The sequence below is a fragment of the Falco rusticolus genome, chromosome 9 (genome assembly GCF_015220075.1).
Source record: "Falco rusticolus isolate bFalRus1 chromosome 9, bFalRus1.pri, whole genome shotgun sequence".
In the NCBI taxonomy this organism is placed as follows: Eukaryota; Metazoa; Chordata; class Aves; order Falconiformes; family Falconidae; genus Falco; species Falco rusticolus.
Window position 1 is genome coordinate 36,681,022 of NC_051195.1, and position 108,769 is coordinate 36,789,790.

The following is a 108,769-nucleotide window of genomic DNA, read 5'->3' on the forward strand; positions in this document are numbered from 1 at the left end:
TAGCCCATTAGGATGGTGTTTATAATTATAGTCATAAAGGACTTGTAAAACATCTTCATTGCAGAAAATAGGTGGAAGTTGGGGCGTAGCAGCTGCTATGCATCTCAGTACATTCTCTGCATCTTTGCATCTGAGCAGCATTGTAGACTAGGGTCACATACACCACTGAATGGTCTCCACAGCTAGTGCCAACACTGCCGAATTTTAGAGGGACATGGCCTGCAACAGTCCGAAGAAAAAGATAATATTGCACAAACTGTTTTTCTCAGTGCAGCTGGACCTTACTAAACATTCCTAGGTCTAGAAACACACACTAAAGATGTACACTCTCATGCAAATATACCCGGTTATTGGCCAGCTTATTGGCCTGATAATAATTTTAACAATAAACCAGACTTTGACAAGGCCTAAGAGACTACAGACCTCCCTGATATATCGATTTTTATATTTGATCTCTTAGCTCTCTCAGAGCATCATTATAGAAAATACCTAATCCGCTTTCGGTATTGTCCAAAGCCTTTCTGCCTTAACTCCAACAGACACCTTACTCAGAGCTACACCAACTTTCACAGAAGTTGAGTAATCACCAGGAGTAGACTTCTCCCATGGGCGCATCCAAAGCCCCCCTAGAAAGTACACAAGTGAATTAAAAATGCAGCAGCCTCTTGTCAAAGAGTTGTGCGCACTGCACAGGGGGCTGGAAGCCCTTGACAAAGCCCGTAGGTGTCCACACATCTAAAAGGCTGAATAAATCTTACAAGCAGTGCACACAGTTGGTGTCACTTTTGCTAAGTTACGCATATGAAGGAGCATCCAAATGCAAGTATAACCACTTATCCTTTCTCACTTTTTTTTTTTAATAGCCATTTTCAGAAAATAGTAACACCCAAAAAGAATAAATACTTTTACGGTATTTTATTTGACATGATTGAAGACACAAGAACACTCAAGATACAATCCAGACAAGTTGTGAACAGCTCCAAACATCAGTGAAACCTGAATTTATCTTGCACAGAGGTGAACAAGACCACAATGGTTGGTTTTATAGTATAGTTTAAGACTATTTCAAGCAGGTGAGTACTGTGACGTTATGCCCAACAACTTTATACTATTCATCCGCTTAAGCCACTTTGTATCATAAATATGCAGCTTATCTTGGCGATTACATCTCTGCAATATATAATTAGCCTTCTCATAATAATGCATTAAAACTCCTGTATATAAATAAATATTGGTATTTTCATACCAACATAGACTGCCCTAACCACCACTGCACATTTATCATATTCTAGCACAATTAATCATTCCATCACAATTAACTGCTAACTTTGAGCCTAGAGTTAAGTAACTTGGACCCAAACTGGCAAGTTGCTGCTCAGAGCAAAACTTCTGCCAAGACCTTCTGCTTTCCCTAAGGATAGCAGGCCTTCTCCTTTCAACATTAAGTTGCACAATGTCATCTGAAACCCCTACCAAAAAATGCTCCGCAGGGATTCTCCTGCAAAGGTATCAGAACAACTATTCTAAAAATTACTCATTTCCTAATAAATTTCATATTAATTTTACAGCCTAACTTCCTTTATCAAAATGGGCATCCGCATGCCACTTACAATGTAAAGTTGTTTAACTGGGTTATAGACTACAGACCACAGCTTAATATTCTACTTACAATTCTAACTCCTTAGAGACAAGCTAATTTCCATTCTTAGAATTAAAGAGGGCAACAAGGACAGCTGGGAGTTTGTTCGGTAGTTCAGTGCGCTGCAATGATAAGCTTGATAGTGCTCTCATCAGACTGAATGAGGAAGTGCAAAAATATGTAAACCACATTTTACAGTTACAGTAATTTCAGCAACAAACCCCTGCTTGGATCCAGATGGGATCTTACAAAAGGTGAATAAGAAAGGGCAGAAACTGGTACTGTGCAGGGAACTCTGCTTCAGAAGAGCTGCAGAAAATACCCTGAGCATTCCCTGCAGACAGGCTGAAAACAGCACAAAAATCATGGGCCACCTGATCTCGCAGTTCACCGCCCTCCTCTCCAGAGGGGAGCGGGGGAGGTTGCAGCCATTTATTAAACCAAATTCTGTGTTAACTTAAGGCCACCAGAAACAAATCTGTGCAGAATTGGACCGATTCAGTTTAACATAGGATGTAAAGACACTGAAACCTACTTTTCTTCAAGAATTTTGTCTTTTGGTAGGTGGTAGTGGTAGACAGAGACTGGGTCTTACCTGCAGCTACAATAAATCCGTGTTGCCTGGCTTTGGAAGGTAGTTTTGTGTTTGTTTTTTTAAAAACTAGAGAATATCCTTAATGAAACCCCAAAACCTAGTAAAGCTTTATATCCAGATCAATAAATCTATTTTTTAACTTGGATTTACAGGAGGATTCATCCATTATTATGATGAACTGCTGGAGATGGAATGGTCACTGTCTGAAACAAAGAAATGAAAATCCCAGCAACACACTACTGCATCTGTGCAATATGCTTAACTGGTATGACTTATGTTGCAGGAAGAACGTTGTATTCTCTGACACACCAACATTTCTTTCCTATTATTATAAGATCAGCCTTTTACATTTCATACCTTACCATCGTTAAAAGCCTATAATTACAGAAGCTGATTGAGAAACTATGTTATTTAAAATTAACAGCTGAATGAAATCAACAGAGGCAAAGAGCATTTTTATACAAGAAAATAGCACTGTAGAAAGAAAGAGTCTGTACAATATTTAAATATTGTATATACATAAAATTATATCATTCATAACTCATCTTAAAGTTTCTCTTGTTTGTAAACCGTGGAAAGCAACACACAAAAAAATCCTGGTATTCAGCTTTTAAAGCATTTAGCAGGCAGCAGGAAACTGAATGCTCGCAAGCACACTTTGTAATTATAGAAAGTATCCAGCGAGATACTGTGACTAGCATTCTCCATAGTCCTTTTTTTTTTGATTTTTTTTTTTTTTTTTTTTTAAGCTGAATGCAGAAGAGATTTCACATTCAACTAGGGAATCCTGCAGGAGACACAGAAAACTCAATGGCAAAATGCAGTAGATCAGTTCTGCAGCTCTTTACTGTGGCAAAACTCCAGGCTAAACACAAAAATCTTAAGTGCAGGACTGGAACGTAAATAAGTAAAATAATTCATAATGCTTTCTTTTCCCAAAAGTGTCAGTAATGAATTTAACTTATGCTCAATGTATTAGAAAGGAGGTTTAGTTTAACAATTAACATTGCAAAGTTTCAAAAATGTAATGAATTCCAGCAGGTAATCAGGCAGCTCTGTAAAACTAAATGCTCTGAAAGTGTCAGCATTTTAGGGTGATTCAAAAGGTTAGTATCATTCTGCCAATTTGGAGTGGAGTTTAGATTTGAATCTGAAGTTATCAGTTCATGGCAGATACAGATTGTAGGTTTCAGAAGTTATCCACCTGTAGCATTTTGCAAAATAAAAACTCTTCCAGTTGCAGAAGAAATTTTCCGGGTGGATATGCTTAAGAAAACATTTTCAGAAAGTTACTTGGCAAACAAGATGCTACTGTGACCATCATTGTATTTCACCTGCATTAGAGTTATGTGCTTGTAGCCACGTATGGAATACTTTATTTAATGCTATCTGTAGTTTCATTCTTTTGCCTTCCAATTTACTGGCCATTCAACTCAACCCAGAAATACATTTTACTTAATTAAAACCTCTGTTATTCAAAACATATTACAGTACTTCTGATCTGGATGTTTTCTCTCTTAACTTGTTTAAATCTTCCTGGACAGCCATCACCTAACTGTACTTCCAAATCTTAACACAGGGATTATCAAGAAAAGAAATATAATCACTTGGAGAAGTGCTTGGTAAACCAGATGGGTCAGAGGGACCTCAACAGGCTGGAGAGATGTGCAGACAGGACAGACCTCATGAAGTTCAACAAAGGCAAGAGCAGGATCCTGCACCTGGGGAGAAGCAACCCCATGCAGCAGTATACACTGCCAGCCATCTGCCTGGGAAGCAGCTCTGCAGAAAAAGCCCTCTGGGTCTTGGTAGACACAAAGCTGAGCATGACCCTTGCAACAAAGAATGCCAATAGCCTCCTATTAGCCTTCCTCATTAGGAAGAGCATTGCCAGCAGGTCAAAGAAAGCGATTATTTCCCTTTATTCAGCCCTGGTGAGACCACATCTGGGGTGTTGGGTCCAGTCTTGTGCTTCTCAGTACAAGAGAGACATGGTCATACCTGACTGAGACCAGCAAAGGGTCATGAAGATGATGGAGAGACTGAGTAAGCTGAGACTGTTCAGACTCGAGAAGATTCAGGCAATGCTAGAAACATGTATAAAGGCCTGGTAGGAAACAGTACAGAAGATGGAGTCAGACTTCTCAGAGGTATCCAGTGAAGAAACAAGAGGCAATGGGCAAAATTTGAAACTCAAGAAATTCCTTTTAAACATAAGAAAAAAACTTTTTTGCAGTGAGGGTTGTCAAATACTGGAACAGGCTGCCCAGACTTCAGGCATCTCCATCGCTGGAGATATTCAAAACTTGACAAAGTACCCTGCTCTGGTTGACACTGCTTAGAGCTGAGAAGTTGGATCAGACAGTCAATGGGTGTCCTCTCCAACCTCAACCATTCTGTGATTCTATGATTTCAGATGGAGACTAATAAAAGAAAGTTTACAATACCCAAAAGGGAAATAGCTTTGTTCTTAATAATTTTCCAAAGCATAATGAGGGTAACACTAGCTATTTAATCCAACAGCTTGTTCTGAGAGTTTGGACAATAAAGGCTTTGTTTTCAAACTGAAGCAATCAATATGAGGCTCCTAAATATATATATATATATATTTACTAAATCTAATTTTAAGGATTCCTGAGGATCTTCTTTTCAGTAGGATCTAAGAATTTAAGAAACTCAGTTCCCATTTCTTTAAGTCATTGACTTTCAGCACTACAAATTTTGAAAGCCCAGGGCAAAAATGAAAGAACAAAAGAATACTATAGACTACTAATTTGTTTCCGTTGCCAGAGGATGGTGCTGTTTAAACAAGTACCTCACACAGATACCACATGGGTTAGGGAGTTTTTCTTGGGAGGAAGAGGAAGAACAAGAACAAGGCAAATAGACTGCAGTTTTATATCTTTTAAACTAATCTCCAGGTGCCAACAATAATCAGTATTTACTTAATAAAGGTAGATCTTTAAGCATGCTTGAATAATTTGGGAACTTTTACTACCTCTGGAACTTTTGCTCCCAAAACTTTTTAAGGGTCTTTCAACATCCAGCCTTTGGTCATCAAAGGCACGAACATGACATACCCCACCTTACTAGCTGTTCTCATATAGCCTGCTGAAATTCAAGGTGATTATGTGGTATATGAAAGTCAAAAAATGGAATAGTGGAAGATCAGTCTCACAAACAGGCTGTGGTGGGGAAAATGGGCTGTTAGTAGTTTAAGAAATCAATACCAACTTTGACACTTTTAGAGGTGGCAACATCAATGGCCATGGCTTTGATTTCAGTGTCCCCAAACTGCATAAGTGTTTTGATCTCCCGCCGGTTTGGCACTGAAGCATCAGTTCCCGTGAGATCCAAGCGAAGGGTGCCACACTTTTTCACTCCAGATTCAGTGATGAAGCTAACATTATCTTGTTCTGAGCTATAAATATTGATCACTATTACTAACTGAGAAGGTTTGGCAGGTGTGTAACTGCGTGTCACAGTTTCTCCAAGGGCTACAGATTGGTCAGCTGAGATAAACTTGTCAAAGACATCAGTGCACCAGCGTGTGCCATCTTTGACCAGCAGCTTCTCTGGTGGATGCTTCCCTTCCACAAACCGATTGAGCACACCCACACCATAGGTGAGAGGTGAACGCCGCACTTTGATGACAGCAGGGTCTAGACCGAAGAGAACAGCTCCTTTGAGGATAGTGAGCCCCACATCCTGAGGAATGATGACTCGACACCTCGAACCAAAAGCGCTCTGGACAGCTTGTTGGAGTAAGGGGGATTCAGCGAAGCCACCAACCAGGAACAGAAACTTGACATTTGTCACTTCTGGCTTATCAAACACATCACCTAAACAGAAACAGAGCCCATTCAGTAGGGAAAAATCCACTGTGACAAGGCAATGGGGGTGAAACTCCTAATGCCCAAGTGCACTGAATATCCCCCACACACACACAAGATCTGAAACTGCCACACCTATGTGGGCATCCCACACTGCCACTCTCATCATGCACTAGTTCCACTTCTGTAGTCTCTCCTATATTTCACTGTGAATGGAAACTTATTTCAAAGCATACAATATTTCTGAAGTGGCATTTAGAACAGAATTTTTATTTACCTCCTACCAGTAAAGGGAGACAGGGATTTCTTGCAAAGAAATCCTGCCAGTCACATTATTATCATCTTGCCACTTCAGGGATCAGTGAGATATTCCCAAACCTAATCGATTCACATACCCTTTATGGCATTCCAGATAAGTTACCCCATTTAAAATTCACTTGTTATTTCTGACCCTAACATCTCAACCACAATAAGTACCATCTGCAAAATAATACCTCCTTACATTTTTACAGATGTTGTTTCTTAGCTTAAGCCCACATCTCCTACATTCAAGAATATCATACAGTTCAGTTGTAGGCTTACCCTGAGTTCAAGTAACTGAGGCAGCACAACTCAGTTATCCATCACAACTATTGTAATTCTAGGTCTCTCCCTCCCTGCTCACATATAAGCTGTTCTGTACTAGTCTAAGTTGTGACCTCTGAAATTTACCTAATAATTCCTCACATACAATAAGCAAAGCTGTATATCCCATGCCAAATGCAATTCAATTAGTGCTTTGTAATGTACAGAACAGCAATACTTTGTTCTGTACATATATTATATTCTACTTGATACAAATATGATCTTCCACCAGGAAGACTTTAAATAATAAATTTCCCAATAAGCTTATGTCACTTCCCATTACTGGATAAATTAATTCTGTGCTGCTTAAGCCATGCCTGGAAGTACTTTTAGCATGATGCATCAATTATTATTATTTGTGTTTTAGAGATGTCAGTGATTTGGATAGTCATGAATAAATGTGACCTTCCACTGAGGAGAACTAAATTATTTTCCTAAACTGCGTACTAGGGGGGTTGTTTGACTTTAATTCCAGTTACTGGTTTGAAACAGGTAAGCAAAGCTTCAGTTTCAGCTCAGCCAGAAAGGGGAATTACATGCAGATACGTACTAAGGTGCTGAATGATCTGGTCAATTGTAGGTTTGAAAAGAGCATTCATCGCATCTGGGCTCATCCTCAGCATTCCCTGGGAAGACCACTTCACAAAGTCCACGCTGGAAAAGAACAGTTGGAAAGGACATTAAAACATAACAGCTGAGCTGTAAGAAACAGCCAGGCACTCACAAGACACACTAAATAAATAAGTGAATGAGTTTACAAAATCTGCATGCGTTTTGCTTGGAAGAAAGTGCCTCACCTCACCCTAGCCACATACCAACTGCAGCAATGCTAAATTTCAAGGAAGAATTGTTGTTTTTGCTTGCCTAATTGTTGTTTTCTTTGCCTGATTGCCTTCTGTAGCATTACCAATGCTCAGCTGCTTCTTGAAACAGCTGGCAGACAATCCAATGCTCGTTCATCTGAAACGGCACTGATTCATCCCCAGAAGGGCAGCATTTAGATTATAGCAGCAGCAGGCCAAAGCTGCTGGAAACGCACAAGGAGAATGAGCAAGTAGGGGAAGCCTCACGAGGCAGAAGGGAGCAGAGCATTTTTAATGAGGCATAGCATTTGTTAAGTGAATACAGGCATTATGTTATTCCATCACTGATACAAATCCATATAGCTCGGCAATCTCCTTTTCATTCATGCCCGTTATATGTTGCCTTTATACTCTTTCTATCCTGTTATCCAATGAATTTTATTTTATTCCAAGGGAACATTTAGCATTCCCTCTAAAATTCACCATTAAGACTATTAATAAGAAGGAGATGGTCTTGCAAGGGGGAATATTTCCAATTTTTTAATGATTTCGGAACCTCAGTCTCATTTAGGAAGTGACTCTGAGCTGGATTCCAAGTCATTTAGGCTTAAAGTACATTTATCAATAACTTTAGGAAGAAATGCAGGAGTTTCAGCTTGCATGTTGAACATTCAACATTCACTGGCTTAAAAAAAAAAAACACAGAAAGAAGCCAAGGTACAGGTACTAAATATCACATCTCCTGCTCTCAAGCATTCTGCCCCAGATTCACAAGCTCTCTTGTTCGTTCTCTTTTATGCCATTAATCTCCAGGTCTCCTGTAGTATATAATCTCAAAAGATGCAAAATGCCACTTTTACTTTCTCTTCACTTCCTTTTCTATAGCAGCCCACGATCTCATCATTTATGGTGCCCTCTTGATACTGAAAATCATGAATTAAAAAAATCTCTGGAGGGGATTATGTCTCCCCACCTACCGAGCTGATTACCTAACTGGTAAAATACTAGAATAAAAGAAAGCCTGCCATTACTTAAAAGAAGAATGCTTTGCCCTTGCAGAGCTTTATGAGCTTTATGCAGTAGTGTATGTTTTCACCAGTGATCTCATATTATTAATAACTCTTCTTAAGCCGTGAACATATTTACAAATCTTGCTCACCATCCTGGTTTTGTTCCAGGGCACAGGCCTCTAAAAATTAAGGTTCTAGATAAGTAACTTTTAGACGTCAAATTCTGTATTAGATCCGACGTTCCTAATTAACACATAAGGGACTCAAAATATGTGGTCAAATTCAGAAAGTGATGCAGTGATGGCATAGAAATCAATTTCAGAAGAGTGCAAGTCTTGTATAGAAAAGCTTTTTCAAGAGATTGGTCAAAACTTTTCATTCTGGAAACTGCACTTCTGGCAATCCCATTTTCTCATCCTTATATTATTACATTTTTACATTATTATCTTCCAGTCTACATGTAATTAGGATATCTTATTATTTGTCTTTGCTACCTGTAGTTAATTCGGCATCCATTTGGGTTCAGTCATCTACTCACTTGCTTTTCCTCAAGGCATGTTCCACACTGTGACCTCGAAACTTCTTGTAATAGTCAATGAAGGAGAAAGGCAGAGTGATGTTTAGTGGATTGGTCCTGTCTGGAGCTGCTGCCCGTTTACGGGACTCAAATGCTATCATCAGATCTACCCAGGCAGCAGGACGCTTGATTTTAAATTGCTCAATAAAATCTTCTCCAAATATTTTACACAGGAGCTTTTCAAATTCATAGTCCACACCTAGAGAACCATATGGCCCACCTGCATTACAAACAAAACACAGTTTTAATATTCTTAACTGCTTCTTAGATTTCAAGTTGACCAAATACACATCAGATTGACACTACTAGGACTGTCATGGGAGAAGGTCTACAGAAAGAGATATCTTTCCTAAATGTAACAGCTGATCTAATACAGAACATAATCTTACTTTTGCCTCACTTAAAATCATAGCAATTGTAATACTACCACTATAAAACAGAAATGTTTTTAATGGAAGCAGAGGAAATGCCTCTTTATCCACACATGAGAAGGTGTGGGTTAGTCATATTTAGGAGTAGACTTGATGTACACTGTCCCATTTGCTCTTACTAGGTTGTATCCTAAATTAGTCTTACTGCCAGCAAGACTGAGAAGGCTCAGCGATGAACCATACAGATTAAGATTAACTTGGTATAGAGTCACAGCAACAAATAATAGGCTGAGTCATATGCTTAACATCTTAGCCGCAGGACAAAGTCAAAGGGGATCTGGAGTTCAGGATGCAAACACCATTCAAGGAATTGCACTTTCTATCTTTGTTAGGAACTGACCATTGTGCATTTTTCCCAGGGGATGGCAGACCCTCCTTGTTACACTGCCTGTGAAATTACTGGAATATGTAAGATCCCCCTTAAAACTAGGGAAACTTTTGTTCTGCCAACAGTCACTTTAGAATGATCTTGCTGTGACACTTAGCTATTCACATCTCCACAGTACATCTCCGAATACCTGGACAGGGTAGCAATACAGAGGTGACAGGAAGATGACGAATCTACTAGCAGAAGTCAGACCAGGACCATGGCAGGAGGTCATGGCCTGAATGGAAGTGAATAACACAGGAGATGGCAGTTTTTTACCCTCCCAATGTGGGGCTTACCATCCAAAAGCATCAGAAGCATTGAGTGATCTAGCCATGTCTGCTGACCAGCAGCTAGGTTATACTAATTTTGAATGCTGGTCTTAATTCAGGAAGAACTGTTAATGAAATGTAGGAATAATGAAGCATACATTTTCTTCACTGACAAGTCAAAATATTACATAAATAAAGCAAGCGGTGAAAGTGACATTACCTGTTGCCTTGTATAGCTCCTTAAGATGTCCCTCAGGGAGCCTAATCTGATGGACAGTCATATCTACTGTGCCTCCTCCACTGTCAACAACGATGTAACGGTCACCTAGTTTGGCAAGGAATAGGCAAATGGTATTTACCTTGGCATTATCACAACAGCATACCACAATGAAAGCTTCTCAGGGGCATTACCACCATGAAAGATAATGACTTACAGAAAATCATGAACACCTACGCTGAAGACTTGATCTTTATTAGAAATTATAATGCAATGACTGATAACAAGTATGAAATTCAGATGTCAAAAGCTATTGATTTAGCACACATGAAAAGTAGATTAGCGGAATCGCTCATGCTGCTGGTGTACGTTCTAGTGGGCTACCAAATTAACGCTATGGCAAGATGTATTCTGAGGAAAATATTCTGGTTGCGTTTTTAAATCCAGATTGCTTACTACCATCTCCTTAACAAACTATGTTTTGCTAATGCATACAGAATTTCAGTTCAGCCTTAGTAACTAAAAGCAGCTCACAAATTTGTATTTTTTTTTCTGTTCCTATTTATAATGACTGTGAGAACAATGCAGTGAACAGCACATTTGTGGAAAACACACTGTTTGCCCACAATATAATACCAGTGAGAGCTAAGTTTATTCAGGAAAAGACACTACCTTCCTCCAGTTCGGACCAGATTTCTCCTATGACATTTTCCACCATAAAGGTACGACTCTGGCGATTACGACGGACATGTTCCTTAGCTAGTCATTGACAGAGAAAAAAAACCACTGAGTATAAGAAAGCATGAAGAAGTTGTATCGTAAATTCATGAAACAAGTGCAAGCAGGCCAACAGATCTGTATGTGTCACTTCTTAACAAAACAAACAGAAATTATTGCACGAGAAGCAGGAATATTCTAACATTGTTTCTAGAAAGAAGGGAAAACGTTTGTCAGCCACAGCGATCCTCCTTGATACTAACTGGATTAAACCCCATAACCTAATATGAAAACTATAAGCCAGTCTGATGGTTTTTTTGTAATCTGTTCTGGTTTTCAAAGCGCCGTCTGGAAGCGGGCAAGCTGGCAGCCACCAGGCAACATCCCCAGCCCACTGCCAGGTCAACCCACACTGCCTGGGCTCAGCAGAGAACCCCCCTGTTTCCAAAAGCCACTGCTGATTTTGGGTGCTCAGGCACAGACACCTCCCCAGCCTTTCAGGGTGTTGGTCCGTCCCAAAACAAGCAGCCAAAAGCACTGCTGCTCAGGTTTAGAACTCCTTACGGCCACAGTGATCACCAAGTCTGACCCTCATCATATTTTAAATAGACACCGATTAAAAATTCTAGCCATCTAGCAATACTATCAGAAGGATCATTTAACTTACAAGATTTAATTGCTACTTACACGTTTAAAAGATGCAGAACAGTCAAGCAGAGTAGTGAAAGCCTTTACTACTAGGCTTCTAAATCAACCTCTACAACAGTATCAGGATGCAAATCACTGAATGCATCTGGCTTGTCATTTCTGTAGTGCCCATCATCAGGAAAAGCCCAGTGGCCCCACGGGCACCCTCCCCCTGCCCACGAAGACCCTGCGATGCAGACCAGCCACATCAGCCTCGCCGCATAGCAGCACAGCAACAGCGTCAACGACAAAGCGTTCAACGGCAGGACAAGCACCAGGTCCCAGCAAGGGCCTGACACAGCGCCCACAGCAGTCAGTGGGAGCCCTTTCATTCACTCCTGTGGGTGAGAAGTGAACACAAGGGCCAGTCTTTAACCACAGCTGAAGTATGCTTATCCTGGTTACTACAAACAGTAGAATTTTTGTTTTGACTTCACAGCAATAATATGCTCCTTGGAGTGCTTCCCTCTGTTTATATTTAAAGGGGTTTTTTTCTCCTTAATCTGTTCTCAGCTTATCTTGGGTGCCTGCCATGCCCTTACAAAATTTTAATTTGAACTCCAAATTAATTCACTCCAAACTTTGTTTTCATTAATTTTGACACAAAACCTTTCTCATCCACAATAGCTTTTACCATACAAAGTCATGAAGGAGAAGAGTAACCCCCACCCCAGAAAAAGCCCATCAGCAGAAATCCATGGTCTGCCAGATTCTGCCCAGCATCAAAACCTTAACCAATGAAACTAATGTCTTTTATTATTTACCCAAGGGTAAATCGTTGTGTAGCCTGAGAGTGAGTTCATGTAAAATCACATGGAACTGGAACAGTTCAGGACATGAACGAGAGGGTATAGATGCTGAGGGCCCCTGAAGGGACTGTGTCCTGAAAACGGATTGTGCCCTGTGCTCCGCGTGGGTAACACTGAACACATCTGACAAGCGCTGGCTGGGAGAGGCATGGATTTGAAAGAATGATGTAGTGACTCCGCCTACCTATAAAAAATACCCTCCGGTAAGTAGAAGAATAGCTTTACTAGCTTAATCTTCCATTTGCCTGTACTGTTTTGACCTAACAAACACAATAAAATACAAATTCTGCCGAAAAATTCCTTCTGGGATAGATTGGCACACTACCACCGATATCAGTGCAACTGATAGAGTCCACACAAACGGGAAATCTGTGCAGTACGTAGCAGTCACATCTTATTGCTGCTTTGTTTACTTGGGGGTTTTTCTCTCTCCTGTTTTCCTCCAATCTCATGTAGGATACCAAGCTAAAAAATCCTAGTGACAAAGGATCTTTTGAAGAGTGACTTACACTATAATCCAACCTATGTCCCTCATTGTAAGTCAGTCTTCAGACACTGATATTAGCAACATGCCAGGTCAATAAATCAGAAGTACCATATCTAGTTGCTCTTCACAGATAAATTCACTGCTATATTCCAAAACTGTGATGAAAGTAATTAATGGTATTTCATAAAGGTAACATCAAAAAGCATTTGCCAAATCTCTGGAACACCTCAGCCTAAAAGTCTCATTGCAGATCCAATTTAACACTGCTTCAATAACGCAGCTAATCAAACACATAATTGTTTTCAACAAATGAAATATTAAAAAAATGTTCCAACATGAAGTATTGATTTTAATTAAAGCAGAAAAATACTATTGTGAAAATACTAAAAGACTCCCACAACATCTCAGTAAAGGCAAGGCAATGAAGCTACCTGCATGCTAAAATTCAAGTGCACACAAACGTGTCTGACAGTTCAATAACTAAACTAGTCTAACTACAGCAAACAGCAAAACAGTTATAAAAGGAAACTGATGCTAGTCTGAAACATTTAAGAAAGCTAAGAAAACAAGAAAAGATAAAAAAACATCCCTCATGGACAAAGCAAATTTAGGCATAAGAATCTAATGAAGTGAGTTAATAGAAGAAGTACCCTGTGTAAATCCAGTTCCAATAGTGTCACTTGGGCTATAACCATTGACAGGCGCCCTACTACTCAGGTCTATCATCTGGTGCAGGCGGAGCTTTCGGCAGTAGATAGAGGCAGCCTCGGGTTCCAGGGCAATGATCAACTGCTCAGGATTTTCAGGAGATGCCATTCCTGCCTGCGAGAGAGAATCGATCAGAGAGGTGGGGTGGGAAACACCGCAGCCTAGCAGACCCTTTCCAGCAAGTGAACAAGCCTCTCCCCAGCTTGCAGGTTCGGGTAGGACAGCCCTCCGAGTTCAACGCGCAAAGGAGCTACTGCCATGGGCTCGAGGTCTTGATCTGGGAACCGTCCTGCCCACAATGTCTAGCACAGCTTCACAGGCTGGAACAGGGAGGTGTGCATGCACTTACCATGCTGTCTAACCCAGCAGCTGTACCTGACAGGTGGAGAAAGGAAGAAAGTTGTTTTGGAACCTGTAACGAATGGCCTAAAACCTGAACTCCTAATTAACCCGTGAATCTGCCTGCTAAGAGGGGGCCCAACCTCCCTTAAGAAATGAAGAAATACTTTTGGCCTCTCCTCCCCACAGCGATATTTGAAGTATGCCTGCCTTTATATCCCAGATATACATAGTCCTTGCCGAAATGGACTCCATGCACTGTGTAGCTTACTAGGAATATACAATACGCTTTGCCAGTAATGCATCTTCTGACTTACAACCAACACTTTCTGCTTCAAAATCCATTGCTTTTAAGCACATTCACTTTTATAACATCTCCAAAATGCCCAGTATATTCAAGGACTCAAAATACAATAGGGCAGGTTCCTAAAACGTAGAGAGAATAAGCCTAAAAGTAAACCCACATTATAAAACCAACATTTGCCATTCTTTATATTTTTGTTCTGGATTTTCAGCCTTCAGACACACAGATTTTCAAGAAGCCACAAGATCTCATGTAACAACATCACTCTGAGAGTGGGCTTAAAGAAAAATACCAAAGCAACTGACAAGATTGTGTTTTCGTTTCTTTTCTCCTGTACTTCTCCCTACTGGATGATTATCTGTTAAAATAGGTAACGTTATCTTTCAACTATTTCTGCCCAGCTTTTGGTTTACCTGCTTTAACTGTTTTTCAGTTAAATGCCTGAGTACTAAAGCATGCTAGCAAATGAATATACGTATGAACATCTTTCTGCTTCCACAGTCAGCCTTTGAGCAAATCTTCACTTCAATTCATACACACGCACTGTGGTGGCTCCAGAGCATCCCCAAAAAAAGGTAGAATCACATGGAAAGGCTGCAGGACCTGGACTGGAATTTGGCTTCCTTCATACAGCTACACTGTGGGCTATGGGAATTGCTGGCTAGTTTATACCTGCAGCTAGCAACTCAAAGTAAAACTTGTTCAAAAAGCAATACTGAGGTAAAACTTGGAGACATAAAATTGTCCTTCACATTCATGGACTCATTTTACCCTCTTCATCTTCATAAACAAGATAAATAGATTTTTATAGAAAGCATCTTTCTCATTGTTGATAATAAAAAAGGAAAAACAACAAATAAATTCCACAATAAGAAAGTAAGGGTTAAACTAATCATCTCAATGATGGGGATTATGGTCACTTTACATCCTTTATTGCTGTCGGGCGAAACCTTCTGTTTTGGTTGCATCCACTGGACTCGACAGCATGATCTAAAATTAGTGGAACTGTCTGGGAAAGAGAATGCTGGGCAAATACCACAGAATATCAAACCTTGCCAGCTATGTGGCAACTTATATTGAAAAAATATTATATTGAAAAGAATGTTTGCAATCAAACGTCCACAATTTGGAAAACACAGATTTACAGCAGCCAGAGTAACACTCAAAGATATAAAAAGACTTTTGATCAAGCATGGGTCCCAGCCAGGCTCTCCTGCCATCACTTGGATACAAGCATGCTGGCAGCACAGGCCACAGGCTTAGATAAAAGTTCTGGAGCTGTACTGGGGATGAAGATGAAGCTCTTGCATTGTGCTTTAGTATAAACCCAATCTTTCCTCCAACTGATCTCAACGTACTAGGCACAAGCAGGGCTGGTTTCATGCCAGCTCACTTCAACGACACTTATCTCCAGCTGAGCTCTTCCACACACAAAGCTTTAATTTGTTGCTTTGGGAAGGGCAACACTCAAGACATGCTTGAGTACTTGCTCCCTGAAATATACTTATCTAATGTGCTAAAGAATTCCAAAAATGTATGGTCTCTGTGTACAAACTCAGCCCTTTACTGTCTTTGCCTTCGGAAAGTTTTCCTAAAAGCCTAATCTGAATCTTTCTTGCTGCAATTTTAAGCCCAGCACATTTAGCCCTGTCCAATAAGGGTACGATGAACAGAGTTCCCTCCTACCCTGCTGCAGTTTTCACATATGTTAAATCCATTATCACATCTTGCAAGAGCACCAAGTGTTTATTTTTAATATCCAGCAATGTGGATTAACTTGTGTGCTCAGCCTGGTCCCTGTACTGGGCATATGTTAGTAGCACAGACAAAGCAACTCTTAAGTCTCGTGTCTAACCTAGGCACTAAAAGAGAAAATTGTATTTTAGAGAAATATAATTTGCTGCTAAGGGTATTTAAAATCCAAAGGCTATATCATAAAGCATTTTCAGAGGTGACAAGAACTGAGATGCACACACAGGGAATGCACTGGTATTTCCTAAATTGAGGCAGGGGAAAAAACAGATTGTATTAATTGCAAAGTCATCTGTTCTACGGGGGATTTTGGGACAAATTTCCAAGGCTGGTTCTGCTAAAATAAAACAGTAAACCATTAACAATAACATTTGCTTCCTCCCCTCCTCCAGCAGTAGTCTGTACCATGAACTTTTCACATTGCAGCCTGCACGTCAGGAGAGGAAGGCAGTGACCTGGAGCAGATGGACTCAGATCCATGTTCTCAGACCCTCCGAGTATAGCAGATGCTATTCTTGCCACTTTTTCTCTCTAGATATTATTTTAGCATGCTTAAAATATCTCCTGAAGAAAACATTCAACAGAAATTACAGTTTTTACCAGTTCAAAGCACAGCTGATCCTAACAGAATTTAATGAAAAAAAGTTGGGTTTTTTTGTTAAAAAGCTTCCCTTACAGAGTTTGAAGGGCCAGTTACAATGAAGAATGTGTTATTTCACATTATAAAAAGACCATACAAAGAATCTTATACACTGAAAGGTACTAGGAATCATGTGTATATATATATTTATAGGTACACACACAAATGTACGTAGATATATATATATTGATCAATATTGACTCTATTTCATACCTTGTGCATGATCTACTTAGATCATCAGATATAACACATTACTGTACATATATCTATACACAGCACAGAAAATGGGTGAAGGGGAGATGAGAAAGAAACATGAACACATACATACTGCTAAGGAGGAATGGAGCAAGGAGGTTGCTTTAATACAAGCTCTGAGAAGATGAAAACTTCAGAGGCAGTACCTCTGTCCCATCATTACAGCCAAGGAGAAAGGGACAGAAGGCAGAAAAACATCGAGCATGCAGAGAAAAAGGAGTGACAACAATAGGCACTCAATACAAAGAAACGGTGATATACTAACTGTAGACATTTGGGAATTTGTGTATTTTACATTTCTTCCTTTCTATCTGCCTCACTCCATACCCTTACCCACTGCTGCCCAAGTACAACTGTAACTAAGAACAGAGGTTCACAAGGTAACAGGCTTGTAACAGGACAGATCTAAACAATGTCTCAATATTCAACATTATATAAATCATTCTGGCAGTGGGATAGATGCATCACATTGCTCTTGCCTAGGGTAGCTTACAGCAGACTTTATAACAGAGCCATGTCTTCAGTCTGCCAAGGAGTTTTTCTTTCTCCCATCATAATCACTAGCAGCATAAACCCAGCCATCACTTATGAAACACGAAGGCAACAGACACCAGTATTCCCAAAAACGCAAATGTGGAAAACCCATCATGGAATTACAAAAATCCTTTGAGCACCAGAAAGTTCTTAAAAACGAGTTTATTTGCAGGATGTTGCTGCATTTATAGACCTGGAAGAAGCAAAGAACACTATGAAAACAACTACTTCACAAAACTGCCCCAAACTCACTTTGCTCATATGCCCGAGGACTAGGATTTAATACTTTGAGAAATCCCAGATTTTCACTCACTCCAGTAAAACAAGTCTGTGAGCTGGTGCCAGTGCATTGCTGTTCATTCACCAAGATGCATCAACAATAGCAAACTTCAAAGTGCTTCAAAGCTTCACATACTTGAGCACAAATAACTTTACCATCCGATGCAGGTGAATTCTCAACTCAGTGCACTTGCCCTCTTATAGCCAGAGATATGTCACCAGAAGAGAGCCACAGTTGACCACAAATATATTCTTGATTCCCTGAAAAGCATCAGCTGCCCAGTGTTAAACTGATTCATCATTAGCAAACATTGAGGTCTGGACTGAAGCTCAGTATAAGCAGTCCAAGCACTTCCAGAGAACTAAATGATACTCACTTATTCCACGTGCAGAGTCTTCATTACTACAGATTAAAAGATGCTACGTTTAAAACCCAGCCTTACATGCCATGATGCACAATGAAAAAAAGCAATGCACGTTGATTTTGTTTTTTTAAATATTGTCATGTATATGGCCTTAAAGACAGCATCATAATAAAATATTGTAAGTACTTTTAGAAGACAATGAAAGCCACGACGTAGGCTAGATAAAAAGCTCCTATCTCTGAAAGCTGCCATAATTAGAAGCATCAGCATTTAGCTGGAGTATTTCCTGTATTTCATAACACAGCCAGGCAAAACACTGTTCTCTAGTAGATTTTATTTATTACACCACAGTGACCTCAAAAGAAATAGCATATTAGGAAATACACCATCATTGACAAGACACACATTTCCTATTACTATCCTTTCAAACTATTGAAAGCAACAGTTAGATTTCCTTTTTCACATATTCAGAGAGATACATCAGACTGACTTGTAACACCAGGAACATGCCTTGCATGGAGTGCACCCATATCTTCGAGTTGTAGAACTGATTAAAAGGACTGATACAAATGTCTTAAATACTAAAAAAACCCCAATCCACGTACTCCATCTGTTGAGTTTAAGATGCTGGTTTATTATTAGAATTGTATGTTAATTGGAGTCAGTCCCATGCATTTTGTATTCACCTTTATTTCCTTGAGCTTGACCTGTCTGGAAATCTCTCCAATTGAAAAATTCACATCAACCTTGTTTTCTGAATATTAAACCTTCTAAAATACCATGGCTGACTGCCACGAGGGCTGGGAGGCTCTCGGCTCACACTGCAGCTTTTCACATTGTCAGGGAACACACAACCATGCCTTCCTGCACACTGCAGCCTTTACTCAACCATTTCTGAAGCTTCTGCCCTTCCATCAACACTGGGTGATAACATAGGCAGGCACATACACTTTCACAAGATCACTGCACAGGTCTAGCTTACTTTTGGAACCAGATCATTAAAAAGGGACAAACCTGCAGAATGGAACTAAACTAGGGGCACAACAGCAATGATCAAAACATTGCCCTGTCTCATGCAGACTTTTCAAGCACTTTCCTCTGACCAAAGGAAAGTACTTGTGTTAAATTTGTATGTACAATAATTAGCTTTTATGTCCCTGAGGATGTGTGGAGGAAGAACAGTCTATAGCACAGCTGTCAAACCCAACTGAATCTGTGGGCAAGCCCCTAGGCTGCTCCACGGGCCCACGGTGCTACTCTGCAAAGCCAGGAAGGAAAGCAGCAGCTCACGGGACTAAACTAGCCCCATGCAGGCAGGCTCTGAGGAGACCGACAACAGAGGGATGTGCCTTAATGTTATTCTGCAGCATGGGGGGTTGGGAAGATGAAAACATTAAAGAAATACAATAAGCGACAAGGTGCATTTTACCCCACAGTTATACAGGACTAGATTCAGACGGTTCTTGCACCTCAGTGTTATGACAACATAGGCACAAAAGCCTCGACCTGTTAAGATGCATCTGTATATAATATTATAAAATCATCATCTTCCTTAAAGCGAAAATATGGTGAAAATATATATTAATCTTAACACAGCCTCTGAAGAAGATCCAAAAATTTTTAAAAAATGGTTAAAAATCAGTACATATAGGAAATAACAGAGGTACAAAGGAGCACCACACAGATTTAGGATTAATCAGATCTATGCAGGCGATCCGGTCTTGACCCCTTATTTCACTAGGATGTAGAGTAAGGGCCAGAGCAAAACGCAGCTGGGTTTACTTCAGTGCTAACACATTAACTTGCAGAGTGGTGGTCTTCATCGCTGCAAGAGGAGCACAGAGACCACTCTGACCCTTTTGATTCCCTTTTGGTCTAGGGAGTAGTTTAGGCAAATTCTCTGAACTAGAGAAAATAATCTGATCAAGACCTCATTTTTTACCCATTTACTAACATTTGATACATCACTTTCAGGTCAAATGGAATAAGTAAATTATTCCAACGTATACTCACAAATGTTAAAAAGTGCATTTTCTCTGGATAAGAACTGTGCTTACAATCAGGAGAAGTGAATTTTACTTTCTTTGCACTGCTAACCAGTGAGATGATCCTGGCAGACTGTACTCCTTACCAGCTCAGATTACCTATCTGTTAAAATATGTATACTACTGCCTTTGTCCTCTGTGCATGGAAAGCCACCAAAGGAAAACATTTTGTAAGCTAAGTATAGAGTATTATAGGGTATTACTTTCATGTCAGTTAAATTCAATCATTCAGAAAGAGAAACAAAGTAGGAGGTCTGATTGGATGAATTCTAATTTTCTGCTTTGATCAATTTCGTAGTCATCTAAGACCCAATTCAGTACTGCGTCAGTGCCATAGGCACTGCATTCACAATTAGTAAGATATTTCTAGATATAAAAATGTAGCACAAATAGATTAAACAGATGAAAATGTGCAAGAGAAGAACCACCCTCATTAGACAGTTGGAAAAACAAGGCACAGAGGCTAAAAGCCTTGGCTAATGTTGCTCAGGAACCCACAAATAGGTGGGACTTCACAACACCCCAACTCCAGTTCAGTGTCCCAGCCACACAGAGCAAGCTTCAGTTTCTGCATGTGACACGTAGCACGTGCAGAAGCTGCATGGACAGCTCCATCACAGCTCCACCACAGCCTTGGGTCCCCATCCTGCTTCCATAGTTTGCCACCTCCACCAACTGTATTACTTTAATCACTTTTGAAGTAATGCTGCAGACCAGAGGAGTGTAATGATCTTTTCTTCTGGGAAGAACCTTTTAAACCTCTTTTACCACTAAAGTCACATTTGTAGGCACCAGAGATAAAATTCAAAAGTTGGATTCCACAAAATAGCTCTGTAAAGATAATGTGGTTCATTAGGAAATGAAGCTCTGCAGGACAACATCATTCAGCCAAAAAAACAGCAGCTGTGAACTAACATCAACATTTTTCTATTTTCCAAGATATTTATTATAATTAGTAACAATAGGAAAGCCATGATTGCAAGTTAAGCACCACACAGCCTGCATGAAGAAAGTATTGTGTGCCTGAATCAAGGCAACACAAAACAGCAGTTGGAAATTAAGTGCCTTGTGAAATTTACACTGTTTAAACTAATCAGTTCATTGTGTTAACGGATTCATGATAACACCATCCACTTAGTGCCTTGGTAAGTGAGCTCCTCTAATCCTCCTCCTTTTTCACTAGCTAGCACTTTCTCCAGTTTTATGGCATCAAACTGGGATGTCACAAATAAATGACTGAGATCTAATTACAGAGGCAGAGCCTGCCAGGGAAGATGAGCAACATGGGAAAAGACTGTCAGCACTATCACAAAGAGGCGCGTAAGGGGGAGCTGGGTTGGCAGGGAGTGGGACTAGTGGATATCACAAAGCTGCATGAAAAGCACAACACATCCAGTTTTGCTAAATCTTCAGCCTTGAGACTTACAAAGCCTTCACAAGAAATGCTTGAAAATAACTATGCCATCATATACACCAAAGCTTCGGCTTTAGAGTGACGAAAAGTACTGCAGTACGTTAGGTATTGTGAATAAATACAACAGAGTGAAGGCAGACAGCCCATTTAGCTCAGTCCACTTATCTGTTCGAAGACAGATTCTTAAAATTGCTGAAGAGCCACAAAACGAACAGGATCTTCAAAGGCACCCAGATTCCTCTTAGTGATGACAGCAAAGAGGCTGCACTTGCCAAAGGCAGGAGAAGAGCTGCTGGGTGCTCCCCTCCTTTCAAAACCTCATCCTCAGAATTTAAGAGCCAAGATGAAAACTGAGAATTAACGCCTGTCTCTTTTTTTAAATCTAGTCAACACAACGTTTGGGTGATGGTTGATCCTGGAAAGATCTAACATCTACAATGTCACTGAGGCACTTCTTGCTTTACAGAACCAAGGGCTTTTCGCTTTCTCTTAAACAACATTTGCTACACACAAATGCATACATTTTCCACTATTGTTGCCCGTTGAGCTAAAATTAGATTTGTAGCACAGGCTGCCCTTCATCCTATTCTGATTAGGTGCCACTGATATTTTGCATTTCACAAGTGAGAACATAGTGGATAATTAGCACAGCTGCAGAATTCCTTCAGTGTCAGCTTCCCCATCTGTACAGTTAAGTGACAGGACAAAGATACTCATCTCTCTGTGAAAAAGCTGCTTGAGAGAGCACAAATGAAAATCTCAGGCTATGGTAAAATCATAGTAACTTCATTTTGCAGACAAGAGAAATACGGATTATGGAAGATGAAAAGTAGAAAAGCCATTGGTTTATGGAGAGGGCACAAAACTAGAAGTTGAGAGACCCCTGTAATAGCTTTTATTTATTCACTTTGCATTAGCACAAGTGATTAAGTAACATGAAAGACATAGGATGAACCCCAATGTAAAAACTGGCCTTCAGATTGTCCTTGGGACTTTGGGATTATCCTGAGACATCTCTTTTAGACCCCAGGTTATCTTGGGTTCTACCATGACAAAGTAGATATTGTTACTATATATTTATACATTTTTTCCGTGCTTTTAAAATACTAGAGCTTAGGTTTTACAGTGTCTTGTGGATTCCCAGGGTTTGCCTATATCAGAAACTCATACAAAGTAACTAACCCACAGAAAATTCACCGCCTTCCTACCAGCCTTCACTAGGCTGAATTAACTGGTCACAGCTGCTCGCACTTCCAAGGCAGAACTCACAAGCTATGAATTCCTGTGCAGGGAGCTTTCAGGTGAAATCCTCTAACCTACAGGAAATCAGGACAGATGATGATATAAGGTACCTCACACTTACACACATATAGCCGGTGCGGTGAACATCACCAGACAAGATATAAATGAATTTCAGTTAATAGCAACGCTACTCCCTATTTAAAGAGTTTGTGCATGAACATACACGTTGAAGAGGGAAGAGGTTTAGATTAACATTTCATTTATAATTAGACTAAGTTTTATGGTGGAAGAAACTCTTGGATACCAACTTCAAAAGCTGGGATGAAAATGTGTAATCATTGCGTAAACTAGTAATATTATTATTATTATTAATAATAATAATAATAACTCCAAAGAAACCACTAGAATCACTTACAGCCCTCTACTACAGCACTTCCTTGCTATTTCTTGGTATAAGTATTCATGACCGCTAATTTCCATGAGTAATGGCTACAGAATGAGCTCTGTGAAGGTTATCAACAGAACACTTTTGCACTCCTCAGTTCAAGACAGACATGGAGAAAGTGGAGAGGATTCAAGGAGGGCTGCTAGAGAACACATTCTGTAAGGAGACTGAGGGAGCTGGCCTTGTTTAGTCTGGTAAAGAGGCGGCCAAGGAGCGATGCAGCTGTCTGAAGAGCAGTTATAAAGACAGCAGAACACAACTATCCTCAGTCTTGCCAGGGGTACAACAAGGGGCAATGGCCACGTACTGCAGCTTGTGGAATTCAAATTGGGTATTACAACAACCCCTTTTTTACTAGGAAGGTGATGCAGCACTAGAACTGCTGCCCAGGGAGGCATCTCTGTCCTTGGAGATTTTTAAAACTTTGCTAAACAAAGCCACTGCTGATGTGGTGTTAGCAATAACCCTGCTTCAAATGGAAGGTCAGGCTAGATGGATCTTCAACAAACGCTTCCAATGAACGCTTCCATGATTCCAAAATGGTGCAGGTATTATACACTGAGAAAGACCAGAACTGCTGGTAGGAACCTTTCCCAAATGCCAAAGACCTACACACTTTCTCATTCTGTCTTTGTGAATGCCGCATTGAATCCTTGCCTGCATCAATGAGAGGGAGCCCATCGTGCCTGACAGTAAACTGCAGCACCAGACTCACCGTAACAAGCCTGCAGTTATTCATGACCTCACAGTTTCTGTATGGAGTTCAGTCATCATTGCAATTAGAATTTCTATTTAAATATCTTGAAATCAAAAGGAAACATTTGTCAAAGTACACTTTAAAAAAAAAAAAATCTGAAAGCTACACTTTTAAAATCTCAAATTATAAAGAGCACAACAGCCCTAAGAAGTCCTTTAGCCTTAAACATCAGCCATCAGTCACTTTTAAAAATTATTCAGTATAGGAAAAGCAGTTAGTTTAATGCAACAAGGATGCACAGGTTAAGTTTAAAACACTAATACAATCTGCCCCTCAGTCCAGTGTCTTGTCAAAGAACTTCAATTCCTAATGAATTCATTTTCCTGTATTTGATTGTAGAGAATAAACGGTCTTGTGCTTAAAAGCATGAGAATACAAATAGAAGGCCTGGACTCGAAGGTCAATGCTTTTGCATTCAGCTCTGCTACAAGCATCCCATATAACATTTTGCAAGTCACTCAGACCAAACTTTGTGAAACAATCCAGTAAAGTAAATACATCATCAGTTTCTGAGTGTTCAACTCAATGCCAAGGTTTACAATGGAGCTATTGCTGAAGTTTGTTGGAATGGGAGGTCCTCGGACTGAATAATCAAGCTGGCTATCCATCCCACACACAGCTCATCATGCTACTTAGCAAGTTGGTTTGGACCAAAGCAGAATCCATTTGATTCTTCATTTCTCTTTACTAACCTATCAATAAAGCTCCTCCTATGATAAGAAATAAAGTACAGCCTGTAACATTGCTCCCTCCTAATGGTTGTTTAGAAACCATGGCATTATCCCATTCTGAAAAGCAAGACCACAAATGTGGCACCTGGAATTGTAATGGAAGTGTGACTTTTACTTTCAGCATGCTCTGAATAACAAATTTTGTGGAGTTGCATTGCCTACAGTCAGAACTGCTGCATTTGTGTGGTCACTGATTAGATGAACTAATTTGTTATAGAGGCTAGGCTGACAATTACTGAGACGAATGCCTTTGCTAAGCATGGTCAGACTGCCTCAATTTATTTTTCCTGGGGTTGCTGTTACCCACCTAAGAGTACAGATTGTTTTACCTGGATATTTCTATACTTTGTATTTTATACATTATTGTTATAATCTATTATTTGTATTTTCAGCCTGAACTTGGAATTCTTTGGGACTGTAAACACTGTTTGGTTCTCTTATTTAAATCCATACTCATCAGGTCTTTTGGATTTTGTATAATAATTTCCCTTTTTTAAGTTAAGAAACGATAAAATTTACTAAACATAGGCTATAACACAAACTTTTGAAATGGAAGCCAGAGAAGGAAAAGAAGCAGATAATCTCAAGAGCTCCTGAGCTCTGCGAAGTATTTATTACTCAGGGAAATATGAAGTTCTCCTGGGCAGTAGGAGCCAGGAGAGGACAGAGAACAAGAAATATTGTCAAATCCTTGTACGTGACAATAGCAGAACTGCAGAATATTGCAAGAATACAGTATTCGCTATCTATTATGTTACAAGGATGAAGATCACAATTCTAGTCCAAATGCTTCTTGCAGAAAACGGCAATGGTGACAAAAAGGGGTCCCCTCTGTCAAGCCTTCCAAAATACCATTCTCCTCTCATAGTTAGAGGAAGTCCTTTAACTGGACTGTCTTAATTCAAAAACCTGAGGAAATTTATAATTTAAAAGCATACTGTGACAACTCTGACAGGGGAACGTCACCCTACCCCAAAACCAACAGACATCTTCTATGACTCAAAGAAAGAGGTCTCTGAGACCTGTCAGAAATCACCCAGAAAAGTGTGCAAGCTGTTTATTCTAAAGATATGCTTTCACTGAACAAATGAATCTTTAATTTTTGAAAGGCTGTTGGTCGTTTGTTTACTTCTCAAAGGAAAAGACTGTTCATGCTGAACTCCCCATGGAGGTGATTCCAGGGTTTTACAGGGCCCCACAGAGCTGAGGGCTAACATGGAATTCTGTCCTGACAAAGGTGAGAGATGGAAATCAAGGAGTAGGAAATCAAGAGTAGGAGAACACATGTACTGCAACTGTGGGAGGGTCTGGGAAGAGAGCCAGGAGGAACTGCTACATATCACTGCCTGTTCTACCCCTCAGTCTTTGACTGCCCTCTTCATGCACGTACTCGGGCAACTCATGCGCTTGGGCTCAGATCTGCAGCAGGCACAGCCACAGGAGCGCTGTTGGCACCCTGAGAGTTTGCATCTGGTTTGAATAGACTGTGCAGACGGCAAAGGGCTGCCACATCTCCCAGCAGCATAAGACAGCACCCAAAACTCCAAACATGCTGCTGTCTGAATGCTTTCTGATGCAGTCACAGAGCTTATATCCTTGGCATAAGCCTCCTGCTTTCCTTCTCCCCTGTACTGGAACCTGCACCACCAGCAGGTGCATCCACAGAAGGCTTTCAGCGGAAACAAAGTATTTCAGCTGCCTTTTACCAGCTACTGGGAGGCATGGTGTGAAAATTCAGTTGTCATTTTGCACTGCACGGCAGTCTGCTCCAAACCTCTCACAGTGTAAAAAAAATTCTGCTGTCCTTATTAAGACAGAAAATAAGAGCTGACATACCCCCAGGAGGGATGTCTGTTCTTCACTGCCTTTAGAAGATGCTCGCTGGAACTGAATTTCAAGAAGTGGCTGCTTTCCAGGCAGAAACAGAGATACAGAAGTACCACTTTCACTTTATGGCACGATGAGAGGATTATTCCAGTTGCTATCTTAAATCCAAAAATTTCCTCTTCCAATTACACTTTTCTAGGGAAGAGCTCTGTAGTTTGTGGAGAAATGACACAGGTTTTAACAGTGAGATGGATGAATCCAACACCAGATGCCTGAGCAGAATGGACTGGAAATTAGTATTGTAGCATTTGCTGATGAGCAGGCCTTGAGGAAGTGGAACATAAGGAAGGAAATATCTGAATTACAACCAGTGGCTACCAATCATGAAGCAGCATTAAAACCACTTTTGTTTACAATGCACAGAAAAGGTTCTGCAGTTTACCTGTGTCTATTCCTCAAAAAGCTTCTGTGAACCAATGATAAGAAAGAAAGATAATTTCTTGCAACACACAGACAAGGCACAAGGCTGAGCCATTGTGAGAGAGACAACGATTGCTTGCATTTGTGAGACAGAAAATAATACCAATAATTGCAGCAGACCTTACTTAGGACATCACATCTAGTCTATCACATTCTGGTCTTAGAAGTAATCCCAGATATGTAGACATAGTTTTCTAAGGGGAAGAATCTTGGAAACCTTACAAGGCAAGGAACAACCAGAAGACTCTGAAATCACCAACTTTTTCTTTGCACAGCACGCTACAAAAAGCTCCAAATTGCTTGTTTTGTTGTGTCCCTGCCCTTTCATTCCTCCAAAATTTTCATGGGTATTGGGACCACAAATAAATCCAAATTAGCATTACTAAAGCTAGCTAACTCACATATTGCTAAACAATAACGTGCTAAGGGAGAGGATGTGCTTCTTGACAGGTTGATGGCAAATTGGACCACAGTTGCATTGAGTCCATATTTCCACTAGCATGATGCTGCTGCAGCTCACTCCCAAGTGACTGTTGCCACAGATCACATTTGTGAAGTAAATGAAAGCTTAGCTCCAAGTGGCATTACTAAGAATTTTTTGCTGCATTACATTATATCCCCCAAGGTGCAGGAAGACATTAGTTGCAAGTTTTATGAGTAGTGTGCATTAGAAAAATGAAGCCATTAAATTCTCATAAGCTTTTCAATTTTTCATGTTATATTATTCTAGAAATGCTTTTTGTACCATGGGCATACACCAGTTACCGCAACAGCAAAGCCTGACTCTCTTCCTATTTAAGTAACCTATTTAAGTGTCTCAGGTTTCTCCCCTTTGTTTCAAAATATGCTCATTATAGGTCCTTGTGGCTCAGGCTGACTTTATTAAAGAGACACAAGTGGCCCTGACTGAGAGTAGTTTTGCTGAGAAAACTATATGGTTGCTATTTTCTATTGGTTGCATCTTATTTTGTACCTTGGGCCTTCTGATTTTGCCTTAATATTTTTCACTGTAGTTCCACTTTCAGCTTGTATTTCTTTCCTCTTTGTAATTGAATACTGGCATCTAAGATGTCTTTTAGGCTGATCTATTATCCTCCTTCATCGTCCTTTCTATGAACTTATTACAAACAATCCTATGTACTAGTTTTAGTTCTTGTCCACACTGCTTTAAATTTGTTTGTGGACCTCTATCACTCCCTCCACTGCTCCTGACTGCAGTTCAAAGCCTTTCCAACTATTGTTTTCTTCTTTTGGCTGGAAAACCCCATCTAGCACAGTCTTTCCACCAGGCAGAGGGAAGATTCTAATTTTTGGCTATTTCTGTGTGTTACAGTGACCTTTCAGGCAATTTCTAAGATACTGAGAAACAACTCCCACAGCTTTGTAAGACACACACAGACCCATCAACCTATTCTTACCTAGAATGCTATGAAAACCTCCTATTTTATTTGCTTAGCAAAATAAAAAGAAAACCTCCAAATACGCCAACTTGTGCTGCAGAAGTGGACAAACAGAAATGTACAGAACTGGATGAGCAGATGGCTTTGTCAAATGCCTCTGCTTTCATGTGAACCTGCCTGGGTAATTAAAATGTGTAAACCGAGATCAATTAGTACACGTTCCCCACTGTGCTGAGTTCCCTCTCTCTAATCTTCACTCCTCAGTTAGTTATCCTTTCCTAATTAAATATAGCTACAAGATGCAGAATCCTCCCTAACATATCACTTCATAAATGTTTTAATTCTTATGATTAAAAAGATCCTAATATCACAAAAGTGAAAGTATGGACTCAAGAGAACCCCAGAAGCTACAAATTCTCAGGAAGGCTGATTCATTAGCACACTTCTGCCTCATCTGCCTCCATGAACAAGTACTGTTTCAAAGAAATCACCAGCTTCCCTGTGTTCTTACGGCTGAACATCGCTGCCTTTTTATGTAGTTTAGAGCAGAAGTCTGCTACACTATGCCTAGACAAATACATTTCAGTTGTGTGTGTTTTATGTATAAAAAAAAATACTTACAAAGGAATAAGTTTAGCTCAGCTTCACAGATATCAATCTGGTTAAGTGTCTCTAGCAATCTTTTTAAAAATCAAACATACTTCACATCATGTTTTTATTAGCAAGGAATTTTATGTGTTGTCACATTACTCTTTCACCAAATTTGTTTACTTTTCTCCAAAGGTTTCTACAGAGCAATGTAATGTAATGTAACCCTGGAACACAATGTGTTAAATAACTCTCATCGTGCACATTCCATGATGTGAAGACATTTATAGATATTCAGCATAAGAGCTGGTTAAAAAAAGTTTCTGGAATTCCAGCATCACATGCTTAATCCTATAACCTAGACTGCCTCTGTTTATTTATATGAGCTTATCATACAAATTATTTTACTTGCTATTTGTAATTGAAAAATAGATCTACTTCAGAGCTCTAGAACGCCATTTCAAAATCAACAGTTCATATAAAAAATAAAATAGCCCTCAATATCTCTAAGCAGTTGAGCTGACTGATGTTTGTAAGCCTACAGAATATTTTGGGCAAGCTTATGAAAATGCACTAGCCTTCCCTTTCCTTTGCTCTGCCCTGAGTACATTTGGTATGCCATGTTTTATTTTCTTATTTTATAGCTTCTGCATTCACATACTCCTGTCACACTCCAAACTCTTCCTTAAAACCTTATTCCTATTGGCATGTTCAAGGAATTCCAGCCTGTAGATTCTGCTCTGCGCTTACTGTGCCCAAAGAATGTGTATTGAAAGATGAGCTGGAAAAATGCCTTTACTGTAAAGAAACACTCTGCCAAGAATATTGGATCCTGTGTTCCCTCTAATAAACAATCTACAGCGCCTGAATTTCATTTCGATAAGGGATTAAAAGTGTTGCTTATAGTAATATATTAAGATACCAAAGTGCTGTTAAGACTGAACCAAGTATTCATGCCTACCCAGATTCAATGCATTTCTACACAAATGGTCTTGAACGCTTTCAGAGTTTCATCTTTCCATTAGTGGCCACACGCTTTTTTTTTTTGCTTTTTTTTTGGTCATCAGTAATACAAGACTAACAAAACACTTTCTCGTGTCAGTAGAACCTCAGATGACACAGAGGTGGAATCCTGGTTTTGTATCCACGTTCACACGTCATTCTGATGAGGCTGTAAGTGCCAGGCCACGTTCACGAGCAGGAACTGGCTTGCCTCCACACCTAAGCTATCTGTTCATGTCGGGGTCTAAACCTCAGAGCCACTGCAGGTAGCTGCATCTGGCTGCTTCTGCTATGGCAAGAATAAGGGTAGGTCCCACCACACGAGTGGGATGGAGTCCTTCCACACGCTGTCCAACCAGACCATGCTGCCAAGGTCTCCAGAATAAGCAAATATATGAGCAATTTGAATTTATTACTCACGATGCAAGTTCTTCACGAGAATGGGATTCCTTCTAATACTGGTAAATACAGCACTCCTGACAGAACTATACCAAAGCAAAGAATTTGAAACGGAACAAATAGGACACAGAAACAAGAAAAGTTAATGCTGTTTATGATGCCTTATATTTTACTGGTGGGGACAATGGCAAACCTGACTAATGTATCCTCAGAGTCATTATTCAGGATGTAATGAACACAGATACAATGAACACTTCATTCCAGCAGACATGCTTTGGGAAAGGAAACTTAAACCAAAGTTCGTCCTCCTGAGATAACGCTCTGCTCTCATCACAGAGCTCTCTCCAAGTGTGACCAGACCTCAGCAAGTGTCACACAGCTTTAGAACTACCCCTGGACACATAGAAATTAAGCATGAAGGACAGCAAGAAGTGTCTGTGAACTGTTATTCAGGAATAAAGCAATTATGATTCAGCAAAGTGAAGCTGTAAAGACATGCAGCTTTCTACAGCCTACCAAACCGAGTTCTTCAGGAGGTCCCAGGAAGCAAGGCAAATGAGAATAAACAAATACCTGCTTCAAAGAGGTAGCAGCTCAAGTATAACAAGAGTTAAGGATACAAGCAGCACAACACATGAATACAACTGGGGCAGGCAGGATAACAGCAAGAAGCAGTTTTCACGTATCAGTATGTTAATCACAGTCAAGTTTTTGTAGGCATGAAAAAAACAGCATTTTAGAGAGGGTTTCAAAGGAAGAAAATGAGTTAGCATTACAGATGTTCATCTCCAGGACATGCAGCTTATGTCTGAGATGACACAGATGAAAAAGCCCAATGAGGGTTGTTATCCTGTCAAACATGAGGCTACAAAACCCTTTAGCAGCAATATTCTGAAGAGATACAAAACAGACCAGATTGCAGTTGCCAAAGCCAAGGAAATGATGTTGCAGTAACCAAGATGCAAAACCAGCGACAGCTTTGATGGAAGCTCAGTGGTATGTAGAGACAGGAAAAGCTGTCATGCAGACAGAATTAGCAGGATTTCGATAGGCTGGATGGAAAGAGAGAGGAAGAACTGTGGGCTGAAGGGAACACCCAGATTACTCATTGAAATGAGAAAGCAGCGCAGCAGCTGGAAGGGGCTGTCACAGGAGCCCGTGGGCAAATTAAGAATTCCAGGTTAGCAATGTTTTGTTTAAAGCAAGACAGATATGAGGGGATGTCAGAGATGCACTGAGATTGCAGACTGTACAGAAGCTGATTGACATTGAGTGCAGAAGCAGATCTACAACACTTCTTACTTGTCTCTATTAATTCCGTGCAGTATTTAGCTTTGCCTAGGCAACTACTTAACCATCCCAGAGAGGCTGCGCTTCACATTGTGAACCAGTGGCTGAAGCCATTAGTATTTCTGTTCTCTTAGAGATATGTCACTTGCCACAGATTACTCAAGCAGATTTCCACAGCTCATTAACATTTCCCACTAGTTAACTCTCACCTTGACTAGTGGTTGTACTTCAGTGTCTTTCCCTTAACAAAACTGCCTTTTCACACGTTTCTCTACTCAGTGCCCCGATTACTCTTACAACAAGCTCTGCTTTTCAAGATGCTTGCATGTTCCAATAGCTAGCACCAAGAGCTGCAACTTCTGATCCATCTGTACACACCGGTTTGAGGAACATTTTGGATCCAGCAATAGGAATCTGAAAGACTGAATGGCAGTGCTGAATTCTCAGTTTTCTGCACTTCTTTCTTCATCCCCATTATTTAAAAAAAAATCAACCATGTGTCCAGTAAACATCAATTATTTCCATAAACTCTTGTTTTCCAGTAATTGATCACACACCCCGAGTTAAAAGCCTTGTCAGTCCTTGCTGTTTATCAAGCTTGCTGATAAAAGTACACAACCACAGACACAACCACAGACACAGACACTAATTAACAACATTCCATTGCGCCACAAGTGAGAAATGCCAAGAGATCTACCTTTCCCTGCCCTGCTCCTTACACAGCTCCCAGTTCACGAGCACACATGCACACAGACAGCAGGCAGACAACAATAATACAAAGATAACAAATGGGTCTCTAGTGTTTCAGATTTACCTACAACAGTGTCCTTCCATCAGAACTTTAAGAGTGTTTTGCTTCTGGCACTAGCATTAGCAATCCCAAACAAAGACTGTTAAGAAAAATGTTGCTCAACATTAGAGATAGTTAAAAACAGTGTTAGAAAAAACTGGGTGCTTCCCAGGAGCACTCTGAGAATTACTAATGAACTACTAGATATTTTACAAATTGCCTCGCATAGCTGCTGCCAATGGGTTACGCAAGAGTCTGACCAAAAATAAAATAAAATTAAAAAAAAAAAACAAACAACGGAAGATGGAAATCCTGATGAAAAGAAGAATGTGTACATCTCATGTATTAAAGACACGAACTGTGGCAGTCATAACGAAAGAGCACATACTTGGGGGAGTTTCAGGGGAAAGAGTTAAATGCAGATAAACCCTGTACTGGTGAAAATAACATTTAAATTTAATTTTATATCCAGATTATCCAGTTCACAGTCCTTTCATTCCTACTGTGGGAAAATGGGAACTGGAAAAAAAGTCCCACCGAGGAGGCTCTTTGCTTTCCTTTCTCTTCCTTTTATTTTTTTTTTTTTGCTTTAAAAGTCTGTGATGACCTAAAGAAAATAAAAAAAAAAAACCAAAACCTGCGTCCAGTATTTTAAAATCAGCTTTCCCTTGGGTCTCAAAACTGCATCTGTTCCATGTGCACTGAATTCAGCAGGAATACAGCATACAAGATGACTAAACCATCACAGTCTGCAGTGAGGGACACCAATATATAAAAGCGAACAGAAAGAAAAAGGTATTTAAGAAGTGAGTATGTATGACTTAAAGCTACTGCTTGGTAGAGCTAACTCCTCTTTCAGTGTTTCTAGTCTGACTCTTTTTCTAGCCCATTTCTATACAGTTTATACTAGAGCTAACTGTCCCAAATACATTTTATCATTTAGCCTATCAGCTAGAGCTTTAAAGGGGCATTTTTACATTCAGCCTGCAATCTTACCTTGTAGGCAGCTTGTCTCATAAACTGTTTTGCAGGCTGCTTCCAAATAGCAGGCACTGTAATGACCCATCTTACTTCCGTGTTTTCAAAGTCCGAGCCTCCTTGGTCACTGAGCTCCTAAATAAAAGGAAAAAGAGGTGAATCCAAAATGATGGGCGTCAACTTTAGAAGAAAGCATTATTTTCTGCTGGCTCTAATAACAGTAACTTTCCCATTTTTTTCCTGTTACATCTACGCTACAAATCAGAACTATTGCCAACCTGTCAACAATGCTTTACTATGCCAAAAACTGGGATTAGGGTTGATGCTTTCTCAAGGAGGCCTATAGAAAAGTTTACTGGTGAACATGAAGTAGAAAAGTTAGTTTTTCCAAAAACACCTCATGCACCACTGAATATTACAGAACGTTTATGTACGTTCTTAGTCTTGCTGTTAGCTTGAAGAATTCACACTTGCATCTTGATTAATACACAGAAAAATATTTGAGGTATCACTGATGAATATTATGTTTTACACTCTGGATTTTTCAATGACTTCTTTATACACCATTTACTTTAAATCAAATTTTTACAACTGAGTTAACAAGGGAAAGTGAAACCCTTTCCAAAAAAATGACCAATTGCTCCTTGAAAATTTTGCTTTAAGCAAACATTCAAGACCAGTTTAGTTCTTTTATTGTCCTTTTTTTCCCCCCCTTAAAAAGAGGAAAGTCTGTACTGCATTTGCAAATTAGGTGATATACTGACATGTTTTGGGAAAGGTTCCAAGTAAAATGTCATTACCATATGTCCTATCTAAATCTCCATCCAAACAGGCAAAGGTTCAGAAAGGTGAACAACAGGCCTTTAGAATGTAAAAAAATGTTCCTGCATGTGCTGTGCCAAGGTGTGGTGTTTGTTTAGCTATGCCGCCGTTCAAAATATCCATGCTAGAAAAGTAGTACCTTTATACTGCACGTAGGGCACTAGGAATGGATAGATTATAGTCCAAAGTAATAGTTTGTTTACAGTGCTTGTCTAATTAAATTCAGGAAACACTCAGAAATCACAAGGATTTATTTATTAACATCAAGAAAGGATGTAGCCCTGAACAGGCAACACAGCAAATATACAGGATTCATATTCACCACGAATTTCCCCAAACTATGCACAGGTTCAAGTCTGTGACTCCACAATCAGCCCCAAAATCTAGTTAAAAAAGTCTTTGACAAGATGAGAAATTGGACTTGTAATGGTAGCGTTATTTCTCTGTAGCCATAAAAAATAGACTGAGGTCTCACAGAGATTAAATTAACCCCATTCAAAAGAGGTTAGTTTTTAACAACAAGGCTATTTTAAACAATGCTTGCTTGGATGAATATTCTGATTTGACCCAGCAACTATTATGCTTACGTTGACAATACAGTGGTGCATTTGAACCCAATGGCACTTAGCTCGCATTTGACTGTTTACATGAGATTTTAAATCTCTAAAACTGTTCACTGGAGACAAGTATTTCACAAAAGAATACAAAAAACAATCTTGTGACCCAAGAAGAGCATTACAATAAATGAGCATTGCAACATTTCAAATGGAAAATAAATTGTATTTTCCCTACTAACACCAGCCACAGAAGGAGAAAAAAAAAATGGCAAGATAAATGGTGGTAGTCCACCAGAACACAGTATGAATTTACAAATTAAACCCCTTACAGATGTCTGTCTCACTTATTGGTTCTCCCTAATGCTTGTTAGATTTTCTCCATAAACATGCATTCAGGATCAGGGCAACCAAATAACATAGACAACTCCAAGCTGGGTCAGTGCTGGCCTGCCGGGAGGCAGGGGGCTCTGCAGGGGGGTCTGGGCAGGCCGGGCCGATGTGCCGGGGCCACCTGCATGAGGTTCAACCAGGCTCAGTGCCGGGCCCTGCCCGTGGGTCACACCAGCCCCAGGCAGCGCTGCGGGCTGGGGCAGGGGGCTGGGAGCTGCCTGGGGGGAAAGGGCCTGGGGGGGCTGGCTGACGGCCGGCTGGGCAGGAGCCAGCAGGGTGCCCAGGGGGGCAAGGGGGCCAACAGCACCCTGGCTTGTATCTGAAATAGTGTGGCCAGCAGGACCAGGACAGTGACCGTCCCCCTGTACTCGGCACTGGTGGGGCCGCCCCTCGAACCCTGGGCTCAGTTCTGGGCCCCGCACGACAAGAGGGACATGGAGGGGCTGCAGCGTGTCCAGAGCCGGGCAGCGGGGCTGGGGAAGGGGCTGGAGCACAAGGCTGGTGAGGAGCGGCTGAGGGAACTGGGGGCATTTAACCTGGAGAAAAGGAGGCTCAGGGGGACCTTATTGCTCTCCACAGCTCCGACAGGAGGCTGCAGGCAGGTGGGGGTTGGTCTCTTCTCCCAGACAACAAGCAACACAAGAGGAAACGGCCTCAGGTTGTACTAGAGGAGGTTTAGATTGGATATTAGGAAAAATTTCTTCACCGAATGGGTTGTCAGGCATTGGACCAGGCTGCCCAGGAAGCTGGTTGGGTCACTGTCCCTGGAGGTACTTGAAAGATACGTAGGTGTGACAGTTGGACACAGTTTAGTGATAGACTTGGCAGTGCTGGGTGAATGGTTGGACTCAATGATTTTTAAGGTCTTTTCCAATTTAAATAATTTAATGATTCTATCTCACAGCATAACAACATGAAATTCACCCCTGCAAATTGTCAGCACAGGGCTGAAATACCACAACCTACTTGTGGCTCTTTGGCACATACACTGTAGTTTAACTGTGTAAAACAGAATAAAGGAGTCTTATCCAAAATGTTCCTGTGTTGGTTTGGGGAATGGAGGCTATAGATCTGCACTGGTGCGGAATTCCACACAGGCTAATATACTGAATCTTTCAATGCAATCAAGTGGCCTGCACAGATCATTGCACTGGCATAATTACACTATTTCCACCAGGTTAGCCAGCTTGTACTCCTCAGCAGGGCATCTTTGTACAGACTTACAGTGAAATGCAAGTCGCCAAATTATAAATGAGCTTCTAATACCCTTTTTATTACAAAATAAATCCAGCTCATCTAGCTCTGCTTTGCTTCATCAGTGAAGACAAAGTTACATTGGGGCAGGTGACATCGGTAGGTGCCCATCCTATTTGCATTTCACAGTGCCAACTCATGAACATGAGAGACAACCTTGTGTAAACACAGAAGAATGCATCGTCCCAGCTGCAGCAGTGTAGGGGATGAGGACAGGACCCAGTCTCAAATTTAATTCCTGAGCTTCAGCTCCTGCACTTTTAAATTTCCGTTTCAAATCCACATTTTTTTCATGAAAAAAACAATAGAAAATATTTAAGCTGGTAAGAAGATATTCAGAACTCTGCATCACAGCGATACTGTTAGTGAATCAAGCTTCCCCTGTGTGGTGGTAAATCACTTCAGGCTATTGTGAGCTCTCCAGAGTCCACAGACTGCCTAGCGTTTCTACAGCTGCCTTGCTTTGTTTACATCAAATACTACTGAGGTCAAAGCCTGGAAAGGTTAGAAGTGTTAAGCTCACATTTATACCCATTATAAATCAGAAAATCTAGATAAGGAAGCATTACCTTACCTTTAATGCCTGTTCCTTAAAGAATTGCAGAGCGTAAGCAAATATCTCAAGTGCCTTGACTTTTTTGCCATTTGCAGCTGTCAGGTCTGTCTCCATAGTAAGATTCTACATGAAAGAAAATAACTGAAGGTTATTAAAAGGAAAAGGTAAACATTAAATTAATTCCCACTGCTTGAGGAAAGGGAACTCTTCATTATCCACCTGGTTAGGAAAAAGTGACAAAATTGTTCTGAAGAGGATCCAACTCATCACTTGAATTTCCTGGAGCATGACATTTGCTGCTTATTTTAGACTGTTTTAAACACCTACGATGTCTACGGATAACTTCAGGCAGAAAGCTGTATGGACTAAATATTAAATAATTACAATAGAAGTATCTGTAATTAATTGCAACAAAGCTGCATATACAAGAGATTTAATCCAAGTTCAGAGTTAAAAGCATAGATTTCTGGCTTCCCACCAACACATGAAATCAGAAAATACCTCAATACAGAAAGTACTGGCCAAGTCCCAAAAATCTAGAAAGGATTAAAGACAAAAATATCATCAGTAGGAACAATGTCAAATTAACAACATGATTTGCACTTGCGGTTTTGACAATATCTCTGACTAAATTTGCTCCTGCGTGCTAGAGTTCAGTATGGCTCTTATATTCCATCTCTGCTTTCTAACTAGATTTATAGAACAAACCAACCTCATGCAGATTCCCAAGACAGCTGTGAATTTCAAACAGGAAAATTAGGACGTGAAGATCTAAGCAAATGTGATGGTTTTGGCTGGGGTAGAGTTAATTTTCTTCATAGTAGCTGGAATAGGGCTGTGTTTTGGATTTGTGTTGGAAACAGTGTTGATAATTCAGGGATGTTTTTGTTATCGGTGAGCAGCCCTTGCACAGAGCCAAGGCCTTTTGTGGTACTCACCCCAGCAGCGAGTAGGCTGGAGGGCACAAGAACGTTGGGAGGGGGCACAGCTGGGACAGCTGATCCTGACTGACCGAAGGGATATTCCATACCATATGACATCATGCTCAGCATATAAACTAGGGGGAAGGAGAAGGAAGGGGGGAACGTTCGGAGTGATGGCGTTTGTCTTCCCAAGTAACCATTACCTGTGATGAAGCCCTGCCTCCCTGGGGATGGCTGAACACCTGCCTGCTGATGGGAAGCAGTGAATTAATTCCTTGGTTTGCTTTGCTATGCTTGCATGCGTGGCTTTTGCTTTACCTATTAAACTGCATCTCAACCCATGTGTCTTCTCACTTTTATTCTTCTGATTCTCTCCCCCATCCCACCAGGGTTAGTCAGCGAGCAGCATGGGGCTTAGTTGCTGGCTGGGGTTAAATGACAACAGCAAAGCAGATAATGAACTTAGATCTAGAAAGAAGGCTGACAAAATACACTTGCCAAATGCAGTGAGAGGCAAACCAAATCACAGTGTTAACTGAAGAGTTCATTTCATTTTATTTACTCTTTAAACTTAGAAATAAAGCTGCCTCATATCTATTTGACAATCCTCAGGCAAAAACGTAGTACTGTCCACAGGAAGATAATTCGAGTAGCAAATGCACAATTATCCAGGTAAATTGGTTAATACTTACACCAGTGGTATGTAGCTTCATCTTAAACTTTTCAAAATACAACCAGTGCTTTGATTCGGTGGGATCCAAGTCATGGTAGAAATCTCTTGCTGCATACCCAAAGCTATGAAACTTTCTCTCTGGTGTTAGGAGGATAGTGGTTGGTGTCTTCTGGTTGGATACGCCTGGATCTCCACCTTCCCACCGTCTATCCAACAAGTGAAACAGTTTCAGTAAGTGATACTAATGTTTAGAGCAGCAGAAAAAAATAGCATATCGTGAGAAAAACAAAGTGGTGGCAGATTGCACAGACTGCTTTCCCCTCCAAAGATACTAATTTCAATCCTTATAATACCAAAATCAAGTGGTTTTTTTCACATCAAAGAAAAGAGGACTGTAATTTTCATTTCAGATAACTCAATATATTTTGCAGTTAGTGGTATAATTTTTAAGGACATAATCATACTCTGTCTTTGGTAAGAATACAGGTTCCCTGAAGCCATACACAATTAGCAAGGAAACAGTTTTGCACTTGAATTTGCAAACTAAGTGTATGTATGTAATAAATATTGTGCAGGAAAAAAATCAAGTAATTATCCAAGAACACTATTCATGAAAAACCAAATCTTCAAATTGCGTGGCCTATCCAATCGTCAGTCCAACTCCATGAATGCTTATTTGTACAGGATATTTCCCCCATTTGGATTTAGGGATCTGTTTAAGTAATCTGAACACCACTCTGGAGAAGTTGATTAAATCCCTCTTTTTGTCACAGAACGCTCTATGAAGCAAGACAAGCCAGTTCAACCAACATCTGATCATGTGCCTGTGTCTTCACCTGAAACTCTGAAGACATGTCTGCAGCTGTTGAACTCTCTGCATTCCACTCTCTGCTCACCTGAAGTTGATGGATTTTGTGTTTGAAATGACCAAAATGCTGTAAAAATCTTAGTCTCTCAAAAACGAAGTAGACTCCCCCAATCCCCAAATACGTTACAGGCACCAAAACATTCCCCTCACTACCATCCACTAAAGCAGTGAATAAAGCTATCCTACCTTATCAAGACTGTGAAGTTATCTTCAGGAAGACACAAGAAGCACAAAAGTGTTAAGATGAAAGCAAAACAAAGCTTGTTGCACGGAATGGATAAGGAAATCAGTAAGAACATCAAATATGAGAACATCCAGAAGCAGAAATTGGGGGTGTGGGGGGGGTGTGGGGGGGTGTGCAGGGCACAGTGAGACGAAAGTAGAAAATTGTCAGACAGTAGAAATCACGGTCAGACAGTACACAGTTGTACCACAGAGCCAGCTGTGAGCATTCCTGTCTTCTCACTTTTCAATCACATAAAAAGTAGAATGGAAGAACAAGAAACCTGGGCATGACTGTTAAACCTCACTCTACATAGAAATACTTTCAGCACAGGAAACAATCACCAGAAAACATTTTCTTAAGAAGGCATTGGTGGAAAGATCTGTTTATGCTATCAAACATAACCATAACACCACTCAGAGAGGAGCCAAGTTAAGATCACACGGGCAACTGCATTCATTCATTATTAAACCACATGTTGATTGCTTTCTTCTAAAGATAGCAAAACACACTTAATATACTACTGCCAAAGCCCTTGTTCTGAAGCACAAAAAGGTTGCCTTGTTTCTGTGGTACTTGTTTATGTGACACAGGAAGTTTACAAAGGAAAAAAAAAAAATCTTTTCCATTTCACTCTCAGAAACAGTTGAAGCAATTGACCTCCAGACCAGGGCAGGCAACTGACATGGAAAACTGCAATCTAAGGGCTTAATACTTGGCAAAGGAACAAGGAACAGGATCTTCTAAAGTGCTGGGAGCCCTTCAGACCATTCAACTAGATCAAACAGCGCAAAATCCACCCTTTTTTGTACCACCACCAGCAGCAATGGCAGGGAATCACATATCTGTGAATTTACTTCAGTGTGGAGGACAATTCCTCTGCTCTGAAAGCAGAAACAGCGTGAGAAGTGGAATGATTTCCACCTTCAACCACTTGGAAAAAACTTGCCTAAACCTCCCTAGTACCACTGCTCAGCCCCCAAGCTACTACCAGCTGGCAAGGGCTCTGCTCCAGATCATTTCTTCTAACCTCCTGCTAGAAATGTACTTGGTCAACGTCAAAATCTTTTGAGTAGGTGTCACAGCGAACATACGGTTCCAATGTGAAGAAGTTGGGATCCCACAGCCCCTGAGCAGAAAACACTGCCTATTTCACCAGACTTAAATCCCACACACCTGCTGCAAGCAGAGAGGAGACAGAGTGGTATCATTTTTGCTTGGAAACATTAATTATTCATTGTGAGTCACTGGTGGGAAATTCCATAAATAGGACATGGCTAATAACAATACTACTTTGTTTTTCATTATGGCTAGGTGCATTTTTTCTTTCCGGAATAAGTACACTTAAGGTGCAGTTTAAATGAGGATAAATTGATGCTCAGTGGTATGGGCTGAAATTGTCAAAGCCACCTAGAGAACTGGATTATTTACTTCCTGATGAGTTTCTGACTGAAACTAGACATGGTAATTGCTCAGCACATTCTAAAGTTCTCAGCCTGTACTACAGTTCGATCACCGAAAGAGCAATAAAGAAACAGAAGGGGAAGTCCAACTCTACCATTTGCAGTCAGAGATTTAAAAGTATTCCTGTGTGACATCTCTTCTAGAAAGAAGCAGCTGCAAAGGCACGTGCATAGTAAATCCTGACTGTGACACTCTGCTGAGGTGGAGCCCTAGCCTCACTCCACTTAGTGGAGGCTTCTAGTCAGTAAGGCTAGGATTTCAGCACCTTCATTTGCAGTTTTTGTTCATGGTCCCAATGCAGGCAAAACAATGGTAATAATGCTCTCAGGGAAAAAAAAAAAACCAAACCAAAAACCCAAAATATGGAAATGCCTAGTAAAAGCATGGACTAATACGAGCCAGAAGTACTCTGGCATGTGGGCAATACCTTCTCAAAGCCGAGTCAGAACTAAAAATATTCAAGCAAAACCCAAGGTAGATTTCTGCTCAAATGCAGACATGAGACTAGTTCCTAGGCTGATAAAAAGTGGAGTAGCTCAACAGAGCAGCATAGACCCGTTTATAGCCACAGATGATCTGAATGTATCTAGGAAAAGTGGGAACTGAGACAAGAGAAAAGTTAGTGTGGAAAGGATCGCAAGGTTATGCTAAGGTTAGAGAAATGCCCTTCCTCACACAGGAGTCTGGCTAACAGAGTAAAGAGAGCGATCCTTGCAGAGTGATGAGAATTTGATCCAGAGCTGCAGCATAACAGTCAAGGAAACGAAGCAGTGGGATCATCAAAATGTAGCCAAACGCCACTGCAAGCATGTACACCAAAGAAAGGCAAGCACATGGCTGCCAAGAAGGGAAGAGAAGGATAAAGGAAAACCTGAAGGTTGAAGTAAAGTTACACTGAAAAAAGCCCGCATTCTCCCTCCTTCCAAAGACAGGCTGTGATTTTTTTCATAATCACATGTGGTTTTCCCATTTATTTTTCTCCATTTGTGAAATACTCACATTCAGTTTGTTGCAATTTAACCAGCAGCTGAAACATTTATAACTTCACATAAGTGCATATAAATCAATAGGAGTTTTTAAAAACTCTGCAAGGCCTTGCACATTCCCTCCAAAGGAGTTGTAGTTAACCCATTCTACAGCACCAAACGGGCTTTCATTATGACTCTGGCACTGCCCTGCCTGCTCAAGTGCTTGCTGAACTCATGGCCAGGCTGTTCCTATGCATTTACTCAGCCTCAAGGTAAGCAGAAAATAGCACTCGTTATAACATACACTTCTACTCTGAAACAAGAGCCTGAAGGTAACCACAACTATCTTTACAGAAGTCATTGGGAACTAGCAAGAGTTTACAAGTGGGAAGTATTACCTAGAATTGATAAAACAGTAACTAACATTATGCAATCAAAGTGAAGTCAATCATTACTCATCTAGAAACATACGCCCAACTCCAAACATGTGCTTTAGACTACCGACATGAGTGAGGAGGATACTTACACATTTAAAGCAAAGTGTATGCTTCAAGAACTCTGCTTATAAATTCATTTTTTTTAGTACTGGGCATTACAGCAAATAAACACACAGTCAAAAACATGACTGTCTACTAATCACACTAGAATCATGCCTTTGCTGACTCTACATTCACACTTGGTACTAAAGCCCTGTGTGTTCACTCTTTGCTGAAGCAGGACCTTCCAAATAAACCCATCTTAACCTTCATTGAGCTATTTACAGAAAAGCAGCTTTGTTAAAAGGCAGCCAGAAATCTAAATGTCTGGAAAGGATCAACACTAACAAGGAAAAAATCTTAGGAAGCAAAGAGGACCGTGCATCACTGGAATGCTTTATTTTAATGTAAACATTCTCGAGTGCAGGCGGGAAATTACATTTACTCTGCTGAAATATTTGTAAATTATCCTACATGTAAGCCTCATTATATACAGAGTTTGAATTTCTTAATACCTTCTGAACTACTGAAGCTTTATTTTGATACATACACCACTGAATTTCATGATTTTATGAGTATCGATATATAAATATATATAAAAACATGATATACATTATTTCCTAACTCAGTTTCAGCTATATCTTTCCCAAAATCCTTCCCTGCCAGCAATATTTATTTAAAATATATAATAAAAAATACTATTCTTTGTATTAAAATGTTTTCCATTGTTAGAAATACCTGTTGGAAACCTGAATACATTTCCCCCTCAAAGAGGTATCCTCCCTTCTGTTGGAAATATATATAAATTAATACATTTCATTTCTTTTTACATTACTAAATAATATCTACACAGGTCTGAAATCACAATCATGGTACCATTATTGCATAAGGAAGAAAATACAGTGTTTTGAACCATAAGTAGTAAAATATCAATTAAGATTTGGAATCTCTCAGCTGGCCATACAGCACCTATAGACTTCAGTGTCCCAGTGATCTACAGCAAGAAGCCAGATACTCTGAAAGGAGAATCTAGTCTGTAATTCACTGCAGTATAGTGTGAACCCTGTGGCAAAATCAGGTCCTAAGGTAAAATTTTGAGTCCAAAGCACTGAAAGGACTTCCCTAGAAACAGCAGTGATTTCACCTAGGAAAATCTCCACAGAGATTACAGGAACAACACAGTACACAGGATTTAGGCTTGCTCAGGCACAGCTTCAGAGATATCTTCCCTAATTTTGTAAACTTCTTTAAGAAATCTGATTAATTAATTGCTGTCAAAAGAGAACAGAAATTGATAAACACAGGTTCCAACCCGGCAACTCTGTAACCTGTCTAAGCCAGAAACATGGCCTGTCCTTTGACTCCTGGCCTCGTGCAGCTTCCCATGCCCTTCAGAGAACAATAGATGGATGAGATGCATAAAATACCTTGAAGCATTTACGTGTCCATACTGAAAACGGTAGGTATCTTTGCAACTGGACAGCATAATACCACTCCAAAATTTACCTCCCTTCAGCCGGTATTGCAGATCAGTTGCATTTGACCTCTGAAATACTTTGCAACTCTATACAAACCAAATGTGCACGCTGACTGCACAATTAACACTGCCTGCTGAGATTTAAGAGCTGCCTTCAGCTAGCATCTTTGCTTAGAAAAATGACAGTAAATCACACTGGACTGCAGCAAGTTAGTCTTTTTGCCCTTTTGTTCTCAGTATTACAGTGCTGGAAAAAGTACATCACCTACTGCTACAACAGCAGCTTTGTTCAGAAGAACTTCTATGGGTATGCTTTTTACACATACCTTGTTTATATCTGAAATTAGCTATTATCTTGGTCTTTTTACAATACAGTAGTTTTAAAGATACTTTAATAAGAATTGTACAGGGGTTTAGTTCTAAAAAAAACTTTTCAAAAAGACTATAAAACACTATAAAAATGGTTTGTAGGGCAATCCTTTCAGGTATCTGCCATAATAGGGTTTGCATTTGTGATTGTATTAGATTTATATGCATAAATTCATATTGTGTTGATTTAGTCATGAAATAAAAAACTAAAAAACCCTACATAACAGCATCTAAAGTTTGTTCCTTACATACATATGATACAGTACAGCTTGCACATCTAACCTTAATTTTCAAATTCATGCCTTTTGCTTGCTTATTTCCCAGTATCACTGGTTTGTTACTGGAGATTTTATTCAAATTTAATGCTAAAAAACTTGTATTAGCCAAATGAACTACCAGTTTCTGGGTGCAAGTAACGAAACATTGTACACATAACTGTACACAGGCATGATTCCAGGGGACGGGCAGCTCCTGGGAAATGCCATGACCCTTAAGAAATGTGTAGTTTCTCTCGACCTCTGAGATAAGGGCATCCAGATTTAATAATTAGTACTGCTCCCTGAATAGTTCTAAATACTCACTGATCCCTCCTTTTATTCACGTCATCTTGTAAACTCAGAAAAGAATAGAGAGGATGCATTCACATTGATTATATTAAAGCTAGAATACAGTAAAACATGAAAAAAACCTGTAACTGTGAGAAAGGTGTGGACTGTGGCAATGCTAGACAAATCTAGACACTTTAGACTCCTGTAGAAAATGTCTAGAGCTACTGCAGACAACCCATGTTATCACAATCGAAAACCAAATGCTGCATTGCAGCCCTTACCTCATTACATGAATACATTCTGGCTCCTTGGTGAAGCTGTAGGCGTAGCCACTGGATGTTGTGCCAAAATCAATAGCCACAACAACAAGAAATAACTGTTCTACAGCATCCTCTGCATCAGAGTCCTTCTGTTAAATAGCAGAAGCAAAACAGACACTGAGTCACTGATTAGAATAACTGCAACCTGTCTTACCCTTCAGTATTTCTGCTCCCTGAGACATGCATATCTCTTCAGTGAAAATAAGGACCTCCTTAAGCTGCATTTGTGACCGAAGTTGGTATCAGATAGCTGCACATTCCAATGGCAGTGGAAATTTCATATACAACGCAGCATATTTGCTGGAGCCTTGTATGCATTACCTTCTGAATCAAGAGTTTCCTCATATTCACTTTTTTGGAATAGCTATTATCCTGTATCATTAAAACTTATGGCTGAACACTGGGTTATTGGTTTTGGGCCTGTGTTTTGTTTTTTGTTTGGGTTTTTTCCTTAAATTGATCAAGTGAAGAATATGTTTATATTCGTCAGTGTGGTATATTTGGGACTTATTTGGTGTTTTTAAGAGTTAACTATGTCATAACCTTGAACATGAGGTACTGCCATTTAAAACTAGTGGAGACAGAACAACCCCCAATACAGCAATAAGCTTTTTACCCCGTGGATAAAAGCAATAAGCTTTTTATCCATTTACTCCTGTCTGTACTAGAATGTGGAAAGCTGTTCAGCTGGTTATAGTGAATTTGGATCCTTCTCCCTGCCTTTTACCTGTAATCCTGCAACCCCTGAAAAGCACCATCAAGGGCAACATGGGAATGTTAATTAGAAGAGGTAGAACGGTTATGGCCCAAATCATAACGACATGAAATAAAGCTTGACATAAATAAACAGAGAATTGTACCACTCCCCAGCATGCTGTTGCCTAACATAAATCCTGTATAATAGAGGAATAAGTAACAAACAGCAAGGAACTACTCTTCACATGCTGACGGTGGTTAAAGCACTAACAGCTGAGCAAGACTGGCAGAGAACAAGGTGGAAATGCTGGTGAAAGGGCTGTGCGCTACAGGCAGGTAAGTAATGAAGGCAGGCAATACACCCGCCTGCACACACCGCGTTTTGGCAAAACCACCACGGAGCAGACTCATCAACTTAATACTGTACGGGTCTTGGCTGAATCCTCCACCACTGCTGCTCAGCTTGTACTCTCATTAACATTTTGAAGCAATCGTTATCTTTTACAGAGGAACTGTCAAATGTCCTCACTCTATGAGCAGTGTTCCACCATCTTCCTCGCATATCTCTGTTCCCTCCATGCCTGCTACTTCCAGGACCTTTCTGCTGTACCCTTACATTTCCCAAGATCATCCCATAGGCCTGCTACTTAAAATGGAGAAATGAGAGTAATATAATTTGGTCTCAAGTAATGAAGGACTTGCTTGGATTCTCCTAATAAAAAAGCTTTTCAACTAGGGCAATAGGTTATTTATGTCTTCCTCAAAGAGTTTACAGAGCAAATCTAACCGAAAGAGGACATAAATTTATCAATAGAGAGAAATAAAAGTTCTGGAGTATATAGAGAAAGAAGTGAATAAAAGCAAAAATTTTTTCCAGAGAGAGGACTCTGGAAATCCTGAAGAGGGGTGTTGCACAACTCTGAACTTGATTCAGAAAACCAAGGAAGAAATCCAACAAGTGTAGCAATGTGTTCTGAACATGATTCCTTGCAATATCAAGACATACACTCTGCATATACTGTGTTACACATGATGCAGATGATCTTAAAAACAGATGGGACTTAGTTTTAATGGGAGTTTACCAACAAAATGAGCATGATGTACAAGGGATTAAAACATACTACATTTATGGGACATTTGCTTGCTTTTAAAAGCTTACAGAAGTGGCTATTTTCCTTAAGAAACTAAAGCAGTTCTATTTTGAGTCTCTGTTGGGAGAGAACAGTAAAATTTGTATTTTACTGTTGAGTACCATAGATCTTTTTTTTTTCTGAACAGAATGACACCTTTCAGGGGCTGCCTAAACAAATCACTGATAAAGACAGGGACAGAACTTGGGAACCCGGAGGATCAAGAAGCCCCTGTATTTGATATAAAAATATGCAGAGCAAATCTATGAGCTCAGCAAGTAGACAAATAAAAAAAAGCAAAACCAGGATCCCAATGAAATGAATGAGATCTCTGCCGCCAGCCCCAGTGTGACCAAAATTTAACTTAAAGACTCTGGAGAGCATGAAAGGGATTGTTATGGGAGGAAATTAAAACTTTTTTTAAAAATTATGTTCCACTAAACAGGCAGGAGAAAATAATGTCAACATACAGTATATGTTAAGAATGCATTTCTTACCACAATATGTGACGGAGACAGTGGAGTTATTCCAGGGTCTCCCAAACTTTTGGCTGGTGATGAGTAAGCAGATGTGGAAACTGCATCTGAAAGGAAACAAAAAGTCTTCAGTCTCAGTAAGCAGAATGACTACAACAGGACAGTTGCTTTGCATACTGCTACACTATTTTCCTGTTGAAACAAATCTGCTAAAAAAGAAAGCAAATTCCACAGCCACCACACAAAATGTATTTTTTGCCCTTACAACATGCTAAGACTCAGCAACTGCAGTTTTGGTTTTAAAATGTTTATCTGACCTTCATGACTAATTTTCATTCTTTTGCCTATTAAATTACCATGTCGAATTTTAAGTCTTCCTAAATATATTCAGAAGTCATAGTTGATACAAGCAGCTTGAACACTATACACTCAAGCTAATGGCCTAAGATTTAAATGTATGCATGCAGAGACTAAACACAAGCTGTGAATTCAAAAAAGACAGTCATTTTAAGAGAAAAAGAGGAAATAATATTGATTTGACAACACAGTAAGAATAAGTTGCAATGATCCCATCATGAGCCTTTATTCTGAAACTTTTCCGATACTGTCTCTGTTTTTATTCTTCAATACACTCTGTACTGAAATATCTTGCAGCTGTTAATATTACTGCAGGACAGAATCCAGCTGGGAAAAAGGAAAGTATTATTAACAAATCATCAAAGAAATATTTCTACCCTGCATACAATACTGGAATTTCATTTAAAGGAACATACCAAGTGAGTGACAAATACTGTAAAATGCACCATTTGTATTTTTCCCTCTTGTGTTTACCCCATTGATGACAGAAAAGGAGATAGCTTACTGAAATAATTAATCACTGATGACTCAGATTGATGCATATTTATTATCTTATGAACACTGCAATAGTTTATCAAAATGGAATATAGAAAAGGTACCACATGCCCTGTCCATGCTCATACCTCCCTGCCCCCAAATTTAAGCCTTGAGTTTGCTTAATTCTCTTCTGTAGAATATAAGCTAATTAGATACAATGCAGAATTATTTAATGTCTGTAAAGATTAATAACCATAATAAATATTAAATAATACATTTCAACATATTTTACTACCTACTTGGATGCATCACACAATAAAATGCATATTTATGCACAGCATGTAATTCCTAGACATGACTGACAAGTCAGAGCACTATTCTAAGATGACACAGGAACTGCTGGCCAAGAAACAACCTTAGAGCTACTTAATGAAGAAACCTGTCACTCCTAGTAATCAAATATGTGTTGTTTTCCAGGGAAGATGCAAAAAATTCTGCAGCAGCCAACTACAGGATAATCTTCCCACATGAAAAAAATCTTCCTCCATAGCTCTCGTAACAGTGTTTATTTGTATTCAAGTTATAATATGCATCTTCAGCCTGATCTTCAGAAGCATTTGCAGAAGCAAAATATTCACACTTCCTGTACAAGTTCTTCAAGAATATATTATGTTACTCCTCTTGTGGTGAAGTACAAAAAGCCACAGGTCAAATGTGACAAACTCAGAATCTGCTCTGTTTCTTAAGATATATTTGGATCAGATGCTGTTATCAGCCTCAGATGCTGTTATCAACCTCCTTTGTGCCATTTCATCCTCTTTTCAAAACAGATTAATTTTTGTACCATTGATATGGCATTTTTTGTAGAACTGAAGAGCAATATTTCAGCACAGGAAAAAAAAAAAAAAAAAAAGAGAGAGAGAATTAATAACAAAACATGTTCCTTGAATCCTGCTGCCATTCCTGACTGGACCTGAACCAACACACCCTGAGCAGACCAGGACATCACAATACTGACTCAACATCTTTGGAAACCAGCACATTTTCCCCACTTAGGATGCTGGCTTTGAAGCACAAAAATATAGACATCAAATCACTATCTATGTGGTTTTCAGTGTTTCTCTTTGTTACTAATTCTTTTCACTATTTGTTTCAGCACCCATTGTTCAGCAATCTATTTTCCAGACTGCCTTCACCTATCAGCCTGGGTGTACCTCGAGAAGTTATTCATAGCTCTACATGCAACTCAGAAAATCCTGTGTGACAATATACACATATTTTTTTGTCTCTCAGAGAGCAATGATAAAAAAACCAGTGCAATACTCACATTCATCCAATGAAACTGTGCTAACTTGGGTAGTGTTCTATCAAGAATTTATTCAACTCAATTAACTTGTTGCAATCCAGGGATGTAAAATGTCTACAAGGACACTCACTGTATCCACAAGCATAAAAATATGTGTTAACAAACAACAAATGTTAAGCAGAGATCAGAGGTCTGTCTTAGCCACCTGTAGATATCACTGCTTAAAAATAAAACAGACTTAGATATTTTCATCAGAAATCTTCAAAATAAATTGTCCATTTCAGTTTCAGAATGTTCTTGAAAACTTAAGCATAAAGGCTGGATTTGCGGAAGGGCTAACTTTTCCTGATTCTTATCAGCTGCTCCACTCTGCTGGAAGGTTAAACTCTTGGTGATTATCAGTATTTTTGACCTGAGGAAAAAATCCTTCCAAACCCATGACCATTCTGCACTGTATTCACTGCTGCTCCTGCAAATACCCAGCTAAACAAATTAATTCTACAATGAGTCCTTCATTCCACCAGCCTGGAGTTCTGTTAGATCGAGAGAGGAAAATCATGGAAGGCAATGCTACAACCTCTAAAGGAGCAAACCAAAATTTTAACCAAAATGTACTGTTACAGTGATTTGGTAGAGTTGCTATCCAGTTGACACAAGCAGCAGTGGCACGACATTCCAACTCATTTCATGAGACTACTAACTAATCATGTGCAATAATCAGGGTAGACATAATTGTTATATTCTAACTGTTATAAGAGGCCCTAACACTATCAGAGAGTGCAGAGCTGATAAATGAGTAAGCGCAGTTTAGAATACTGGGAAGTTAAAAAGTTTTTTTATCAGAGCAATTGGCGTTTACAGAAAATGGCTTGCAAGCCAGTCACCCTCGATTTAATGCCAAGAGTTCTAACAAGTAGTGAAACAGTTGTTAAAAGCACATGAAACTGGGAAATTTCTAACATTATACTATCTACCCAATCTAAACTGAAAGGTGTTAAAACAGACTTGTCCATGTGGGAGCTTTAATATTTTGTTGAGTTAGTGTTTGCTTGGGGGAAAAAAAAGTGCACGTCACGATTTTTACAACTGTGTTCTGAACAGCAGTAAATGCATAGATATTCCAGGATATTTAAAAATCCCCTGTTTCTAAAGGAGTATGAGTAGTTTATCTGAAAGAAAAAAAAGCATCTATTCCAAGCCAGAAAATGGAAAAAAGGTTGCAAGGAACCTGATTTGCAATCATGCAACCAAAAAAAGGATGCCTAGCCTTTATGAGTAAATTTCTTCTTTTAACAATTGGAAAAGATGTCCTGCAGAGTATCATGGTATTTGGAACAGTTCTTACAAGCAGGATGACTTCTCAAGGCTTCTGTAATGAAAAAACACAAGTAGTGTCCCACATAGCTCAAGTTCCAGCTTTATCTCCCATGTTTACTAAAGATCTCTGTGTCAAGCAACACACTATGAAAAAACATATAGCTAAACAGCATGCATTAAATAAACATTTAATTCTTGACAATTTGCACACCAAAATAAATGGAGAGATCTGATTTAGCATGCAAATTAAAGTCTTCAAACAAACCAATATTTAAAATAATCTTTTTCTAAATACGATTTAAATTTCTTGAACAGAAATTCTTTAATTTACTTATGAAAGAATAATATGAACTTTAGCCTGAAATATGACTGTCTGTATCAGGGGGTTGGATAATTTAACTAAACATGTATAGAATTTGACCATATCATTACAATTCTGACTTTCGTCCTAACCTAAGCAATTACCAAAGAACACCTTGTGCATTTTCAAGGTGACCAGAAGAAGAAGCAAGAACACAGAAGACTCCCATTTTCAGCAATTTTTTTTAAGGTTCAAAGGGTACCATCTGATTTGCAAACCCCCAAAGAATTCCAGAATTGGTCAAATGATGAGATCAGCAGATACTGTATTAATAACAAATCATGTCCATTACCATATTAGCTGCATTTGCTGATTTAGATTTAATTTAAATTATTCTTCTTTTCATCTAAACACATGCAAGAGTTTCTTTTCTGTGGTTTCCTGCAATAGCTACTCAGCTTAGCTTTTTCTGTTTTTCAGTAAATGATCAGCCACATTCTAGATTTCAACAAAACGCAATGCAACTGATGACAAAATGCAATAAAGGATTAACCTTTAAGTGTCACAGCACACAGAGTAAAATCAAAGTCCACAGCATTTCTAAAAACTTAGCTGACACAGTGTGAACATTTCACTGACAGCATATTCAGCTGAATCTGATCTTCTAATAGATCGAAAGAGAAGGACCAAGCTCGTTATTTAATTAGAGAGATCAGTTAACAGCAGCTGATATCCTCTGGAAGACTATCAGTCCACTCAATATTTGGGAGCCCCTGCTATGCATTCCTATTCAGGACTGGATAAATGAGTTTTAGCAAACCCCTGAGAGTATCAGACATGGACTGCTACAGCCCCAGATCATCGGTTCCAAGCCAGCAAGCTGAGCCCTGCTTTAGGAAAGGTGACTGCTAAACCTCACAGTCACAGGTCACTAAGGTCATACTAAACTTTTTCTTTTTCCAGCAGCTACACAAAATCTCTTTCCTTTTAAATTCAGGTTTCATAAGTATTTTGCTTTCTATAATTCAGCGACACCAGACTTCAGCAAAATATTCTGCTTCACATATTAAGGAAACTGTTCATTCCAACAGCAAAGCAGCATTTTGTAGCAGTGGACTCTCTGCTAACAAAGTTCCCTGCAATCCAAGTAACACAGACAACATAAGCTAGTGGGCATCGTCTCGAAGTAACAATTTACCAAGACAAGTAAAAGCAAGAATTCAGGAAGCAGAGTACGCTGCTCAATGGTATAAAGCACAGAAATGCAGTCATATCAGGGAAGGGGGGAATACCTGAATATGTACCGCATCAGCAGTTTGGCGTACACAAGAGAAACAACTTTAAAAAAAAAAAAAAAAAAAAAAAGGAAGAAATATGGTATCAAGCCCCATGTTTGCCATCAGAAACCCCAACATGGACCTTTTCAGGCACATTCTGCAATACTTTAGAGTCATGCCTACAACAGAGAATGCTCGGTCAGGACAGAACTGCACTTCCCGAAGCTTTGCAGGCCTCCCCTCTGAGCGATGGTGAAAGGGACTCATCATGGTCTGGATCTCCTACAGCTGTTTTGCATATCAGAAAATAGGCAGCATCACTATGGTATCATCTCTCTGCAGGAGCATGCCTGAACACTAGTGTGTATGTTATATCCCAAGCAATGTATCCTAAGTTCATTTCTATTTCTACCCTGCCAGAGTGGCCACAAACTCAACACTTGCTAATTAAAATTCTTCTTGTGATTTGTTGAATCGGCAATAGAATCAATGCTATTCCCTATTTCAGATCATATTTCTAACATTTGAAGAAGTGCTTTCACAATAGAAGTCATTTTTCTTCAATCCATAATGTACAATGCAATGAATTCCATTCGTTGTGCAGAACTGAGCCTCTGGCTGAGCTTAAGGACCCACTGGAAAGACCGAGATACAACACCCTTTTCCAGGCTTTCCCAGACTCCCAACTGGGAATGCCTGCAGTACACCACCTGCCTCAAAAGGAAAGCTGCAGCAACTCTTTTTGATGTGTATAACATATATCCACTGTTACATATGTGAAATCCATTCGGCCTCTCAGTTATTTGCGGGCTGATGAACCACATGCACACGGCAAGTCAGGATGCATTAGACCTACTAAAAACGCCACTATTGCAGCCAATCTTTATGGCTCCAAAAACCCAAGTTCACTGAATTTACTGTGTAGATGCTGATCATTTTCACAGATCAAACATTTGCACATATCTGATGGCTGTTTTTCTGGAATTTCCAGCCATCCAGCAGCTGATGAGAGTGACTGCTATATGTAGCTATGATCTCAGTCAGGTTGCTGGCCATACGAAAATCTTAGCCAAATTCTTCATTTTCCACTCAGACAATATCTCTGGATTGAAAAACAAAAAACAAAAAGGATGTACCAAATCAAATCTGGATACAGGGTAGCCATCAGGCAGTAAAAGAATGGCATTAAAAACATCATTTTTCATTCAAAACATGCATATAATTTTGAGCATCAATAATAATTTTGCCCCAAGGAAAGCTTGTTAATGATGTTTGCACAACAGGAAAAGAAGGGTTTACCATATTGCTTTTAGCTGGCAACTACTGCATTGATGAAGAAAATCTTATTCAGCTTTTCCTATTGCTGAGATTTTGCTTTGCATTAAGCACAAAATGTCACAGCTTCGAAATGTGACATGACAACCTAGAGCATTTCACTGTAAATACAAAGATGGCCTTTGAAAATAATTATAGAACAACAACAAAAAAGAGAGACTGAGAGAAGCAAATACAAAAAAACACTTAAAATATTCTTATGCATAATAAAAGATCCCATATTTCATATTAGAAGTAAGACCCTTCTGTTTCTACTGAAACCAATGACACCAGTGTTATTGCCATCAATGGAATCGGAGTTCTTTGTTTTAAAATGCCGGTAGGCATCCAGCTGGTTTGTTGACGACTGCAATACACTTCCCTTCTACCAATACAGCCATAGCTAATCTCTGATACAAATCCAAGTTTCCTGATACCCTTTCATAATAACCGGTCACCCAAAGAGCTGGTATTCACTGCATTGATACCAATTAGAGCACAGTGATTTCCTAGGTAAAAATCTCCCAATTCTTTGGATAAAATTCTGAAAATAAGACATGTTCCTCATTATAACTTTGACCTTTTTTGTTTATGCTTTTACATTGCCTCCTATTATGATTACAGTTTGACTGGAGGAATTACTTTTCCACTATGCTATCAAGCTAAGATAATTTTTTAATATTAAGGTTAAGAGTATCAAAAAACAACCCCAGGTTCGCCCCACCACTCTGTGAATAATATTAATTTTCCTGAACCTCCAGCAAAGGAAAACCAAAAGACACTACCTATTTTCTGTGAATGAAATTTAAGATGAAAGAAACACAGAAGAACTTTCAATAACCTTCCAAAAATGCCACATGCGTTATTTTCATTTCTCTTTTTGACAAGACATAGGCTAAACTATTTTACCTAGATTTGGTCTGACCTCGCTAATGCTTGGTAAGCTGGACCAAAGCAGAAGCATCACACTCTCTTGCACGCTTCGCAGCTGGGTCTGTAAAGCCTCAGCCAGGTCTTTACCAATAGCTAAGTCTGCCCCAGAGCTGCCTTAAACTCAAACCTATTCACTATCTACACTGTAAAGTCTTAAATCCACCTCCCCCTTTAATGACCTGAGAGCTTTCCAGCTTCTGCGATCAGCCAGCTCCCTCATCCATCCCAGTGCTGATGTAGTGCCAACTTGCTCAGAACCTGCTCGGACCCCAGAACCCGGGGGTTTGGGGAACTTACCAGCGGTGCCTTGCAGTCATCGCTCTCCTCCTAGATTCCAGCTCTTCCAGCACTCATGTACTACTGCCAGGACAGACAGAACTGATCCTGGTTTACATGTTGGAGAGGGCAGGCTGCATGTCGTGATAAAAGTGGGTTAAGAACAGATGTTGTAGTTCAGAGTGGTAGAAGACAACTCTCCAGGATATTTCTAAATATTCCACATACAATTCTGTAATAGACACCTTTAATACACACTAACTAACCTTCTCTTCCTTCAGCAAGCTCTTCCATGAACTTGCTTCCCTGAGGCTTCCTTGCACTATTTGCCCCTGTGCAAGCACTGTTTTCCTGTATGTCTCATCTACTCCCTCCTTGCTTCCACACGGAAAGACATAAGGAACACAAACCAAAACACAGATGTACAGAACCTAGGTTCTGTGAAAAGATACTTTCCTAGAAAAGGTTTCCTGTTGCTGCTCCTCCATCATCATGTCTGTCATCATCTACCTCACCTACCTGGTTCACTGCAAGGTTGTCAGGAATACCACTAGTAAGATTATGTGCTAATGCCCAGGACCACACTCATAACACAGAGCATTTGTGATGCTAATCACTTTCTTTGGGAAAAACACCATGTGCCAGCTGAAGAAGGGCTGGTGAGTTGTTTTTTTTTCTTTTTAAAAAGCAAGATCAAAATATTGCAGAGTTATAAAACCCCTGTTTGATGGCAAGTTCCTATTTAAGAACCTCTTCAAGACACAGCTGTATCCTGAAAACAATGAATATCTTAATCTAGGATTGCAAAGAAATATTATCCGAAGACTGAACAATAATTACTGTTCAGCTTTTCTGGACCATGTAACCAGCACAGAAAAATAAGAACACTTTTGGAGGTATTTGTTTACTTAGAAGGCAAAAAGGTTATTTAGTTATCAAGAATTCCTAGATTCATTAAGTACCCTGCAAAGTCTCAAACCAGATGAATGCAGTGACTTCTTTTTCTTAAAACATGGACTGGAAACAGTACTTGAAAATGTCTGTCTTCATTTTTACACTCTTCAAGAATGCCAAACATGACCCACGTAGGTGTAGAGTCTTGATGATAGAAAACAAACCTCTCTCCCTCCCTAACCCCACTCAAAACAAACAAAAAAAACCAACCCACAAACGAACAAAAAAACCCACCAACAACAAAGAAAGGGGAAGACAGGGCAAAAAGAAGAGCCAAACTAGAATAACTGTTACTTCTCATGGTAGTCAGCACGAGTGATGCTATATATAAATCCCTTGATATTCTGCAAAGCTAATAAACCAGATGTTGTTCAAAGATGGGAAAATAAGAGAGTATTAGTTGTTGTGAAACTGCAAAATTGGTATCACATTTGACAGTTCATTAGCAATCATTTGTGACTATGGCTATTGATTTAGCTCTGAGTGACACTTTATAGCTAAATCAAAACTAAGTCTTTACTTCTTTATTCTTTTTATTTTACAATCTTGAAAACAGATCAGCTATCAGGCTTAAAGGAAAATACCTTATGAGAAGAGAAGCCATGGACAGAAGAAAGTACATGTTTAAGGATTTGTTGAGCAGATCACAAAATCAAGCAGTCACCAACCAAAACCCATGTCCAGAGGTTTTTACAGCAGCATCCACCAAGCCTACACTCAGGTACCATGACTGTGCACACAGATCCCACAGACAGAGACCAACACTGACCAGCCAAAAAGTTCCACTGTCACAGTGGCAAGCCAATGGTACAGCCTGCAAAGGAGTTCTTATGGCTAAAACCAGAACTGGAACATAGCTGAGTAAGCAAGAGAGCTACTACAAAAGGTTGATTTTTGAATGCAGCAGTTCCATAATGACAATACTGAAAGCTTTTGCAAATGGCATGCCCTGCTGTTCTGATTACAGCGTGTGCTCTACTAAGGTATCCATGGAAACTTGAGAAAGAGATGTTAAATTTGTGGGATCTGTTTGACAGCTGGGAATGGGGCTAGTTGCCAGTCAGCCTAGTATGACCACAGGTATTTTGATCTTTAAGCATGGAGAAAGCATCAAGAGTCCTCAAACGATGAAATCCGTAAGATCAAATTGTCAGAGGAATGCATTTCCCAGACAATGACAAGAAGGTGGCAAGGACATAGTAAAGAAACGGTGATTTTAATGTTGTCATTACCTCTTAACAGAGAAAAATAGCCCAATCACTCTAACAAGGAGAGACACACCCAAACACTCACTCTTCAGACCTCATAGGAAAGAGGGGAAAAGCGCGAATCCCAACCCACAGAGCCTCCCGAGGGAAGGCTGCGTGGGGCAGGCGGGCATGGAGTGCTCAGGACTGTAAAACCCTTTGAGAGAAACTGCTTCAGCCCTAGAGAGTAGTCCTGAACAGCACTAAGAGCATAAGACACATTCAGAAATGGACAAATCAAAACAGCGTTCCCAGATTATTCCCTATGGGAAAAAGAAGTAGCATAAGGAGAATATTCATCTCTGCCTCCTTCCCCAAGGAAACCAAGGCAGGTTGGGTAGGCTCCTACAACTGGGACAGTTTTTTTCAGAGAAAGTTAAGTGAATAAACTCCCTCAGATGACATGAAATCGCTATTATGAAATGCCATTCACATCCACACTTCTTTTCGGACTCCAACAGATAAAAATTACTAGAAATGTCTCTCAGTGTTCCCCAGAAACTGCATCTGCAGAGCACTGGCTGAGAGTGTCGACTCGGGCACTGAGGAACTACTGACAGAAGAAACAGCTATAAGTAAAATTCTCTCCACATCCCCTGTTCTTGTAAATTAAGATGCCTTTAGAACCGACCTATGTGCCCAGAGTCCCGCACATCAATCACAGCAGAGATACTGCTTTGGGCCACTGAGCGCCAAATGGCTCTCGCACAGGCCCAGACCCCAGCAGTGTGCCGATGGGGGGGACAGCAATGCGGCTCCTAAAGCTGCTCTCTGATGTCCTTGACACACCCTGATGCAGTCCTGAGTAAGGACATTTATTCAAGTCCTTAGTAAAGAACAAAGGCTTTCTAACTTGAGTGCCGGCCTCCACATTCTGAGTATTTTAGTTCATTTCTTTGCTTTCTTTATTTGAACCAACGGCATTTCCCTTTTCATTTACATAAAAACCTTTCTCAAATCCCCCCGAGACAGACTTTGAAGGAATTTCCTGTTTTAATACCAATTACTTACACAGTTCACCACTGCCATCCTAATTTTAAAATACTGCAAAGTCACTGCTTTGTGTCACTAGTTATGACAAGATCTAAAACTTGCATTTGTTAATTTTAAATGCATACCACTATGTTTCTTAACAGCACAGCACATGAGCCATAGCTGGCATATTCGGAGTAATGAGAGCTTTGGAATCTTCTTTTGAAGATCAAAAATGTGCCTGGTACTAAGGCAGTTTCAATTAAATGACCCAGGAGCCACGACATTTGTCACAGAGAAGAAGACGAAGTCTGCAGGTATGTTACAGGCATTTCAGATCGCTGAAAAGTTCATACTTGGCAGCAGCATTCCCTCACTGCAGCACCAACATCTGTGACCTTACATCATCAAACAGCTGCACACTCTTCAGCAAAACATCTGTGAAGCCAGCGTACCATTTACAGTCACGACCGACGGACTTCAGAGCTCATTCCCGAAAGAGATTCCAAGCCTTCCCTGTACCTCTCTCTTTCACCACTGGAGAAATACAGCTGAACAAGCCTGTGCGACAGCAATGCAGCCTGGAGTTTCATCCATGTCTGTTTTCATCTAGCAAGGCTGATAGGAACATGACAAGTGCTGTACAGAAGCTAAATAAGTAAGCAACTGAAGCCATCTACGGGTAGACAAAAGGCTCTAAAGATTTCTCTAAGCTGCATATAGAAAATGTCAACATCTACTTTACTTTAAAAAACAATAGATCCAAACTCCCCCAAGAGGTCATGGTGCTTCATACCTAATTAAGGCCATGACTGTTCTTGCTCTACTCAGAAGCAGCATCATTTGAGTGAAATGTTTCATCTTACTGTCGTATTTTCCCTTATCATTTGCTGAGAGCAAGCACAGCTTTTTTAAATACCCAAACCAGACAATTTGCTGCTTTGCCATACCTACAGACTAAAACAGCCACAGAGAGAAGTTTCTAAAACCATAAACGGTATGCTCTTTGAAGTCAAACACTTCTGAAATCCCATCTGACACACCATCAAAAGGCAGAACAATTCAGGTACAGAAAGTGGAGGTGATGAGATCCTTTGGATGTTAGCGTTTCAAAATAAAAATTATGTTTTTAAGATTTTTTTTTTAAGAAAGGGACGGTTGTTTGGTGCGATTATAGATAACTGAAATCACAGCAGAGGACTGCAAAAAGGGAACTAGTCACCTAGAACAGCTTAGAAGAACAAGGAACTGAAAATTTTAGAATACTTGACTGGACCTATAGCTTTAACAGAAAAGAAAAAAAGGAAAAAAAAAATCCAGATTTAATTGCAATAGCAGCTACTACATCCAGAAGGGGGCTCAATAATTTCAACAGCATTCCCATGAAACTGGGAGAAGTTGGCCATGGCAGGTCACATCAACTCAACAAAAAAGGAAAAAGAAAAGAGGATTTGGCAGAGAAGAATACAAGATGAGACAACAGTCAACTCATATATAACCACCACCACCAGCAACACAGTCAAAAAGCAAACCATATCCTGAATATTGACATTTACATGCAGGGATCAGGTCTTTTGTAGGTGAGACAACATTCTGCTCTTCCTGCACAGACCTGGCCTCCTGAAGGCTGCTCTGACTGGAGCTGACATGCGAGGCCTCAGCAGCCTCTCCTAGCCGCCAGGGATGGTTGTATTTGACAGCCATCCTGCTCGTTCCCTCTAGACTGGGATAAAGCCCCCTTACACCATACATGCATCAGCTAAATCAGCCTCTGGACAGAACAGACCTCTTGGGGCCTCACTACAGCTGACTGTGGCTTTGGGGGAACTCAGCAGGTACGGAGCCAGGCGGCTCTGCTGAACACCAACTGCTGTCCCAGTGGGAATGAACTAAAGATTCAGACAAAGCTTACAGGGTGACAGTACCATAAAGCAAAACCTGTCAGCTGAATCAGCATCACCCAATTACAAGCCAATGGTTTTAAAAATCCCAAAAGTCAGTATAATTAGAAGCTTTACATGCAACAGCTCCTGAGTATGAACAATTTCATCCCGGCTCTTACTAACCAAGCTGCAGATACCGCAATGCTGTGCTAGCCGAAGCTATAAAAATGATTGGCAGGCACTGCATACAACACTTGGCTATTTTACCTATAGACATTTTTTTTTACGCATTGTACTATGCTGCCATAAGTGACTGCAGCTTCAATACTGTCAATAAAACACTCACTAAATCACATTCTATCCCTCAAGCCTTTTTTTCTTCTGACAGCTTCAGCATTCCAGTGCGTGGAAAGAACATCAGGATTTCTGGCATAACAAATCATTGCTTTGCTACATGGTCTTCAGTCTTCTAACAAAATCCCTCCTGCATAGGTTCTCCCTATGTCACAGGTTACTTAATTTCAGTATTGCATTGCACCAACCTTGCAGCTTTGCAGGAGAAAAAAACCGCACGATACCCTATCACCTAAAAGACAAATGAATCTGTCAGTCTGTTTTCCCCCTTGTCAGCTGTGTTCCAGAGAACTGTTACAGGTTACTTCAAACCGATATTAGAGACTTTATTTAGGAAGCACTGAAAGAACATTTAGAAGTCAGGGGTGGGGGGGTGGTGTATGGGAAGGGAATCCAGTAGAGCAGGTCATCTTGAAGATTCAACTACTTTATAAGTACTGTTCCCTGGGGTTTTTACAATGGATACTTTCTGACTCTTTTATTCCACTTGCACTGCAATTAAGCTATTCCATTCAAAATATACCCCAAATCTCATTGTGATCAGTAAAAACTTGACATTTCAAGTTTCTCCATATATTACTGCCAGCACCTTAGGCTCAACATTACAGTTTCCTCAAATCTTTGCAGCATACAGTGAGGAAGAAGGGATAGAAAGAGTGAATGAAATGAGGCAGAGTCTGCATTCCCCTTAGGGTTATTCACCCATATCATTTGTATCCTGGGAACCCTCCTCCCTCCCCCAGTTCCCTTCCCACACAGGGAGAGACCACCCCTGTCCTGCAGAGGCTTGTCTTATTTTATTCGGCACACTGCAAACCGCACACGGACCAAAACCACTGAATCTTGGTTTCAGGCAAAACAAGACTCAGATCGCCTCAGCTCTCATGTCGCATTTGCAAAGTCAGAGACCAGCGGACCCGTCAACGTGGGAAAAGGACCCGCTCGGGTTCTGTCCCAGCCCTGCACCTCGTTGGGCTCCCCGGCCCCCGAGGCTGCGCCAGGATGCTCAGGCTCGCGTCCCTGGCAGCGCTACCGCTGCCACCCACCTGCCCGCTCCTTCTGTTTCAGTGCATCAGGCTACTCAAGTAAGAGCCTGCCTTCATCTCAGCAGCAGCCCGATTTCCAGTCCAAGCCCTCCCCCTTCCCTCCTGGGCCGTTGCGGGGAAAGGGAGATCCCGACCCGGGGGAAGACGGAGCCGCAAAGCCCCCCCGGGAAGGATGCTGCGGGGCCGCGCCCGCCGCAGAGCCCCGGCGACCGGGCAGGGCGCCCGCCCCGGCCCGGCGATGCCGCCGCATTGTTTTTTCCACCTGGATCCCCGCCCGCCGCATCGGCTGCCCCCGGGGACCGCATGCGACGGGCCGCGGCAGCTCCGCAGCGGGCGGGGGGCTCCGTGGGGCCGAGCCCCGCAGAGAGCCCCCCTCCCCCCACCCGCGGGACCCCGCCGGGGGGGCTGACGGGCCCTTCCCTGCCCCTCGCCTGCCACGGCCGGAGCGGCGGGGCCGGGACATTGTCTGCCGCGGGGCCGGGACATTGTCTGCCGCCGGGCCGCCTCCCCCCCTCCGGACGGGGCTCCGGCTCCCGATCACTTCCCCCGATAAGCCGGGGCCGCCCCGCCGCCGGCAGCCGCGCTCCTGCATTGCGGCGGGGGCCTGGCGGCCGCGGAGCAGGACGCTCCCCCTTACCTGCGGCGCCGCTCTCTGCCTCCGACATGGCCCCGCCGCCCGCCGCCGCCGCGGCCCCCTTGCCCCGCTCAGTGCGCACGGCGCGGCATGGGCCGCCGGCGGAGCCGCGCTGCGCTGCGCTGCCCGGGGGCGGCTCCGCTCCTTCCTCTCGCCCCCGCCCCGCCGCGCCTTCCTGCGGCCGGTGCCGGCAGCCAAGGGGACGCCGCGGCCCGGCTCGGCGCTGCCAGCCCTCCCGCGCCGGCTGCGGGGCTGCGCCGCCCCTCCCCGCCCGCTCCCCGCAGCCGCACAAGGGAGCGGCGCTGCGGCTGCGGCTCGGGGGCGGCGGGGCGCTCGGCGGGCAGCCCGGCCCGGCCCAGCCCAGCCCCAGATGCGCATTTCACGGCTGCTGAAGCAGAAACCCGCCGCGGTGCCGGCTGTGGAAAGCGACACCCTGGGTGCGCCAGGACGGGGGTGCGGGAGCGGGGCTGGCGGCGGCAGAGGCTGCGCTGACTGCCCTCAGGTTGTCGGGGGGGGAAGCAGGTACAGCGAACCTCAACAGTCAGCAGTCGTTAACGGGGGCCCCGAAATCAGGAATTGCAGGGTGACGTTTACAGCATGGGATTCTTTTCATTTGCCTTTGGGGAGAACTCTCTCCCGCGCCGTTCTGCAGCGCCATCAGGGCCAGAACCTCTTGTTCCCGGTGATTTTTAGCGAGTTAACTTGTCTCCAGGACGTGCGAGAGAGACACACACCCCTACTGTCACTCGACCCACCACTAAGTTTTAAGAGTTTGCCAAACTAAGAAAGAAGCCTTTACAAATGCAGAATAAAAATAAGGCTGGTAACCTGCCATGAACAATTCTGAAGGCAAAGGAAGTGTTCTTCTGGTTTCCTCCCATGCTTCATGGTCTAATTCTCCTTTACCTTCCAGCCTCAGCAGCCATGCACAACTTGAAAGCACTGCCAGCAGTTCACATGGAGTAAATCAGGGCATTAATGTCAAGCACAGCCTCAGTTACTCACTAACTCCTAAGCTTAGGAAGTCACTAACATTCAGCTCACTGTAAAATTCACCCAAAGCTTCTCCTGAGGCCTTTCACCAAAGCTGCTGCTCACACAAGGCAGGATGCCTGTGAAAACCCCAAGGCCTAGGGAATTTTTAAACAAAACCCTAGACACTGCAGGTGCTTACTCAGCACCTGCCTTTATTTGCTCCCTGATCTCCTCCTCTCACAGCATTAGCCCTGTCCCCTGTAAGTTGTGTTGCCTCTGAGGACAGCAGGTGTGGCACAAAGGTTAAAATTAAAGCAGTAAACTGCATCATGTCTACACAGCTGACTCATCTCACAGGCCTTCACCAATCCTGTACACCCTATAAAGACAACTTCTTCCCAAAATCCACTGTCTATTCCAGGGAAAAAGCTGAACTCAGTTCTCCGCCTCCCAAAACCAGCTGCACAAAGGAGAAGAGAGGGAAGGAGCACGCAGGGATGGAGGAACAGCACCTCGCTCCACTGTTCGCCTCGACTGTAAGCTTATGTTCTCAAAGATGCTCAGTAACACAAGGATCACTCGCACAACCTGCCTAAACCCGAGGAGAAGGTGCACTGGGCCAGCTTCCTCTTCTTCCCTCCACGCCACGCCAGGCAACAAAGGGGAACATCTGGCCAAGAGTTGGCTTTAATTACCTGTTTAGAGTCAGGCTGAATATTTATGCTGTCAGTAAACAGCCTCGGAAATAAGAAACCAAACAACTCTAATACTTGGTTTCCTGACAAGAGACTTAAATAGCAGGAACTTTTGCTTCAAATTAAATGTGCTTCAATGGCAATTAATCACAGGCTTTTAAAATGTATTGAGATAATTAACAAAGGCAGACGGAAAAGAAAAGAAATAATCAAGGAACACACAAACACATATCCAAAGTGTATACTTTTAGGAAAAAAATATTGCATGCAGGCTAATTTTCCATGAACCCTCAAGCAACAAGACAACACACATAAAAATAGCATTTGCTGGGTACAGACATCTCTCTGAATGTCAGCGCAGTGACTACATTATTCAATATCAAGCCAGGTTGCCTAAGTTACACACTCAACTGTAGGTGTTTTGAATAATGCAGAAGGAGAATATCTGAACACATGTGACTGCTGGTTTCAGAAACAAGACCCTTGCCCAGAAAGCTTAGTATCTCCTTTTAAAAATCTAATGAGAGGAACCAAGTTAAAAAAAATGCATTTGAAGTAAAAATTAGATTGTCAATTTGAAGTACAAAATTAAGAACTAAGATCCCTTAAATTTGGTTTTGTTTTATATAGATCAAAATTAATTATATAAGTAAAAATAAATTATATAATAATAAAACTATGCATTATTTTTCCCTTGTGATCTCTCTCCCTTGGAAACAAATACAAAAGTACTTTTCATATGAAAGAAAAAACTTTCTGAAAAGGTCACTGTATCAAATAAGCCTGCTCTGGGGCTGAAGAGTCTATATTTTTGTTACTTACTCCATGGGAAGTTTGTCATTTTTATGGTCATTTTGACAGATTGTTTGGAATTTGTGGTTGTAGTGGTTTATTTTTTTATAAGCATAACAGGAAATGAGTCTAAATATAATTATTAAAATGTAAAAATACTGTGGATGGATAGAATTTGAAAAGGATGGTGCAAGTCAAGTCATCGACACTTGTAAGAACACCTGTTCTTACAAGCACCTAGATGACCTCATTTACTTGTCCCTTACACAAGATTCCGTTTTAGTGTGGGTCTGGAAAGCATTTTTTTTTCATTCTCAGTGAACTAACATCAGCTGGCGCAGTACATTGCAAGGGAGTAGCAGCAGAAAGGAAGAACCTTTTTCTGACTCTGAAACATGGAAGTGTTATTCCGTCAGACAATCAAGGCACCCATCACTGTTAAGTTCAAGCACCAGACCCAGTATTTGTTACGGGTATTACCTTGACTGTGGGGAGAAGCAGGATTCCTGCAGTAGCCCGGGGCAGACGTTTGCTTTAAGTTCCCTCTCAAGCATCTACTTGGGACTAAACACCTCTCGAGCACAATCAAGACCAGTGATTTAATATACAATACAGATACAATACTGTATTTTGCATCTGCAGAACACTTCTTATCCTAGGTGATCCCCAGAAAGCTGCAGCCTCAAACCATTCAATTCATCACAGAAAGGGTTCAGATACACTGCCATTAAAGAAAAAATGCTGTCTAACCTAGCTCTGATTTTAGCAAAGCTACTATATATATGTTATCCATTAGCATCAATCAACATTTCCTAAGAAAACTAAAGACCACCACAGTGCCCTTTCAGAGCCATATTCACATGTTGTGAGAGCTACATAAAACTGTGGCTAGTCAGTGAAAAGAGCTGTGTGCTTCTCACACATGATTGCAAGGGTCTAAGTGAGGCACTGAGAATCAGTGAGCTGTAACTAGGCACAGAGATCTGGAAGGAATACAGGCATTTGAATATTGCTTTCAATGCACCTGACAGCAAGATGTATAGATATTATTACAGACACAGAGATCAGCGTACCACTGAAGTCCAACACCCAGCCCAATACTGCTACCAGGGAGAGCTGTATCTTTAAAAACCACACCATATTATAAATCTAAGAATAGAAAGCATGTAAGTATGCCTTGTATCTTGGTAGCTCAGGAATCCCTCATCAAGCACAGTGTCCATCTGCTCAATTAAAATTCCTTGGACAATGGTTTCATACTTCAGAGTTTCCTCTTACGTACTTTCTGGAGCATCGTTAAACACACAATACCTGATTTTTGTTTGCCACCTGCATAACTGTTATTGCAGTCTCCTCCTTCATTCTAGAGGTATAGTTTTTCAGCTTACAGCACATTAACCTCTCCCATTTGCTTATTGCTTCATGTACTAAAAACCTAGAAATTATTTTTATTACAGAGTCAACTAGCAATATGTATCCCTAGATGCAGTTTTCATCTTGCTCTTTCCTAAAAACAGCCTTTTATATTAATACTGAAGAAATCTCTTAAAGACAGAACAAAAAAGTATTCATTGCTGTTACAGCGTTTCAATAAAGAAGCTTATTGAGCACATAAGGATATGAAGGGTTTCTTCAAAAGGAACGGATCATATAGTTCATATATGATACTTCTTTCATATATTTCATATATTTCATATATTTCTCGTGCCTGGTATCCCAGCATCTGTCGGAAGTGCATCATTCTGGAACAGAGCCTGCATAGAATTCTCCAACATTTCACAGCAGGATGGTTTTTTCAGCAAATCTGCTAGGCTGTACACAAAGTCTGGTTCTGGTGCTCACAAATCTCTGGCAATGCGCTCACTTGAAGAGTACTTTCAAATGCAGATATGGGAGCCCTCCCCACTGCTTGCACTGGGTTTTTTCACCTCTTTTACAAACTATACTATGTAGATATGTTGAACACTGAACAGTGTGTCCAGTGGCCCCATCACAGTAACATTCAATAGTCTCCTTGTGGATCTCAATGCACAGATCGCAAATAGCACAGCAGTGCTAGCTGCTGTGTGCACAGAACTGAAAGATCAGCTCAGTCCCAAAATGTTTCCATTCATACTGTATGTCCTGAACTACTTTTTTTCTTTAAATTTATTGCCCCTCCTCTATCCTGGATGTATTAAAACAAAACAAAAAACCCCAAACAAAACAAACAAACAAACAAACAAAATAACAGAATAAAAAGATTTATCATATAACTTCATGTGATCACACCATCATCTGAGTGTTACTCTCCAAATATGCACCCATCTATCTACAGTAAAAAAATGCTATTCCATCCAGGCATTTTTAAAATATCAACCAGATTGTGCATCCATAGTTGTTTGTTTTACCACACATTTCTTATCACTCCAAAAGAAACAAAGCTGCATGTGCAACAATAAACTTAGTTTTGTTACATGGTTCCTATGAATATATACACTGCTTCTGCAAGTGATGAGCATGTTGGCTCCCACTGAAGTTAAAAAAAGTGGCAAATGGCTCAGCCACCTCTAAACCCAACTACAGCTAGGCAGGACAAAATTCTGCCTCCCTTATTTCTTACGATCCAGAGAATAAATTGTACCCCTTAGATGGCATGTTCAAGTATTATTATTGTTCATACCCTTGCTTTGCAGACTGCTTCACTGAATTAAATAGCATCACCAGAATTTCAATGCTTTTTGCAGTGCAAGTAATAATTCCATCCCTTAAAAATATCCTGTACCAGCCTGAGTGTACTGAATTTGACAATGTAAAGGGGAAAGAACTCAGATATTATCAGACTCAAGTGAAATAGAAGTACATTCTGTCACTGTGCACCTGTGATACATAGATATCATATACATAGAACATATGACAGTTACCAGGCTCCTACCTAACCACTTTCTGAAGCTTCCTGTGGTCCAATTAAATACCAGAAAGAAAAGGCAGCATGCTGAAAGATAAGCAACACATGATTGACATGATACTCAAAACAAATTGCATCCAAGGGGAAAATCTGAATCTAGAATTACATGCAGTTTCCACAGATTGATTACTTACAAGGAACAGACATTTAGGTTTCGAGTAGACATGTCAGCTTAAGGGTTGGTTTTATTTTTTCCTAAGACATTTGAGAAACTGTGGAAAGCACACAAATATAATAAAAATGTCAAGCCAGATCCTCCAGATTAGTACAGAATGAATTGGAAGAGTGGGCACTATAATGCACATTAGATTTCATCCATCTCACCTGGGGTCTAGGAGGTAGAAGTGGTCACACTGAGGCACACACATGTACTGAGAAATAAAAGATTTTTAAAGGCCAACTGAAGAAATGCAGGCTTGCAAAGTCAGAGAAAACAAGAGAAATAACATGATCAGTTTTACAAGAAACTATTTGCAGTATACAGATGAATCTCTACCACCACCTCAACTGATTACTTACCGGAGTAAATCTTAATGGATTCCACTGACCTCCAGCTTCCATTTGACATTTAACAATGCAGCAAGACTGGGACATTTTAGATTCTGAAGAGAAATGAAAAATAACCAAAAGCCCTCTGACACTCTTAAGAAGTGCCTGGTGAATACTGAAAATGTTTTTAACATTTGAAACATATTTTGATAGGTTTTATAACCTTTAACATTTCATGTGTATGAACATTATGTGATTTGATTTATACTTCTAAGAAAAGAAAAGGCTAAATGGTTGTAAAAGATGTTTTACAAAGATAGGCCTTAGAAACGCTCATGAAACAAATCTGCAAATATAAGTGATGCTGGATTTTTTTCAGAGCATTTTTTTTAAAAGAACATTCAATATAAAATTATACTTAGAACATCAAATGGTACCATATTCAATCATGAGTAGACAAAGCATACTAAATCACACAGATGATGAAAAAAACATAAATACTCCTAGACATAGTAGAATTAGATATTTTAGCATGAATCCACTGGTTGAAATATGTTCTTACAAAATGTTTAAGAAAATTCTAATAACTAACATTTTTTCAAAAATTAAAAGTCTATATCATCAGTCAATCACCACTATGAGTCATTTATTTACTTTTTGTTAAAATGTGCGAAATGAATGGTGTCTTGAGCATCACCAACATTTTCTCAAAATCTTGATGTGCCACTCTACATTCTCTGTTAACCACCACATACTTCTATTTTTGGAATCTTTAATGAGGGCACACACATATAAATGAAAGTACATAAGATCCCAAATGAACAGAGTGATATTTTCCACTCAATAGCTAATTTATCTCACCACAGGTTACAAGAGACCTGTGATCATTTTTTTTCTGCCTAATCACTAAGGGGATGCCAATTCCATAAGGTTACACCACTCTTCTCACTTGCTGTAAATTCTTTCTAAAGACAGACCTCCATACCAGGTTTTGACAATTTCTAAACATGGAGCCTAGTATGTTAAAATAAAGGCCATGAATCAGTAAGTCATATTATATCTGCAAAGGTGAGGAATTACCATGAGCAACAGCAAGTAATTAAAAAGTCCAATTATATACTAAGTAACAATCCAACAGTCATTAACAAAGACATGACTATTTTTAAGAGTAGTTCATCTCATACAAGATTAACATCACTGAAATATGTAATATATTTAGCTTCTATAAATTAATACTGACTTAATTACAACAGCTATATAAAAACAAAAGTAAAAATAAGTTATTTCTGCTATTCACACAAATGCAAGCAAGAATACAGTTTGTCCCTGACTTGGGAATTCAATAATAGATAAAGAAAAAAATAAAAATAAGATGGCAGAACTCTACTGACTTAAAAGGTAATTGAAATTAGAAACCATGATTCAAATCTTGCTTTGATGAGTTATAAAGCTGTTGGCTGGAGAAGTCCATTATTTGTCCATTCTCACTTAAATGACAACAAACTTTGCAACCTTTACAACAAACTTTACAACAAACTGCACCTAAATATTTAAACTGGCACATACAATGCAAAAAACATCCTTCCTGTTATTAAATCTGTTAGATTTGCCAGTAGTATTTTCAATAATGATTTATTATTTCATTTGTCTTTGCCAGCAGAAAAAGAATGTTGTTGACATTCCTTTAAGTGTTTAGCCTAAATTATTACTAAACTGCTCCAGTCTGGTAATTCAATAAACCAAGAATTTGTTCAGGAGAAAAACTCATACTCCTTTAAATATTGCCACTTTCCTAACTACCAAAAGATGATGCTTTAATCCCTTGAAGAAGCAAAATGGAATTATATTAATTTGTTTTTTCATTGACAAAAGAAGAATCATGTAACAGTGACCCCATTAGCCGCAATAAGAGATCTGGGTTTTATTTCTTGGTGAAGACTGCCATTTAGAAAAAGACACAGCTGATTATTTTAGCATACTGTGTATGCATGCATATCTTATAAAGCCATTTTCACTGACCACAGAAATATTCCATGCCTTTTTGTACTTAAGACACGATGACAAACTCTGGTTGCAGCTTCTTTCAGCTGCATCCAAAGTCTCTCAAAATCAATGGAAAAATCACCCATTGCTTTCAGTAATTTTAAATCAGGCCTTGAAACACTGAGGTTATGTGACAGCTGCCTTGATGTCTGGGAACTGACAGAGGATGCATCGTATGCCAGTCTTTCTAATACAGATATTCTTCAGCTAGCACTTCATTAACCTGTGCTGGTGATGTGATTGTCTACATCACCAGAATGACTGTCACAGAATTTGGATTCAGATGTTTTAAGGAGTCTGCTAAACAATAGGAGTTTGGATATTATTAAAAAAAAAAAATAAAGAGGACAGAACATGCTGAAAAGGAGACTAGATTGCTTTGAGGATCTTGTAACACCAGCAGACCTCTTCAAGGATGATTGCAAACCCAAACAGAGCAAATGCACTGAGGTTAATGCGTCCACTCAGATGATCTTTGTTCATCCAAGGTCTCTTGGCTTTGAAACATAGGACAGTGAAAGTAAATGTAGGTGCTTCTTTAAAATCAGTTCTGCAGAAAAGGGAGCAAGCACAATAAAAAAAGCCATCTCTGCAGGAAACTCCTTCTGGTTTGTTTAGAATGGCAGCATAACATTTGACACAAAAAGAAGTGCTTGACACCATTTATAAATAGTGAAATATGTGTAAAAATACTGTTCAAATCCATTTGACATCTCTCTTCTAAAGGACTGTATTTTTAGCTGAATCTATATTTTCAATCCTTTGCCTTAAGCTTGCATATGACTGTGCTGTTATTTAGGAAGTAGTGACATTCTTTTACTCATATAACAAATGGGCAATTTGAAATGTGAACATACAAAACTACTGCCATTAAAGTATTATTTAATGCAGTGTCCAGTGCAGGAGCAGTCCTCCTCCTGGAAAAGCCTGCATCCAAAGAAATGGAACAGAGACAGGCACAAGCCTGTATCAAATCAAATGGTTCACAAACATAATTCTTGTACTAGCATAAAGTAGGTCTGCACGTGTTAAATAAAAACGGGTAGTAAACAAAAAAATCCATATGAAGGTACTGCTCAAGAAACAGAAGCAGCACATGGTGAGGAATTCACAGCAAGGAGTGACTGCTGTGAGAGGAATAAGCACGAGGAGATAAGAATAGTGTTTTCTAAAGCAAGGTTGCTGCAGAAAAGGTTTCAGATTCCAGTCTATGTTTATAGCCTTTGGTGTCAAGCTGTCCAAGAACAGATCCGGAATGACTGACTTAGTAAAAGTAAATTTTCTCTGTCATCTTTTTTCTCACCCGAGGTGCTATCTGTCAAGGCCTATAAACTTCACCATAGATAGATTATGTTAATAAGACATGAAATACTGTATATAGCTACAGGGAAAATAGGGTGCTTGTATCAAATACATCTTCCTGTTCACTGATGCAAGATCTGAGGGGTACTTTCTACAGATAAGTGGATTTGGAATAACATTAATTTAAAACTGTATTCCCGGTCATAAATGGACCATGCAGACAATGGACATGTAAGCAATCCAGACATCGCCATGAGTCACTATTTAGTCACCCTTCCTTCTTCAAACTTTTCAGTGCTGGATATTTAATCAATACAAAGGCAGCACACTTCTCTCATCATCTCAATTTTGCACTTAAGGTAACTTAAACAAGAGGTTTTAAAGTCAGCTTTTCACAGGCATCTATAACTCATTTTCTATAGCACTGCATAGATATTGTGAGGGCTCAGGATCTCTCAGCAATGGAGAGGAAAACAATAGTTCAGAAGGGCTTACTAATTCTGAAGGGTTAATTCCAGATTTTCTAGGCGTCTAACTTACTGCCGCTTTCTCTGAGATGCAGCTGCTCAACACTGGGAAGAGCAAATGTCCAGCATTTAGAGCGCTCAGAGATAGCTAGATGTCTATCTGGATCTTCAAATTCAGAGACACCAAATCCTCAGTGAAGATCACAGGAGGTAATTGTAACATTGCTTTACAAAGCCAGTTGGAGAGCTATCTCCATTTCTAGGTCCTTTGACAACCCTACTGGCACAAGTATTTTCCCCTGTAATAGATGTGTCTGTGCATCAATGTGTTTGCAAGATTTTATACTCTGTTTGCAATTATGAGGATTTTTGCTAAGAAGAAGATTGTTTGCTTTGAGGTAGTTCTCTTAGAACCGTGTCTTCCTACAGGTATTTGAAATTCCAAGGACTTTGAATGACTGGATACATACAGTTACGATACACAAAGAAGGGAAGCAGTTGTACTTACATGCGAAATTTTCTTGTGTGTTACATGTGAACAATTTTTATGTGGATACATACCATAATTTCCTCTTGATGTGGTAGAGTTTACAGACAAAAATACAATTTTAGATGAGTAATTACAATCATAATTCCTTTCAATTCACTACTAAATCTCCTCATTATAGGCTCTTCCGTTAGTAGTGTTTCTGTATTTGGCTGGCCCTTCTCAACTGGCACAGCTGAGCAGCGTCACTAGAAACGAGTTAGGGACTGGTCTCTTTCCAGGCCCTCATTCACCAGTTAGAAACCACTGCTTTCTCAAAGTCTACAGCAGCATATTTGTAAGCCTGTAGGTACCTGAGTTACTGCCAACTGGCAGGTTCTGCTGTTCTTTCACAGCTAATAAGCTGCCTGCAGTTTCAGCTCCAGCTGATGCCTCTGGATCTGAAGCAGGATTCTTGAAGTATGCCTTTCCGTGTTTTCACAGCTAGTGCTTTCTGATCCATTCAGATGCTTCGAACACACCTAAGCCAAAAGGTGACTAGCTGTCCAGATGTACATAGTGGAAGAGAGAGGTGCCTGTCTTTCCCTGCTTTCAAACTAACAGGTGTTCTGGTGTTCTACCTAGGAGACTTGAACTTTCTCTTGCAATCAAGATAAGGGAGGTTCAGGTTCTTTCCAAATAATACTCTGGAGATATCAGCATTCTGCAGGCATACCTACCACTTTTATCATGTCTTTTGTTCACACACTCATGGTGTGTGGTTTAGACATGTCTCTAAGTCCAGAAGAAATTTTGTATTTAGGAATCCCAAAGAAAGTACCTGCTTGCTCAAAGACCATCTTAGTCCCATCACAGCTTTTGATGTTCCTGTCTTGGCTAGTAAGATTTTCTCTCCACACAGCTGACATTTGTGGGGCCACTCTGGGTTACTCGGTTCTTCCCTATAAACTGCTTGAGGGAATCCTGGAGCTGAGGACTCTCTTTAGCTGCAAGGCCCACCGGAGGCAGGCAGTGCCAAGTACTGAACCGGTCAAATACCTTTAATGGTCTAGGCCTGAGCCGGCTGGATTTCTTTTTGTTACAGCAAGAGGTCTTTTAAATATCTCTATGTCAGTAATATCATTTGTCACACACACACAAAAAAAAAAAAAACCCAAACAAAAAAACCCAACCAATAAGCCTGGAAAGCATTTAAAATGTTAAACCTTTATGGAAAGCATTTAAAATGTTAAACCTTTAAGGGAAAGATCTCCTAAACTCTCTCTAAAATACAAAATCTACTGAGAATTCATATGAGTTTGTTAGTGGCCCTGTGAGACACCCACCTTGAATTTGGAAAGAGAGGGAGGTAATAGTATGAAATCACTGAGGGATGCATATTTGCCTCGTATCTTTGTTTTCAAGTAAACTGCTATCCAGGCTGTCTTCACTGCTTGGCTCTGCAATGTAACATAATCTGAAATATACACCACAGTATGGCACAAGTGACAGATTTAATGTATATGCCTGAATTAAATAGACTTGTGATGCAAAGCTGAAGCCAAATGTAGATTTATGTTTGAGTAACCAAGGGGGACCTAAAGCATGTGCTTTTGCGGTACAAGACAAGAAGGTTGACCACAACTTCATATTTGTTTGCCTGACAGCCATCGCCACAAACTAGCAGGCATGCCACCACCATGAATCTACAAAATCCTGCTAAAAAGGCCAAAATTAAATTCTTTGCAGAATTTCCCCAGTAGAGATTCCTCACTCCTTCCTACTGAAATCAATAATTTCTGCAGGAAAATCTATGAGAACAGAAAAACATTACGCTCTAATCAAAACCTCAAAAGGTGCAGAAGATGTAAGTTAAACACATGCCCACTGGCTCAAGGCTCCCTAACTCTTTGTATCCAACTCCCTCAAGCTTTAAAGCAGGGAGAGGAGGAATGTGAGGCTATAAGCCTGTACTCCTCCTGTTACATCAACTTCTGCAGTTAGAAGTCATCCAGACAGATGATTTCAAAATCATGCTGGATCAAAACTGTTCAGGACTTTGAACACTTGAATCATTATCTTTAAATAAGGCAGCAACCACTTTACACAGCAGCCAAAGTTTCCAATGATTGCTGTGTATTACTCAGGGTACTATTGTACTACACTAATCTACCCAAGAGGTGGCGGAGGCACAGAAAGCTGTGTGAGGCCAGCATCCGAAAGGAAAGGTTGCAGACTCTTGGGCAAACACAGATGATAAAAGCATTCCTGGTGGCTTTTGCTATCTAAGCCTTCTGGAATAGCCAAGGACATCTTCAGAATGGCACAATATCATCTTCAGAAACTCCACTCTCATCTGTTCCATTTTTGCAGTGTGTGTTTTGTCCCTCAACATCCTTGCATGACCCTCTTCTCTTTAAAGTCAGTGGAAGTTAAACACACTTAGGCAAGAAGAAAATGGAAATCCAACTCTTTACAAAACAACCATATGTAGGCTTTGAATTGACAGACAAAGCCAAACCCAGGAACATTTTTTTTTTTGCTAAATATCACTGTGATTTGCCCCTTCAGGCTCAAACACATAACACAGATCCAATTAGGAGCCAAAACCACAGTTGCTAACGTGTTGGCAATGAACTGAACACATCTTAAAAACGGAAACAAAACCACACAAAACCCAAATGCAGGAACAATCAGCAAATATCTAAAATAAAACCTAAATCAGTCTGAGAGAATGTTAAATCTGTGATTGTGCCCCTACATTTCACAAAAGCAACAAAAGATGCTGCGCTGCTCAGACCAAGCCCTGTTTGCCCCCAGGTCTGAATTTTACAATAAACTTGTATCCTTAGCTTACCTGTTCTTCTTAGGCAGAACTGGGAGTAGCCTGGAGGCTTCATTCAGTGCTCTCTACAAAACCTACAAGCACTCAATCACTGACAAAATATTCATCTCTTTTCAGTGTTATTCTCACTGTACTTGGTTTTTAAACATACCCACGCATGGCATACAACATTAAAAAAAAATCTTATGACATAAGCTCCAGAAACACACAGCCAGTGCTTACTCCATAGATAATGACACTGTCCCAGCTGATTAATTTCTACCCTTTGATGTGACCTTTTTCTTCAACCAAGTTAATATGCAAGCTTCACTTTGTGGAGGAAATCAATCAAGTTCTGCTTACAATTCCAGTAGCATAAATCTGAAGCAAGCTCATTGTTCTATTCCCAATGTTACAGAAACACAAAGACAGTATTTCAGACCAACAGCACTGAAGTGTGATGCATATCTAAAATCAGACACCCGTAATGCAGCAAGATTACATTTTAGATTAGCAACAATGTCCCAACATTGCACAAGAAAAACAAACACAAGCAGCATTAGGAGGAATCATCAAATAGAATAACAGAATCATAGAATCATTTAGATCGTAAAATACCTTTGAGATCAAGTCCAATCATTAAGCCAGGACTGCCAAGTCCATCACTAAACCACGTCCCTAAGCACCGCATCTACACATTTTTTAAATACCTCCAGGGATGGTAATTTCACCACCTACCTGGGCAGCCTGTTCCAATGCTTGACCACCCTTTCAAGGAAAAAAAAATTCCTAATATCCAATCTAAACCTCCCCTGGTGCAATTTGAGGCCATTTCCTCTTGTCCTGTCACTAGTTATCTGTAAGAAAAGACCGACCCCCACCTGCCTGCAACCTCCTTTCACGTGGCTGTAGAGAGCTAGAAGGTCCCCCCGAGCCTCCTCTTCTCCAGGCTGAACACCTCCAGTTCCCTCAGCCGCTCCTCTTCAGACTTGTTCTCTAGACCCTTCACTGGTTTTATTGCCCTAATATGAATAATTTGAATATTCTTCCCTATATATTCTTCTCATTCCCTAATTTGAATATTCTGTAAACACTGCTAAATTCTTAATTAAAAATAAATCCCAATAAAAAAGCTTGCCGTCTTTGGTGAATATACCATTCAGCAGCTATCAAGAAATGAGCAAAAGTTTTAGTAGTACAGAGGAACACAATTCAAAAATTATTTCCCAGATACAAAGCTATGTTAAACGTGATGCTCTCACCTGGAATACTGTACTCATTCATACCATCATGTAAGGTGCATAAGAACCAAGTAAGGTTCAAAGTGCATTATAGAAGTGATGTAAAGTCATTTGTCCGCATAATAAGAAACTGTTAAGATTGGGATTGCACACAGAGAACATACAACTGTAGGACAAAGCTCTGTTGACACACAACTCTGCCTGATTAGACTCACCAGACGGTGTTCAAAGGCAGGAAAGAGCACCTTAATTCCAACATCTACCAAACGTCTTAAATTAGAAAGAATCCTGAATAATTTTGAACACACTATTTAAGCCAAGAAACTAGAAGAAAAGACATGCTGCAAGAATATCGAACAGTGATACAGCACATTCCAGAAGAGAAGATGGCTAGTAAACCATTGGAATAAACATCTGCCCTACAACGCCTTAGCATGTACACCAAAATCATGCTTTGCAGCCACTACAAGTTAGCACAAAAGGACGCTCAGGCGTGTAAACAAAATCAAGGTTAATACTACTAACATCCTTGTTTCTTAAGGATGTCATCCTAGGTATTTCTGGAAGTACTTTTGTGCAGGCAGGAGATGCCTTTTTGCTCAAGCAAGTAACAGTGAATTCCCACACTCAAACTAACAGGTCCATTGCAGCAGCTGAACAACTCTTGCAGAAAGCTTTGTGAACAAAAAGCAGCCAGGCACGTGAACCAAAAATGCTGGGGATTCAGGGGTAGCAATGTCACAGGCAGGCATCTGCCCTGACATCTTCATTTCTGGATTTTATTGACTAGCTTAAAGTTCTTATTTTAGATTATATATATTTTACTATAATTTTTCTTCCTTTTTCTTTTTTTTATTTTCAACATTAGGATGTGCAAGAGCTATGTGTTGCAACTGTGTCAGGAGATTGCAATTAGGATTAGCAGCACAAACATATCAAAGAAGACAGACAGAAAACATGTCAAAGAAGGCATAATACGGTTGAAATATAACTTAACCACAAAATATAGAATTGCTACCTTGTGACATACATTTATTACAGTTTATATTTAACCTTGTATGTTTTTTCCTGTGCTAAATCTCGATTGTTGCCTTGCTTCTGATAATAATCTAAATCTGATGTCCTAATTACACACTCCAGTAGTCTCTAGGACCTTGGGAAGCAAAAAAAGGACACAGCTGCATCATGTCACTGAAACTATCCACCTTCCCACTCAAAACACTAGCGTCAGCTCAGCAATGCATCAGAAACATGCCACTGCTTTTGCCACCTTCAAACTCTCACCGGTCAGAGAAAATGAGCAAAAGAGTTCTCAAGTAATGGTGGTGAATGAATAGTCTCCAGCTGCACACCAGTGGGAAAAATATGACCTTTCCTAAACTGACCTGGCAGATCCCCTGTGTCTAATATATAAATATGTGTGTAAACATCAGTTAAAACTACATCAACAGCTCCTCATTGCCTTTTCATATAGAAAAGATTTTCAGAAACATTGGGTCAGATGAGCACCAAATTCTCACCTTCTTTTGGAAAATCTCTGTTGAAATATCGTTGCTGGAATTCACAGTTAAATATACTTTGTCCTTACTTTATCCTTACTTTTAAACACAGCACTGTACTAGCTACTAAAAAGAAAAGCAACTCTACCACAGCCAAAACCAGGACACAAATTTTTATTTTTATTTTGCATTTCTCGTTAACTATCCCATAGATTTAGTTTGTTGAAAACTTACTGTTATTTTTCTGCTATGAAATGAACACATCAGCACTAGTGTTTTCTCTGGATGGCTCCTTTAGTGGTTTCTTAGCTGCCCTTCTGGTTGATTTTTTTAAAAAGTTTACAGCTTATTCAGAATCATGCTGCTCTTTTAATTTCTTGCTGGACCTGCTGTTCTCTTTCTGTTACTATGTTACGTCTTGAGCTACATTAAGATGACTTGGAAATTGAGAAATATGATAAAATCCTTGTTACTGAACTTTATGACTGTAATAAAGCCTAATAGGAAATTGAAGGGAATTCAGAGAAGTGTGAAAATTATTAAGGTGCTTGAGCAGTATATATTTAATTACTTTTAGAAAGCAGCGGCTAACTAACGTGTGTAACCAGTGGTACTTAACCTTTGACAAAAATCTGAGGAATATGGGGTCACACTCACAGTAGTGGGAGATAGTTTTTTTACTTTTAAAACAAATCTAACAGGATGGAAGGATTAAAAGGAATGTATATACTAAATACCAGGAAGTATTTTAAAATTGCAAATCTGAGATTCTAAACACATCAGATAAAATTTAGGACAAAAGACCAAAAATATTCTGTAAAGGATTACATGATATTGGCAGAGGGATGGAAATCACCTCATGAAGTATTGCTTTTGTGTGTTTTTCTAGAATTTTATCAGACTATTCTCTATTTTTTTGTGTCAGTGTAAGTCAGTTCTCATGAATCTGTGATTTATTCTTATGGAAAGGAGAAAGCAATCAAGAAGTCAGGAGCTGTTTAGATACAGTCCTAAATCTATTTATCTACAAAGTTCTAAATCAAATTCTGTTCTTCAGAACACAAAAGGATCATACTTTGATTTTTATGGAAGTTTCCTAATCGCATCCCATGTCCTAAGCTAGCTTTTGCTGAGAAAATAGCCAACAATGTCCAGAGGGTTCTACAGCTGGAACATCAATCTTTTTACAAAATTTGGTCAGCTGGTGTGGTGTGCAGGCAGGAAACTGAGTCCTTTGGAGAAGATGACCTTATGGGCATCAGCCACACTGGAAACATGAAAAAAAGTCCTTTGGGAGTGATATGAGGGAAGGCAGGAGTTTAATATTCTTACTACTAGAAAGAAGGGGCCCCAGCCTCATGGCTGCCAAATGCAATCACATTACAATTTTTTGACGCTTAACTCCACCAACCAAAACCACTTCTTGACAGATAACTCCTAAAGATTGAGGTCAAATGACAATGTTTGCAAAATCAGAGGAAATGTACTGCTAAATATTAAGGATAAATCTCTGCTTGATATATGTTTGGAAAAGGTCTTAAAATAATGGGTAAGGATCAAGCGACATAACAGATAGGCAGGAAGTAACTTTCTGAGCTTAGAGAAGAGCTTCATGACAACCTCTTCTGATGGCTTAAAGTATCCAGTCTTTACAGGCGAATAGATCGCATACCTTCTGCCCCTATCACATGGCAGGAGAATGCCATGTGCTGGGACCTTTCTCCTGGCAGTTTGTAGCTGATCACACAGCATGTCTATATCCATGTTCAGCTTCTAGGAATTTATGGTTTCATTGTACCTGTGTGGCTCTATACTTGTCCATGGGAGCTGAGCCTGCCTGAAGCTGCTCTGTATCTGCATTTGCAGAGTTTGGGACAGATGGCAGCAGGGCACTGATGACACTCCCTGAGCACTTTGTGCAACCTGTTTCTGGCTGTTAGGCTTCCTGAATACTGCTCAGGCTCCAGCCCAGAATTACCTGTGGCACACACAAATTGTTTTAGCTTGTGGCATCTTGCTCCTGAAACCATTTTTTCTGGAAGACCCTGAGCTTGCCTGTCACGCATCTTATGAAGTAGTGGGGTACCACTTAGGAAATAACAGCAAATAGAAGCGGGCTGCTGCTGTCAGCTATTGACCCAGCCTGCAGTGTGGGTGAGTATCTAAGGTACTCTCAGGAAAAGACGTGGCCCAAGCAGCTCACCAACTATATGAACTGCTCTGCTGTGCACATCTGATATCCCACTGGCTGGAAATCAGCAGCCAATGTTCACCATGAGATATTGCACATACAGCTAATATTGACTGCACCTCTTACAAGTCCTTCAATTAATGTCTGTGTTTACATAATCATCTGTAAAACCACAAAGCTGGGATTTTTCCACAGCTGAAAAGAAAAGAGAAGCTTTTCTTCTCAGCTAAAGAAAGCTAGGCTCCAAAACCTAACAGGGTATAAAGCTCGAACATTTTACCCACCTTTGAAAATCTCAGCCAAAACGACCAGTTGGGTTTCCTCAGAAACAGCCCCTCTCACCTAGCTGTGTAGCAGCTAAGACTCAGCTCTCCACTCAGAAGGGGGAAGGGAAGGAGTCCTAATGTTGGAATTTGTTTGGCCCCTAATCTACCAGAACTCAACTGACTATCTGCGACACTCCTTCCTTACACACTGGAAGAAAGTTAAATTTCAACAGATGTGAGCTGAGAGGGTGGGCTATCTCCCATCTGAAAAAGCTGTCATGCTTTTTGCTTACTTTGTTTTGCAATAGTTTTAAAACTGTGCTGTGGATTATGGATAGGAACATTTTAGAACAAACGATTTAATGGGCTAGAGCAATCTTGCAGTATCATTCTCACCACCACCACCTTTCTTTTCCTTTATAGGAACAGCCAGGACCAATACAGACAGTGCTTGACTTGGCAGCTAATGACCAAGGCAAAAGGTCATGTACAAAAATTTGGCTTCCAAGAAACACTCAGTTTAGCAGTTATCTATCACTAATTGACACTGAGGAAAGATCAGGCTCAAAGCACTGAGACACTCCATTTCTTCTTATCTGTCACTGAGTTAATTGCTGCCTCTTTATCCATCTCAAGAAAGGCAACAGCACTGAGGAAACCAGTGTCCAGCTTTTCAGAGAGTCACACGCATTGACCCAGACTTTTCCAAGTGACTTTTCAAAGACTTTGGTGCTTCTTACAAAACACATTAGAACTGTGATTTTTCTTTGCTATCCCTAATTATAAGCCTAATCCAATTCTTACTAAATACCTCAACAGTTTTAATATTGGCTTCAGCAGCAGTGGAAACATGGGGTTATATCTGGCATCTAAAGGATATCTACTGTTCACAAGGTCACGGAGTCTGGAATCAAGAAGCTATAACTTCAAGTTATTAATGTTCTAAGGTTTATTGGAAATAAGTTTGTGCTCTTTTTCAAAAATCTTATTTCTGGATATATTGAACCAGATCCTTGGGAAAATCCTTGTGCTAAAATTAGGATTCAATGACCCTAAAAGGCAAAAGTTTCTGTAACACTAGGTAAAAATATCATACACGAAGTTGGTTTTCAGAGTAGTTTAGCAGACTCATCTTTATCCAACAATACACTGCCATCGTGTGGTTCAGTATATCAGCGACAACGTTTATTAAGACCCACGGATGCAAATACTCCTAGGATGTTTCCACAGACCTTTCATAGCTTTAATTTCTATTATGCTAATAATGTACCAACTTTTTGTTTTCAGGGTATTTATTGAAAGTTTCAAATAAAAAAAATGAAACAAATAATGTGATTCCCTCTTCAAATTAGAAGAGTTAAAAAATGTTCAATAACATTATTTGAAATGTTTTGCTTGTTTTAGTTTAGTAGTGGACTGTTTCTAATGCAAACCACAGCCATCCTTTCATTTTCTTTAATTAATCCAAAAGGGGTGAGCTCTTGGAATAATGATATTTTTTTTATATGTGTGTTTATACACATAATTGTATTGATCTCATGTTCAGTTGCTTCTATAACTTGAGTAAGAGCAAACAGCTTTCTAGCCATTCCCTTAGTTCTTTAGCTTCTAATAATAACCTGCTGCCTTAACCCTAAGCATTCAGCTACAGATCCCAATGGGCCAACCCTCTGAAAGCCTCTCATGAACTTCTGTTGCTTTCCTCAGAGCTCTCCAGAATATGAGATTTAGAGGAAATTAATGCAAAGGAAACACTTTGTAGTGCATCTACTGATTGATCTTCCAACATACAGAACAGTGAGACCTCTACCACAGAATAAAAAAAAAAAAAAAAAAAAAAAGCATTATGATTACCATGAGCGTAGCATTTACATGGGGTCAGTCATTTCCTCTCTTTGAAACACTCATGCAAGGTCCTGGATAATCCAATGATAAGCAGTTGGCAGAAGTAATTATTTCTTTTTCTTCCCTGGAATCTTAATAGCTAATCCTGCTTTTAAAAATTCCATCTGACTTCGTAGTACTAAGAAGTCAATACTGTCCAGGAAAGTAAAGAGTTGTAGGTAGCACTTTTAACTAGGATGGTAGGGTAGACTAGACTATGTCGGTTGGAAGGGACTACAGTGATCCTCTAGTCCAACCGCCTGACCAATTCAGAACTGACAAAAATTAAAAGCATGTTGTTAAGGGCATTGCCCAATTGCCTCTTAGATGCTGACAGGCTTGAGGCATTGACCACCTCCCTGGGAAGCCTGTTCCAGTGTTTGACCACCCTCCCCATAAAGAAATGCTTCCTCATGTCCAGTCTAAACCACCCCCCAGCACAGCTTTGAACCATTCCCGCTCGTCCTGTCACTGGGTACCAGGGAGAAGAGATCAGCACGTCTGTCTCCACTTCCCTCCTCAGGAAGCTGTAGAGAGCAATGAGGTCACCCCTCAGGCTCCTTTTCTCCAAACTAGACAACCTCAAAGTCCTTAGCTACTCCTCACAGGAACATTCCTTCCAGCCCTTTCACCAGTTTTATTGCCCTTCTCTGGACGCATTCAAGAACATTCACATCCTTCTTAAATGGTGGGGCCCAGAACTGCACAGAGCATTCAAGGTGAGGCCACACCAACAAGGAATATAGCAGGATGATCACCTCTTTTGGTGGGCTGTGTTTGATGCACCCCAAGATGTGGTTTGCCCCCCTGGCTGCCAGGGCACACTGCTGACTCGTATTGAGACTGCTGTGAACCAGCACCCACAGATCCCTTTCTGCAGTGCTGCTCTCCAGCCACTCATCTCCCAACTTATACTTGTCCCTGGCCTTATTTTGTCCTAGGTGCAGAATCCAGCATTTGGACTTGTTAAATTTCATCCCATTAATCATTGCCCAATGCTCCCATCTATCTAGATCACTCTGCAAGGCGTCTTATCCCTCAAGAGAGTCAAGAGGACCTCCTGGTTTGGTATCATCATCAGACTGGTTAATGGTGCATTCCACTTCTGCATGCAGATTGCTGATAAATACATTGAACAGAACTGGCCCTAGAACTCAGCCCTGAGGAATACTGCTGGTGTTCTGCATCACACTGCTGTGGTACTTTTTAAGAATTTGACCCTGACATGGTAGGCTGCCACAAGCACAGATTCATAGCTGTTACTACCCAGTGAACAAGCAACAGCTTGCTTTAAAAGGCTGGCGTTGTTTTTGTTCACAAAGATAACAGCAGCATCTCTAAGGGACACTCAGTTGTTACTTTCAAATAAGAAACTTGCTTATTTGTAATAAAAGTCATACCAGGTATTTGTTATCACAAGTTCATGAAAAAAGGTCTTCCTGACTTAATCATTAGTGAAACTACATTATGTCCTGGAATGTAGCACTAAATACTTTCCTGATCTAATTTTAATACAAAAAATCAAATCTGCTCTCTTCCTGGCACTTATATATATATATACACCTACATATAAACTTGTAAAACTCATTTATAGGCATAAATTTATATATACAAACATATAAATTTACATTATCTTTATATATTCAGTTTCCTGGTTTTTTTACTGTCATACTAGGAGGACAGATACACTGGAATATCCCACAGGCTGTTCGTGCCCTACGCTTTATTACATGGCTATATATTACGTTCCACAAAATACAATTTATAAAAAGTCGTTCAAAGACCCTCACCCTTCCCCTCTCCCTTGTTTAGACGTTTCTCTTTCCGCATGAAGGTGCGGCCGGACGCAGCGAGCCAGAGGAGGGCGTCCGATGGCTGCGCACGGGACCCGCCTGCGGCCCCCGAGCCGCCACCGCCGCGGGCAGGGGATGGCAGTGAACCAGGGCACCGCGCCGCGGCGTGCAGGTCTAACACTGAGGTAGGACCCCTGCCTCCACCACCTCCTGGGGGAATCGGAGGATTCGCTACATACCTGCCTTAGGCCTGGGACACGGCCACCCACCCGCCCCAGGGCCCCGCAGCCTGCCCCAGGGCCCCGCAGCCTGCCCCAGGGCCTTGCCAGCCTGCCCCAGGGCCCTGCCAGCCTGCCCCAGGGCCCTGCAGCCTGCCCCAGGGCCCCGCAGCCTGCCCCAGGGCCCCGCCAGCCTGCCCCAGGGCCCCGCAGCCTGCCCCAGGGCCCTGCCAGCCTGCCCCAGGGCCCCGCAGCCTGCCCCAGGGCCCTGCCAGCCTGCCCCAGGGCCCCGCAGCCTGCCCCAGGGCCCTGCCAGCCTGCCCCAGGGCCCCGCAGCCTGCCCCAGGGCCCCGCAGCCTGCCCCAGGGCCCTGCCGGCCTGCCCCAGGGCCCTGCAGCCTGCCCCAGGGCCCTGCCGGCCTGCCCCAGGGCCCCGCAGCCTGCCCCAGGGCCCCACGGCCTGCCCCAGGGCCCTGCCGGCCTGCCCCAGGGCCCCGCAGCCTGCCCCAGGGCCCTGCCGGCCTGCCCCAGGGCCCTGCCGGCCTGCCCCAGGGCCCCGCCGGCCTGCCCCAGGGCCCTGCCGGCCTGCCCCAGGGCCCCGCAGCCTGCCCCAGGGCCTTGCCAGCCTGCCCCAGGGCCCCGCCAGCCTGCCCCAGGGCCCCGCCAGCCTGCCCCAGGGCCCCGCAGCCTGCCCCAGGGCCCTGCCAGCCTGCCCCAGGGCCCCGCAGCCTGCCCCAGGGCCCTGCCAGCCTGCCCCAGGGCCCCACGGCCTGCCCCAGGGCCCTGCCGGCCTGCCCCAGGGCCCTGCCAGCCTGCCCCAGGGCCCTGCCGGCCTGCCCCAGACTCCTCCTGTGCTCTGCCTCCCAACACACCAGCCTGACTGTGCAGCCTTTCACTTGCTCTTCCCCTGACTTCTCCAAGAAAATAAACCCGCTGTTCTTCTAAGATTTTCAGGAGGTTTTTGCAGCATGAAAGATCTGGAGTGAAAGGTGGCGATCTTGACCCTAGTCAATTTTCTGAGCTGCGAAACACCAATTGCTTCCGAGAATTTTAGGCCAAACCCACTGCAAACCCATATTTAATAATGAACCTGAGCCAGCTCCTACTGGGAAAGAGCTCCCATATCCCTTGTGAAAAAGATTGTTCAAAATCAGACACTCCATCATCCATCGGTCATGCCATCATTAAAAATAGCTCCTTTGCAAACAGATACCAAAATGAGCAAGAAGAGGCATCCTAAAATATTGTGAAACTTTTGGGACAGCAACCAACATAAAAAGCTTATAAGAGAATTTAGATCTCTGAGTTCCAAAGGAAATGTCTGCAAACTCTGCCCCTTCTCAACAATTTATGAGACTTACTTTACTGATCCTGTGCCTGGGGAAACCCTTAATAAATCATGGATGAAAGAAATTCTGCTTCTGAATAGAAGTTATCTTTTAATCAGAACTTTATTACAAGAAACCGTTCTGTTACATTTAACATTTCTCCTACATTCAAAGAATATTTTTCAAAGGGGAAAAGCTAGCCATGAAAAGAATGCTTCACTAACTTCTGGGAGGAGTATGTTTGCTTAAAATGGAGCAAAACTATTTCAAATCAATGATGAAAATTAAAAAGTACTATAGGAATGGTATATTAAAAGAAAATTATAATGCATATGAGTATCACACTATTTTAATTATAAATTATTTATAATTTTATTGACTGCCATATAACTATTACACAGAAATAACTATTAGAGATATTTAAATTCCGTTACATTTCAATTACTTCATTTGGTAAGGATTTCTATTGAGTGAAAGCTGGGATAGCTTTCATGTCTTCTGCATTCTGCTGCTGTATTGCTGAAGTCAATGGGAGCTTTTTCATTGACTTGAGTAAGAATTGAACTTTACAGCTCTAGTCAAAGGGAGGGATCTTAGATCATCTTGATGAAAGGTAGGCACTTTGAATTGCTAAACACAGTTTTTGACAACTTCTAGTCAATATCTTGAGGCAGTTATCAGAAGGGTACACTCTGCTGCCCTGAAAATATACACTTCTACATTTTCAAGGTCTTTTAAACCTGAATTTCCTGTCTTGATCTGTGCACTGTTACTATACATGGTTGAAGAGTTACAGTGTTTCACTCCTGATTCCTTCAACCTTTCATTCCAGAAGACCTGCTTTCAATACCAGAGATGCTGGTGCTCTATCTGCAATGTAGCCTGCAAAGTGCTTTGAGTTCCTTTCAAACAAAATACAGCATAGATTTAAGATGATCAAGTTGACCAATGTAACACACGATAGAGCCAGCATAGTCAGTTATATCTGACCAATGAAAAATCCTCATTCTTTCCATAATATTCAGCAGGTTCTGCAATTTTTCTCTCAACGGGAGACAAAATGTTAGGTTACAGAACCCTTAAAATTCCCTGCTGTATCTCACAGAATCTGCAAGTCCCACCCTGCAGGGAATGCCACTTTCTGGCAATCTCTACACATTCCCTGAAAGAGTTCAAATTCTTTACACCAATTGAATGCATTTCTCATCTCATTTGAATGGCAGACTGAATGGAGACACTTGAGAGTTCTTGGTCGCAGACATTCTAATTGATCTCTTGGCTGCAGTATACTGTAATTTGTATGGAAATATGCATTTCTCTGTGTAGGCTGTCCTGCAGTGGACTAAGCATAGTCATGTCACCTAACAAGAGCACTTTATGAACCATAATTTTCTCTGTTCAAATTATATCTTTCAACTTAGGAGGTGCATGAAGAACCTTTCCATATACACACACAGGAGAGAACCTGTCAAAACATGTAGCTTTGATAACATTGCCTCAAAACCTGAATGCTTAACAAGAGCTCTCTATGAAATAAATGGGGAAGAGGCTAAAAATCATGTTTTCTTAGGCTAAAGTGCTTTCCACACTATCTGTAATACAAATTTAGCTGTGACATTTGCAGTGCAAATCTCATTAGGTAGGCTGGTAAGTTATGCACGCAGAAACAGACTTCTAAGGATTGTTCTGCAAAGAGGGGGAATTGGCAGTGCACAGAGCACTTCCCTTCCCACTCCCTGTGCTGTGGGATCTGGTGAATCCCCAGCTGTGCTATAAAGCAGACCTGTCAAGTCTCATGCACTGACTCATTCTTTTGTATCACACTCTGTCACTGCCAGCATTGCACATTTTTATATGGCAGTACCATGGCTGCTCTCCCCTTTTTGGATCCCACACATCAGACGCAGGTGGTCAGTCTGCTCTGTGATTATCTGACCAGCTGCATCTGATGTGTGGGTCAAGGAGCAAAAGAAAGGTCATGGTACTGCCATTGCAGCTGGGGAATGGGAATGTGCTGTTTAGCAGGACCCAGTGTGAACAGGAGCCCTGCTAGAAGGCATGCTCCCCTCGTAAGACTATGTGCTGCATGATTCAGCTCTTTAATGACTGGGCATATGCTTATCACCTAACCTTGCATGGAAATGTGCCCCGGCACGTGGAATTTCACATGTCTGAAGACTAGAGACTTAAGAGGTCTGTATTTATAGGCTTAGCTTTCTCACGCAATTTTTGCAAGAGAAAGAAATACAGTAAGAACTCTGAGACCTGGCTGATATTTCCTCAAGGAACTCTTTGCTGACCCTGCCTTTTCCCTTATGCTATCATTGGTCAGCTCCTGACCTGAAGATGTAGAAACAACACATCTTTGTTTTATTTAAGAAGTCTAAGAATTCTTTTTTTTTTTTTTTCTCCTTGATTTACAAAGCATAAAGGCAGTAAGGAAGTACTTATGGTGAAGGTAACACCTGTGAACTGATTAGGCCTACTTACAAGTCTCTCTTTGTAACAATCAAAAATTAAATTTTATAAATACATGTTTGTATGCAGTTACTTAAAATGAAAAAGGTGAGGATTTCATTGCTGAGGTTTTAAATGTCATCCACCCAAAAAAAAAGCACTGTAAAAATTTTAGCTGCTCTCAGTAGAGAAGAGCATTAAAAGCCTCAAGACTGCAGTTATTTATAAACTGTGATTTTCTAGATTCTTCCACATGTTTAATTCCCTCCCTTATCATCAGCCTTCTCACTGCTTATCACTGACAGGCATGTTAACAACTTTGGTTATTCCTAACATTTCTTTATCTGGCCTGATTTTTCATCACCTTCAGAACTATGCCAAGGAAGACCAAGAACTGAGAAATACCTCTATGCAGAGAGCTTCCATATGGTCCTGTGTACCGCTTATTCCACACTAATGGACACAGCAGGCTTCCACCGATGCATATGATCCTCTGTGGGAGTCCCATAAAATCAGGAACAGCACTGCATAAACAGAGGCATAATAAATTAGCACATTTTAACAATTTTCCTCACAAACATAACTAAAAAAAAATCCAGTAAAACAATGCTGAGGAAAAGACAAGGTAGGCTGTGCCTTTACAATAGTTAGGATCTTATGCTTTATTGGACAGAGGAACTCCCTTTGGCAGAATCTCTGTTGACAACCACAATTTGTTTAGAGTATCATACTTGTTGGAACACAGACATCTGTTCTTTAAGAAATTAAATCTTTCACTACACATGAAAACCACAGTCCTTACATGCAAGAAGGACTTCTGATCTTAAAGATGGGTCATTCCTATTACATTGCTTGGCTCCCTATAAGTAATGTGCCATTGCATTTATTCTTTATGTACTGAACCCTAAACATCTGCTATGATAGAAAATCTTTGTCCATTTTTTTTATATCATTACATCTAAAGGTGCAAAGACAAAAAACATATGAAAAAATATACAGTCCACCCTATCCCAAGCAATCAAATACAATTAAAGTAATAATATTATTTTGTATACAACACTGCATAAAATCCAAGCAGACATTCTGTTTAAAGCTAAAGTACTAATTCATTTTAAAACCTTTTAAATGGGATGTGTAAGTTTTTCTATCCATCACACAAGATAGTAAGCAGTGGCAATGTGTCATAGAAAAGACATATAAATGAAAAGAGTCAAATACTTCAAAATTTCAGAGTATGTTTCAAAGACAGATAGGTGTATCAATAACACCACCCCACCTCCAGTGTGTGAGAAAACTGTATGAGTATTCAGAGAAATCATGAATTAACCCCATGCTTAACCTTCTACAGCAGTCCTATCAGCAACACTGTTCTGCAGAACATAACACTTATCTGCTTTCTCTAAGTATTTTCTTCTCTACTTACAGCATTTTCAGCTGCTGTTGTTGACTGCTATTTCTGACCAAAGTGAAATAAAAATTATCCCCTGCATATATTATTCACCCTTTCTTTTTTCCTATGGTCACATGAACCCAGGCATTCATAAGTAAAAACAGCTGCAAAATTCCACACAAGATTTGAATCCCTCTTCCAAATTGCCAGCTTCCACTCGAGAACCTGAGCCTTCCTGTTCCCGTAACCCCTTGATTTAATTTACCACATTTCACCCACTGCCTTTGGAACAATGCAAATACTTTTACACATGCTACTGCCAGCTACAAGCAGCTTTTGCTACAGTTAATTCACTAACCCTAAAGGAACTGAATTCAGTCTTCAAAGTGATTTTACTAGTGGAGTTTTAGGCTGTATCTACCTCCCACAACGTGGCTTCACCAAAACAAGGTGGGAACTAGCTCGCCATTTGACTGTACATAATGTTGTACCCTGCATGCATTAAAAGCTTAGGAAACCTAACCTTAACGAGTTCTCCAGAACATAACTCCCCTTCTATAAACATCCCCACCAGTTCACTTCTCCTTTCTTGGGTTTTGCTCACAGCTCTACCAATACACAATCTTACACATCTACTTTAACATCACGGGAAGAAGGAATGGGATCTACATTTCCAGTCAACCTTTAAGTAATGTATCTACACGCTTCCACTTAGAAGGGGAAATGCTTGGCAGATAAGCCACCTTGTGCAGAAAAAAATCAATGCTTTATATATCAGGTTGCCTGTGTGTCCCCTGCTCTGCACACAATGGAACTAAAAACAAAGGAACACCCTTACTTCCCAGTCCTCAACAATTTTCTTTCCTCTTCCTCCCCTCTCCCTCCAGTATTTCTAGTAGGTTAAGCAGTTCTCCCACACCAGCACAGAGGGCAGCCATAAGAAAATCTCATTATTACACCAGGCAGTACAATACAATGATAATAAAAGGAGTAAATATTTAGCCTTTCCTAGCTTCTAGATTTGCAGTCAAAAAACAGCTTAATTTTAAGGATCAGATTATTATTGTTATTACCTTCCCATCATATAAAAGAATTCAGATATTACATTTCTGTCTTTTTAAACTGATAATCTATGTCATTTTGGATGGCCAATACTTTACTTAGTTACTCCAAAAGAGAATGAAAATTTTCATTCTTGAAAGCTTTCTGATTTTTTGCCTCCACAAAATTTATTTGGTTTCATTCTGCTATTGAATGTAAAACAGCTGGACAAGAGAGAAAAAAAAAAAAGGGAGGGAGAGGGTGCTCTAATGGCGAGGATTAATTAAAGAAAGAGGATATCCGTGCCTCCTACTGGCAGGTTTGCAACTCTGTATTTTGCTTCAGTGGATCCTTAGCAAAATGTAGATATAGACACAGGGCAGGGAAATGAAAAACAAGAAAGCGGAGGCTGCTCTTTGTTTGGGTTTGATTCTAGCTTCCTCCTATTCTATTCCTCAACTCTTTCAAGACAAGAAAAAATACACACCACATGACCAAAATTTATACTTATTTCCATTTTAAAAGAAGATTCACTCCTATAGTGGTTTTTTTTTTTATACTGTAAAGGCTGAACACTCAACTAACCCTCTGTGTTTAGGTTTCCCTGAGTGCTTCACAGAGATTTGTTAAAGATATAAAATAGCATACCAAACAATGAAAGAGCTTGTTTCCCCAACCATTTTTGTTGAAAGCTACTTTGTGTATATTCCTATGCAACAAAAATTAAGTTTATGTGTAGGTGTTCCATGTTTTTACAAACTCTACGCTCCTTAGTTGTTATAAGATTAAAACAATTTTCTCCCTCAGTAAATGCTTCCCTTAAAAACCACTGGAAGCACATAATTCATCTGTCCATTTATAGCTTCTATTTTCTTCTAAGCACTGAGAAACGGCTGATTGTGATTGTTGTTTTCCCTTTTAAGAAGCCGATGTTTAACAAGTGACAGATAAGACAATTTAATGTTTCAGTGACCATACAGATCAATTTTTCATTTATTCTGAAGTTTAAAAGAAAAAAAAAAAAGATAGGCAACCAAGGTACGATTGCAGGGATTTTGTTTAGCAAATTATTCTTCTATACCCAGAAAATTTAACAGGCACTCTCATTAAACCTGCAGGGAGTTTTCAGGTAGCGTTAGTCCTAGTATTTTTCAAAAAATGCATTCAGAGATTTTTCCCCTGAATCATTTTCTTCTCTATGGAATCTATCAGAAAGGTTTGGAGATACAGTACAAGTCTTTAACTGTGAATAATAGAAAAAGAAGAAAGAAAAGAAATGTATTACCACGAACCGCAGAAGATCTCGATAAAAAGATAAGTGAAAAGGGAACATTGTGCAGTTTCTGTATTGGATAGAGGAACAGAAAAACCACACGTATTTGGAAAAGTGTTTGTATGGAAAAGGTACAGGACTCATATCACCTGTTAGCACTTACCCATTCCATACAAGTCATTGTAGGGTGATGGACACCTGATTTGCTCTTTCCACCCACTTCATTTCTTGCTGGTTCTTCTCCCTGTAGACCTCTTCCTTCTGTCCCCGCAGGACCCAAGTGTGCCATCTGATGTGCAACCCTATTAAGCAAGCTAGCATTATAGCATCATATGTGGGCTGGCAAAGTGTGTGTACTCAGCCCATCATGACTGGGTCCTAGCAACATGATGGCAGCACACTTCATACAGGTTCAGACAAGAAGACACTAAACACTGGTGCAATCTGAGTGCAAAATCTACATGCACGCAACCCTTCTGGAGAGAGGAGGGGGCCTTAGGTATCTGACCTGGCTGTCCTCAGGAAGATCAAGGATGAACACCTAAATCAGAATCTCCCTCTTTCCATTTATTCATAAGGAGACTGAACTTAGATGCCAGGACTGTTTACCTGTACCCAATCCTGCTGTCAAATAAGATCACACTCGCAGAAAGTTATGCAGTCTTCATGCTATCATGCCACAAAAACAAAACCTGAAAGATAGCTAATCAACAGTGAATAGTCAACAGTGACATCTAAACTGTGATCAGCAATATTCAGTGTTTTCAGCTTACTGAACACATGCAAGAGATTTAAAACTTATGTTGAGGATTTTACAGTGATATCTCAAGAAATCTTACAAGAGTCTTGGAAATACTGTTTGTTTATATTCACAAGTCTTATTGCCTTTACAGCTTTAAACATCAGGGAATCACTAAAAAACCCCAGAATTTTAAATTCAGAAATGTAAGAAGCAATCTTAGAGATAAGCCTGGTCAGGTGGGGGTTGGGGTTTTTTTGTTGTTGTTGTTTTGGATGGTTTTTTAATATATAAAACATGAAAGCTACTAAAAATAGCAGAAAATTCCCATCTTTATTCCTTAAGAGGCAAAAGGTTTTTCTGCCTTTGGCTCATTTTACAGATAGAAAGTAGAATTTAAAATTCCAGGGATGGATATCTATGAGAATAATTTAGAACATGGGTCTATAGATAGTAATTTTGCCCAAGTATTCACTACAAGATTTTTTCCATGGGCTTAACTGTTATTCTCATGTTTAAAAATGTTCCAGATCTTAAACCATATTAATGAATGTATTTCTATGCAAGTTTCGCAGTACAATAGAATTACATCACTATTAGTACCCTACAAATAGCCTCTGGATCTGCTAAATGCTACAAGCAGACTTTATTGCCTCATATACTACTCTTGACCACTTAATTAACTACCACAAAAGCTAATTAATTAGACATCACAGTCTCTAATCATTCTGGAATTTGCTCTATTATGTTCAGCTGGAATATCCTCTTTCCTCAACAGACCCCCTAAAGTTTAGATGAACACAATGAAGCACTCCGGGTTTTTAATTCTCAGCTTTCCAGATACTCAAGATCAGGGTGGGAATATTTAGACTGATATTATTACAGATTTTCCCTGTTTAACTCTGTCTTTACTACAATGGATGTTTTTGTGAACTTGGAAGACTTCAGCCTGTTTCAGTGTTAGTGTTCTAACATTTTAACCTAACTTGCCAAAAAATCTTTCTTAAGAAGTCAAGAAGAATTCCAGCAGTTTAACTTGGTGACTGCCTACTGCTAATACATCACAACATGCATGTCACATGCACAGGTACTTTATGAAGCAATTTATCAATTAAACTCAAAAGCTTACCTCCAAAATTTTAAACTGTTTTGTCAACAAGATGGAGCCAGTCTGTAAAGTCAGCCTGTGTATCATGGTGGAATGAAAGTACCAATGAGAAACAAGCTGATAAATTGGTTTGACTAATCATTAAAACCCATCTAGTATAATCGTTTTAGCCGATCTCATTTAAGTCATTCCGTGAAGCTGCCAAGAGAGTTCAGGGACAGGTCGATCTTCTATTCGCATCATGCAAGGATCAGGAAGATAAAATCCGATCAGTTACCTGAGCATTGTTGCATTTATATGTAATTATTCCTTGTTGTTTTAAAGCTTCCATCTGGAGGAAAGAAATCTGTTCTGCTCCTGACCTTTTCAGACCTCATGTCACTGTATTTAGCTTTAACAGATGGATTCTACTGATCTGATACGAAGATAGAAATAAAAGATTGAAAACATGAAAAGAGTGGAAAAATATTGAATCATTAAAACCTTGAATCATTGCTAACTGCAGGTCAGTGGGTGAATCTTCACTGGATTCATGGGTCATTGATCAGGCCTCACAGTTTGTTCCTGCCCTAAACTGCAAAGAATTAAAAAGACTCTATTAAGGAGGTGACTGGCACTACCGTCCTCTAATGTGCAAGCTGGTGAAAGCAGGAAGGACTGCTAACACACACTGTAACTCCAAGGCCATGACTACTCCTAACAGACAGATATAATCTAAAAAAAGTACCAGTTTTGAGCAACATTCAGAGCTACCTTGTGGGAGTGAGAGCAATTGCTCTGAGCACTGCAGATTTCTGCAGAAGAGCAGAATTCTTCCTATCTGTACATGTCTTTTCTTCCTGTTGTTGAACAGACCGAGTAAATAAACCATAACTTTCTTGCAGATTCCTGTACAAAACACTTCAATAAAAGGGTTTATTTTTCCTCCAGGGAAAAGAAAATAAAAAATTGAAAAATTGCAACAATCTATAGGAAATAATGAAAGAACTTCTCAGAATGATAAATAAATGAACTAGCTAGTCACAAGGAAAGGAAGCAACTAAACTTTTGCAACAGAAATATTCAGCTTGGGCACACATTTTATGCTCAAGGAGTAAACTGGCGAAGAAAAATTCTGAATCTTACAAATGGAGAGGGAATCCAGAGCAAAACCTGATTCTCTGTTCAACAGTTTGTCTACTTCATGAAGATTAACTTTGAGGCAGGATGCTCAGATTGACATATGCTGCAGGTTAATATAAACCTACGTAGTTTGGAGTAAGCTACAGCAGCATGAGTTTCTGGGCATATTCCCAGAATAGTACAGAGCAGAGGAAATTTGCCTGTAAAAAGCAGCCTTGTCCTCCCCACACCCATCTTAAGATTCATTAATTATACATTTTAGGCTATCTGATGTGCTGGAATATGTGGATATAATAAAACAGGGAGACAAAGACAGTTTTCAGTAACTGTCTTTAAAAAAAAAAAAAACAGCATTACTTTTATGGTGTTCTGCTTTTTACAACTGTTCTCATAATTGGAATAATTTCTCATCACAGCTTCACCTTTCCAGGAACTGTGCTTTAAGATGTTAAAAATTTATGTTTGATATGTACTTTTTTTTCAGTAACTGATTAGTAGGCTATAACAAGAACAGCAAATAAAATTTTTCAGCATGCAACAGAAACCAATTAACTACTCTCAGACATACGTGCATTTCTGAAACCTGCTGAGGGTCTGTGTATTTTATGACAGTAGACACCAAGTCAAACTACATATGAAGACAGAATACAGAAAATTCTGATTTGGTATTATCAAATCGGTAATTGGTATTTTTTGTATTACCAGTGCACATTTGCATAATCATAATGCTCCCATTGGACCTATCTGACAAAAAGTATGTGTACTGTCATTGTCACCAGCTTTCCAAAAGCAGTCAACTAAAAGACTAAAATTCCTTTAGACTGCAGGAAATTAGGAACACAGAAACAGCAAGCATTCTGTTGCACACTCTTTGACTCCAAGTATCAATGAAACAGCTCTACATTCATAAAACAAGGAAAGCTACTTTAAAAAAAAAATCCCATCAAAAGAAAAAAACATCCCATCTGGAAATAACCCTGTGGGCTTGCCACCTAGCCAGTAACTTTTCTGCATGCCAAGTTCATTTTATGACAATGTAATGAAAATTAGATGTACACTACAGAGCCAGAAAGTAGATCAATCAAGATATTGACTAATGTGATTCATTATCTTTTCTAGTTAAGTTTTCTCCTGAAAGAAATGCATGTCCCACCATTACTTTCCTATTTCAATATTAATAACTTTTGAATATTGGTGTAATAAACTATGCAACACAACTTTTAGGTCTCCCTATTTGGAATGTCTTGCTGCTAGTTGTCCTCACTGAAAATTAATTTTCATTAAATTAAAATATTGGAATGGAATTACACTTCAATTGTTCTTGCTCTCATGAAGTATTAATAGCGTCTCAGCTGTCAGTTCCAATTTTCTACTGTTTCAAAGATACAATTTTGTTGAATGCAACAGAAGAATATTTGTTTTCTCCAGAGCAGAATGTCTTTGGGGTTGTCTTTTGGATCAGAGATAAGGGCAAATAATAATAAAAAATTTAAAAGAGCTTAACATCATTAATAAGAAAGGATGCAACTGTTTCCTATTATAGTCTTCCTATTTAAAAAAAAACAACACACCCTATCATTACATTATGACTACAGCTATCAAGTGATAGAATTTCCTTTATTGTTTCCTGTTCTTAATATTATTGAGTATTATTAAGCAGTTGTCTGTTATTATCCAACTGCTACCTTTTACTTCAGCAGTGGCTTCCTTCCATAAAGGCTACAGCCATTCCTGCACATAGTGACTTTTATGTAAATAGGGGACAGTTAAATTCATCAGCTTAAACTGAGGAGTCTGAAATCTAGTTGCAAGATCTGAAAAACATAAAATCTTCTGAAAGTTAGATTAATCTTAGACTGAAGAAATCTAGTAAATTATTTCAACCTTGATCAGTCTAATGCTTTGTGATATTGCTTGGCAAAGCATCTTGAAATTCTGAGTTATCTATACAAAGGTTAGAACTGTGTTTATGTTTTAAGGGCTATTTTCTCAGCTAACACAAACTAGCATAACTCAGCTGAAGTCAAATTGCTATTGCTAAGCCAAATGAAAATACCCATTTAAATAAAGCCAATTCCCAATACATTGATGATCTGATTTTACAGTTGTCAGCTGTCAAGACACCTGAAATTAGCAAACTATCACAAGCGTGTGGCCATATATGAACATGGCCAGTGTGCTACTTAGAAAGAGGTGAGGTCAAAGGAAAACTTTATTTATTCTGGTTTTCTTGTTGTGTTTAAGAAAATACTGCTACTACAGTAGTGATGAAATAAAATTTTGAACATATCCTAAGCTTTTTTTGTGATTGTGGAAGCATTTTATGTTTTTGAGGGTTATTCAGGGTGTTTTGATGGAGATATTTAATATACAAAAAATAATAAGGAACAGGTTTGCAACTGAGAAGTAGAAAAGATTTTATTTATGGAATGATCTGCATTTACTCTTTCTCCTTTTCATATCTGTGACTGCCCAGTGCCTGGTTTCTAGAACCAGTGCTGTTTCTGCACCAGTGCCTAAGGTTTATTTGGGGAGGAAAGGGAGAAGGACTGCTAATGATCTCCCAGAGATAAATGAAATTGCTGATTTAGTCAAGCTCATTCTTGACCTTGACACAAGATGGGACAGGCAAAGGGAAGAGCTCAAAATAGAGCAAGTGAAAGAAAGGAAGATCAAACAAATGCTCAGGTCTGGCCAAGACCCCCCCCACATTCAGCTAACACCTGGCTGAGTTAGAAAACATGACCAGCCCAACCTTCCTGTTGGAACCGATTGAAGCTGTCAGCTCCCGGCTTGTCACCCACTGCATCAGGAGGCCCCTGGGCTGCCACAAGAGCCCTAATTAGGCAGAAATGGCACTTCGGCAACTGACCCGCCAGGACCTTTGGCAAAGCATTTAACATCATTAGTTAACATTTTTATTAAAAAAAGTGTGAATGTAAATGAACAGCCAATGCATTTCAATAGGGTTTGTCGGTGGCTCTGCACGCCCCCCCACTCTCCCAACCACACACACACTTTTTTGCATGAATAGTTCACTTGTTTTCTCTAAAGGGGGATGGGGATGTAGAGAATGTTTTTCCAAGGGAACTAGACATGTTCAAAGCAGAAGCAAGGTCTTAAACAATCAGACACAAACTCTTGCCTTTTGGGGAGTGTGTTGGTGAGTGAACAAACAACTAAATGCAATCTTACCTGCAACATGCCTAAGGGGACATCTGAAAGGGAAAGTACGCATAACCCACACTGGAACAGATACACAATCACATATTCACCTGATTGTTCTAAGTGTATTCATTGTATTTTTGTTCTTTTCTGTTACATCCAAGAATTGGTACCTAATCCAGTAAGACCGCAACCCTTTGCCGGAGCTATCAAAAGCTACAGCAATGTAAAAGGATGAATGTCTATGAGTACACTGTCCTTTTCTTTCCCTGTAATTTTTTTTAATCATTGCACATTGCCTTTGACAGAAGATTATAAAAAAAACCCACACTCACATATTAACAGCCCACCTTAGTTCAGACTTCACTGGCAGCAACTTATGTGTGAAAAGTTATTTATTCATACAGAAGAATGTACAGCCTTGAGATAGTTTATTAGTTCTCAATTTTTTCTGCAGGTTCTTTAACTAAAGAGTTTCTGTAATTTATCAATACTGGAACAAATCTTATCTTTGGAGATAAGAGACACAAGAAAATGAAATAATTGCAAACATACTTTTTTGTTAAAGAACTTTATTAAGTTCCTTTGAACAGGACTTGGAAGGGTCCCCAGATATTTTATGTCTGCTTCCCATGTACATGCCCTGATCCATGCTCCTTTTATTTCTTTTGAACCCATTAGCTCCCTCTTCCTCCTACAAAACTTAGCACTGGGGCTGTTTCCTTAGGCCATATAAAGACTGTATATATTATCTTAGGTTTTGGAATTTGCTTCCCCAATCTATAACAGCCATATGTTGCCAGCAACACTTTTGTTCCACCAAAGAAAAGATTTTTTCATTTCTTAGGAAATGGTTCCATTACATTGTAGCTGCATGGACTCTCACTTATACCTTCTAAAGTAAAGTACAAAGATAAGAGATTAAAAGAGATCTTCCACATAAGGTACTTGGGATGAAGGTGCTGAAGGTGTTGGTTCAAAGCCTAAGTTATTAGACTTGCTCTGCAGCCAATGGAAGTCTCAGATCCACATATTAGAAACCAAAATAACAGTATTTTAATTTTCTCAAATATTGGCATATCCAGAGGTTCTGGTCCCTAACTGTTTCCAAGCCACATAAATGCCATATCAGGAGAAAAAAAATACCCTTGGCTGTGCACCTTACTCCTGTTTGTTCAGTTTGTTTAAAAAAAGCCAACCTTCCCCTTCATCTCTGACCTCAGTACAAATGGAGAAGCACTGCATTTCTATACATCACCTGATGGAAACCCAAAAGACCATCTCCTCAGACTACATCAGATGCCTCAAAAATCTCCCATTCTGTGACTGAGATGCAGCAAAGGTTGTATCCAAAAACCCAGAATAAGGCTACACCAGGACATACCTCTACCCCACAGTACAGATGCAACCACCGTTAAGCTGTTCAGTTTCTCTTTAGGAAACTTCTGTCTTGTGTTTGTGCTATGCCTAGTACAAAAAGGCCTGATCAGAACTCCAGGACCTCTGCATTAATAATAACATTCATACACAATGACAAGATTTGTACATGCAGAGAAAACAAAAAGAATGTTACAGACATACATGGTACACATGAATATGCTCACACACACAAGGACTATCTGTTCACAGGATGGGTAAAACCTTCTCCTTTGTAAATGCTTTGGGATCTATGGATTATGTCACATATGTCCTTACTGTCTTTGGGTGGGTGTATATGTACACAAAACAAGTACTTTCATTCTCTTTTCAAAGACATCTAGCATTCTAAGACACTTTAGAAACAGTAAAGCAATATGGACTTCTAAATATAGATTTTTAAAGTACAATACCAAGTCTAGAAATCCATGTGGGAAGCCTGGCTTGATCTTCTGACTCATCTCTGAGAGCAAGCGAGCAGCTAATTTTGGTGCTATTCAAATCATAGTTTACCAGTGAATTAACAAAACCAAAATCCATATATTTCTTTCTAGAGCAGAAATAAGAAGACATAAATATTAAAAAATATGTATTTGCCAACAATATTCACATGGTCACATGCCCATCCAATGATGCAGGTTTTTTAAAGGTCATAAGCTTAAAAGCAGTGTTAGTAAAATGAATAAATGCTCTTTAGGAATCGCCAAAAAAGTTGAACCATAAAAAGCTCGGAAAGCTGGTAACAGTAAGGTGTCTATCTCTGACCCCTTTTCCCACCTCATGACTATTTTCCAGTCTAGTTCTTTATTATGGCTTCTCCTCTCCTGCTAGGAACTAGAGGGGTGGGTGAAGGGAGAGAGGTGACAGATTATTGAAAAGCTCATGCTCCATGCCTAGTTTCGGCACATTTTCTGCAGGTGCCTTGTACTATGGCCACAACAGGCTCTGGAAGAGGGGATTCAGACCTGCCACAGCTACAGGAGGCAACTCCACAGCTTTGTTTTACAGGCTAACTTCATCGGCCGCTGTTCTGAACCCTGCAGCACAGGCACCCATAAATGAGATGAGCCCCTTTTCCCTTTATTTGTTCCTCCCTCTTTTGCCTTTTTTTTTTTCTTTCTTTCTGCAATGATTTAACTTGATCGTATTGGTTCCTTTCTAGTGGGGATTGCTCCAACGATCAGATAAGATAATTGCCTGTAGAATACTGCTCAGCAACAACTATTACATCCTTGGCTGAAAATGTCAGAGCAATTGAAAGCTCTTAGTGAAGTTCAAGAACAAGGAGGCAAAAAAGAAGCAGCTCCTGTGTACGGATGTATCTCTGTATATACAGCAAGTTTGCAGTGGCCAGCTCTCTTGGATGATCTTGCTTTATAAGCACCATTTTCAGCATTTTGTATTTTCATTGCTTTTTTAAGCAACTAAACAAGATAATCATGCTCCCAGCAATTAATGTAAGGAAGCATTTCTCTCATTTACTTTGGATTTGTATGTCATTTACTTCAGCTTTGGAAGAAAATGCTATATAATCACCTGTTTTGCATTTTCCCTGCTTCTTACTCCATTTCTTAGAAACCAAACAAATGCAATTTCTCTTTGATCTTAAAATATTGTCTGCATACAGAAGATGCTGAGGGAAAGCCTGGAATGGCTTGACGAAGTGGGTGGAGTTGCTGAATAGCGCTGAGTCTAATGCCATTCTGATTTAGTCACCTGCTAGCGACAGTGACTTGCCAAATCCTCAAACAAGACAATGTCCTGGGTAGCTCTGCTCTGTAGCTTTATGAAGTGATAGCTGAGAGAAGAACACTAAACCATAAAAGGTCATGTAAATATCAGACTCTGTTTCTAGGTACAATTAAAATAATGGAAACAGTTTGGGACAGTATCTAATTCATTTCTTCATGTGAAACACACGCTGTCACTTCTAACAAACGTGATGTTACACACCAACGAACAATCAAGAGTGCACCCAAAGACATTATGCTTTTTATCACTAAAGTACGTAGGCTCTAAGGATTCTATATGAAATCAAGATCTCCATTTATTTGAATGACAATACAAATAAGCAGGAAAAAATCTACACTTCTAAAAATTTACTCAGAGCAAAATTAGAAGAACCGCACAAAACCTCATCCTTCATATTTTTCCAAATCATATTTTTTCTATACTACATATGCACTGTCACCAATAATACATCATCACAAAGTCAGAAACATCAGGGGTTTTTACCATAAATTCCATAAAGAATAAAGAGCTTTTCAAGCTTTTTAAGAGTTTTGCAAAAAGGATGGAAAGCTGGATCAGCAACTGGATCACTACAAGCTTTTCATATACTGAGTTGCTGAGAAATCACTGTAGGGAAATTCTTTATTCTTTGGTAAAGAACTTCAACACAGGCAAATACAGGATGGTTGTTTAATGTAATATCACCAGATTAAAAGCACTCAAATCAGTGTGACTGATATCTGGAGAGATCCAGGCTCCAATCCTGCAATATAATTGAACAAGGCTTGCACTAGCATAACTACATTAAGCAGAGAACCAGATGCACAACCTGTTTACACACTGAATATTTCACAAACTGAACTACTATTTTAGAGCTAATTCCACAGTTACGTTATATTATATGGAGCTATATGCGGTAGGGCTTGCTCCCTGATAGTCTAAATGAATTGTAGTATAAGTATCCAGTTAAACTAAGCAGTGACTTCTAAAGTCCATTATATAACTTACTCAGAATTACTTTAAAGCTTTTGCTGGATCATATGTTTTACAGCAGTGAAGTAAAAGGATTCAGCAGATGCGAAAGATCATTTCCTCTTACTCTTTTCACAAGTGTAGTTTGAAAACTCAATAATTGCAATAGGCTCAATTTTTTCAAACAGACAGTCCCACAACTTGTTTGTCAAAAATAGAGTGGCAATTCCATTTAAAACTTCAACATCAAGAACTGTGACATGTGAAACTGAGAATAACTGATCTCTCTTTGTGTCTGAAGCTTAGGCTAGGAGTCTGACTCTGGAGCCCTTGACAGAAACTCACACTTCTAGAGAAAAGCTGCAAGTGGTAATTGCTACTGATGCTTGTCCTGAAACAACATGGCCTTTGAATGAACTCCCATTACAGGGCAGACTACTGCAGCAGTTTCACAAACACTTCATGGCAGTCCTGAAAAAAATGACCATTTATAAGTAGGAAACACAAAAGAAAAGCTCTACTATCTTCTGACAAGTAGCCAAGGAATTTAAGATGTTCCTGTGCTCTTTTTCTTGCTTGTTAATATTCAATGCTCGCAGAATATGGGCGGAATTAAAATACAAAATTGCAAATTGAGAGCTCTGCTCTTTATTAGGATATTTTGCTGCAAGCAGGCAGCAATTCATCTCAAGTTAAAACCTAAAAACCTTTCAACTTGTAGATCATATGCAAAAAACAATGCAGTGCTTGGCATACACTGGAGGTCAAGAGTAGATGATCCGATAGTCCTTTGCAGGTTTAAGCTTGTAAGTGCTAGGATACCATTTAACTTTAAAACAGAGTGATAGTAAACACTTCTCAAAATAATTTCATTGTTATTTATTTATACACCGCTTGCACTGCCAGCATGTTCTAGGTTATGTGTGATGGACTGCTTCCCTCCATGTGAATGGAGCAGGTAACCAAGAATTAATAAACTGGCACAGTCAAAAAATGTAAACATTTTACACTCTGACACATACAGACATGTACCTTTGGTACTACTCTCAGATTGATCACTAGGCATCAGCACCTGACAATAAATACATTCTCCTTCTTTGCTGAGAAAAGTGATGAGTTTTATGATGGATGTTTGGACATATAAGGTGTACTGATTGCCTTCTGGTTGGAGCCTGATGTGTTTTACATACTGCCCTCACTGCTTCACAAAACACACAATTGCAGATGCACTATCTTGCTCCACTTCTAGAGGGTTTTCTGACAAAAAAACCTTTCTAACAGTTCCTCCCCTCACCTTGCTTTCATTAGCTATCTGTAAGAAATAGAGACTAGCAAGCAACAGTCCCGTATCATGGTTAAAGGTACATTCTTATCAGTGCAATATACAATGAGTATTTTCAGTGGATACCATGCACGGTTTTTTATAAATATACAAATCCTGACAGAAATCTAGAGTCTGACACTGAATTCTAATCTTAATCACAATTCCAGTTATGGTCCGTCAAACCATAATCTTTCTTACACTAACATCATCAAATACACCATAACCAAACACTGTTATGCAATTCCATCAGTGCAATTAATGCAATTACTGGAGTAAGTCCTGCACAGGACACGAAGATGATTAAGGAACTGGAGTATCTTTCATAATAGAAGAAGCTGAGACTGCTGGAGCTCTTCAGCCCAGAGAAGAGAAGGCTCAGGGGGCTCTCATCAATGTGCAAAAAACCACACGGGAGGGAATGAAGAGGAGGAAGGCAGACTGCTCTCAGTAGCGCCCACTGGCAAAACAAGAGGCAGGCGGCACAAATTTAAAAATAGCACACTCAGTGTAAGATGAGAATACAATTTTTGTTCTGAGTGTGGTCAAACACTGGAGCAGGTGGCCCAGAAAGATTATGGAGTCTCCCTCTGGGAAGATACTCAAAACCTGACTGGGCACATGGTCCTGGGCAACCCACGTGAGCTGACCCTGCCTGAACAGGGCAGATAGAGTAGATGATCTCGGGAGGCCCCTTCCAACCTAAATGATCGTGATTCTGTAATTTACATCATAATATAGCTTCAAGAAAGAAAGATCAAGTTTTGTGAAAACTCGTTTGAGAGCTGTACCCTTGTGCTCTAGGAAACTGAAATATTGGGTTAATATTAAACAGCATTTTCTTCTAAACATCATCATGTTAATTACCTTATTTATTTGGTATAGTACTTGATCATTCTGTAGCACCAAAAATATTTTCCAAAACCAAGTCATATTCAGAAGTAGAATATTTCTACTTTTGCCCATATGTATTTGATTCTTAAAACATGTTTATCAATGTTTACAGAAGAAAATGAAGGGAGGTTTTGTATTAGAAAATGTCACTATGCCTGTATCAGCCACTGCTTAATTTTAGAAAATAGGGCTATCTGAGATCTGAACTAATCTTCTCTGTGCAAATGCACCATCCCTGACTATTTCTCCATCATATTTTTCCAAAACACTGCAAACCCACCAGACTGACTTCATGTTCATAGAACTCTTTAAATTTCAAGCCATTCTGAAAGAAATGCTATGGATTTACAAGTCTCATCGACTTTCAATGGAAGTCAAAGGTATTCAAGCTCACTCAAAATCTGCTGCTTTCAGTCAAGACACGCTAGCTTTTAATAAAATTTTATCAATACACAGAATTTACAAAAACAGTATTTTGTGGATGAACACGCACCCAAGCAGTAATGCCAGTCAACAGACTGTTTTTTTACAAAGTACGGTATATTTCATTGAATCAGCTGGATGTTATTCAAATGTACGGCTGAGTATCTTATATGAAACCACAAATATTATGTATTCTTCAGAAGTCATACTCTGAAAAGCTTTTCAGTTTACAATCACATCTAGTTTCAAAATGTGCATATTTTTTTAAGAATAGGAGCAGTACTTCCTTTTCCTTTTATTTTCACTCATTTTTTAAACTAAATGAGTCTTGAACAGAAGGAAACTATTAAAGATAAAATTATCTATTTTCCTCTACTTCCATTGTTATCTACGTAATTCATGCAGCATTTCCTTAGTCTCAAGGAAACTATTTAAATCTTGTTTATAGCAAAAAGTAGGATCAAAATGTTTATAAATGTAATATAACTTTCATAAAATATCTGAAAATTTGGGGGGGTATGCAAAAAATACTGGCAACAGGAGGCAAGATTTTTGAAAAAAGAACACCATCTTTTTGAATTAATGAAACCTAAATTAGTGCAATGGAAAAAATTAAGTCAGTTATATATTCGTATGATCTTATGGGCTTATCCCAAAATGATAGTCAAGCTTTTGCTCCAGATGGTGCAATAGTGTTTGTGACATCCACTTTGAACTGCAATCTAGTTATGTGTCAAGCAGGAGAGTCTATTATTCACAGCATCAGTGCTGGGGAAAGAAGGTTAAAAGTTCAAGACGTGCCCCAAGTGATTAAGGTTGCAAAAATCAGGAGAGATACCATGGGGAAGAAAAAATGCCATTTGTCCTTTTCTTCCTTACTCAGTTTGTTGCAAAAATATGTGTTTAAGCAAGAAAATCATCACAGGAAAACCCCAATTCTCAGTAGTAACACAAAAATTACCCTTTTAAAAAAAAAAATCCTTAAACCTCTCTGCTACCAGCTTCACTTTTCCTAGAAAGAAACAGAAAGGCTTCTCTTACAATCTGTTGGCAAGTTAGAGGACTTGAGAACTCAATTAAAATGATTTCTCACTCATGATATTCACTTCAACTACTACATACTTGTAAGTTACTCCGATTTCAAACTTTATTTTTCATGTATCCCACAGATCACCACCAGTTCATCTGCACTAGTCAGGTTTCACTTCTCAGTCATGTAAGCTTTTGATCTCCTAACCAGTAACAGACAACCCACAGATTGTTTCCAACCACCCCAAAAGTTTCTGTATTTGGAACTGCAAGTACTGCTTCTCAAATGGTTCAGCAAATTTAAGGGGTTTCTAAGCAAATATAAAAGGAAAGAGGAAGATGCATAGCCTGAAGGGTGAAGCTAAAAAAATTTGGGTTCAAAAATATCTTTTGCAAAGTTCTTTATAGTAAGAGTAATGAATGGAAACATTTACAAAAAAAAAAAGATGCTTTAGTGCTCAGAATCTTTAAAAAGGATATAAAATAATTCTTTTCAGAAAGGTATCTCATTTCAACACACAGGTCAGAAAAGTCGAAAAGAGTGATTCCCTTCTAACTAATACATTACGTTTTCTGCCTGGTGTTTGAACTGCAGGTTCAGACTAAAATATCAAGAAAATCATTCAGACCATAAAAAAAGAGATGGATGAATAAGAAAAAATTCTTCTGATCTATGTAAAATTAAGTTTTTCTTTACCAGTAATTGCCCAGCCTCAGAACTAGAAAACTTAAGTGCAAACTAGATGATCTTTAAGGTCATCTCTGAGTTTGATTGCTGGCTTGTATAAATTGCAATTTTATTATGGCTACATTGCCACGTATCTTTGAAATTATACCAATACCTCATATGCAGCAACTGATGCATAAGCACACATTTTTATTTTCATGTCATGGAAAATATTTAATGTGAATTTCACAGAGCCTTGATAACATTCAGACTGTGTACATACTTGTAAGTGTATTAACATTTCAGAGTATGATATTGATATGCTGACAAAATATGCTGACAAAAGTCCCTATAATCCATCATGTCAGGGTCCCTGAGCAAGGTAGGCTTCAATAATGCCTTAAAGTTCCTAACGGTTACTTCAAAACGCACAGACAAATCATATAGTAAACTCCTGATATCCCAGACTAAACCTTGCATCCATCAATAATCTATGCGTTACATTAAAAAAATCTACACACTACAAAAACCAATTATATCATAGAAATTTGAGGACAATCTTCTGTAAACTCAAAAATCAGCTCAAAAACTTGTCTTTAAATACTGTGCATGCCAAAACACCTTTAGAGTTAGAATGATAAATCAAAGCCTATCAGGTCTCACACTTTAGTTCAACAGGTTCCTTCGGAGAAGACTAGGCTCACCGTCACACAGCAGGAGCTGAACAGACGCACAGGAAGAATCCTCAAACTTTAGAAAGAAATTAGTACTAAAACCCAGTCAACCTGAAGCAACCATTGGAGTGGAGAATAATTACTCAAGGCAATTGAACTCTTATATGAGTACTCTGGAAATTAAAACAATAATACTAGAGGAAAAAGAAAAAAAAAAAAAGAAAAAAAAAGAAGAGCTAAACACTTATTAGAAATTTCCATATCCAGTATATATACTACTCAAGTTCTTGGAAGTTTTGTATCTATACTCAAAGCCCGATCTAAATGTTATATACCAAAGCTTTTGTTTACTCTTGTGCATAAAGTTATATTTAACTTTGTTACTGAGCTTATCGTTCATAGAATACAGAATATAAAGAATTAAAAGAAACACTACAGAAGCATTTTAGGTGTAAAAAGAAAAAAATCAGCAAAAGCCTTTCTTATTTAGGAAATTAAAATGCCTCAAAAACAGTAACACACAAGAGTATTTTTACCACCAACAAAAAAGGCAATTCTGATTTTATTAGAAATGTCACGTAGTTTCTATGTACCCAGACCTGACTTCAAAGAAGACCCTGTCAGTGGAATGAGCACACATTACTCTTCTGTGAAATCCTACAAGAACACAGATGGCAGTGACACCATGATCTTAATTGATTTAAGGGTCAAGTTTATATCTTTAAAGTGACATTTTAGAACAGAAAAAAGCGAATCCTTAATACAACATTTAATTATACTTGTTTTATACTTGTATTATACCTGTTTTTAGAGTGCCCAGGATTAGCACCGCATATAAATACTGAAGTGAGATATAAAGCATCTTGTGAAAAAAAGAACACACACAAAAAAAATACATCATCAGTGAGGAATAGCTGATCATAATTTATTTCCTGGCAGAAAAGTTATAGAAAAGGCAAGAGGTGACAAAAAGATATGTACAGCTGCTTTTGATAGAAACAGAAGACCCATTTCTCTATCCACCCAAAATACTACATGATCTGAAAGATTTGAGGACAAAATTTTCTGAGAAAACATCAAAACACAGTGTTACAGAACACCCCTAGGAAAGTGATAATTGCAAGCTTATACAGATGGTTTTGTACATTTTAATGTAAGTGAAGCATCTTCATTGTTTAAAAACAACAAAAGAACTACTGTAGGGCATAATCTGTACCTGGTCATTTCTCAAAGGCCAGAGTCACACCCATCACAGGCATTTCCTCACTAGGTTTGTTCCTTGGGGCTTGCTACATACATCTTGATTAAGAAAGTTTTTAATTACACCTTAGCCTGTTAGCACCATGGGGCAATAAAACTAAGAGAAATAGAACTGAATTCTTTTAATTCAACACAACTGTTAACTAAACACCAATTAATTACACCCACACAAGCCTAATGAAGATAATGGGGTTGCAG

General features: G+C 39.9%; 1 protein-coding gene across 2 annotated transcripts; it reads right to left on the reverse strand.

Moving 5' to 3' along the window:
• Window positions 1-900: 900 nt before the first annotated feature.
• On the reverse strand, window positions 901-93,982 carry HSPA12A (heat shock protein family A (Hsp70) member 12A). Of its 2 annotated transcripts, XM_037400190.1 has the most exons (13): window positions 93,919-93,982; window positions 88,752-88,870; window positions 47,844-47,929; window positions 45,482-45,609; window positions 38,827-39,013; window positions 37,230-37,334; window positions 33,651-33,767; window positions 13,719-13,890; window positions 11,041-11,127; window positions 10,372-10,476; window positions 9,043-9,301; window positions 7,242-7,345; window positions 901-6,076 (listed from the first exon to the last, which is right to left on the reverse strand). In XM_037400190.1, exons 2-13 carry the CDS (start codon window positions 88,852-88,854, stop codon window positions 5,442-5,444), a joined length of 2,088 nt encoding a protein of 695 aa, XP_037256087.1. In that variant the 5' UTR covers window positions 88,855-88,870; window positions 93,919-93,982; the 3' UTR covers window positions 901-5,441. The 2 variants fall into 2 exon arrangements, with proteins under 2 accessions (XP_037256087.1, XP_037256088.1); XM_037400191.1 differs by lacking the exons at window positions 88,752-88,870; window positions 93,919-93,982 and adding an exon at window positions 62,474-62,779.
• Window positions 93,983-108,769: the final 14,787 nt, after the last annotated feature.

Excerpts from the sequence above, each read along its gene's own strand:
- HSPA12A (XM_037400190.1), bottom strand. The coding sequence starts at position 88,854 with ATGGGACTCCCACAGAGGATCATATGCATCGGTGGAAGCCTGCTGTGT. Across the intron at positions 39,014-45,481 it reads GAATGTATTCATGTAATGAG|ACGGTGGGAAGGTGGAGATC; the intron begins GTAAGGGCTGCA and ends CTTGTTGGATAG. Across the intron at positions 10,477-11,040 it reads CTGGTCCGAACTGGAGGAAG|GTGACCGTTACATCGTTGTT; the intron begins GTAGTGTCTTTT and ends TTGCCAAACTAG.